This window comes from Aquarana catesbeiana, linkage group LG01 (assembly GCF_042186555.1).
Source record: "Aquarana catesbeiana isolate 2022-GZ linkage group LG01, ASM4218655v1, whole genome shotgun sequence".
Lineage (NCBI taxonomy): Eukaryota > Metazoa > Chordata > Amphibia > Anura > Ranidae > Aquarana > Aquarana catesbeiana.
Window position 1 is genome coordinate 933,731,945 of NC_133324.1, and position 105,519 is coordinate 933,837,463.

Below are 105,519 nucleotides of genomic sequence, written 5' to 3' on the forward strand. Positions count from 1 at the left end.
CCTTATGCCCCGTACACACGGTCAGATTTTCCGACGGAAAATGTGTGATAGGACCTTGTTGTCGGAAATTCCGACCGTGTGTAGGCTCCACCACACATTTTCCATCGGATTTTCCGACACACAAAGTTTGAGAGCAGGCTATAAAATTTGCCGACAACAAAATCCGTTGTCGGAATTTCCGATCGTGTGTACACAAATCCGACGCACAAAGTGCCACGCATGCTCAGAATAAATTAAGAGATGAAAGCTATTGGCTACTGCCCCGTTTATAGTCCTGACGTACGTGTTTTACGTCACCGCGTTCAGAATGATCGAATTTTCCGACAACTTTGTGTGACCGTGTGTATGCAAGACAAGTTTGAGCCAACATCCGTCGGAAAAAATCCTAGGATTTTGTTGTCGGAATGTCCGAACAAAGTCCGACCGTGTGTACGGGGCATTAGTCTGTAGGGTTCAATATTGAGTTGGCCCACCCTTTGTAGCTATAACAGCTTCAACTCTTCTGGGAAGACTGTCTACAAGGTTTAGGAGTGTGTCTATGGGAATGTTTGACCATTCTTCCAGAAGCGCATTTGTGAGGTCAGGCACTGATGTTGGACAAGAAGGCCTGGCTCGCAGTCTCTGCTCTAATTCATCCCAAATGTGTTCTATCGGGTTGAGGTCAGGACTCTATGCAGGCCAGTCAAGGGGGGATTATGGTGGGGGTTTGGGCTTGGCTCCTTAGTTCTAGTGAAGGGAACTCTTAAGGCGTCAGCATACAAAGACATTTTGGACAATTTCATGCTCCCAACATTGTGGGAACAGTTTGGGGATGGCCCCTTCCTGTTCCAACATAACTGCACACCAGTACACAAAGCAAGGTCCATAAAGACATGGATGAGCAAGTGTGGGGTGGAGGAACTTGACTGGCCTGCACAGAGTCCTGACCTCAACCCGATAGAGTACCTTTGGGATGAATTAGAGCGGAGACTGTGAGCCAGACCTTCTCGTCCCACATCAGTGCCTGACCTCACAAATGCTCTTCTGGAAGAATGGTCAAACATTCCCATAGACACACTCCTAAACCTTGTGGACAGCCTTCCCAGAAGAGATGAAGCTGTTATAGCTGCAAAGAGTGGGCCAACTCAATATTGAATGCTACGGACTAAGACCGGGATGCCAAATATGTAAAAAATGTATAAAAAATATTGTAAAGAATGATAATAAAAAAAAAAAAAACTACTGACACCGTCCATTGCTCTGCTGATATACACACGTGTGTCTGTGCTCTGGGGTGCACACCCTAATGCAATAGGCCGCGCATACCAATGATCATGAAGAGGGGAATGACATGAGGAAGAGAAAAATATAATAAGATCATGAAGACGAGGAAGATATAATAAGGTGATGAAGAGTAGCAAAATATTACAAAATAATAAAAAATAGTGAAATATAATAAGCTCATGAAAATGGGTAAGATATAATAAGATAATAAAGAATAGTAAAATATAAGTAGCTCATTAAGAAGGATAAGATATAATAAGATAATGAAGAATAATAAAATATAATACGATCACGGAGAAGAGTAAGATATAAACTCATGAAGAAGAGTAGAATATAATATGATCCTGAAGAAGAGTAAAATGTGATAAGGACATGAAGAATAATAAAATATAATAAGATAATAATGAAATAATACAAAGAATAATAAAAGATAAGGCAAATAACTAAATATAGTTTTATACATTAAATAACAGTTGATAAAACATAGAGATAAAAATAATTATTTGCATAACGCCATAGTTCAGGAATAAATGTTTATTCATGTATTCAGATAATACAAGTTAATAGAAAAAAGTGTGACCGGATGCACAAGTTAATAGAATAAGTTAATTGCTTTTAGATAACTTTAATTCATTAATTTGTGTTCACCTCTTTTTTTATATTTGTTTTACTCTTTGGACGCTTTAGGGTAAATCCATCAGGAGAAGTGGAGAAGGACGGAGTGCAAGGGCACTTGTGAGAGGAGTCACGTGGCTCTCTGCAGCTCTGGTAATTCAGCTCCTGTCCCCTTTGGAGATAATGACTGGTGGGCTGCACAAGGGGAGCTCTGCAAAGTCAATCAAGTCAATAAAGAGCCACCTCTGTCTGTGCATCATCTGTGCCATAAGGGGAGGAGCCATACGATGGCGCACACTGCCAATACCAATGGGGTCAGTTATTATACTATTGGGGTAAATATAGAATTATGAGCCATGGCACAGAAGGGGAAGCTGGGCACTTTTATTATCACCTAATGCATATGGATTTTGCGCCAAGTCCTGATGGACATAAAGACCTGAGAAAAATACGTTTTGTTTTTGGGAAGTCATCAGCCAATCCGCACATCATATATTAATAGAGAACAACATGCATCTATTTTACTAACAACGCAGTGGAAAGCCTATTAGGAGAACAATGTCTGTGTGCCTGCCATGTATGGGTGTAAGTGCATGTGTGTGCGCACGTACAGTATCTCACAAAAGTGAGTACACCCCTCACATTTTTGTAAATATTTTATTCTATCTTTACATGTGACAACACTGAAGAAATGACACTTTGCTACAATGTAAAGTAGAGAGTGTACAGCTTGTATAACAGTGTCAATTTGTTGTCCCCTCAAAATATCTCAACACACAGCCATAAATGTCTAAACCGCTGGCAACAAAAGTGAGTACACCCCTAAGTGGAAATGTCCAAATTGGGCCCAATTAGCCATTTCCCCCCCCCCGGTGTCATGTGACTCGTTAGTGATACAAGGTCTCAGGTGTGAATGGGGAGCAGGTGTGTTAAATTTGGTGTTATCGCTCTCACTCTCTCATACTCGTCACTGGAAGTTCAACATGGCATCTCATGGCAAAGATCTCTCTGAGGATCTGAAAAAAAAAAATTGTTGCTCTACATAAAGATGGCCTAGGCTATAAGAAGATTGCCAAGACCCTGAAACTGAGCTGCAGTACGGTGGCCAAGACCATACAGCGGTATAACAGGACAGGTTCCACTCAGAACAGGTCCCGCCATGGTCGACCAAAGAAGCTGAGTGCACGTGCTCAGCGTCATATCCAGAGGTTGTCTTTGGGAAATAGACGTATGAGTGCTGCCAGCATTGCTGCAGAGGTTGAAGGGGTGGGGGGTCAGCCTGTCAGTGCTCAGACCATACGCCGCACACTGCATCAAATTGGTCTGCATGGCTGTCATCCCAGAAGGAAGCCTCTTCTAAAGATGATGCACAAGAAAGCCTGCAAACAGTTTGCTGAAGACAAGCAGACTAAGGACATGGATTACTGGAACCATGTCCTGTGGTCTGATGAGACCAAGATAAACTTATTTGGTTCAGATGGTGTCAAGTGTGTGTGGCGGCAGTGGCGTCTCCAGCTTTCATATTTAGGGGGGGCACATGGGGGGGTCAGCCTGTCAGTGCTCAGACCATACGCCACACACTGCATCGAATTGCTGCATGGCTGTCATCCTAGAAGGAAGCCTCTTCTATAGATGATGCACAAGAAAGCCCGCAAACAGTTTGCTGAAGACAAGCAGACTAAGGACATGGATTACTGGAACCATGTCCTGTGGTCTGATGAGACCAAGATAAACTTATTTGGTTCAGAATGTGTAAAGCGTGTGTGGCGGCAACCAGGTGAGGAGTACAAAGACAAGTGTGTCTTGCCTACAGTCAAGCATGGTGGTGGGAGTGTCATGGTCTGGAGCTGCATGAGTGCTGCCAGCACTGGGGAGCTACAGCTCATTGAGGGAATCATGCATGCCAACACGTACTGTGACATACTGAAGCCAACTATGATCCCCTTCCCTCAGAGACTGGGCCGCAGGGCAGTATTCCAACATAATGACCCCAAACACACCTCCAAGACGACCACTGCCTTGCTAAAGAAGTTGAGGGCAAAGGTGATGGACTGGCCAAGCATGTCTCCAGACCTCAAACGGAAGGTGGAGGAGCGCAAGGTCTCTAACATCCACCAGCTCTGTGATGTCATCATGGAGGAGTGGAAGAGGACTCCAGTGGCAACCTGTGAAGCTCTGGTGAACTCCATGCCCAAGAGGGTTAAGGCAGTGCTGGAAAATAATGGTGGTCACACAAAATATTAACACTTTGGGGCCCAATTTGGACATTTTCACTTAGGGGTGTACTCACTTTTGTTGCTAGCGGTTTAGACATTAATGGCTGTGTTTTGAGTTATTTTGAGGGGACAGCAAATTTACACTGTTATACAAGCTGTACACTCACTACTTTACATTGTAGCAAAGTGTCATTTCTTCTGTGTTTTCACATGAAAAGATATAATAAAGCATTTACAAAAATGTGAGGGGTGTACTCACTTTTGTGAGATACTGTAAAAGCACAAGTCTTGATACCAGTGGGCCCCGCCTCCTTTTGACCCAAACTCCACATTTTAATTCCAAGGGCAAGACACTGATCCTGACCAGCAAGACTTGATGCAGCCCTGCAAGGAATGGCCGGTGTCACCAAGTGTGTTGTCTTTGGCACCAAGAACGCCAAATTACTGGTGTGCAGAAAACCGAAAAAAACACAAGTGTTCTCCCCCACGGCATGACCCGTAACCTTAACCTAGGGCTTGGTCTGACCATACACTATACAGTCTGATTGCACAATCCCATTTAGATCTTCCTTCAACTATGTAGTGCAAGAACCTAATGGGATGGATTGTTTAGGTGTATCCTCATATTACATGGTTTTGGCAATTCTACAGGATATTGTACAAAGATTGTATAGTATATATGACCAGCTTTAGACTAACTCTAATGCTTAACCTGCACCAATCGAATCTGTAAGCTCTACCCAACCCATAAAATCAACCCTTAACACTTCATCTGAAACCTAAAATGAACCTAGCATTTAACCCTCCTTTCAACCATTGACCCTGATATTAACCCTAACCTAGGGTAGAACCCATTACTTAACCTGACCTGAGCCCTTACCTTAACCATTGACCCTAACACTAAATCTAAAATAAACTGTAACCTAAAACCTATGCCTACCTAAATCCTTATCCTTGGCCCCAACAATAACCCTGACCTCAAAGAGGACCTAATTGTTAAACCCACCTAAATCCTTACCCTAACCCCTAACGCCAACCCTAAACGAAAATATAACTCAACACTTAACCCCACCATAACACTTACTCTAATCCTATACAGTATCGTTAACCTATTTACTAACCAAACACTTACACCCCACCTTAAACCTTTCCCTAACCCTTGATACTAGCTAATCCTTGACACTAACCCTAACCTAAAATATAATCCAACACTTGAACCCCACCTTAAACCTTACCCTAACCCTTGATACTAGCCCTAACTTAAAATTTAACCCAACACTTAACACCACTTAAAATCTTGGCCTAACCCTTTACACCAACCCTAACCTAAAATATAACCCAATGCTTAACCCAACATAAACCTTTAATGTAACCCTTGACACTAACCCTAACCTAAAATATAATTCATCAGTTAATACCATCTAAACCTTTACTATAACCATTAATACTAACCCTAACCTAAGCCCAACAGTTATGCCACCCTACACTAACCCTAAACTTAAATATAGGCCAACAGTTAACACAACCTAAATCCTTACCCTAACCCTTTACACTAACCTCAACCTAAAATATAACCCAACACCTAACCCCACCTAAACCCTTATTCTGACCGTTGACACTAACCATAACCTAAAATATAACCCAACACTTAATCCCAGTTAAACCCTTACCCTAACCCTGGACATTATCTTTAACCTAATCTATAACCCAACACTTACACCCACCTAAAGCCTTACTCTAATCCTTGACACTAACCCTAACCTAAAATATAACCCAACAACACCTAATCCCATTTAAACCTTTACCCTAACCATTGACACTAGCCCTAACCTAAAACATAACCCAACACCTTAACCCCACTTAAAATCTTACCCTAACCCTTTACACTAACCCTAACCTGAAATATAACCCCATGCTTAACCCAACATAAACCTTTACTCTAACCCTTGACACTAACCTTAACCTAAAATATAATCCATCAGTTAATCCTATCTAAACCTTTACTTTAACCTTTGACACTATCCCCAACCTAAAATAAAACCCAACAGTTAACCCCACCCTAACCCTTAACACTAACCCTAATCTTAAATATAAGCCAAAACCCTTACCCTAGCTCATGATACTAACCTCAACCTAAAATATAACCCAACACCTAAACCTACCTAAACCCTTATTCTAACCCTTGACAATAATCTTAACCTAAAATATAACCCAATACTTAACCCCACCCTGGTCTTAGCACTAACCCTAACTTAAAATATAAGCTAAGGGTTAACCCCATCTAAACCCTTTCCCTAACCCTTCACACTAACCTCAACCTAAAATATAAGCCAACACCTAATCCCACCTAAACCATTACTCTAACCCTTGACACTAACCATAAACTAAAATATAACCCAACACAAATCCCATCTAAACCCTAAACCTAACCCTTGACACGAACCTAAAATATAACCCAACACCTAACTCCACCTAAACCCTTACTCTAACCCTTGAAATTAACCCTAACTAAAAACCTAACCTTGCATTTAACCGCAAATAAATCTTAAACCTTTAGCTCAAATTTTTCATTTTGGATAGACCAGGGGGGCTGGGTTATAGACTCTGTCAGATTTTTTCTGTGTCTCGTTTCCAAAACAGGAAGTGAGAGGAAATCCCTGCAAATTAATTGAATCCCTTGGGGACCCCCAGGTCACCAGAACTAGTGTCCCCATTGGAAGATTTCCCCTCTATTACTTTTCTGGGGACAACCCAGTTCACTTGCCTTCATTTTCAAAGATAATGGTAAACAGGACAAATGGAGAGGGTGAATCTCCGGGGGCACAGACAGCAAAAAAAAACTGACAGGGGGTTCTAATCCCTCTCCACTCTATCCAAAACGGAAAAAAAAAAAGTTTTGCCTTTAGTTATACTTTAACCCTAACCTAAACCTCGGCTCAACTTCTAGAACCCTCTGAAAAAAACACACTTAAGCCTCGTACACACGATCGGATTTTCCTCAGACAAAACCTCAGACTTTTGTCCGAAGGGCGTTGGCCAGGAACTTGACTTGCATATAAATGGCAATGAATTGTCGGCCAACAAACATGAACGTGGTGACGTACTACGTGTTTTTTCAGCTCTTTAGCGCCACCCTTTGGGCTCCTTCTGCTAATTTTGTGTTAGTAGAAGTTTGGTGAGTGTTGATTCGCGCTTTTCATTTTGCACTTTTCATTTTGCGCTTTTCAGTTTGTTTCTGAACGGCCGTTTGTCAACCAGGCATGTTGTGGAATCAGAGGCGATAACGTGTTATTTGTTATTGGCCTTGGAGTTATTGCTTTGACCCAAGTCCAGTCCAGGAACAGGAGGAGGAGGATTTCTTGGACCAAAAATTGGTTGCTTTATTAATGGTGACCAATTATGTCATATGCCTTTGCTGCGGGAGCTCCAGGAGAATAATCCGGATGATTTTCGGAATTATCTCCGGATGACGGACCCCTGCTTTCACCACCTCTTGGCATTGTTGACCCCCTATATTAAGATGCAGGACACATGCATGAGGCTTTTATTTTATTTTATTTTATTTTTTGGTTGAATAATGATTTGATTTGGTAACTTTTCTATATTTTTGGATGCATAGAATGCACTTTTTGGTTAAGTTCTATTGACAGATATCATGTCTAATTTTAATTGTTTTCTTTTTTTATTGCACAATAAAAAAAATTGTGGAGAATAATACTTGGCTATGTGTTTTACTTCAAATGACAGTTTGGGAGTAGGCAGTTACATTTAAAAAAATACAATGTAAAATTAACAAGGGACACCAACATAGTTGTATCTTTGATATTAAAAACTACAGGATAATGGTGTTGTGGTAACTTGCACAAATAAAAAAAAAAAAAAAACATAATAATATTATTCTTGCTATCACTAGAAAAAAAAAAGCCTTTGAAAATTAGTTTGCAATAACTCCATCAGTATCACCAGCAAAGCAGCTTCATTATTATCCCATTAAAGAAGAAGAGAATTGTGCGCTGCATTTTGAGATTTCGAAATTTGCCACGTCACGAATGTTAATTCTCCATTACGAACGCTAGTTTACAAGACCGACCGCTTCTGGCTCGTCCTTGCTTCCGAGCATGCATGTTTGTACTTTGGACTTTTGTCCGACTGACTTTTGTACACACGATCGGAAAATCTGACAACACACATTTGTCCCCGGAAAATTTAAAGCCTGCCATCCAACATTTGTCTGCGAAAAATCCGACCATTGTCCAATAAAGTGTACAAACGGTCGGATTTACCGCCAACAGCATGCCGTCGGAAAATCCGATCATGTGTACGCGGCTTTCGATTTATTGTGCACTGGATTATAGGTGCCTGTCATATCCTCTGCTACACCAAATTTTACCAGCACCAGGGTGCCAAGAATTGGTGATTTGGGGATTTGGAGCCCAATACAAAAGAATATTAGAAAACGAAGAGGACTGAGAAAGAGAGAGAGAGGAAGATGGAGACAGAGAGAAAGAGGAGAAGAGAGATAGAAAGAGGCAAAAGAGAAAGAAGATCCCCCCCACAGCAATCGATGGTTCGTCCTTTCTTAATGGAAAACATCCAAAACATTGTTATTAGCATTAGTAGAATTATTATTATTATTACTATACAGCAGCCAGGAAGGGGTAATTGAATAATCACCGGTGGTGTTTGCAGAAGGTGACGGCTGCAGTAAAAGTCTAATTACAGGGAAATGAGACGGAGAAGAGATGTATCATTAGGGTAATAAGCCTTCCATCCGTCAGACACAATACTGTCCTGTGATGTGCGGAGATTCCTATCAGTGCTGCCAGTGATGGATTTATGGCAGGGAGAGGAGGCTGAGCAGGTATTTATTCCACTCACTGTCCTGGCAAGTTACATCCTGCTAATCCTGAATGTCCAGAGAGTACTACACCTCCCCATACGCATATACACTATATTACCAAAAGTATTGGGACGCCTGCCTTTACACTCACATGAACTCTAATGGCATCCCAGTCTTAGTCCGTAGGGTTCAATATTGAGTTGGCCCACCCTTTGCAGCTATAACAGCTTCAACTCTTCTGGGAAGGTTGTCCACAAGGTTTAGGAGTGTGTCTATGGGAATGTTTGACCATTCTTCCAGTAGCGCATTTGTGAGGTCAGGTACTGATGTTGTCTCCGCTCTAATTCATCCCAAAGGTGTTCTATCGGGTTGAGGTCAGGACTCTGTGCAGGCCAGTCAAGTTCCTCCACCCCAAACTCGCTCATCCATGTCTTTTTGGACCTTGCTTTGTGCAGTTTGTGGACCTTGTCAAGTGTTGGGCTATTTTTTAGGTTATTGGCAATGGCTATGGTAAGGGTTTAGGTGGGATTAAGTGTTGGGTTATATTTTAGGTTATGGTTAGTGTCAATGGTTAGGGTAAGGGTTTAGGTGGAGTTAGGTGTTGGGTTATATTTTAGGTTGAGGTTAGTGTAAAGGGTTAGAGTAAGGATTTAGGTAGTGTTAACTGTTGGCTTATATTTAAGTTTAGGGTTAGTGTAGGGTGGCATAACTGTTGGGCTTTATTTTAGGTTAGGGTTAGTATTAATGGTTATAGTAAAGGTTTAGATTATGGTGTGTGGTTGTTTGTCAGGGGTTGCGCTTGGCCCCTTAGTTCCAGTGAAGGGAACTCTTAAACATTCTTTTTTTTAAAAACAAAACAAAAAACAAACATGTCATTCTTACCTCTTTGAGTGGCCCTGATCCTCCTCTTCTGGGGTTCCTCAGCGGTGCTCCTGGCTCCTCCTCTTCTCGAGTGCCCTGTCGGAGAAGCGCCCTCCCTGGGGGCACCCGTGTGGGTGCTCTCCCGTGTCCTGCTGCTGCGTTCATTGACACAGACAGCAGGACTCGGCTCCGCCCCCCCGGATCCCACGTCATTGGGTTTGATTAACAGCAGCGGGAGCCAATGGCTGCGCTGCTATCAATCTATCCAATCAGGACCCAAGACACCGGCTGGAGCAGGTGTGCTTGTCCCTGGCGCAAGAACAGTCGGGCTCAGGTAAGTAAAAGGGGGGCTCTGGGGGGCTGGTGCACTACAAGAGGTTTTTCATCTCAATGCATTGAGGTGGAAAACCATGAGGGTTTACAACCCCTTTAAGTCATCAACATACCAAGACATTTTGGACAATTCCATGCTCCCCTGGGAGCAGTTCGGTGATGACCCCTTCCTGTTCCAACATGACTGCACACCAGTGTACAAAGCAAGGTCCATAAAGACCCCAAACACACCTCCAAGACGACCACTGCCTTACTAAAGAATCTGAGGGTAAAGGTGATGGACTGGCCAAGCATGTCTCCAGACCTAAACCCTATTGAGCATCTGTGGGGCATCCTCAAACGGAAGGTGGAGGAGCGCAAGGTCTCTAACATCCACCAGCTCCGTGATGTGGTCATGGAGGAGGGGAAGAGGACTCCAGTGGCAAACTGTGAAGCTCTGGTGAACTGGTACTACTACTACTAGTACCACCACTGCTATTCTAATATTACTACTATGACAACTACTAATACTATTACTAATTCGAGTACTATTAAAACGAACAGTAGTACTGTTAACATTATGACTACTACTGCTGCTAATTCTACCATACTACTACTATAACCACGATTTATGTTCCTGCTACTACTGCTAATAATGTTACTATTACAGCAAAAACTAATACTAGTTCTGCTATTATATCTTCTACCACCATTACTATGCCAACTAGTACTATTGCTACTAATATTGTGGTGGTGATTAAAAAATATTGTGCTGAGACAATTATGTAGCCTCATTGTTGAGGGAGTTTTTGAAAATGCTAGTGGCCTGGCTCTTATGCTGATCCTTTTAGCTCTGACAGTTACAAATAAGGGTACTAATATAACTACAACCACTACTACTAATATAATATCTACTGTTACTACTAATTGTCTATGAGTGCAACCAATACTATTTCTATTACTACCACTACATCCAATACTTCTACTATCTTCTATGACTTCAACTACTTATATTCCTGTTACTACTACTAGTAATATTACTTCTATGGTAACTAATACTAGTGATGCTATACATCTACTATGCTATGTTGACTAAAACTAAAACTATTATTAAACGTTGTTTTTTTTGTTTTTTTTTCTGTACTGAGATAATTATGCAGCCTCTTGTTGAGGTCTTATACTTCTTTTAAATGCAAGTGGTCTGGCTGTCCTTCGGATCTTTTACTTCCTATACTTTTCGCTGTTTGATCAAAAACAATAGAGCAGATCAGGAGTTCTGACAGCAAACACGACATGATTGTACTAGGTCAGTGACTCAGCATGGCAGCCAGGAAAGTGGCATTTTCAGAATAAGCGGTTGGCGACGCCAGCCTTGTGTCAGCTCCTCCAGGAGAAGACCTCAGAATGTGAGCCGGCCATTCCCTGCTGACATTGTCAGCTCCAGATTAAGGAGATGATAAGCAAGGGGCCAAGTGTGAGTTTCCACCATTGGCCTGAAATGATAAAATCCCTATAAACTTTAATCTATGGTAGAGACTGATGTGAGTGGTTCAGTCCTTTCTGCCAGAGCTATATATATATATATATATATATATATATATATATATATATATATATATATATATATATATATATATATATATATACTCTACATAGGTATAATAAGACCAATAATAATAATAGTAAATATCACACACACACACATGCCTGGCTGAGGGAAGGGAGTTGGAGAGATAAGTGACACATTATTGCCTCCTCCTCCTCCCACATTACTTGATCCCCCCTCTCAGTTCCTGACACAAAGCTGCCTGGGACATCACAGTCACTGGGGCATTGCGGCTCACTAGAGTGGAAAATAGACTCTTTGTAGAGGAGGTGAGAGAACTGCCCCCTCCACAGGGGTTACATCAACTCTGCTAATTACTGGACACTAACCCCTGCCAAGCAGCCAGCCAGCCTGACAATGGATGCCACTGCAACAGAAGACTGTACCCCTACCTACTCTGACTGAGCCCCACTCTACACTGAGCAGTCTGCACCCCGCTCTACAGGAACTTAACCCCACTCTATACTCACTGCACCCCCCACTACACTGAGCTTTGCACCTCACTGTACAATGACTGCACCCAACTGTACACTGACTTCACTCCGCTATACACTGACTGCACTCCACTGTACACTGCACCCCACTTTACACTGGCTGCACCCCACATTACACTGAGCTTTGCACCCTACTGTACACTGACTTTACTCCACTATATACTGACTTCACTCCACTGTACACTGACTGCACTCCACTGTACACTGCACCCCACTTTACACTGGCTGCACCCCACATTACACTAAGCCTTGCACCCTACTGTACACTGACTTCGCTCCGCTATACACTGACTTCACTCCACTGTACACTGACTTTACTCCACTGTACACTGCACCCCACTTTACACTGACTGCACCCCACATTACACTGAGCAATGTGTACAGTGCACCCCAATGTACACTGATTTCACTCCTCTATACCATGACTTTACTCCACTGTACACTGACTGCACTCCACTGTACACTGCACCCCACTTTACACTGGCTGCACCCCACATTAAACTGAGCTTTGCACCCTACTGTACACTGACTTTACTCCACTATATACTGACTTCACTCCACTATACACTGACTTAACTCCACTATATACTGACTTCACTTCACTGTACACTGAATGCACTTCACTGTACACTGACTGCACTCTACTGTACACCGCACCCCACTTTACACTGGCTGCACCCCACATTACACTGAGCAATGTGTACAGTGCACCCCACTGTACACTGACTTCACTCCGCTATACACTGACTTCACCCCACTGTACACTGAATGCACTTCACTATACACTGACTGTACTCCACTGTACACTGACTGCACTTCACTGTACACCGCACCCCACTTTACACTGGCTGCACCCCACATTACACTGAGCAATGTGTACAGTGCACCCCACTGTACACTGACTTCACTCCGCTATACACTGACTTCACCCCACTGTACACTGAATGCACTTCACTATACACTGACTGTACTCCACTGTACACTGACTGCACTTCACTGTACACTGCACCCCACTTTACACGGGCTGCACCCCACATTACACTGAGCAATGTGTACAGTGCACCCCATTGTACACTGACTGCACTCCACTGTATGCTGACTGCACTTCATTGTGCACTGCACCCCACTTTACACTGACTGCACCCAACTTTACACTGAGCAATGTGTACAGTGCACCCTACTGTACACTGACTAAAACCCACTCTACACTCACTGCACCTCACTCTACACTGAGCATTGCACCCCGCTGTACACTGACTACACCCTACGGTATACTGGGCAGTGCACCCCACTCTACAATAACTGCACCCCACTTTACACTGACTGCACCCCACTCTACACTGACTGCATATCACTGTACACTGAGCACTGTGCCCCACTCTACACTGAACACTGACTGCACCCCACTTCACCCTGACTTCACCCCGATGTACACTGACTTCACTCCACTGTACACTGACTGCACTTCCATTTACACTGCACCCCACGCTACACTGAGTTTTGCACCCCACTGTACACTGAATTCACTACACTGTATGCTGACTGCACTACACTGTGCACTGCACCCCACTTTACACTGACTGCACCCCACAGTACACTGAGCAATGTGCACAGTACACCCTACTGTACACTAACTGAACCCCATTCTACACTCATTGCACCCCACTCTACACTGAGCATTGCACCCCACTCTACACTGAGCATTGCACCCCACTCTACACTGAGAATTGCACCCCACTCTACACTGACTACTCCCCAACCTACACTCACTACACCCTACCGTATACTGAGCAGTGCACCCCAATCTACAAAGACTGCACCCCACTTTACACTGACTGCACCCCACAGTACTCTGAGCAATGTGCACAGTACACCCTACTGTACATTGACTGAACCCCATTCTACACTCATTGCACCTCACTCTACACTGAGCATTCCACCCCAATCTACACTGAGCATTGCACCCCACTGTACACTGACTACTCCCCAACCTACACTCACTACACCCTACCGTATACTAAGCAGTGCACCCCAATCTACCATGACTGCACCCCACTTTACACTGACTGAACCCCACCTACACTGACTGCACCCCACAGTACACTGAACACTGCACCTCACTCTACACCGACTGCATATCACTGTACACTGAGCACTACGCCCCACTCTACACTGAACACTGACTGCACCCACTTCACCCTGACTGCACCCCACTGTACATTGAATACTGACTGCACCCCATTCCACCCTGACTGCACCCCACTCTACACTGAACACTGACTGCACCCCACACTACACTGAACACTGACTGCACCCCACACTACACTGACTGCACCCCACTCTACACTGAACACTGACTGCACCCCACACTACACTGAACACTGACTGCACCCCACACTACACTGAACACTGACTGCACCCCACTCTACACTGAACACTGACTGCACCCCACTCTACACTGAACACTGACTGCACCCCACTCTACACTGAACACTGACTGCACCCCACTCTACACTGAACACTGACTGCACCCCACAATACACCGCACACTGACTGCACCCCACTCTACACCGAACACTGACTGCACCCCACACTACACCGAACACTGACTGCACCCCACTCTACACCGAACACTGACTGCACCCCACTCTACACTGAACACTGACTGCACCCCACTCTACACTGAACACTGACTGCACCTCACTCTACACTGAACACTGACTGCACCCCACACTACACTGAACACTGACTGCACCCCACACTACACTGAACACTGACTGCACCCCACTCTACACTGAACACTGACTGCACCCCACGCTACACTGACTGAACCCCACTGTACACTGACTGCACCCCACTCCACGCTGACCGCACCCCATTGTACAGTGACTGCATGCCACTTTACCCTGAGTACTCGCTGCACCCCATCCTACACTAATCACTTAATGCACCCCACTATACACTGACCTCTGCCTGCACCCCACTATACACTGACCTCTGTCTGCACCCCACTATACACTGACCTCTGCCTGCACCCCACTATACACTGACCTCTGTCTGCACCCCACTATACACTGACCTCTGCCTGCACCCCACTATACACTGATCACAGCACTAGACTGTACAATGAGCACTGCCTGCACCCCACTGTACACAGCTGGGACCCGGTCGATCTTATTGTCGGCCCCCCTCCTATCACATTGCATTGTACAGAATTCCATCTATGATTCTCAGTGAAGACCACAGCGGAAACTTCAAGAGCCTGGACACCCCCACCTCTCAGTCAGCTCAGCTCCTTCCATCCTTACATCTTCCCTTATAAATATCACAGACAAGTAGAATGACCCCCCAGCACCCCCCTGGGTACACTGAGGTGGGGGTGGTAATTACAGATCATCAGCAGGCTGGGGGGGTCAGATCACGTGACTGGATGGTCCCCTCTTGCAGCACATGATAAGAGCACCGCATCCATCCTGCAAAGGGTTAATAGAGAGGGAGGCTGGGCCCCCAGGTCATGCATAATTCATGAAGTGGGCGGGGCAGCAGTCACCCAGACGCCTTGCAGCCCTCCTCTGCCTCTCAGATCAGTTGGTAGTGTTCAGGTAAGGGGCAGCCAGAGAGCAGGCGAGGATCTGGTGACTCCCCCCTCCCTTCCCATCCAGGAGGATCCCCAGGTGCATGGAGCAGGGAGCCAGAGCTGAGCCTTAGCCCTTGTGCCAGGGGGGCAGAGGAAAGGAGAAGAAGGCCAGTGTGCCCAACAGCACCATGTTCCAGCCAGCAGGCAAGCGCTGCTTCACCATTGAATCCTTAGTGGCCAAGGACACCCAGCAACACCTGAGCCCAGAAGAGCCCCTCCGACCTACCGCCCTGCCCTACCCCACCTCCACCACTGAAGCCTTTGTCACTGGCTTCCCCAACCCAGCCGGCAGATCCCTCTACCCCAACCCTGAACTGGTCTTCCCAGAGGCTGTCAGCCACCCTTCCCTGACTATGCACCCCCACCAGCATTTACAGCACCCCCACTCCTTCTTCGGAGCCCAGCACAGGGACCCCCTCAACTTCTACCCCTGGGTGCTGAGGAACAGGTTCTTCGGCCACAGGTTCCAAGGTAAGCCCAACTGGCATTGTGCGTGGATGGTCTGCAACTGGCATTGTGCATGGATGGTCTGCAACTGGCATTTATTGTGCATGGATGGTCTGCAACTGGCATTGTGCATGGATGGTCTGCAACTGGCATTGTGCATGGATGGTCTGCAACTGGCATTGTGCATGGATGGTCTGCAGCTGGTACTGGCTAAGTTGTGAGTGTAGACGACTTTCACCCCGACTCTCAACCTACTGACACTCTGCCTGTACTAGGGTGTTCACATTTCTCCTGTACAGCCTATACTGACACTTAAACTTTATTATATACTGCTGGAATTACCAGAACCTACCTCAGACAGCTTAGAGAGCTACCCACAGACTACCTACTGTCTACACATTATATATTCTGATACTTCTATTAAAGCGGCCGATTTTATGTAGATGGTTATATTTTTTCCTATACAACGTATAGTGACCCAAAAACTCCATACCAGTCCTTCTCAGCCAGGGTTCCTCCAGAGGTTCCTTGAAAAGAGAACCATGGTAGATAGATCTCCTGCCTACTGACCACCAATGTAAAGGGGGGCCGTTTTCACCGTTTCTTTTCTGAGCATTGTTACTCATTTAATTTTATTAATAAGATTATAAGGAAAGACCATTTTCATTCTTCCTATTTAAAACTCTGAAAAACCTTCTGTACTATGAGATGATGGTCTGATAGTTATGGGGTTCCCTGAGACCTGGGGTATACTCTTACTATAATTACCATAACTTTCTACGTGTAGGTACATATGTCATGCTGTATAGGTTAGAGTAGGGTTTCTCAGCCAGGGTTCCTCCAGAGGTTGCTATAGGGGTTCCATGAGCAATGAGCAGTTTTTGCCTCTCAGATAAGTTCCCACTGACACCAATGATCTTTTTGGCTATCTACAAGGAGGTAATTCTTCCCAATGACCATAGTTATAAGGAGCATTCTTCCCTATGACCATCACACTAATGTATCATGAGTTGTAGATAAAGTAATTTTTAGCAGGGGTTCCCCGAGGCCAGAAAGTAATTTCAAGGGTTCCTCTGTGTTGAAAAGGTTGAGAAAGGCTGCGTTAGAGTGACACTAAAGTATGCCAGCCTTCCTCAACCACCAGAGGTTTCTAGGGGTTCCTTGAGAGGAGAACATTGGCAAATTGATCCACTGTCTACCGACCACCAATGTAGGGGACACTACAGTTTGTCACTGTTTCTTTTCTGGACATTATTATGTTTCATTTTATAAGTATATAGGAAACAAACTCTTCATCCTTTTTATTTAAAACTCTCTACAACCTACCGATTGGCAGATTGATCCCCTGCCCACCGACCATCAACGTAGGGGAACACCAGTTTTCACTCTTTCTTTTGTGGACATTATTATTTGTTTCATTTTGTGATTATTTAAGAAACTCATTCTTTGTTGTCTTTATTTAAAACTTTCCACAACCCACTGATCACACTGATTTACCAGGAGCAGTAGTGGGATCATGTGGGTTTCCTGAGACCTAAAAAATATTTCCTCCATGGCAAAAATAAATAAATAAATACATGTTGAGAAAGGCTATTAATATATACTGCTATTAATTACCAGAACCTGTCACATTTTTAGTTATATTTCCTCTTGTACAACTCACAGTGACCCACAAACTCCAGCATATACCAGCTTTTCCCAACCAGGGTTCCTTCCTAGATTTCCAGGGGATCCTTTAGATGAAGACATTGGTAGATCGATCTCCTGCCTAATGACCACTTATGTAAAGGGGACACTACAATTGCCACTCTTTCTTTTTCTGGTCTTTATTATCCATTTTATGATAAAAATGACCCCCATTCTTTTATCTACAACTCTGAACAACCTACTGATCAAACATGATCACTAGATCTGATAATTTTAATGGGGATCCCTGAGACCATGAAAACTATTAAGGTTCCTCTATGAGAGAGAGAGACTGATATATATATACTGCTTTAATTCCTAGAACCTGTCACATTTATGCAGATATAGTTATACTTACTTCTGTACAGCTTAGAGAGACCCACAGAACTATTGTCTAAAATTTTTTCTGATACTTCAAAGCTGCCACAGAGTTATTATACTTTACATATAGTGACCCACATACTCTATCATATATATTGTTATATCTACTAGAAGCTGCCACATTTATGTAGCTCTAGCTCTAGTGATATTTCTACTTATAGTGATCCACAAACTCAATTACTCAATTATATATTGTTATATCTAGTAGAAGCTGCCACATTTATGTGGCCCTAGCTGTAGTGACATTTCTACTTTATAGCTTATAGTGACCCACAAATTCAATTACTCAATTATATATTGTTATAGCTACTAGAAGCTGTCAAAATTATGTAGTTATATTTCCTCCTGAGAGAGAACCACAAACTATCTACTGTCTAAGATTAAGTACTGATATCAAAGCTGCTAGATTTATGTACATAGGTTTATGTTTTCTCCTATGCAAAATAAAAAAAGTCTCATAATAATCACATGTCTATATTATAGGAGAATCTGCCAAAATGTACGTAGTTATTTGCTTTCATTGACAGCTTATGGTAACCCACAAACCACTCTGCCTTCATTATATACTGATATTTACTATAAGCTGCCAGATTTATGTAGATAGGTTTTTGTTTTCTCCTATATGGTTTATAGTCTTATATGAAATATGTATATAATATACACTATTATATATAATGTAAACTGCCAAACTGTAGTTATTTCTTTTTTTATCATATTCAGCTTATGGTGACCTACAAACTACCCTGCCTTCACGATATACTAATATTTACCTAAGCAGCGAGAATTGTATATATATATCTATATCTATAGATATATATATCTATAGATATAGATATATATATCTATATCTATATCTATATATAGATATAGATCTATATAGATCTATATATCTATAAATATATATATATATATATATATATATATATATATATATATATATATATATATATATATATATATATATATATATATATATATATATAGAGCATATGCATATAGCATATATCTATATTATACATAGAGCATATATATATATATATATATATATATATATATATATATATATATATATATATATATATATATATATATATATTATATAAGTTTTGACGTATATATAAGTTTTGACATTTTGCTAGCTATCACAAAATATAACTACTAAACATCGTGCAGCTACTATTATCATAAAAAAACTATATATAGATATATATATCTATAGATAGATAGATATCTATCTATAGATATATAGATCTATCTATCTATAGATAGATAGATCTATATATCTATAGATCTATCTATCTATCTATATATATATATATATATATATATATAGATAGATAGATATCTATCTATATATCTATCTATATATATATATATATATATATATATATATATATATATATATATATATATATATATATATATATATATGTATATATATATATATATATATATATTTATTTTTATATATATTAAGTGCTCTGCAACTTCGACCGACCTACAAACTACTACATCTGATGATCTTACTGCAAAAAGTCAACTTCATTTAAACACATATATATAATTTCTCCAGTACAGTTTATAAGCAGTTTAAGAAGCTTCTAGATTTACGATTTCTGCTATACAACTAATTATAGAGCCCCACAAACTGCTCACTTCCTACATTATATACTAAAAACATAAATTACTAAAAACAGATAAATGTGTTTACAGAAAGGTTTTTATTTATTCATCTACACCTTATACACTTCTTTATAATAATGAACGCCGAAACAAATATGTATAGATATGTTTTCTCATTTATAGCTTATAGTGAATATTTATTATGCATTCTATTTATAACATTATGCATTATATATATATATATATATATATATATATATATATATATATATATATATATATATATATATATATATAATGGAAGCTGGCACATATGTGGATGTATTTCTTTTTTTTCTATATATAGCTCCATCCATATATATATATATATATATATATATATATATATATATATATATATATATATAGCAATCACGTCTATGATTTGCTACCCTGATATCTTCCTATATCTACCAGAACATATACTTTTTATACCCTCTATAGAAATATATACAGAAATATATACAGCTGTATTCCCTTATATCTGCTGCATTGTTAAACTTCGGTGCTCAGTAGAGTAGGAGAACTGATACATCAATTAATCTGATATATAGATATAGATATATATAGAAAAAAAGTATCAGAAAAAAATTTACACAATAGTTCTGTGGGTCTTTCTAGATATAGATAGATAGATAGATAGATAGATAGATAGATAGATAGATAGATAGATAGATAGATAGATAGATAGATCTCTCTCTCTATATATATATATCAGATTAATTGATGTATCAGTATCAGTTCAGTTCTAATTAATAAATTACGTTTTCTAAAAGACCTATGTCAACAAACTTCTATGTATTGTTTATCTGAAAATTTTATCTACTAGAATACATTATATAATTTCATTGACACACACTGCTCAATCCTATATGTCTATGGGGGGGGGGGGGGGGGGGGGGGTGGTATTTATAAAGCAGCCAATCTGGCATTCAGCAAACATTCAATGCAGGGGAATCCTTCTGGCCCATGTGTTTTAAATGACAATGATTCAATACCAGCAAATGCTTGGTATATTTTTCTGTGACATGCAGAGATTCACTGTGCCCTGTTTATATATATATATATATATATCTCACCAGGGTTCAGTCTGTGTGCCTGTGCCCCATATCCCCATACAGTATCTCCTGTTACATAGAAGGACATCCACAGTCTGATAACCATTTTCTAGCGATATACAGTATAAGCAGTCACTCTTTATTATTATAATGCTCCTATATATGTTTATATCCACTAATTATTATATACTTCTCTGTCTCCCAGAAACGTTACAGAACTCTTTATATATACTATGCATACTCTTGCTTTGGTGTTCCATATGTTGCAACAAAATAATCTCTGTGTTCACATATTGCTGTATGTACATGATGAATAGATATTGTATGGGGAGACACTGATGGGAGCCCTAAGGACCCCCCTCTTCTCTTCTGTTAAGGGAAGTGGATGTTCCCTGAGAACGGTTCTCCTTTTCCCAGTGACTGCTCACCAGTTCCTCCATACTGGATATGGCTCAGATCCCTCTGCCCTCCCTACCCGTACCCCCCATGGACTTTCCCAGGGAGCCATAGCGAGGAATTCCTAATGATTGATATAAGTGTTCTCCTGTACATGTACAGCTATATACTACAGACACTATTTCTGTACACTGCATGTAATCATTACACATTGTCATATAGTGGAACAGGATAGACAGGTCTGCTTACATATCCTCCTGTACTTATATATTACCCTATCCATTGTATCCACTTTCCTACTCCCTACTACACTACTACTACTATATACTGTACACTTACCACTACATACAGTATGTTATACACTAACCATTACTTTACTTTACATTACTATCATACTGTAAGCTCACCATTACCTGCTGTATAATACACTCACATTTATATATTGTATCATGTAAACTACCCATTATATATTGTATACTATAACTTTTACTGTATACTGTACACTCACCATTATATACCATTTACCGTGCACTTACCATTATATACCATATACTGTACACTCACTTTAACCTACTATATACTGCTCACTCATCATTATATATTGTAAATTGTGCACTCGCCATTGTTTAATGTATACTGCATACAATCACCAATACATACTATATACTGTATACTCACCATTATATATTGTATGCACACATTATTACATATTATACACTTACCATTATATATTATATATTGTACAATCATCATTATAGATTGTATGCTGCAAACTCAGCATTATATACTGTATACTATACACTCATTATTACTTACTGTTTATTGTTCACTCACCATTATATGCTATATATTGTACACTCACGATGACATATATACTGTACACTCACTATTGCATTCTATATATTGTACACTCACCGTTACATACTTTATACTGTACACTCACTATTACATACTATATACTGTGTACACTCACTATTACATGCTATATATTGTACACTCACCATTACATACTGTATGCTCACTATTACATACTATATACTATACACTCACGATTACATACTGTACACCATGACATAATTTATATTGTACACTCATCAATACATGCTATATACTGTACACTCACTGTTATATACAGTACTTTGTATACTCACTATTACATGCTATATACCGTACATGTACCATTATATATTGTATGTTGTGCACTCACCAGTACATACTGTATATTCTACAATATTCGCCATTACATGCTGCTATACCTCTGTATCTACAGGCGATGTATAATCAAATAGAGCCACAGACCATAATGCAAAGACACTCAAAAGCAAATCAAAAGATAAATGCTAGAAATGCTATGCTATATACTATACGAATCTATACTATACTGTAGCAAACTATAATATACTAAATCTACTATAAAATGTTATATGCTAGAAGTAAGGGAGAGAGTGAGAAAGAGAGAGAGATGAAAGGAGAGAGAGATAGAGATTTGTATTATACATATCTGTATAATAGCAGCATATACTTATACTGCTGTTTGTTGGGATGTCTGTGTAGTCTTTGACATAACTATACATATACATCCTCTGTTTGTATCCTCTATGTTTCATGTATACATGAATATTCTAATATACTCAGACACTCTTCTGCATGAACTATCATCAGTACACCGCAGATAGACACATCCACCTATCTATCACCAGTACACACACACTGCTGGATGAACAACACAGATCACTGCAACCTACATATGTATTTTCCATATACTTACTATACAGGTGGATGTTATCTGTCATGTGTATTTCCAGGGACATCTTACTGACCTGTGTATATGTCTGTATGTCTGACACCATGCCTTCCCTCTGAGGTCCAGTCATGTCTGCCAGGACAATCATCCCTTGTTTGATACACAGGAAATAAAAATGAGAAATGCTGATCTGCCAGCCATAGAAGTGTTTAGATTGTTTCAGAAGGATGTCAGGAGTTAAGAGTTTTCCAGAACTACAACTCCTGACATGGCTCCCGGAGACCCGCTAAGCTCTCCAGTTCTTTCTGTTATCAAATATATTAAACACAGAGGTGACTTCTTTAGTACTGTTCAGGTAAAAAAAATAAAAATAAATAAAAAACACCCAAAAACAACAAACAGTCAGACGGGAAAACAAAAAACAATCAAAAGAAACCCCAGACACGTTTTATCTTAAATATATATATATATAAAATGTTATTTATTTATTTATTTATGTGTGTGTGTATAAACATACAATAGATTGCAACACAAACAAAAGGAGAAAAACAATACAAATATGCAACACAGTTAGATCATTGGTTATAACTACCTGCTGAAAGGAAAGGAAGAGATAAAGGAAGGAGGGAAGGAAAGAAGAAAGGAAAGGAAGGAAGGAAGGAAGGAAGGAAAGGAAGAGATAAAGGAAGGAAGGAAGGAAAGAAGAAAGGAAAGGAAGAGAGAAAGAGAGAAAGGAAGGAAGGAAGGAGGGAAGGAAGGAAGGAAGGAAGGAAGGAAGGGAACGGAAGAAAGAGAGAAAGGAAGGAAGGATGGAAGGAAAGAGATAAAGGAAGGAAGGGAAAGAAAGAGAGAAAGGAAGGAAGGAAGAAAGGAAGGAAGGAAGGAAGGAAGGAAGGAAGGAAGGAAGAAAGGAAGGAAGGAAGGAAGGAAGGGAAAGGAAAGGAAGGAAAGAAAGGAAGAGAGAAAGGGAGGAAGGAAGGAAGAGAGAGAGTGAGAGAGAATAAGGAAGGAAGGAAGGAAGGAAGGAAGGAAGGAAGGAAGGAAGGAAGGAAGGAAGGAAGGAAGGAAAAAAGAAAGAGAGAGAGAGAAAGAGAAAGGAAGGAAGGAGGGAAGGAAGGAAAAAAAGAAAGTGAGAGAAATAAAGAGGGAAAGAAAGAAAGAAAGAAAGAAATGAGGGAAGGAAGGAAGAAAAAAGAGAGCGAGGAAGGAAGGAAGGACTGAAGGAAGAAAGAGTGAGAGAAAGAAACAGAGAAAGAGGAAGGAAGGAAGGAAGAAAGTGAGATAGAGAAAGAAAGAAAGAACTCAGTGACCCCAGTGAGGTCCAGGGTCACAGCCCACGGCTCTGTTGGGCTGTACTCTCCTCTTGTATTGATAGATTATTGCGCTTTGTATACTCTCCTCTCTAGTGAAAAATCGGTGCGATTTGTTTGCGACAGAAATTAGTCTGCCTTGAAACGTTTCGCTGAGAACTAACGTGCCCTGTGCTTTCTCGTGGTTTTCAGAAAAAATGTATCGACGTCTATTCATTTCATCAAAATGGCAAACAAACGTGATTGGTGTAAGATTATTTTATTTATTTCACTTCGCATGATAAATGACATGATAAAAAAAAAATCTGAATGAGAGTCAGTTAAAGGGACCGGCTCCAGACTATAGAAAGGGAAGCAGTGGGAGGATGGAAGGAGGATTACTGAAGGGGAGAATCGTTCTTCTGGGTTTTATGAATGTTACATACATATGAATACATATATATATATATATATATATATATATATATATATAGTATACAGTGTATCTCAATGTCTCTAAATACCATTCAGAATAAAAACATAGCTTTAGTTCAGTTTTCTTTTCTAAAATGATAATTTAACTAGAAAAGATCTCATTTATTTCATGTGATAGAATGAGTTGTAAATTAGGAAGGGTTCATAAATGAAGTCACAAGGTAACTAGAACAAGTGCTACAATTGTATAATAATATTATTGTTTTTATTACTATAAGTATGTTTTTCTTTTTGTGAAACATTTGTATACATTTTGGGCAATGGGCGTAGAAACCTGGAGCTGGCCCTGGAATTACTGTTGTTAAACCCAAAAGCTTATCAGGTGATCAGACCAGTTAGTCTATTGTTTTTCAACAGACCAAGCTCCCCTGAAGATGTAGCAGTTAGATGGTTGAGACAAACCATTTATCACTGACTTGCGATGACCAGCTTTTATTTATTTATGTAAAACCTTTATCCCAAAAAGGGGGAAAAAAAAACTGTTGCTGTAACTGCTTATAAAGTGTGAGCTGGAATTCGACTTTACCCCCCCCCCTTTTCATCCAGAGTGGGGGGCTCTAATACAGAAGACGTGTTACTGGCCAGATCAGCAGGTGAAAACAGAGGGAAAAAAAAAAAACAAATGCAGCCACCAGATCTAATGATTTGTAAGCTGCAATATATTACATTTTTTAAAGTTTTGGGTTTAATAACACCTGAAATAAAACTGAATTCACATTTAGAAAACAAACTGTGGGCAGTTGGGTTTGAAATAAGACTGAAGCTAGGTGTACAGTTAGGTGCGGAATAATAAGGATAGAGGGGGGGTCTGAAGGCAGGTGTGGAATAGAAATGGGGATGGATCTGGATAAGGTGTGAAGTCAGGTTTGGGGGGGGGGGGGAGCAAACATTTATGGGGGCAGTTGGTGACAGTACAATCGTTCCTCCGCACTGTAATGTAAAGGGGCACTGTGATATAAAGGAGACTGCACTGTAAAGGGGCACTGTGATATAAAGGGGACTGCACTGTAAAGGGGCACTGTGATATAAAGGAGACTGCACTGTAAAGGGGCACTGTGATATAAAGGCGACTGCACTGTAAAGGGGCACTGTGATATAAAGGCGACTGCACTGTAAAGGGGCACTGTGATATAAAGGAGACTGCACTGTAAAGGGGCACTGTGATATAAAGGAGACTGCACTGTAAAGGGGCACTGTGATATAAAGGCGACTGCACTGTAAAGGGGCACTGTGATATAAAGGAGACTGCACTGTAAAGGGGCACTGTGATATAAAGGCGACTGCACTGTAAAGGGGCACTGTGATATAAAGGAGACTGCACTGTAAAGGGGCACTGTGATATAAAGGAGACTGCACTGTAAAGGGGCACTGTGATATAAAGGCGACTGCACTGTAAAGGGGCACTGTGATATAAAGGAGACTGCACTGTAAAGGGGCACTGTGATATAAAGGTGACTGCACTGTAAAGGGGCACTGTGATATAAAGGGGACTGAACTGTAAAGGGGCACTGTGATATAAAGGGGACTGAACTGTAAAGGGGCACTGTGATATAAAGGGGACTGAACTGTAAAGGGGCACTGTGATATAAAGGGGACTGAACTGTAAAGGGGCACTGTGATATAAAGGGGACTGAACTGTAAAGGGGCACTGTGATATAAAGGGGACTGAACTGTAAAGGCGCACTGTGATATAAAGGGGACTGAACTGTAAAGGGGCACTGTGATATAAAGGGGACTGAACTGTAAAGGGGCACTGTGATATAAAGGGGACTGAACTGTAAAGGGGCACTGTGATATAAAGGGGACTGAACTGTAAAGGGGCACTGTGATATAAAGGGGACTGCACTGTAAAGGCGCACTGTGATATAAAGGGGACTGTACTGTAAAGGGGCAGTCCCCTTTATATCAGAGTGCCCCTTTACATTACAGTGCCCCTAGAAATCACAGCCCCCATCACAGTGCCCCTTGCAGTCTTGCCTGCCCCCTTTTCTCTCCAATCACAGTGCCCCTTTTATTCTCTGCCTTCCCTGCACCTTTGGCAGGGCAGAGGCAGGATTCAGTCTGTGTGTCTTCTCCAGGGTCTTCCGCCCCACCAACAATGTCATCCTATCAGCAGGGCAGGGGGTGGGAGAAGCTGCAGATCTGGATCGTATTAACAAAGTGGGTGATTACACGCTTGTTAATATGAAAAGCTTTCTGCTCTCTGTGGAGATCTCCAATTCCTCCCACCTTAACATCCTTGGTGGGTGGGAGAGCCGAGAGAGGAGACGCATAACGGAAGGTGACTGGTGACCACAGTCTGTGTTAGCTCTGTCTGGACCGAGGTCGCTGCTTTCCTTCCGCTGTGCAGCCTGGTCATCAGCAGCCCCCTCTTGTTAAGACATGTGGTCTGCCCCGCCGGGCGAATGCCCGGTGTGCCTTTTGGCCAGTCCAGGCCTGCGAGAGATGGTCGGAGACATTGGATATAACACAAGAGATGGTCAGAGACTGCAGACGTGATACAGGAGAAGGCCGGAGATTGCCGACACGGTGCAGGAGATGGTCAGAGCTTGTAAATGTGCTATAGGAGTTGTTGGAGACTGAGGACAGGCTTCAGCAGGCAGTCCTAGAATGGAGAAATATTACATGAGAATGCTATAACAGGGCAATAGGGAAACACAGATTGGTGCCTACACGGGCCCCAAGGGCTGCACAAAAAGTGCCAATTGGCTGCAGGTTGGGCACCAGGACTCTAGAGGTAAGGTCTGGAATAAGGCTGGTGTAAGGTCTGGAGTCAGGTCTAGGACAGGGATAAGGATGGGTAAGGAAAAGGGCTGAAGACAGGTCTTAAGTCAGGTCTGGAATAGTGATAAGGTTGGGTCTGGCGTAAGGCTGGTGTGAGGTCTTGAGTCAGGTCAGTGTAGGGATAATGTTGGGTCTGGAATAAGGCTGATGTCAGATCTGTAATAGGGATGAGGTCAGATTTTGGCTTCTATATGAGGTAAGGCTGGAGTCACATCCGGAGTTAAGGTCTGGAGTTGTGTTTGAATTAAGACTAGAGAGAAAGTTTGAATTTAGGTCTGGAATAAGGTTGCGGGCAGGTCAGACGTTAGGTATGAAACAGAGATAAGGTCAGTTCTGGAGTTATGAATGGAGGAATACTAATATCATCCCTGGAGTTAGGTCTAGAAAAAAAAAAGCTGAGGTGAGAACTAAAGTTAGGTCTGGAACAAAGTGAGGGTTAGGTCTGGAATAGGGATAAGGTGAGGTCTTTAGTTAGATTTGGAATAGGGCTGTGTCAGGTGTGGAAGTAGGTCTGGAAAGTTGGGGTAAGTTCTGGAGTTAGATCAAAAAATAGGGATATGGCTGGGTCTGGAATTAGGTTTGGATTAGGAATGAGGTCAGAGTAAAGCTGAGGTCAAGTGTGGAGGTTAATCTGGAGTAAGAAATTAAGTCAAGTCAGGAATTAGGTTTGGAACAGGGCTGAGTCAAGTCTTGCATAAGGCTGGGATCGGGTATGGAATAAGAATGAGGTCAAGTATGGAATAGCACCAGGGTCAGGTCTGGAATAGCACCAGGGTCATGTCTGGAAAAAGACAGACGTCAGATCTGGAATAAGACCAGAGTCAGGCCTAAAATAAGGCTAGACTCAGGTCTTTAAAAGGATCAAGGTCAGTTCTAGAATAAGACCAAAGTTATAACCCTCTCTTACACTATCCAAAATTAAAAAAAGTTATGCTTTCAATTCTACGGAAAAGGACCAGGGTCAAGTCTGTAACAAGGTGGAGGGTTACATCTGAAATAGGACCAGGATCAAGCCAGGATCCTATTTCAGACATGTCTGGAATATGATCCAGGCCAGGTCTGGAATAGAGCCCAGGCCAGGTCTGGAATAGAACCAGGAACAGGTCTAGAATAGGACCTTGACTGGTCTGGAATTGAACCAGGGACAGTTTTGGAACAGGACCCAGGGCAGGTCTAAAATAGGACCAGGGGCAGGTCTAGGGATAATACCAGGGACAGGCCTGGGATAGGACCAGGGGCAGATCTAGAATAGGACCCCAGGCAGGTCTGGGATAGAACCAGGGATAGGTCTGGGATAGGACAAGGCACAGATCTGAGATAGGACCAGGGGCAGGTCTGGGAAAGGACTGGGGACAGTCCTTTTAGTTTTGGAACAGGACCCAGGGCAGGTCTAAAATAGGACCAGGGACAGGTTTAGGGATAATACTAGGGACAGGTCTGGGATAGGACCAGGGACAGGTTTAGAATAGGACCAGGTATAGGTCTGGGATAGGAGCAGGGACAGATACAGGATAGGACCCCAGACAGGTCTGGGATAGAACCAGGTACAGGTCTGGGATAGGACAAGGCACAGATCTGAGATAGGACCAGGGGCAGGTCTGGGAAAGGACTGGGGACAGGTCTGGGATAGGACCAGGGACAGGTTTGGGATAGGACCAGTGACAGGTCTAAAAGAGGACTAGGGACAGGTCTAGAATAGGACCAGGGATAGGTCTGGGATAGGACCAGGGATAGGTCTGGGATAGGACCAGGGACAGGTTTGAGATAGGACCAGGGACAGGTCTAGAATAGGACCAGGGAGAGGTCTGCGATAGGACCAGGAACAGATCTAAAATAGGACCCCAGACAGGTCTGGGATAGGACCAGGGACAGGTCTGGCATAGGACAACGGGCAGATCTAGAATAGGACCCCGGACAGGTCTGGGATAGGACCAGGGACAGGTCTGGGGTAGGACCAAGGGCAGATCTAGAATAGGACCCCAGACAGGTCTAAAATAGGACCAGGGACAGGTCTGGGATAGGACCAGGGACAGCTTTAAGGTAAAGCTGAGTTAAAATGTGGAATTAGATTAAGAACATGCTGACAGAAGTTAGTAACAGACCAGAGCTGGGACCAGTAGAGGTGAGTTGTATTGGGAGTAAGGTTCAGGCCTGGTATGGAATCAGGCTGAGAGGAGGGCTGAGGTCAGGCTTGGAATGGTGGGAGGAATTTGGCTCAGGGGGTCAGGTACATGATTTGTACATCATGGTGACAATATTAGTGCTGCCTCCTCACCTTCCCCCTCCTCATTATCGGCCTAGAAATGCAAATCCCCTGGCTGATTTCTGTGTGCACTATAGAGCAGCCATCATCAAAGAGCAGCATTGTTCAGAGGGAGGGGGGGGGACCCCCAACCCTTATCTCCCTCCCCACCATGCCTCCTGCATCACTCTGCGCCAATGCCACTCCAAGCGCTAAATGTGACCCCCCAACAACCCCCCCCCCAGCGCCAGGCACAGCGCTAATTTCAGCTAATAACACTGCTGTGCCCAGGATGTCTGCATGACCACCATTACTATCATCATTATTAGGAACATGGTGCGACTTATTAACATTATAATACTACTGACCACAGTACACAGAATGGGAGCACAGCCATAAGACTTATTATTATTATTTAATATAATTATCATTAATTATTATATTACTTATTATTATTATTATTATTATTATTATTATTATTATTATTATTACATCACATTAAAATAATGACATTGAATTATTTGAATTATTTCCTTTTGATTTCAATTTATACATTTCTTTATGTGAAGTGGAGAACTGCCTATTGTTCATTTACAGACTTAATTTTATATATATATATATACAAATTAATAACTTATTATCATTATAAATAATGATAAATATAATCATGATACATTATATAGTAGGGGAAGTTCTGCAGCTGAATGTCAGTAAATAAGGTGAAGCTGTTATCAATTTAAACAACCAATCATGTGCAAGGAATTTGAAAAAAAAAAAAAAAAAAAAAAGGGAAAAAAAAACAGGATTTGTGCTATGGTCAGGGATTCAAAGGAAACACAGCTTCACCGTATTCACCAACATTTACTTTGCAACAACCCCTGCTGTTTTAATAAATTATCATCAGAGAATGTAAAGTGGTGGACTGCAGACTTGAAGTTGCACACATTGCAGAGTTATCTTAGACAATCCTAAAAATTTTGCCTTGAATTGTATTGTAACTGTTCTGTCTCCCCTTGTTGTTTGCATTTATTAAAGCACTGTACAAACTGTTGGCACTATTCTGCCTTATAATAAGTAATCAAAAAGAATAAAATATTATATATACAGTATATGTGTGTGTGTGTGTATATACATATACACTATATTACCAAAAGTATTGGGATGCCTGCCTTTTCACGCACATGAACTTTAATGGCATCCCAGTCTTAGTCCGTAGGGTTCAATATTGAGTTGGCCCTCCCTTTGCAGCTATAACAGCTTCAACTCTTCTGGGAAGGCTGTCCACAAGGTTTAGGAGTGTGTCTATGGGAATGTTTGACCATTCTTCCAGAAGCGCATTTGTGAGGTCAGGCACTGATGTTGGACGAGAAGGCCTGGATCGCAGTCTCTGTTCTAATTCATCCTAAAGGTGTTCTATCCAGTTAAGGTCAGCACTCTGTGCAGGCCAGTCAAATTCCTCCACCCCAAACTCGCTCATCCATGTCTTTATGGACCTTGCTTTGTGCACTGGTCCTAATCATTTGGTGGAGGGGGGATTATGGTGTGGGGTTGTTTTTCAGGGGTTGGGCTTGGCCCCTTAGTTCCAGTGAAGGGAACTCTTAAGGCGTCAGCATACAAAGACATTTTGGTCAATTTCATGCTCCCAACTTCGTGGGAACAGTTTGGGGATGGCCCCTTCCCGTTCCAACATGACTGAGCACCAGTGCACAAAGAAAGGTCCATAAAGACATGGATGAGCGAGTTTGGGGTGGAGGAACTTGACTGGCCTGCACAGAGTCCTGACCTCAACCCAATAGAACACCCTTGGGATGAATTAGAACGGAGACTGCGAGCCAGGAAAATTAAAAAAAAAAAAAAAGTTCTTACCTATGGCAGCTCTTAATGCTCAAGTCCCAGCATAGATTGCCTTGAAGGTTTGGGAGCCATTGACATCCATTAGCCATGGAGCTGCCCAGCCAGCAAACAGACCCTACATGGGGGATTCTCTGATCCAGCACCTTAGTTGTGTGCTGGGATTTGTAGTTCTCCCAGGTCACTGACCAGTCATCTGTTGCAGAGTTGCAAAAGACATGGGCTGGTAGAGATTAGAGTGTAGCCTGCAGCTGCAGTAATTATATATATATATATATATGTAGATTGTAAGCTCTAACAAGCAGGGATCTCTGATTCCTCTTGTACCAAATTGTAATGTAACTGTAATGTCTGTCCTCGTGTTGTAAAGCGCTGCACAAACTGTTGGTGCTATATAAAACCTGTATAATAATAATAATGATTATATATATATATCTATATATATTGTATATATACAGCGGGTAAAATAAGTATTGAACACGTCACCATTTTTCTAGATAAATATACTTCTAAAGATGCCATAAAGTTTGACATTAAATGTTCACCATATCTTGTCTAGTGCTGGCAGTGGCCTGTACCTGTGTAGGGCTATATGGATGTATAGGAGATTGATGGTCAGCACCACGTGAGTCTATCCTGAGTATCACCATAACCATGAACTATGAGGACATACTCACACTTGAAGCACACATGTTTAAGGCACAATATGGAATGCATTAGCATGCATTGTGTTAATGAAGCCCAGTCGTTATTCATGGGCTGCCAATGCACCAAATTGGATGAAATGACATGGAATGGATCGGACCCTATTGTACTGTTAAAGTAGAATGGATCACTTTAAATTTGGAGGGGAGAATTGAATAGCCAGTAGAGAGTATTGCTTAATAATGGCAGGAATTATTGCAGTTTTGGAAAAGCACAGATATATGTGTATTTTTGGGAGCTTTTGTGATTCTTTGGAGGGTACAGCTCACCCTGTTATGATTTTCATCGACCACAAGACGGGCTTAGACTGAAGTCATAGTCCAGTTTATTTTATATGGCCTATTTATGATGTATACCCACAGTAATTAAACAGGGAAGATGATGCTCTCTCAGAACTGGACTTCACAGTTATATAAATAATGTACAATACTGACCAACTACTGGCGTGCAGCAGTGAGACAAGTCCAGCAATTCTGGTTTGGGATGTCATCTCTCTAAGTTGGTCAAAATATTTAGATCTGACCTCCAGCCTTCTCATCAGCCAGGCACAGTTCTACCGGCTCCTCTCCTGGACTGAAATTGCTTACTCTGATTTCACTGCACCTCTGTATTCTAAACTACTGGATTACACTGCGCCTCTATATTCTATCCTATAGAACAGGGGCCTCAAACTGGCGGCCCTCCAGCTGTTGAGAAACTACAAGTCCCACAAGGCATTGCAAGGCTGACAGTTACAAGCATGATGGGACTTGTAGTTTTGCAACAGCTGGAGGGCTGCCAGTTTGAGACCCCTGCTATAGAATTATACTGCACCTCTGGATTCTATCCTACAGGATTACACTGCACCTCTGTATTGTATGCTATAGAATTATACTTCATCTCTGTATTCTATCATACAGGATTACACTGCATCTCTATATTCTATCCTATAGAATTATACTGCACCTCTGTATAGAATTACTCTGCACCTCTGTATTCTATCCTATAGAATTACACAGCACCTCTATATTATATCCTATAGAATTACACTGCACCTCTGTGTTCTATCCTATAGAATTACACAGCACCTCTATATTATATCCTATAGAATTACACTGCACCTCTATATTATATCCTATAGAATTACACTGCACCTCTGTGTTCTATCCTATAGAATTACACAGCACCTCTATATTATATCCTATAGAATTACACTGCACCTCTGTATTCTATCCTATAGAATTACACTGCACCTCTATATTCTATCCTATAGAATTACACTGCACCTCTATATTATATCCTATAGAATTACTCTGCACCTCTGTATTCTATCCTATAGAATTACTCTGCACCTCTGTATTCTATCCTATAGAATTACTCTGCACCTCTGTATTCTGTTATAATGGATTACTCAACATTGTATCACATTGAGGTTGTTGATGCAAGCAGTGGGCCGGCTGTGGAAATATATCGCAGGAGGTATGCAAATATCACAAATGGCATGATGTGGGGGATATGAGGCGCACATACGGAAGGAGAACAAGACCAAAAGATAAGAGTCCAACCAAATTCATTTATTGATATTGTGTTAAAAAACAGCCAATGCATTTTGGGGGGTGAAGGAACCCCCCCCCCCCTTTCATCAGGACTTCCTTTAAAATTTGAGAACCTTGAATGTACTCAAAGTAAGGCTTTCCTGCTTTAATCCTTGTGAAATACACATTAAAATTACTTTATATTGACCGCTATTGCCAATAATGCTGGTCAGGAATCCTAATCCAGCAATCAGCTCCCTTGCACAGATGCAATCAGGAAAGCCTTACTTTGAGTCCACTCAAGGTTCTCATATTTAATTGAAGCCCTGATGAAGGGGGAATTCCTTTGACCCCCAAAATGCGTTGGATATCTTTTAACACAATATCAATAAATGAATATGGATGTTTTGTTTTTTTTTTTTTGTTTTTTTTTTTTAGTCTGGCATTCCACGGGAATTCCCATGACTAAACTCTGAGGGGCGGAGTGAAACGTGTTGGGGGGGGGGGGGGGGGGGGTGTGGCTGAGGTTGCCATTCTTACATCGATCCCAGGGATTACAGGGATGTGCGGCTAAAGGGATCCGTTCCTTTTGTACAAACATACTGGAGTACCCCTAGTAGGGTAGCCTTGACTGGTTGTGAGCACCCTAATGTGAGCCAGTGGGCTCTTCAAAGGTTTTTGCCCCCTCACTACCTTGTTTAAACTCATATTAAAGTCCCAACGCCTCTTGGTTGCCCATTTAATGTGATTTGATGTAGGGATCTCAGTATAGAGGAGTGGTAGGAATTGATTTGCATGCAGGTCAATGAAAGGGGTGGGGCAGAGACAGTCAGACTGGGAGGAGAAGGGCGTCCTCCAACCAGGAAATGGGGCGGGGCTCTACCTGACTTGCTGTAGCTTCTAACGCACATTGTGAGAAGCTCACAGTGTTCAGGGAAGTCAAAGTAAGCCATTTCAGTCCAGGAGAGGAGTCGGTACAACCAATGCCAGGACAAGGTCATCCAGCACCCAGGGCAAAGAGGCCAAACTCCGCCCCCCCACCCTCCTTTCCAGTGATGTCATTGCCACTCCCCCTGCCAGCCTTGTAACAGAAGCATCTGGCGCAGGGCACCCCCATCCCTGCAATAAACCATTGCGCCCAGGGCAGCTGCTCCTCCTGCCCACCCCTTGTCCCGGCCTTGGGTATAACTGTACAAGACTGAAGGGAAGGCTAGAGGTCAGATTTATTATTATGTATGATTTTACCTTTACCCTTTGTCTCCGTAAAAATAATCATTAGGACTGATAGAGGGGGAATCTTTCCAGCAGGGATTCGGAGAGCATAATGTTTTTTGTTTTTTTTTTTGCAGAATTCAACCTAAGAATGCCTCTGATATGGATGTGTAGGCCAAAGCAAGACACAATGGAGGGGGATTTACTAAAACTGGAGCATGCAGAATCTGGTGCAGATGTGCATAGTAACCAATCAGCTTCCAGGTTTTATTCCCAAAGCTTAATTGAACAAACTGAAGATAGAAGCTGATTGGTTGATTGGCACAGCTGCACCAGGCTTTGTCCGCTCCAGTTTTAGTAAATAACTCTGAATGGGTTTTTATTTACTCATAGAGTAGAGCAGGGGTCTCAAACTGGCCGCCCTCCAGCTGTTGCAAAACTACAAGTCCCATGAGGCACTGCAAGGCTGACAGTTACAAGCATGACTCCCACAGGCAGAGGCATGATGGGACTTGTAGTTTCGCAACAGCTGGAGGGCCACCAATTTGAGACCCCTGGAGTAGAGCATGTTCACTTGACAAAGTGAATTATAAAAACAAATGAGATGAAGGAAATTAAAAACTGTGCAAAGAAGACCCAATCACGTGCAAGGAAAATTAAAAAAAAAAAACAGGATATTTTTCTTGCACATGATTGGATGATTGAAATCAGTACAACTTCACCCCATTCACTAAGCTAAGTGCACATCCTATAGTAAATCTACCCTAAATAGGTTGATCCACTAAGGAAGTAGAGATTGGTTTCTTTGCAGAGTAAAGCCTCGTACACACGATCGGATTTTCTGCAGGCAAAACCTCAGACTTTTGTCCGAAGGCGTGTGCCTGGATTTTGTCTTGCATACAAACGGCAAGGAATTGTCGGCCAACAAACACGAACGTAGTGACGTACTACGTGGCTTTTCAGCTCTTTAGCGCCACCCTTCGGGCTCCTTCTGCTAATTTTGTGTTAGTAGAAGTTTGGTGAGTGTTGATTTGCGCTTTTCATTTCGCGCTTTTCATTTCACGCTTTTCATTTCACGCTTTTCATTTAGCGCTTTTCAGTTTGTTTCTGAACAGCCTTTCGTCAACCAGACATGTTGCAGAATCGGAGGGGATAACGTGTTATTTATTATTGGCCTTGGAGTTATTGCTTTGACCCAAGTCCAGTCCAGGAACAGGAGGAGGAGGATTTCTTGGACCAAAAATTGGTTGCTTTATTAATGGTGACCAATTCTGTCATATGCCTTTGCTGCAGGAGCTCCAGGAGAATAATCCAGATGATTTTCGGAATTATCTCCGGATGACAGACCCCTGCTTTCACCAACTCTTGGCATTGTTGACCCCCCTATATTAAGAAGCAGGACACATGCATGAGACTTTTATTTTATTTTTTGGTTGAATAATAATGATTTGATTTGGTATATTTTCTATATTTTTGGATGCATAGAATGCACTTTTTGGTTAAGTTCTATTGGCAGATAGCATGTCTAATTTTATTTGTTTTCTTTTTTTAATGCACAATAAAATAATTGTGGAGAATAATACTTTAATACTTGGCTATGTGTTTTACTTCAAATGACAGTTTGGGAGTAGGCAGTTACATTAAAAAAAATACAATGTAAAATTGACAAGGGACACCAACATAGTTGTATCTTTGATCTTAAAAACTGCGGGATAATGGTGTTGTGGTAACTTGCTGAAAAAAAAAAAAAAAAACATAATAATATTATTCTTGATATCACTAGAAAATAAAAGCCTTTGAAAATTAGTTTGCAATAACTCCATCAGTATCACCAGCAAAGCAGCTTCATTATTATCCCATTAAAGAAGAAGAGAATTGTGCGCTGCATTTTGAGATTTCATAATTTGCCGCGTCACGAATGTTAATTCTCCATTACGAACGCTAGTTTACAAGACCGACCGCTTCTGGCTCGTCCTTGCTTCCGAGCATGCGTGTTTGTACTTTGGACTTTTGTCCGACGGACTTATGTACACACGCTCGGAAAATCCGACAACAGACATTTGTCCGCGGAAAATGTTAAAAACAATTGTCCGATGGAGCATACAAACAGTCGGATTTTCCGCCAACAGCCTGTCATCACACAATTCCTGTCAGAAAATCTGATCGTGTGTACGAGGCTTAAGGGTCCATTTTCACCAATCACATGCGTTACTACTATGTGCCGTGATGTACGTTATGTGCGTTGGTGTTCTGTGATGCCGTGCATTGTGAATGACCCAAGAAGCACCTCAATGTAGCACAGCCCATGGTGCCCAGAGTTTTGTGTTGCACTGCCTTGCAATAAAAGCACCTTTCTTTTTATGCTTTGATTTCTGGTTGAACCCTAATGGATTGTCCTGCAACACGTGTAGAAATTCCTGGGCTTCAGCTCACTCTTTTGATGCGTGAATGAGCCCTAAACTTCAAAAATCCAATCATGTGCCAGAATTTTTTTTTTTTGTAATTTCCTGTACACGTGATTGGTTATTCAAAGTGAATGCAGCTTCACCTTATTTACTAAGTTCAGTGAAGACTCAGAGTCTTTTACTCCTTTTCTACATCAACCCCAAAGACCAGGAGCTGTTACAGGTCATTTAGTAGTGGGATTTATGAAGTTGCCCACATTTTGACTGCACATGACTGTAAATTTGGGGCCAGAGTGCAAACTATTGGTTTATAATGTGGGAAGCAATGTGTGGCATGTGGTAATCACCTGAAGGGCTGCTGTTAGAAATCACGGGGGCCCCGTACAGCCTCTCTGAGAGCCCCCTGTGTGCCCCCAGCAGCTGCAGGCAGGAGAAAAGGGAAGCCGCCAGCAATGCGGGGGAAAGGGGCACACAGGGGGGCCCGGACAACAGATGGAAGGGACGCATGTGCTACAACCAGTCCCCTTGCAGTTCAGCCAGAGTGAGGGAGAGGAGAAGCTGGCAACACTGCAATGGGAGACAGAAGAGGATTGGTGTCCGCAATAAGACAGTACAGCCGGCCCTCCTGCTCAGCATGTGCATGGGACCCCCTTTTGAACTGATGGGGCCCGGGCCCAGTACAGGAAGTAGCGATAACCGCTCTCCCCACTCACAACTTCAGGTGCAGGCTCTGCAATGGTGTTGAAAATTCAAGAAAATAGCTGAACGGCCACACTCCAAATAACACCTTTTATTCCTGGCAAGAAGTGTAGGGGATCCAAAATCTCTTACATCATAGTGATGAAAGGTACAGACAGGCTAACGCGTTTCACATCAATATAGATGCTTAATCATGACTCTGATTAAGCATCCATATTGATGTGAAACGCGTTAGCCTGTCTGTACCTTTCATCACCATGATGCAAGAGATTTTGGATCTTCTACACTGTTTTGCCACGAACAAAAACTGTTATTCGGAGTGCCGCCATTCAGCTGTTATCTTCAATTTTCTACCCAGTACAGGAGGGCTGGCTGTACTGCCTTATCAGTGGTCCCGATCACCTGCATGGTTTTTGATGCATCTGATTGTGTTATAAAGTGTCACACAAATGGTTGAGTTGCTTAGCATAGTGGCCTAGTGGTTAGCACTCCTGCCTTGCAGCACTGGGGTTCTCTGTTCAAATCCCATCCCATCCAGGACACCACCTGCATGGGGTTTGCATATTCTCCCTGTGCTTAAGTGGGTTTCCCCCTACGCTCCAAAGACATGCTGGTAGATTGGCCCTAGTATACTGTATGCATGCACGCCCCTGACGACATTCCTCGTTGGACGAAATGCGTAGGGTGGAGCCTGGGATCTGGTGTCACATCGCTACAGGCGCAGGCCGCGGCCATCTTGTGGGTTGGAAACATCCGTCCATTTTACCTTAGGACACGCTTGTTTTACACGTTTTAAATGTGAGTATTCTGATTTATCTGTATACTTTTTTTACTGGTTTGACATACTGCACCATGAGGAGTTGTTTGCTCTTATTTTGATACATGAGATCTGTAGATTTACCATCCTTGAGGGATATACAGGATCCATTGGCATGTCGCCTTAGAGGAGAGGAGACCTGTCTGTGGATTCACATTGTGCTTGCTTGACCAACCTATAACTTAGTGGTCCATACTTTGTGGTAAGAGGCCTGGTGTGTTGGTGTTCGGTGGAGGATACTATACTATTCACCTTAGTCTGTTGGATCGTACACCTCGGGTGACTCCTAAGGATATAAGGACTCATTCGTGCTGTTTACTTATTAGTGTCCAAGGGCACTTATGAGCTTTCATTTTTTGAGCCTAAGCGCAGTGAATACTCCCTTATTCTATACTGTATGCATGAAAGCTAGGGACCTTAGATTGCAAGCTCCTTGGGACTATAGGTGTGCACAGCCTATTGCATTAGGCTGTACACCTTAAAGCTCAACACACTATACTGATGGTGTCAGTAGGGCAGAGATTGGTGTCAGTCGGGCAATGGATGGTATCAGCAGTTTTTATTATTTTATTTTACATTACTTTTCTATTTTACCGTTTTATTTTATGACCCCCGAGGCTTTTCTGAAATGTCAGGGGTTTAAACAGGGAGAATCTGCACCACACAGGGTGATTAGGGTGTGCCCAGGCACACCTGGCTCACCCTGTGTGCACGCCTATGCTTGGGACTGATACGAATGTACAATGTACAATGTATTATATATTATATATTTATTATACATATAAATAATAATAATAATAATTTTGTGTGTGTGTATATATATATATATATATATATATATATATATATCAATCATTTTTTATTATAGGTATCCATATAGCACCAACAATGTATGTAGCACTTTACATATATTGTACATTTACATCAGCCCCTGCTCTGCTTGCAATCTAAGGTCCCCTACCTCTCATATATACACATACTAGGGCCAATTAGACAGGTGCCAATTAACCTACCAACATACAGTAGATAGCATATTGCAATATAAACAAACCAAGAATCTCTGTGTTTATGCAAAAGTTTGCTAAAGATAAAATATATATATATATATATATATAAAAGGTTGTAGGGGGGGTCTATTTCGGAATTTTGAGTCATAACTGTAGTAGATCTATTTAGAGGGCTTATATAGATGGATGTAGACATGCATTGGAAGAACACATCAATTGCACTCCTGCAGATTGCATAGTAGAGAGAGAGGGGTAGAATGAAAACAGAAGCTGTTCACTTTGCAATGTGCTTGCTAGTAAATAAAGTAAACACGTTCAATGGAGGATTTTGTTGTTTCTATAGTACATGGGTATTCAAATTGAACACAAGTTCACCTTATTTACTAACATTACTTTGCTGAGTGAACAGCTTCTACTCCTAACCCCCTTTGAATTTTGTGGAGGAGGTTTATGCTCCATTCATATGATTACAGCAGAGCTTTATTTTCAGCAATATATATATATATATATATATATATATACAAAGCTGCCCAGTGGAGTCCATAAACAATCCATAAACCCACAGGAGAGACAGCCCACAGCAGAACCTGTCCTGCCTGATAGAAAAATAATAATAATAATAATAAATAAATAAATATATATATATATATATATATATATATATATATATATATATATATATATATATATATATATATATATATATATATATATATATATATATATAAATAAATATATATATATATATATATATATATTTATTTATTTATTTATTTATATATATATTTTTTTATTTTTTATTTTATTTTTTTCTATCAGGCAGGACAGGTTCTGCTGTGGGCTGTCTCTCCTGTTTATGGACTCCACTGAGCAGCTTTGTGTCCTCTCCCAGGACAACACAAAGGAGCACCTCTGCTGGAGGATCAAAGGCTAAAAAACAGAAGAACGACAGCAAAAACAAATACTTCATCTAACTGTGCTGGAAAGGCACGGGGAAAAACACACACACAAAAAAAACACACAAAACAAAACACACAAAAAAAAACAAAAAACAAAACGAAACGATAATACTTGTATATGGCAGTATCAAATTTGCAGAAGTGTACAGATTTGTGAAAGGTGGAGAAAGGCTTCTCTAAAAAAATCTTCCGATGTGATCTGCCCATGACTGCAGAGTTTCATAATTAATTAACAATAAGATGTTTATAAGATACTAATATTTACAACAACAACATTTATTGCTTTTTTTATTATTAGTTCTTTTTTCTCTTTTTATTCCATTATCACACGTGGTAACATATTCTAATATATATATATATATATATATATATATATATATATATATATATATATATATATTTTTTTTTTTTTTTTTTTTTTAATTAAAAAAAATATTGAAAGACTGAAAACATTTTGTAGCTCCTGATATGCGAATTATTTTTTATTACTACTTAAGTATTATTGTGTTGCTTTTATTTTGCCCTAAGATTCATTTATTTTTCTTGTCAAAAGAAGTTTATTGAGTATACAATGTTATAAAGATACATAAAGTAAGTTTACAAGGATCTATAAAGTAAGCTCATTGTTTTACAGTAGGGTTTATATAGGTAAATATGAAATTTCAAATATTAAACATTGGGTTTACGTAAACCTAAATTAAAGATATATATCATTTCCTTAGTTACTTTTGTAGGTATTTAAATGATTTATACCTACTATACATATTGAAGATTCATTTATTTTTCAATGTGTCTGGCAGATCACAGTCGGGCTAAACTGCCGAGTGTAATAAATCGATCCCGTGTCGGCTTAAAATCAGATCATATGCTCATGTCTATTTTTCTATTTTAATTTAAACCCCAAGAATTAAAAAAAAATAGCATGACCCGACTTTACATCCAGAGCTGACAGGAGGAGAAAATATCTCACCGACCTTCCCAATGCAGTTCTTACTTCTTTTGCTTGCAGGGTCCCGATGTGCACCGATCTACTACTGAACCAATCTATTGTAAAGCATAATAATAATAAATATAATGATGATGATAACAATAATAATAATAATAATAATACAATATAATGATGCCACTACTACTACTAAAATAAAATAATAATAAAATACAATATAATGTTACTTCTACTACTACTAATAAAATACAATATAATGTTACTTCTACTACTACTAATAAATTAATAATAATAAAATACAATATAATGTTACTTCTACTACTACTAATAAAATACAATATAATGTTACTTCTACTACTACTAATAAATTAATAATAATAAAATACAATATAATGTTACTTCTACTACTACTACTAATAAAATAATAATAATAAATTACAATATAATGTTACTTCTACTACTACTAATAATAATAAAATAATAATAATAAAATACAATATAATGTTACTTCTACTAATAAAATAATAACAATAAAATACAATATAATGTTACTTATACTACTACTGATAATAAAATATAATAACAACAATAATATAAACAGATAATATGAACAGATCATTTCAGTAGTAATAGTTCCCCAGTTACATATAACGTCTGCTGGCGATGTGCAGTATAATATCTCCCATGTAATATATAAAATAGTTTGTATTTGATTATTAACTAATATAATCGCTGAATATAACCCGGATCAGCTTTTTTTAGTTGCTGTGAAAACAGATCCAATTTCTGCTTCGGGATATTTTTGATCGTAGCAACACAATACAACTTTAGCACTGTATATATACACACATCAATGTCAAATCGTAATTTCCATGATGTTCCTACTACATACAAGTACAGTTAAATCACAATTGACCAAAAAGATTGCTGCTTTAAAAAATGTGTGTGTGCGATCTGTATCGGCCAGGCCCGATGTGAATTGGAATGTATTGTGACAATCACCAATTCCCTGATCACTGAGGAGAAGCAGCTAAAGGTTGGACTTTAATTCTCCTTGATTTTTACTTACATATTTTATACTTTTCGTCTAAACAGTTGTACTGTATGTTGTTCGTTTGCAAACTTATCATGATGATGATTATTATTGTTGTCCTTAATATGATGTTTTATTATTACTATTATCATCATTTTCATCATAATCATTATAATTAACAATAGTATTATTATGAACTAAATATATTTACCGTTTATAAATAAACATGATGTATATTAAAGTTAAGAATATTAATTAATATTATGGCTGGTAATACGCTGTCATATGATCTCACTCCAGAGACAGTATTCCCAGCAGTCTTGCTTATTAAACTGGAGTAAAAATATTTATTTTGATTTTTCATTTTGAGTGATTATATGAAACATATTAAAAAAAAAAGTATTAAAAAAAGAAACTACACATTTATTTATTTATTTGTTTAAAAAAAATACTGCAAAACTTAAACAAACAAACAAATAAATAAATATATATGTATTTTCTTTTTTTTTTTTTTAAATACAATTTTTTCTAATATGTTTCATATAATCAATCACAATCAAAAAATTAAAATAAATAATTTTTAGTCCAGTTTAATAAGGAAAACTGCCGGCAATACTGTCTCAGGAACAATATCTCATGACAACGTATTATCAGCCATAATATTAATTATAATTTATAACTTTAATATACATCATGTTTTTTATCATACAAGGCATACATGATTTATATAGCACCAACAAAGTTTGCAGGTTCTTTTTAAACAAATATATATATATATATATATATATATATATATATATATATATATATATATATAAAATATCTATCTAACTATCTATCTATCTATCTATCTATCTATCTATCTATCTATCTATCTATCTATCTATCTATCTATCTATCTATCTATCTATCTATCTATCTATCTATATCTATATATATAGTTATAGATATATCTAAATAGATATATATATATCTAGATATATATATATATCTAGATATATATATAATTATTACATTAGGGAGAGCAGTAAATCACTGTGCAAACTGTTGGGTTAATTATAATAATAATAGTAATAATAATAATTATATATACTGTATATGTTTATTTATTATTATTATTATTATTATTATTATTATTAACCCAACAGTTCGCACAGTGCTTTACTGCTCTCTCTCTCTCTCTCTCTCTCTCTCTCTCTCTCTCTCGTAAACATCAGTTTAATTAAAAATAATAGCAACAACAGAAAAAACAATATCAGTCAAGACAAATCAAAAAGTATAATGTTGTAGCAATAAAATGAATACAATCTTTCATTTTGTTTATATTATTATATCTAATCTGCTAGGCTCTCCAATTGTAGATTAGCATTCCTTTATTCATTAGCAGTGTATGTCACTGTTGTACATTTTTTTTACATCTTTTTTCTATAAAAGACTGTATAAGCAGCAAATGCAATAACAGTTATAATATATAAAAGTTATGTAATATAATAGTTGTAAAAGCTTTGTCATAATATAATAATACAGCTGTAAAGGTTACATAATAATATAATAAAATAGTAGCAGAAATCGTGTCATAGTATAATATAAAAGTAATAGATGTTATATAATTATATAGTAGTAGTAATTTTAGTAGCAATAATAAATATTAGTAATTAGTAGTGGTAGCAGCAGAAGTAGTAAAACAATAATAATGACAATAATAGCAATATTAATAATAAAAATTAATATAAATGTAATCACATAGAATACAATGTGTCAACATAAATATAATAATAATAATAATAATGAAATGATAACATTAATTATCATCATCATATTGGTAGAAATACTTGTAATAATGTTTCTAATCTTGTGTTTTTTGTTTTTAATGAAATCACCATCTTTCAACACTGTACATTTTTTCTGGTTTCCTCCTCAGCCTGTGATTGGCTAGTGTGAGCCCTCATGTGGGTGACACATTGCTGTGTATAGGGGACATTAGGGCTGATTTAGTAGGGAACATGTTCTCTTCACCCAGCGCCCTCTCTGAGCAGCCAATGAAAGGGACATGAATTTGCTCTCACATGATTGGATGATTGAAGTGAATGCATGTGACAGATCTGGTGAGGAATGTTCTGTATGAATGGGCCCCTGAATAGAGCACAATGGCCCCTCTATGGCTGGGTGGTGTATGTTGTGATCGGTGTGTCTCCGTAGACAGGCGGTGATAATGGCGCCCCCCGGTGTGCCCCCCACTTCCGGTCAGTGAGCTGAGCTGTGATCAGTGTTTGGCCATCAGGCAGAGCAGATAATGAGGGAACAGATTTCTGTGGGCTCCACACAGGAGGAGGGGGAGGGGGGACTCATTCTTACCCAGCAAATGTTTATTTGTGTCTTACATCCCCCCCCCCCCCATATGTGCTAATTGTTAACCTGCACATATGTGTTCACATCTCTCTGCTGCAATAAACACTTCACTGGCTGCACCGCCCAACTGCAACCAATCACAGAGAGGCACATGGAACCAGGCACAAAGAATCACAACCCTGCATCACCATTATAGAACCAATCACAGCCCTGCATGACCATAGTAGAGCCAATCACAGCCCTGCTCAGCCCAATATTGACCACTATAGAACTAATCACAGCCCTGCATGACCATCATAGAACCAATAGCAGATCTGCACTGCCTACTATAGAACCAATTACAGCCCTGAGCTGCCCACTATAGAGCCAATCACAGCCCTGCACTGCCCACCATAGAGCCAATCACAGCCCTGCACTACTTACTATAAAACCAATCACGGCTCTGCACTGTCCATTATAGAATCATTCACAGCCCTGTACTCCCCATTACAGAACCAATCACAGCCCTGTACTCCCCACTACAGAACCATTTACAGGCCTGTACTCCCCACTACAGAACCAATCACAGGCCTGTACTCCCCACTGCAGAACCAATCACAGTCCTATACTCCCCAACACAGAACCAATCACAGCCCTATACTCCCCAACACAGAACCAATCACAGCTCTATACTCCCCAACACAGAACCAATCACAGTCCTATACTCCCCAACACAGAACCAATCACAGTCCTATACTCCCCAACACGGAACCAATCACAGCCCTATACTCCCCACTACAGAACCAATCACAGCCCTATACTCCCCACTACAGAACCAATCACAGCACTATATTCCCCACTACAGAACCAATCGCAGCCCTATACTCCCAACACAGAACCAATCACAGTCCTATACTCCCCACTACAGAACCAATCACAGCCCTATACTCCCAACACAGAACCAATCACAGGCCTGTACTCCCCACTACAGAACCAATCACAGCCCTATACTCCCCACTACAGAACCAATCACAGCCCTATACTCCCAACACAGAACCAATCACAGGCCTGTACTCCCCACTACAGAACCAATCACAGCCCTATACTCCCCAACACAGAACCAATCACAGGCCTGTACTCCCCAACACAGAACCAATTACAGCCCCATATTCCCCAATACAGAACCAATCGCAGCCCAGTTCTACACACTTCAGAACCAATCACAGTCCTATACTCCCCACTATAGAACCAATCACAGTCCTGTAGTCCACACTTCAGACAGAAAGGGAATTTTAATTGGGTGAATGAAGTGAAGCTAATACAAATTAACTTTTCAAACATTACCCAATAATGTGCCAGGAAAAAGGAAAAAAATCACAATCGGGGATCACGATAATGATAATTATTTTCCATCACATTACTGGTTGACCAGAAGGAAGTATTTACACTATCTGCCTATAGATGTACATATTGGGGTTGATTTACTAAAACTGGAGAGTGCAAAATCTGGTGCAACTCTGCATGGTAGCCAATCAGCTTCCAGGATTTTTTTTTTTTGTCAAAGCTTAATTGAAGAAGCTGAAGTTAGAAGCTGATTGGCTACCATGCACAGCTGCACCAGATTTTGCACTCTCCAGTTTCTATTTATTATTAAATTCAGGTTGAGTGATCATTTTAGAGTGTTTTTCCTTTAGCCAGATATATCAGACATATTGTAATTTTTTTTAGGTCCAGATCATAGTATTTCATATATTATTATATATATTAGTGCCTTAGGGTGCCCAAAAGAAAGGTCAGTGCAGTTTTGGCTACGCTAGGATGCCTTGGCAGTCCACCGAAAAAGAATGGGCTTCCAAAACACAATGCACGCTAACGCATGACATAACACGTGTTATCATATGTTAGCGAACATGTGCCAAAAGTGTGAACACGGTGTTAATATGTTGTATAAAAATAACTGACACACCAGGATAAGGATCCCTATTTTTAAATGGCAGTTTTTTCAGCTGTATGAAATAGATTTCTATTACAGTCACCTGGTTGAAAAAAAAAACTCCTTATAAGTAATGAGCTCTGTTTGGATCTGAACTCGAATCGAACCCATCGGGAAGCTGTCACATGATTGTATCCTTGCTGACATCGCTGCTCTCTCTCCTCTCACTGGCTCCGGATACATGGGCAAATGGAGCATGGGGGCGGGGGGGGGGGGGGGCACTGTGCTTTAACATGTCCGATCTCCACTCCCTTGCCCCAGTCAAGGCGAAAACAATGGTTGCTAGAAAGCAAAAGAATGGATACACATGTATAGTGCACCCTCAATGGCAATTATGGGCAAGTGGAGCATGGGGGACAGGGTGGGACACTGTGCTCTAACATGGCCACTCTCCACCCCCCTTGCCCCAGCCGAGGCAAAAAACATGGTTGCTAGAAAGCAAAAGAATGGCTACACATGCATAGCACACCCTCCATGCCAAAAAAAAAAAAAATGGATACACATGAATAGTGCACCCTCCATGCCAACTATGGGCAACTGGAGCATGGGGGGGGGGGACCCTGTGCTCTAGCACATTCACTCTCCACCCCCCTTGCTCCAGCCAAGGCAAAAAAACATGGTTGCTAGAAAGCAAAAGAATGAATACACATACATGGTGCACCCTCCATGCCAACTATGGGCAACTGGAGAATGGGAGGGGTTCTTAATGTAGGGCATTACCATGTCAAAATAAAAGAACCGATCTCCACATCTAAGGACTGGTAATAATACATTTTTTTCTTTACTAAAAGTGGTGCCCACAGAATCTGGTACAGATGGTGCATGGTAATCAATCAGCTTCTAACTTCAGCTTGTTCAATAAATCTTTGATAATAAAACCTGGAAGCTGGTTTGGTTTCTATGCAGAGCTGCACCTGATTTTGCACTCTCCAGTTAGGTTAGTAAACCAACTCCATAGTGTAATCAATGGGCACTTTAATTATTGTCGTACAGAAGCTAGTCGTATTTTAAGATACCATTCATAACTCTTAACTCTCAACCCAATCATAACCCTAAATCTCAACCTATGTTATAACCCCCCAACATATCCCCAAACCCAAGCCCAACCCCGTTCTTCAACCTACCTCCTGACCCTCATCCCAACCCCTAGCCATTAATTGATATCCTATCCCTAAGCCCAACACCCAACCCCAAGCTTACTGTAGATGCTGGGAAGGCCAACAACTGTCACTAACCTATGACAAACTGAATGGGTTCAACCTACTTCCTGACCCTCAGCCCAACCCCTAGCCATTAATCGATATCCTATCCCTAAGCCCAACACCCAACCCCAAGCTTACTGTAGATGCTGGGAAGGCCAACAACTGTCACTAACCTATGACAAACTAAATAGGTTCAACCTACTTCCTGACCCTCAGCCCAACCCTTAGCCATTAATCGATACCCTATCCCTAAGCCCAATACCCAACCCCATATTTACCGTAGGTGCTGGGAAGGCCAACAACTGTCACTAACATATGACAAACTGAATTGTAGAGATAAATATGGAGCAAATATACCTCTTCCATTATTAAGCCTGCACACATATCATAATTAAAGGTTTATTGTCAGAATATTGGCTAGTTAATGACTGTTTTTTCTTTAAAAGCAACTATATTGACTATGTAATTATACCATTCACTTGGTATGTGAGTAACTTTGTTTTTTGCCATTTTCTAATTGTGCATAGTTTAGCTGTAATTGAATAGTACCAGCATTATAGGGATAGTGATGATTGGAATAGTTGTCCTCTGAGTAATGCGGCTAAAAGACGAGACAGTTTTATGACAAATGACTCATCCTATGCCCCAACCACCAGTAAATCCAAAGTTGTAAAAGCTTAGTGGCGCTCCATTCAATTTCAACGCAGGTGTAACCTCCTTGTTCTGGACAAGCAGACACAAAGACCTCGCCTGAGAACTTTGTATCTGCTTGTCCGGAACACTAAAGTTACACCTAGAATTGAAGTTTAACACGATAGGTTGGTATGCTGGCGTTTTCTCCTTTGGATTTACACATGCAACAATGTCGGTTAAAGAGGAATCTTCATCTAAAATAGATATTATAGTGTATCTACACATCAGTGCACTCACAGTGGTGGTTTTAACCATGCCTGGACAGGGTGCCCCCATATGGTCCGGTTCCTTTGTGTAGTGTGAGTGCTTCAGAGCATGCCTTGGGATGGAACAGTTAAGCATGCTGTGAGGTAGTCCAAGGCACAGTTCACGCGTGGTCCGGTTCAGTTTGCTTCAGTGTGAGCGCAAACCATGCTAGAACTCTATATAGATCATTAATCAGATCACCTGAACCTCCTCTTCTGGGGTCCCCCGGTGGCTCTTGTGGCTAGTCCCCACATCAGATAACCCCCTAGGAGAAGCGCTCTCCCAAGGGGGTTACCTTGCGGGTGCGCTCACGAGTTCAGCATTTGTGTCCACAGACACAAATGCTGTACTTGGCCCCCCCCCCAGTGCCCACGTCATTGGATTTGATTGACAGCAGCGAGAGCCAATGGCTGCGCTGCTATCAATCTATCCAATCAAGAGCTGGGACCCCTTGGAGAGAGGGACGGCGCGTCCCCGCCGAAGAGATGAAGGGGCTCAGGTAAGTAAAACGGGGGGCTGGGCGGTCCGTGACTGCCAGGTGTTTTTTCACCTTAATGCATACGATGCATTAAGTTGAAAAAACACAAGGGTTTACAACCCCTTTAAGCACAGAAACAGGGAATCACTGTGGTCTGGTTGGCAGGAGTGATAATGTAAGGGAGATCCCCCTGAGGAAGTCACGTGACCCAGTGACGAAACACTTGGGGCAGGGCTGGATGACGTCACGACACAGAGCAGCCGTAACTGTATATTGAGAGCAGATCTACAGAGAGACTTTGCACTGTTGTAATTTTGAGAATTTATGTGCATTACTTCATGCGGCGGAGCACCTGTACAATGTGAGTGTGGTTTTTAAAAGCTGGAGAAAGGAATAAAGTATTTTTTAATTATAAAGCACCATACCGCTTTTTCTTTGACATGCTTATTGTGGAGTGGAAGGTGGAGATTGGAGAGTGAATACTTGACATCAAGGGTGCTTAAGAGCTGAAGAAAGGTGATCTGAGGAGGAGAGATTTAAAGGAGAAGATGATATGGCGGAGATGATCACAAGTGGTGACATCTAATACCTCAAACTGAGGGATGAAACGCATATTGACCAAGCATTAATTTGTAAGGTCATTGCAACTGGGTGAGAGCACAACTGGTGGAGGGCACTTGTCACGGATTGCATAATTGGTGGAGCATATTGAAGAACACAAAAGAGTCTTTTGATTAGTGGAACATTTGTATTTTATTTTGAACATAAATGATGCTGGTATAGTTGTTTTTTGAGGTGTTATATCAATCAGAGTCACATAGATGGAGATGTGAATTAGAGAACACACAAAATACGTTTGCATTGGTTAACAATTGTATCGGTTGAATATTTGTGTTTTATTTTGGATATAAGTAATGGTAAAAGGATTGATGATTGGAGTGTAGCAGCGCGGTACCAGAGTTAATTATACACTCACCAGCCACTTTATTATGTACACCTTGCTAGTTCCGGGTTGGACCCCCCTTTGTCTTCAGAACTGCCTTCATTCTTCGTGGCATAGATTTAAGAAGGTGTTGGAAACATTCCTCAGAAATTTTGGTCCATAGTGACATGACAGCATCGCACAGTTGCAGACTTGTCGGCTGCACATCCATGATGCCAATCTCCTATTCCACCATATCCCAAAGGTGCTCTATTGTATTGAGATCTGGTGAGTGTGGAGGCCATTGGAGTACAGGGACCTCATTGTCCAGTGGTGAGATGATTGGAGCTTTGTGACATGGTGCATTATCCTGCTGGAAGGAGCCATCAGAAGATGGGGACACTGTAGTCATAAAGGGATGGACATGGTCAGCAACAATACTCAGGTAGGCCGTGGTGTTTAAACGATGCTCAATTGGTACTGAGGGGCCCAAAGTGTGCCAAGAAAATATCCCCCCCACCATTACACCACCACCAACAATTGGATTGTCTGTGAAGGTTTATTTAGGTCATGGTATCAGTGTCGGGACAAGGTTATCTAGAGCCCAGGGTTAACATGCCAAACTGCCCCCCCCCCCCCCCACAAGATGTATGAGCAGAGCACTATGTGTCAGCAAAAATCCCCCTTCTCACCATAAAAATTGAGCACTAATCTGCAAACTTATTTCCTAAGGATAAATCCCCCCTTCGCCAAGTACAAATCTGCCCCCTGCTGAAATCCCACCTCCAAGCACAAATCTTTGTCCCCCCCAGCCCCCAAATCCCCCCCCCAAAAAAAATCACCCCTTATCTTTCACCTTCGAGAACACATTTCTCCCCCCACTCCAAATCCCTTCCTCCTAGCACAAGTCCTCCCCCCCCAATCCTCCTACCTAGCACATATACCGCCCAATCATCCCTAGCAATATTTAAAAAAAAATGAATAAAAAATTTCCCTTCCCAGTGCAATGCCCCTCCCCCTAACACAAATCCTCTTCCCCCATCCCCTCCCCCCAACACAAATCCTCCTAAATCGCCAATCCTAGTACACCCCCCCCCAAATTTCCCCTCCTAGAATAATTCTTACCTCTTGCTGCCCCCCCAATGACCCCTCCCAAGACAGATTCCCTCCCCCTAATTTCCTTAGCCGCCCCCTCCTGCCCACCCCTTGTCCCGACTCTGCAAGGTATAAATAGTAGTAGTCACATCCAGTTAGATTTGTTCTGGACATTCCTTAGCTTATCCAAGCCCCTTCCTCAGTTCCTTGCACTCATTAGAACGGAAGAAATGTTTTGGATAAGCTAAGAAATGTCTTCAAGATTACGGAACAAGTCCAGTTGACAGTGACCAAGTACTACCAGCTTTACCAATCAGATTTAAAAAAAAATTGCCTTGCCAAGTGCGTTCACTAGTTCAAGCACTGCCATCCTGGTAGGTTTTCGTACATGTATCTTACTCCAGTTGCGGTGAAAGGGCATATTTGTGGATCCAGCACTCCAGTATGCGGGAACTTATGGGACCAGGAGGTGGTAAGCCATCGACGGACCTAGACTCTGTAGAGTAGGACAATTGTGAAAATGCAGTTCTCTCACCTGGTAGTTGTAGGTTTTCATTGAGTAGTTTAGGTGTCACTAAGGCCTCATATTATAACACACGGCAAGTCTATATTCAAATACTAATCCCTACTTCAGGGTAATTTTTGCTGAAGAAGCTGGGAAACCACCAGATAATGTACTCTTCCCCATAAACCACTGAAACAGCATTCCCGCATTTCTGGTGTAAGGCTTGGGCTTGATCATCATGATCAAGTGCATTGCCAGTTTCAGACTACACATCCCATGGTACGGTGTGCTGGCCGGTGCTCTGTGATGTGCATGCGTTCATTGTTCTCAGCTATGATGGTATCTCCTACAGGTGACAGCAGCAGAGGACCAGTATAAACAGAACATCTATAGCAGAGACAAGGCCAGCAACCAATGGATTTGCACTGTACTCGTGCCTCTGCCAGCCAGCTAAGCTATAGACTTTGCTTTATGGGCTGTCAGAGAAGCAGATTGATGATGTACCTTTAGGAGGTTTTATGTGCTTGTTTTCGATGTGTCAGCAGTGTTATGTAAATGTATCAGCTAAATGACCTAACTTGCAAATTGGTGTTTACTGAATGAATGCAGGGTAAATTGACAGTGTAGATAGAATGGTAAGTAGAGTATGCACTCAGGGTTAAACAGAGAATAACAGTCAACAAAACTATTACAGCAAGTGGAATGCTAGAAGTAAGTTTCCACACTTGGCCACTAGGTGACAGTACAGTTTAACAGATTTCTAAAGAACAGGGCATAAGGAAGGTTTACTTGCAAAATAAATGGTGCAAAACATGTAGCAACCTCTAGAGAGCTACTAGTGTCATTGTAGGCAAATCTATGTTTTGAATCATGGTTAACTTGTGAGTCTTAATTGGGTCAAGGGTTTGCTGCAGGTCAGACTGGATGTCTCATATAGAAGTTTAGAGAAATTTCTAGAAGTTAGTGGGCTGGAGCCAGGAGGGTTGATCCGCATACTTAAGAGAACTTGGCCAATCCCCATGCAGTGGGCCTGTCAGGGTGGCTGAGACAGCCCTTAAATAAGGATGAGTCAAGCCAGCAGGGGAGTCAGGTGGAAGAGGGAGTGCTGAGGAGACTGATGGTGGTCTTGGAGGGAAACCCCTGGTCTGGGGAGGGCTCTGCCTTAGGCTGGAGCTTGGGCTGGCTTGCGAGGATCCTGACAGCAGTGCGGTTTGAAAGGAGTCTTGCCTAAGAAGCAGCGGGAGCAAAGAGGGCAGTGTGAGTACATCAGCACACCCAGGGATTCGCAAGGGGACTGCCATATGTAGCAAACCTTTCTGGAAGACAGCTCTGTGCTTAATTTTTCCTTACCCTTGCCCTAGGAGATCTTCAAAGCAGCTGGGTGGGCTGGTTAAGAAGCAGCCAGGTGGACTGGTAGTTTCTGCAGGCAGTAGAGCTGAGATCAGTGTCTACAGCGGGGTTGGAGATACTCTGGAATGCAGCCTACAACACTTTGGGCTACTTTCTAACGGACTGAGAGTTGCTAGTCCTTAAGGGGCTTTTTCATCTTTTATTATCAGAGACTGTCAGTGTCCAGGAAGGAGGACAGTTCTGGAACATGTACATAGGGAGGAAGTTGTCCCTGGTTTTTGTTGCAGTCAAGCTGGGCATTCCATAATTTATATTCCCCATCCAAGTTATTACCCCTAATATACAAGTGGGGAAACCAGTCATCTGCGGCCCCTATGGGGGTAGTGCTACATACAGTCATGTAGAAATGCAGCTATTTGTGGTGAGTTAAGTGTAAGCCTCCAGCTCAGGGCATAGGCTGCTGCCTTTCTGATCATGATAGTTAAATCACCTAATAGATGAACAATTTGTGGGTGTGTGGTAAAGAGTACCCAGTTCAAAATCTCATTTTGCTTGAAATTCATGTAAAACATTTTTTTTGTTAAGACTATCAGATACAGCCAATGTGTTTCAAGGGATAGGAAGGCCTCCTTCTTCAGGGCTTAAACAATTAATTTTGATACAATAAGGATGAATTTATATTGAAAGCCTTAAAGTGTATTTAAAGGGCAAAACTTTAATTCTAGTTTTGCCTATTGTGGGGGTAGTTAGAACCTTGCTGGGTCTTTATTGTTGTCTGGTTCCCTGTTAGGGAGATGCACTCTCTTGATTTGTTCTTTTAGCCATTGTCACTGAAAATGTAAACATTTTGAGTATCCACCAGAACAGAAATAGATGGGAAGTCTTCCAATTGGGACATTTGTTCTTGTGACATCTGTCTAAAGTTGGCCATATACTGATCAAAATTTGGCTGGTTCAGCAGGGCCCAGCCTAATTTCAATCAGTGTGTGGGCTCCCGCACTCAGCGGAAATCAATTTTTTAATTGACTTCTGTCAAAGGGACATGTTCAAAACTTTTTTGGCTGATGAACGGCTGCAACCAATCTATGCAGTCAATGTAAGCCAAAGTCTCAGCAGGAAGGTGGGGGATTGGTCTTCTATCCACTCTGTTTGTGTGGAGGGAGAAACCTGTGGCCAGAAGGAACACTAACCATGTATGGCCAGGAGGAACACTAACCTTATATGGCCAGGAGGAACACTAACCTTGTATGGCCAGTAGTAACACTAACCGTGTATGACCAGGGGAAACACTAACTGCATATGGCCAGAAGGAACACTAACCATGTATGGCCAGGAGGAACACTAACTATGTATGGCCAGAAGGAACACTAACGTTGTATGGCCAGAAGGAACACTAACCTAGTATGTCCAGGAGGAACACTAACCATGTATAGCCAGATGGAACACTAAACTTATATGGCCAGAAGGAACACTAACCTTGTATGGCTAGAAGGAACACTAACTGTGTACGGCCAGGAGGAACACTAGCTGTGTATGGCCAGAAGGAACACTAACCTTGTAAGCCAGGAGGAACACTAACCATGTATTGCCAGGAGGAACACTAACCGTGCATGGCCAGGAGGAACAATAACCGTGCATGACCAGGAGGAACACTAACCTTGTATGGCCAGGAGGAACACTAACTTTGTATAACCAGGAGGAACACTAACCTTGTATGGCCAGAAGGAACACTAGCCTTGTATGGCCAGGAGGAACACTAACCATGCATTGCCAGGAAGAACACTTGCCGTGCATGGCCAGGTGGAACACTAACCTTGCATGGCCAGGAGGAACACTAACTGTGTATGGCCAGGGGGAACACTAACCGTGTATGACCAGGAGGAACACTAACCTTGTATGACCGGAAGGAACACTAAACTTGTATGGCCAGAAGGAACACTATCTTTGTATGGCCAGGAGGAACACTAACATATATGGCCAGGAGGAACACTAATCTTGTAAAGTCAGGAAGAACACTAACCTTGTATGGCCAGAAGGAACACTAATCTTGTAAAGTCAGGAGGAACACTAACCTTGTATGGCCAGAAGGAACATTATCTTTGTATGGTCAGGAGGAACACTAATTTTGTATGGCCAGGAGGAACATTACCCTTGTATGGCCAGAAGGAACACTAACATGTATGGCCAGAAAGAACAGTCAGCTAAAAAATAATTTTTTAAAAAAGATTTCCTCTTACTTTTTATTGTGCCTTTATTTTAGGAAGTGAAGAGAAATCTCCCCAAATGGGACACCATACAGGGGGTTTCACCATTTCCTGTTCCATCCAAAGCGAATTGGAACATTTTGGCTTTAGTTATACTTAAAATTGAAGCTGGATTCACTAGAGGTGCTTAAAATACCCAGCTGAATAGAGGAAGACTCTTGGGGAAACTTGCTTATATATCTGTGGAAAGGTAATGCAGATTATATTGATTTTTCTAATTTAGGTTTAGTTATTTTTTAACCCACACGTTGTTTCTGGGAGAAGCAGAAGGTACTGAGGTCATTACAGCACCAACACTTAAAACACTGTTAATTTACTCTTAGTATTATATTACATACAAATTTCTATTCAATTATCGGCCTATGTGAGCTATGGAGCCAGCTCATTTTCAATTTACAGCCAGCCCTAATAACTGCTAATTATTACATATTATATTTTAATAACCATACTGTCTAATTATGGCTTGTTACTGGCGTGTAATTAAACATCTGTGTTTTGTTCAGAAGATTTTCCTCGATACAAGGCAGCCAGTCCCACGCTTGTTATGGGAAAGTGTTTCTGTAGCACGAGAGGAGGCTGCGCTCCAGCCCTTATTAGCACACTGAGTTATTACACCGCAACAGGGAATTTCAGAGACATGAAAATCCTAAAGAAGATTTTATTTCCTAAAGCACTGAAAATAAGAAACAATTGCCTTTTTTTATTTTTTAATCAAATATTTTATTTAGTTTTTTTTATCCTTTGTTGCATCTCAGTGCTGCTGCCCCCTGCAGCCTCTTTACCGCCATTTCCTGTCTACATGCATGCCAGAGAGGGCTGCAATGAAAAAAATTTTTGTAGGGGTTGGTTTCCTGTTGCTGACAACAGAGGATGATGCCTGCATGAAAAACATATTTATGGTTTTATGAGATTTTAGTGATTGGGTTTTACATCTGCTATAAAAGTATTTTAAAAAACAATGTTAAACAGTGTTTCCATCTGTGCTGACAGTTCATTCCACATTTCAGAAAATTAAATTCCCCCATCATTTACTATTCTTTGGGGTTCCCTTTCGATTGCAGAGAGACAGTCTGAAAGTAAACATCTTCTGATATGCCCACTTTATGTGACAAAATGTTATAAACTCAAGAGAAATGAACCGAAACTGACACAAAATAATGTGCTTTGGTCACATTTGGTCTCACATTTGAGCACTCTTCTAATTTTCAATTAAAAAGGAACTTCTATATTTTTTTTTTATCTAAATAGAATCATTGTAAAGCTAAAAGGTGGAGAACAAGGGCTTAGTGGTTAACACTTATGCCTTTCAGCAGTGGGGTCCTTAGCTCCAATCCCCAGCCAGGGCACTCTATGTATGGAGTTTGCATTGCTTGTTTGCATTTCCTCCCACACTCCAAAGACATGCTAATAGGTTAATTGGCTATTGTCTTAATTGGCCCTGGTATTTTTTTACGGGTCTAAAAATGTTAACGGCAGACCCAGGTAACACTCTGTTTTGTGGCAAATGCACCACCGATATGCAGTTTAGGCATGAGGCCAGAGAAAAGTAAGGTTCCAAGGCTAGAAGTGTGACAAAGATAACAACACAGCCATGGTAGATGGGTTGGGTAAAGCTCAACTTAAGCAAGGAACTAGATTGAAATAAAAAAAATGTGACCCACCTTACCTGATAAAGGAATTGTATTACTATTTAGCAGGAACCCCTGCCAGACAACAAAGCTGTGTTGGTGAGCAGAGCGTGTTATTTCTTCTGTAGTTATGGTACAGTTGGGTCACCATTCTGGTCAAAGCCTGCTGATGATTAGACAGTAAAGGAGCAGCAGTATAGTGATCGGGTCATTTATTTATTTATTTCAGGTACTTATATAGCGCCGTCAATTTACGCAGCGCTTTACATATACATTGTACATTCACATCAGTCCCTACCCTCAAGGAGCTTACAATCTAAGGTCCCTAACTCACATTCATACATACTAGGGACAATTTTAGACAGGATCTAATTAACCTACCAGCATGTCTTTGGAGTGTGGGAGGAAACCGGAGTACCCGGAGGAAACCCACGCAGGCACAGGGAGAACATGCAAACTCCAAGCAGGTAGTGTCGTGGTTGGGATTCGAACCAGTGACCCTTCTTACTGCTAGGCGAGAGTGCTAACCACTACACCACTGTGCCGCCCACATTACTCAGCTCTCTGCTTCTTATTGACTTCAATACTTCCTCAGAAATTGAAGGGTCAGAGTGAAACCACCAAGCTCCTCATTCACTCCCTCATTATCTCTCGCCTTGACTATTGTAACTCTCTTCTCATTGGCCCGCCTCTCCATAGGCTCCTCCCTTCTTCAGTCTATCATGAATGCTGCTGCCAGACTTATCCACCTTACCAACCGCTCAGTGTCTGCCAACCCTCTCCTCCAATCCCTACACTGGATCCCAATCACCCAGCGAATTAAATTCAAAATACCACAGCATACAAAGCCATTCACAACTCTGCCCCGAGCTACATCACTAATCTTGTCTCCAAATATCACCCAAATCGTCCTCTCAGCTCTTCTCAAGACCTCCTACTCTCAAGCTCTCTTGTCTCCTCCTCCCATGCTCGTCTCCAGGATTTCTCCAGAGCCTCTCCCATCCTCTGGAACTCGCTACCTCAACCTGTCCGGCTATCCCCTACTCTTGCTATCTTCAGGCGATCCCTGAAAACTCATCTCCTCAGGGAAGCTTATCATGTCTCCAACTAATCGTCTACCACTTCCATCAGCTCATTCCCCACAACTACAAACTTTTGTACCACCTGCCCCACCCTATTAGATTGTAAGCTTTTCTAAGAAGGGCCCTCTTAATCCTCTTGTATTTTATTGTCTCTCTTTTATATTATAAAGCACTGCGTAAACTTTTGGAGCTATATAAATCCTGTATAATAATAAATAATAATAATTATAATAATAATTTAGAACTCCACCATCTGTCTCAGTGATTCTTAAAGTACGAGTACCAGCAACATGCAATGTGTATTTTGTTTTCCATAGTTTTACTCATCATGTCAGCTTTCAATACTGATTTACTACAGGAGACCATTAGTGTCAGAAAGCAAAAAACATTATCCAATTTAGTCTTAAAAGCAGCTCCAGGCAAAGTAAGAACTACTTTTTTCTTCCAGGAAATATTTGCAGCTGGACAGAAGTCAGACAGTCTTTTCAATATTCTACCACTGGAATTTTACATGATATGTTGCAGTCAGATTCAGCAGGCTTGTCATGGTTCTTCTGAAAAGAAACACAGTGTATTGTCCTATCACGCTATGCTGTGGAACTTCTCTTTCTGAAAACTACAAGGGGTGGGTATCAAAATCAGCAAACCCCTGATTCTGTAAATTAAGAAGACAAGGATATCAGCAATGCATTTAGCAAGCAGGGCAGCAATCTGTACAAAATCCAGGATGGAAGTGAGTTATATTGCTTCTATGTCGTTTTAGATGTAATATGACCTCAAGACACTTTAACTACTGTCATTCAGAAGCTAGTGGTATTTTGAGATACCATAACCCTACCTCTCCACCCAACCGCAAACCCTAAATCCCAACCTATCATTTTACTCCCAACATATCTTTAAACCTCAGCCCAACCCTCTTCTTCGACCTATCTCCGAACCCTCACCACAATCCCTAGCCATCAATCAATACCCTATCCCTAAGCCCAACACCCAACCCTTGAACCTATTCACTAACCCTCAATCTAATACCTAAACCTCAATCCACCCCCTAACCCACAAACTAGCTCCTAACCCTCAGCACAACCCCTAACCATCAATCAATGCCCCATTCCTAAGACCAATACCCAACCCTTAAATGCATTCGCTAATCCTCAGTCTAATACCTAAACCTCAACCAATCCCCCAACCCTCAAACTATCTCCTAACCCTCAGTTAAATACCTAAACCTCAACCAATCCCCCAACCCTCAAACTATCTTCTAACCCTCAGAACAACCCTCACTCCTTTACCCAGCCTTTCTCAAACTTTTTACTCCGGTTTCCTCCCACACTCCAAAGACATGCTGGTAGGTTAATTGGCTCCTGTCTAAATTGGTCCTAGTATGTGTATGATGTGACTTAGGGACTTTAGATGGTAAGCTCCTTGAGGGCAGGGACTGATGTGAATGTATAAATATGAATAGCGTGCTGTGTTAATTGATGGCCCTATATAAGTACCTGTAATAAATAACCCCCTAGCAACCTCTGGAGGAACCCGCCTTAACCCTTACCCCATCTACTATCTTCCAATCTAATCTTAAGCTATATATTAACTCCCATCCTATCCTTTATCCCTCAGATCAGCCAATAACCCTCAACCTAACACCCTACCATTAATAATTACCCCAACCTGCCCCCTACCCCTCAGACCACCATCTAAATCTCAACCAACCCCCCACATTTAACCTTAAATCTTATTCTCATTCCCAAATCACTCAACAGTCAATCCAAACTGTTACCCTAACCTTATTCCTTTACAATTTTACCCTAAACTTAATCTTAACCCAACCCTGTTAATCTGTAAGCACAAAAACAGCCATACTCATAATGGTGATAATGTCTTGGCACCAAGCATCATGCCATAATAGATGATTAGTCCCGAAATCTTTTGAAGCTATTTAATTCATCAAGAGCCTGGAGATGGAACAGCTGTGGCAGGAAGTCTGCAGCAAGTGATCTATTTAAATTCTTCCAGCTCCGATTGGTTATGTGAACATAAATTAGGAAGAAAATTCCAGGCTGCCATTGGCTCCCGCTGCTGTCAATCACAACCAGTGAGCCAATGAACAGAAAGAGGAGGCGGGGCAGATCCGTGGCTCTGTGTGTGTGAATGGACACGCAGAGCTGTGGCTCATGAACAAGCCTGCTTGGGTGCCCCCATTGCAAGCTGCTTGCTCTGGGGGCACTTGGCAGAAGGAAGGGACTAAGAGCGCCAGCGAGGGATCTGAGAAGAGGAGGTTTGGGGCTGCTCTGCACATGTTTCTTTTAAAGCCTTTTATATCACTTGAAAGGAAATCTCCCCAATGGGACACAGATGGAAAAAAACAAAAACAGACAGGGGTCATAACCCTCCCTCAGTGCTGCAGTTAGGAATTACGGGCCCTATACAGCTTACCTGACAGGGCCCTCTTCCCCTGTCCGAAAGTGACCGAGGACGTAGATTTATCAGTCCCTTTCTCTGTAGCCTCAGCTGCACAAATGAGTTAATAGGAAGTGCTCCGTGGCTTCCTGCTCATTTAGAAATGGAAGCATAATAAACACAGTTTATTATGCTTCAGTGATGAATGGACACAAGAGTGACTGGTACCAATCATTCAGGAAAATAAGTGGCCAGTAAATTAATGGGCCCTTTCCCCACTCTCCATCTTAAAACATTCCCCTGTGTGCCCGCAACAGCAGCCAGCGGGAGAAGAGGGGAGCGCTGCGGGGGGAAAGGGGCACACATGGGGGCCCGGACAGCAGATGGAAGAGGTGCATGTGCTGGAACCAATCCGCCTGCAGTGCAGCCAAAGGGGCAAAGAAGAGGAGAAGCGGGCAGGGAACAGGGGGAGGCAAAAGAGGATCAATGTCTGCAATAAGATGGACCTCCTGCTCAACAGATGCCTGGACCCCTCTGTTGAACTGATGGGGCCCGGGTCCCAGTACAGAAGGCCTGGCTGTACTTCCTTATCAGGGGCCCTGCCCTCCCCTACTCTATTCAAACCTGAAACAAAAAAGTGTTGCCTTTAGTTCTACTTTAATTGTATTTCCAGAGTGAAAGACAAGAGTAGGCTGTCACCATTTTACAGGAAATTAATAGATAGATTTAATATTGCACAGCATCCTGACCATCTCACCATTTTTATATGGTAAAACAGGACCGCAAAACTGGAATTGTAAAACCGAATCACATGGTAGAAAACAAAGCCTTTCTTTCAGGCAAACTTCACCTTAGCAGTTCATATTGCAAAGCTTGATGCTAATTTTTTACAAAATTTATTTGAAGGTAGTCACTGCAAAATCAGTGTTAACGTAATCCCTACCTATACCTAAGAATCTGTACAAAAGCAATGAAAGAAGATAGTTGGAGTATTGCTTTAGTAGTAGATAAAAAGTATCTTGTTACTTTTTAATGAATGGAGTTCCAATTTTAGAGGTGCTAGGGACAGTACGTTCAACGTACAACGTTCGAACCAGGAAGGGACCGTAAATTGCATCAAGGACTAGTTATATATTTCCATGGATGTGATGGAACATCTCCCCGCATTAACACAACATCCTCTTATATGAGGGAAGGAGTCCAGGTGTTTGCAGTGAAGTGTGTTCAGTTTTCTCACAATTTCAGGTAAAACACATCTGATAGAGCCTGAAAATGCCATAACGAAATGACAACCTGTTAATTAGTGAGGAATGGAAATGACACGTTCCCTGCAATCTGTGGTGACCATGATGTCACATTTGTTCCCTGCTACAACAGTGACATCATTTATGATTTTGGTGTGAAATGGTGTGTTTTTCAGGATATTATAAGCACATTTCTGTCTGTAACCCCTGATAATCAAATTACTCTGCATTTTGATCAAGAGTGCAAGAAAACACCAAAATATTACCATCTTCATCTTGTGTGAGGACAAAAATAATACTGTTTGCATAATGTGTGAGGGCAACAAGAGTATCTCCAACTTCTCTGAGATTAAGAACTAGAAAATCTCCATTTTGTTTGAGGTCAACACTATAATGCCCATTTAGTGTGAGGGCACCATCTCCATATAGTGCGCTCACATCAATACTATTGTATAATGAGAGGGTACTTAAACCATTTCCTCAAGTGTGAGTGTGCCAATATCATGCCCATATAGTGTGAGGACCACAATACCATCTCCATATAGTGTGAGGGCACCAATACTATTTTCGTATAATGAGAGGGTACTAAAACCCTCTCCTCAAGTGTAAGTGTTCCAATATCATGCCTATATAGTTTGAGAACCCCAATACCATCTCCATATAGTGTGAGGGCACCAATCCTATTGTTGAATAATAATGAGAGGGTCCTAAAACCATCTCCTCAAGTGTAATGCCGTGTACACACGACCGGACTTTTCGACCGGACTGGTCCGACGGAACAAATCCGTCGGACAATCCAACCGTGTGTGGGCTTCATGGGACCTTCAGCGGACATTTTCTGTCAAAAATCAGACAGACTTTAGATTTAGAACATGTTTCAAATCTTTCCGACGGACTCGAGTCCGGTCAAAAAAATGCGTTCGGCTGTATACTAGTCTGACGGACAAAAAACAACGCAAGGGCAGCTATTGCCTACTGGCTATGACCTTCCTTATTCTAGTCCCTTCGTACGTCATCACGTTCAAACCAACGGACTTTCGAACTGACTTTAGTCCGTTCGTGTGTGGCCAAGTCCGGTCGTTCGAAAGTCTGTAGTAACTCAGTCGAAAGTCCGTCGGAAAGACCTTTGATGCTGAAAAGTCCGCTCGTGTGTACACGGCATAAGTGTTCCAATATCATGCCCATATAGTGTGAGGACCCCAATACCATTAACATATAGTGTGAGGGCACCAATACCATTGTCGAATAATAATGAGAGGGTCCTAAAACCATCTCCTCAAGTGTAAGTGTTCCAATATCATGCGCATATAGTGTGAGTATCCCAATACCATCTCCATATATTTTGAGGGCACCCATACTATTGTTGAATAATAATAAAAGGGTCCTAAAACCACCTCCTCAAGTGTGAGTGTGCCAATATCATGCCCATATAGTGTGAGGAGCCCAATACCATCTCCATATAGTGTGAGCACACCAATGCTATTGTCGTATAATTAGAGGGAACTAAAACCATCTCCAGGCAGTGTGAGCGCACCAATATCATGTACATATAAGGCTTGATTTACTAAAGGCAAATAGACAGTGCAGTTGTACTCTGCAAGTGCAGTTGCCCTAGAGCTTAAATAAGGTAAAGCTTCACTTTACAAAGAATACCCAATCACATGCAAGGAAAATAAAAATAAAACTGCATTTTTACTTGCACATGATTGGCTGATGGAAATCAGCAGAGCTTCCTCTCATTTACTAAGCACTGGAGCAACTGCACTTGCACAGTCTTTTTGCCTTTAGTAAACCAACCCCATAGTGTGAGGGCACTAATACCATATCCATCTTTTGTGATTTTACCAGTAACATCTCCATCTAATGTGAGGGTAATAATAACACCTCCATATAGTGTGAGGGCATCAATACTATCGCCATACAGTGAGAGAGCATCAATACCATCTCCATAAAGTGTGATACCGTTTCCGTCTTTTGCGAGGGCATCGGTATTGTTTCTATTTTATGGAAAGGCACCAAACCCATTCAAGTTAGTGTAAGGATACCAATACAATCTTCATACAGTGTGAAGGAACCAACACTATCTCCATTTTTTGAATGTCATACCATCAGCATTGAGTGTGAAGGCACCAACCTCATCTCCATTAGTGTGGGGGGCACCAATTCCATTTCCATTAGTATCAGGGCACCAAAGACATATCCATATAAGGTAAGAACATCAACACCTTCTGTAAGGAAACCAACATCGTCCCCATATAATGTGAGGGCACCATCCTCATGCCCATAGATTGTGCAGACACAGATACCATTACAGGCACAGACACCAACTCCATCAAACTCTATTAGTGTTAGGGAACCATCACCATCTCCATAGATTGTGGGGGCACCCATAATATATCCATATAGGGTGAGGACACCACACATCTGCTTAATGTCTAAGGGCACCAACACCATTTCCAAGTAATGTAAGGGCGCTGACACTATCTCTATTAAGTGTGAGGGCACTAACACCATCTCCAACTGGCATTATGCCTACAGTGCAGCATATTGGCTAAGTAGTTAGCTCTCTTCATCAGATAGTTCAGTTCCCACCAAGTTTCGATCTGCATGGAGTTTGTGAGTTTGCCTATTCTGTCATGTTATTGTGTCTTGTTCAGTCTCAAAAACATTCTCATAACTTAACTGGCTTTTTTCAAACTACCTGCTGTGTGAGTTATCAGTTTGTGGCAGGAATATCAGGCTGTAGGTTCCTGGTGTGAATGAGGGCCCTATGTGGACAGTGATCTAATGTATGAAGGCAATATTGTTATTTCCATATTGCGTGATGGTGTCTGACCTCTGCTCCATAGCATTTGAGGTATTTGAAATAGACAAGTGACCTAATCTCTATATTGTAATATACAATGGCAGTACATTTCTATTCGTAAGGGTAGGGATGTTTTCTGCATGTTGCCTGAGAACAGGGACATCATGTCTGTGTTACATGATGACAGTCACATTCATGTTATCCAAGGACATAGGCATGATGTCCATGTTGTGTGAAGACAAAGCATGCATGTTGTATGAGAGTGGTGACAGATCTACTAAAACTGGAGAGTGCAAAACCTGCTACAGCTGTGCACGGTAGCCAATCAGCTTCTAACTTCGGCTTGTTCAGTTAAGCTTTGGCAATAAAACCTGAAAGCTGATTGGTTTCTATGGAGAGCTGCACCAGACTTTGCACGCTCCAGTTTTAGTAAATCTCCCCCATGGTGTCAATGACAATTTGATTGACAGTAGTACCATGATTTAATGTTAAGTCCCTGTCATGAGGTTCATGTCATGTCAGTGATACGATGGCCATGTCATGTGAGAGCACTGTCATGACATCCATACTTGACGGCAGTGACATCACATCCATGTAATGAGACGGTAGTGACAACTTTTTACCCATATATGACATTGGACTTTCACTATACAATTTCTGGACTTATATGTTTGAATTCAGGGCGTTTCAAACCTGTAAGCACCTACACTTTTTATGATTTATGCTGGAACAAAAAAAGGACCTTTCCCAAAATCATTGCCACAAGGTGGGAAAGTGCATAATTGTCTAAAATGTCTTTGTACACTATACCAATAATAATACACCTCAACTCAATTATTTGGAGGGGCTACCACATGCTTTTAGTTATTTAGGTAGGTGAGATGGTCAGGTGTCCACAAACTATATAGCCATATGTTGTGTCAATGTGTTCCTACTAAATACTTGATATAAGCCTACTAATTGGTTATTATGGGGGGATGCCTCCAGATCTTAGTAAGAAGACCTTACATACAAAAGGCCAGTCTTTGTGTTCATGCGTGCACATGAGGGTGACTCCTGCATTCATCTGTTCCAGGCAGCGACGTGTCTCAGGAGAGCCTTCTTCTACATGGACCCTTCGCCAGGAAGCCTAAGAGAATCAGAACAGCCTTTTCTCCCTCACAGCTGCTGCGGCTTGAGAGGGCCTTCGAGAAGAACCATTATGTGGTGGGGGCAGAGAGGAAACAGCTGGCCAGTAGCCTCAGCTTGTCAGAAACACAGGTAATTACAGTCATCTGTGTATACCCCTACTGTCTGTGTACTGCACAGTACATCGGTATTCTTATCCCCATATCTTAAAAAGTCAGCGTATTCAGTAGTATCAACAGTCTACGGAGTAATAACAGTGTATGAGGTTAGAGGAGACAACTCTTGTCCCATGGCACCAACAATAGATATAGATTTAGTACCCTTCCAATTTTTAATTAAATTAAATGCTTAGGGACTTTATTTTGAAAGGTGATTAGGGGTCTATGTAACAACTCTTAAATGCTTCTCTCCTGATGCTACTGTGGATTGCACTCAGCATGGATAACTGTTGCAACCATTTTCCTGTCCCTATAGTAGGGCTGCCAACTTTTCTTCAAGCCAAACCAAAACACTTTAGCAGCGCATGGCAAATTCTTTTTTGTAGCATTCACTAGAAGACTGTAAAAGACCTGGGACACTTTTGGGTGCACCAAGGAGAGTAATAATGTGGCACGCTTAGTGCGCCATGGCGCACAGTGGGTTTGGCCAAATTGCGTTAACAGGTGGGCAACAGATTTGTGTGTGACTATCTCGGTTAATTGGGGAGCCACAGTCTGGTCTGAATAATGTGTCTGGGTTTTAGGCAGACTGAACCCCGGACACATGACTCAAAACTCAGACTGTCCAGGTGAATCCCAGACAGGTGGCAACCCTACCCTATAGCGGCTCTATGCATGTATAGATAACTCATGTCAATCAGAAAAATAGGCCAGGACATAGCAAATCATTAACAAGGCAAAGTGAAATAATGAAACATAATTGCAGTGAGAAATTGCCAGCGCATGTTAGCAAGAAAATGGTCAACATGCATAATAAGATGAAATAATCAAGTTGTATTTGCTCCAAACCCACCTCGGCCCCCTGACGTCATCCATCTCAGAGCTTAGTCAGGTCTTAAAGCAGTTTTTATTTTTCAGTATATTAATTCACCTTCGAACTGTCTCAGATCTTCACACAGCTCTACATATGCCAACCAATCCATCTTAGAGCTGGCTTAGATCTTCACTCAGCTCTCCATATACCAACCAATCCCTCTCAGGGCTTAGTCAGGTCTTTCCGAAGTTCTCATTTTCAGTATATTAACCAATGCACCTTAAAGCTATCTAAGGTCTTCACACAGCTCCCCATATACCAACCAATCCATCATAGAGCTGGCTTAGATCTCCACACAGCTCCATATACCAACCAATTGATCATAGAGCTGTCTTGGATCTCCACACAGCTCTCAATATATCAACCAATTCATCTCAGGGGTTAGACAGGTCTCTTTTTCAGTGTATTAAACAATGCACCCTAAAACTGTATCAGGTCTTCACACAGCCCCCTTGTTACCAGCCAATTCATCTCAGAGGTGGGTCAGTTTCTCACATAGCTCTCCATATATTGACCAGTCCATCTCAGAACTTTGTAAGGTTCTTACACAACCCTCATTTCTCTGTATGCCAGCCAATCCATCTCAGAGCATGTTCAAATTCTCATACAGCCCTCAGTTCTCTATATACCAACCAATATATCTCAGAGATGGTTCTGATCTTCACGCAGCCCCAAGTTCTTCATGTGTCAAATAAACTACTGGATCAAGTCCTCATACAGTCCAGTGTTGTCTGTCAGCCAGTCCTTCCTGGGGTTGAATTAAGACCTTGTACAGTCCTCAATTCTCCATGTGGCAAACCACTGGGTCAGGGCCTCAAAAAGCTCCCACTTCTTGTCCCACTGCTTGTCAAACCAACAGCTGAAAATCACAGAGTGGCCATTTAGTGAGAGTTTTGACTATTTACTTTCGAAAAAAACAATTGCCCAATTGTGCTGCATTAGATGCTCAGAGTCAACCACATCCATATCCCAATGGGTACAATGTAAACTTAGTGGTTCATATGCATAGTATGCAAGCACACATTTAAGGGCTTCATGTTAAAAGCATCAAGAAGGACCAACAAATTCTACAGAAGAAGAGCCATAGTTTTATTCACTTTCGAAAACAAATTACTCCATACCTAAAATGTTAAATAATGTATATGTCAGCTGTTGATATATCTTTGTTTAAACACAAAAAATTGGTTTGTGAAAGAGGATTATGGAAGTCTTAAATTAGAACTATAGGCAAAACTTTATTTTTTATTTTTGATAGATTAAAGGATGGTTATAACTCCTGTAAGGTTTATTTTTGTCATCTGTGTTCCATTGGGGATATTTACCTTCACTTACTGTCCCATAGCCAAAACAGGAAGTGAGAGAAAATCCCTGCAAATTAAGGAAATATCTTGGGGTCCTCCAGGTCACCAGAACTAGTGTCCCCATTGGAAGATTTCCCTTTTATTACTTTTCTGGAGATAACACCACAAATTTTGGAATATTATTTTATGTTCACTTTCAATGATAATGGTAAACAGGACAAATCGAGAGGGCGAATCTCACTAATTGGGGCTTGAATAGCAATAAAAACTGACAAAAAAACAAAAATACATTTAAATCCCAATTCAAAAATATCTGGCATACCTTCTTGATAAATATGATGGCCCAAAATTACAAATGATGTTGTTAAATGTATTGTATAGTAATACCCACAAGAGGAACAAATTAAGCAGACGTTATTTGTACTCTAACTGGCTCTCCACCACTGTGTTAGCTACTTACAATCAGCCATCTTCATTCACTTTTTATTCCAAGTACATTGAGCAAATCAATTCACGAAATCCAGCAAATTTGAAGAACGTTACCTTTTTCATCCCATTGCACATTTCTGTTTTTTTTTAACAAAATTAGCCCTGGGAATAATTGGTCTGACTTAGGCTCAAGGTCAGATCCATTTTTATTGGCTTGGTCATTTCCTTTCTGCCCGGTGAAAGTACGGTAATGAATATGTCCCCCTCCATGTCTGCAGCAAGCTTGCCGCATCCACACATGAGCAGCGATGGAAATCGGATACGCCGGGGTATTTGTGTACAGACTGAGACACATTTTCTAGAAACCATCTGTGAGATTCCTCAGCTTTGTATGCTAATATTTCCATTTATAATCGCATATTTCGACACCCGCACATGTTCCTGTTGCACATGCGGCTCTGCTCTCGGCTGCTTGCTGAACGCCACACACATCCATTAGAATATTGGCTTCCAAATATTTAACACAGTGACCTTTTTCTCTGTGAAAACTGAAGAACACGCATTAGACAGAATTGTAGTACAGAGGAAATAAAGCATGTAGAACACATATTGTACAAAGATGGCAGAATACTATTAAGCAATAAAACAGCCAGTGTTCACCAGCTTTATTTTGGTCAGAACTGCTTCTCCCTCTATAACAGTTAATGGGAACACAAAAACAGCTTGAGGCAGGCTGATACAGCTTACAAGGAGGTCACATGCATTTCAAATGCTCCTGTCCATCAACTGTGAATGCTCTCAGAAGCAACTGGTAGAATGTATTTGAAGACAAGCTGCAGGTGTCCATGGACTCGAGTATCTATCTACAGTGCAAGTCTGAGGTCTTTATACCCCAGTGTGACCCATCAGTTCTCCGATTCTAGCAAGTCATTCTCCACTTTTTTGACTTGCATCTCTGAATTTTACAGAACAAGCATTGCAAAACCACAAAAAAATTGTTATTATAGAAAAGCAATTACTACTACAGTAGGCTGAAATTATGACTTCATAGCGCAGTAAGAATATAGAATAGCCTTATACAGTATATATGTCAAAGATATAACTTGTGTTCACTATGATGAGATGAGCTTGGGTTTGCCTTGGGTTTGGTCCAAACCACCAAGATGGAAGCTGTCACTGCCATGCCATTCAGCTGTGTGTGGGGGATTCCCTGACCACAGATACATGTCACAAAGGGGCAGGGATGCTCATGACATTGTTGACCTGTAATGCCACATGGTATGGCACTGTCTTTGACCTAATATGGCCTTGTGGCTATATTAGGCCAATGAGGTCACAAGCAATCCTGCCCCTTTGTGTACATAAAGCTGCAAGGTGGGTAATCCCCACTCGAAGCTGATTGAGCTCATCCCTTCGTATTGCAGTTTTATAATGACTACATTTTGTGGTTTTGCAATGCCCATTTCTTGGTGGGCTTTTGTAAAACTCACACATTGGTGGCACTGACAGCTTCCTTCTGGATTCCAAGCCAAACCCAAGCCAAACCCAAGCTCCTCCCTTCACAATGAACAAGTCATAACTTTAGTTTCGTTGTTGCAGCTCTATATTAACTACATTTTGTGGTAATGCGATGCCCATTTCTTGGTGGGCTTTTGTAAAACTCAAAGACACAAGTCAAAAAAGTAGAGAGTGATTAATTGTTAAATGGTTCACCAGAATTGGGAACCTGATGGGCCATATTGTTGGCACTGGCAGCTTGCTTCTGGGTTCGGACCAAACCCAAGCTTATCCCTTCCTATTGCAGTTTTATAATGACTACATTTTGTGGTTTTGCAATCCCCATTTCTGTTGGGCTGCTGTAAAACTCAAAGTAAAAAAAATGGAGAATGACTATTTGTTCAGTTCAATAGCCAGAATTGGTGAACTGGTGAGCCGCATTGGTGGCACTGACAGCTTCCTTCTGGTTTCCAAGCCAAACCCAAGCCAAACCCAAGCTCCCCCCTTCATAATGAACAAGTCATAACTTTAGTTTTGTTATTGCAGTTCTATAATAACTACATTTTGTGGTTTTGCAATGCTCATTTCTTGTTGGGCTTTTGTAAAACTCAAAGACACAAGTCAAAAAAGTGGGGAGTGATTAATTGTTAAATGGTTCACCAGAATTGGGAACCTGATGGGCCATATTGTTGGCACTGGCAGCTTGCTTCTGGGTTCTGACCAAACCCAAGCTCATCCCTTCATATTGCAGTTTTATAATGACTACATTTTGTGGTTTTGCAATCCCCATTTCTGTTGGGCTGTTGTAAAACTCAAAGTAAAAAAAAGTGGAGAATGACTATTTGTTCAGTTTAATAGCCAGAATTGGTGAACTGATGAGCTGCATTGGTGGCACTGACAGCTTCCTTTTGGGTTCCAAGCCAAACCTAAGCTTCATCCTTCATAATGAACAAGTCATAACTTTAGTTTTGTTATTGCAGTTCTATAATAACTACATGTTGTGGTTTTGCAATGCCCATTTCTTGTTGAGCTTTTGTAAAACTCAAAGGCACAAGTCAAAAAAGTGGAGAGTGATTGGTTCGCCAGAATTGGGAACCTGATGGGCCATATTGGTGGCACTGGCAGCTTGCTTCTGGGTTCAAGCCAAACCCAAGCTCATCCCTTCATATTGCAGTTTTATGACTACATTTTGTGGTTTTGCAATCCCCATTTCTGTTGGGCTGCTGTAAAACTCAAAGTTAAAAAAAAGTGGAGAATGACTATTTGTTCAGTTCAATAGCCAGAATTGGTGAACTGATGAGCCACATTGGTGGCGCTGACAGCTTCCTTCTGGGTTCTAAGCCAAACCCAAGCTCCTCCCTTCATAATGAACAAATCATAACTTTAGTTTTGTTATTGCAGTTTTATAATGGCTACATTTTGTGGTTTTGCAACGCCCATTTCTGTTGGGCTGCTGTAAAACTCAAAGTGGAGAATGATTATTCATTCAATATCCAGAATGGTGAACTGATGGGCCACACAGCTGTTCTGGTGGCACTGACAGCTTCCTTCTGGGTTCGAACCAAACCCAAGCTCATCCCTTCATAGTGAACAGTTGTTTTGCCCAGCACTAACAGCTTTCTTCCCGGTTGGGACCAAACCCAAGCTCATTAATGATAATAGGCTACCAGGAAGTATCAGCTAAGTGTATGTAAACCCTAACAATAAACCTTTTGGTCTATTAAATATTCTTTTGAAAACATTTTGTTATATCAGTACAAAAAAACGACCAGAAATCTGGTGCTGTCCTGTGCACTCTGCATTCGTATATCAAACAATGTTCTCAGGAAGTGTGTTAGGACTAACGGAAGATGTGGATAAGGATAGGTGTTCTGTAGTCCCAATCCACTACCTGTTCTGGGGTGACAATACTGCTCCTCCATACAATTAAATACATTAAAAAATTTTATTGAGGCCACCGATTGGAACGTAAAAGTAATTTTGAAGAAAATTAAAATTTGAAATAATTTACAAAACGGCTTTGTGCAGCTGTTCTATATATACATTGCCTCAAATGTTTAGCGAAGGTGGAGTTTTCTTTTAAAGTAGTAAAACTTATCCGACAACTCCGAAAAAAAAGCGAAATATATTCAGCGCCAACAGACAGCGCATGCTGGCAGGCACCACGTGGCACAAACATTTAACATTTCTAATATATTACTGGAGTCCCACTGAGCGCTCCATATTAAGTCACAGCGCACGGCAATGAAAAAGCAATTAATAGGGATCGCCACCTACGAGTAATGTATTTGTCGATAATTCCACCATATGTTGTGATACACCTATAAACGTTTCTCTCTCTCTATCACCTCCCAGAGCTCCCTGCGCCGACTCCTCCGCTGCCAGGAATATAAAAACCTTGCTTTGTCCGCCAGTTTGAGCGCAAAATAAAAAAAAAAGCATTTGCATGCGGCTGGGAGGGGTGAGAACGCTGGTGGTAGGTGAAGGCTCGCCATTGGTGGAGGCACTAATGGATATGTAAATGAGCCAGCAGTTCGAGATTGCGGGAATTTTGCCTTGCAGGGATGACGTCTGTATAAATTAGAATTTTTGACAGAGATGAGAAGGCCCAGGGTAGGAGAGGCGGATAAAGTAATTTGGAATTACTGTCAGCTAGAGTTACCCCGGCCCGACTTAAATAAGCCGCAATGAGATATCCAGGAATTCTATTAATATTCACGGGTTCATCTTGTATTTTACGCTGAAATGCTGCAACAGCGGCCATATTGGTTTACAGGTTATACCTGCGCCATGAAAGGGTTAGATCTTTCATCAATATTGGCGAAAGACATGAAAATAGCCTTTTTTTCCAAAATAATTATTCGCTTCCGCAGTAAACATTCTTCTTCTTTTTTTTTGCTGTAGAAGATAGAGAGATAGATAATAATAATAATAATAACAACAATAATAATATTAATAAAAGACAGATAGAGATAGATAGATAGATAGATAGATAGATAGATAGATAGATAGATAGATAGATAGATAGATAGATAGATAGATAGATAGATAGATAGATAGATAGATAGATAGATAGATAGAATAATTAATAGATAAAAGTAATAAATATAAAGACGATAGATAAATAGATAAATAACATTATTATAAATAAATGAATAGATAAAAGTAATAATATAAATAAGACAGATAAGACAGATAGATAGGCAGATAGGTAGATAGATAGATAGATAGATAGATAGATAGATAGATAGATAGATAGATAGATAGATAGATAGATAGATAGATAGATATAATAATAATAATAATAATAATAATAATAATAATAATAATAATAAAAATATAAATATATATATAATATAATAATAATAACAGTAATAATATTAATGAAAGATAGAAAATAGGTAGATAATAATAAAAGTAATAATAATAATATTAATGATAGATAGATAGATAGATAGATAGATAGATAGATAGATAGATAGATATAATAATAATAATAATAATAATAATAATAAAAATATAAATATATATATAATATAATAATAATAACAGTAATAATATTAATGAAAGATAGAAAATAGGTAGATAATAATAAAAGTAATAATAATAATATTAATGATAGATAGATAGATAGATAGATAGATAGATAGATAGATAGATAGATAGATAGATAGAATAATTAATAGATAAAAGTAATAAATATAAAGACGATAGATAAATAGATAAATAACATTATTATAAATAAATGAATAGATAAAAGTAATAATATAAATAAGACAGATAAGACAGATAGGTAGATAGATAGATAGATAGATAGATAGATAGATAGATAGATAGATAGATAGATAGATAGATATAATAATAATAATAATAATAATAATAAAAATATAAATATATATATAATATAATAATAATAACAGTAATAATATTAATGAAAGATAGAAAATAGGTAGATAATAATAAAAGTAATAATAATATTAATGATAGATAGATAGATAGATAGATAGATAGATAGATAGATAGATAGATAGATAGATAGATAGATTGATATAATAATAATAATAATAATAATAATAATAAAAATATAAATATATAGACAGATACAAGTAATAATAATGATAATAAAAGATGGGAAGATAGATAGACAATTAAAGTAATATAAAATAGATACATAATAATAAAAGTAATAATAATAATATTAATAACAATAATAATAGTAATAAAAGATCGATAGATTATGAAGTTACAACACAAAAATATATCAAAAACATATACAGTATACACCATTACCTAAAAAATACACCCATGCATCTGCCAAACTCACAACCCCTTTAGTATTAATAATGAACCTATTAATATTCCACAAAAGCATACTAAAATGTAATATATATATATATATATGCACATATAGTTAGTAAAATTCCCCAATATGTCATTCTTAAAAAATCTGCACATGGTGAATTGATAGACAGCACAGCCCTGGGGGGGAGGAAATTGTCTGCAGTTTTTTAATTTAAACCTTCTTGATGACCCATTCCATGAGAACATTGTTTGACATTACAGTAGAAAACTAGGAATGTACACCTGTGCATGTTCCTAGCTTCCATACGATTCTGTCAGACTATGTCAAGTTCACTGACGATGTTACATTTGGTCTGGGCATCTAAACTTCTATCACTACCGGCATCAAAAGAGATAAAAACCATGAGCAACGTGTTCCCTTCTCTTTACCTTTGCTGAGACCAAACACAATTCTCCACCAGCCGATGTTAAATCCTCCACAGATATTGTTACACGTTTCTGCTCTGCAAATACAGTAAAACCTTGGATTATGAACATAATTCGTTCCGGAAACATGATTGTAATCCAAAGCGAATTTCCCCATAAGAAATAATGGAAACTCTAATGATTCGTTCCACAACCATTTATTCATAATATAATCCATATAAAAAGATTATAGCAATGTGTTGTGTAACCATAAAATGTCCATCCACAAATGGTCGCCTCCACAAGGGGATTAAGAAGCAAATTCCAGCAGGAGCTACAGAGTAGACATATGCGATTAGTTTCGTACGAATTTCTGAAAATTTGTACATTCGTAAGGATCCCAAATACAAATTTTTATGCATACGAATTTTGTACCAAATACGAAACTTCGTTTACGAACTTAGGATTAATTTATCATAATGAACTTTCGTTATTGTTACGAAAAGTTAACAAAACTAAAAGTTAAAAACCCAGGAAGTCAACACAGCACAGGGATGGTGGGAGCCCCTCATAATGATAAATTCATCATAATGAACTTTCGTTATTGTTATGAAAAGTTTAAGAACCTAACGAAAATTCGTATTTCGTACAAATCCGAATTGAATTTTGGACAAGAATTACAAAATAATTTTAATACAAAATGGAACGAAACGAAACTAAACAAATTTATTGACGGCGCACATGTCTACTACAGAGTATAAAAGAGAAGAGAGGCGCCTCTAAGTGTAGCAATATGGTTACATTTAATGAAGGTACAACATTTACCAACTCACACGGTTGATGATTATCACAGGCACATCTAAGTATGCAGGCATTTGGGGTAAAGCTGTCCGCATAGACCGTCCTCTGCACCGCCGGCTCTCACCGCTGTCAGTCTGCAATCGTGATCGGGAAGACTACCCTGCAGTAGAGCGATCTGAAAGCAAGGCTTGAATCTCTCGTGGAGCGCATCCTGGAAGGGATGACGTCAATGGCAGTGCGGAGGACGGTCTATGTGGACAGCTTTAGAGGCGCCTCTCTTCTCTTTTATACTCAGTTGTGACATGACGCTACTTGTATAACAAGACATCGCTTGTATACCAAGTCAAAATTGAATAAAACATTTTACTTGTCTTGCAAAACGCTCTCAAACCAAGTTACTCTCAATCCAAGGTTTTACTGTACCTAGAAAGACCCCTGCACACTTGTGTACAGTAAAGGGAAGGAGAATACGGGAAGGTGGAGGAGGTCTGCCTGCTAGAGTCACAAGATCACCCCAGTGTTGTAATAAGAGGACACAGAAAGCCAATCACAGGATTAGGGAATTATATGATCTTAATGAAAACACTGGATGCCCCAGGGTCACCATGGTTGGAGAGGGTCACCATGATTGGAGAGGGTCACTATGATTGGAGAGGGTCACCATGGTTGGAGAGGGTCACCATGGTTGGAGAGGGTCACCATGATTGGAGCGGGTCCCCATGGTTGGAGAGGGTCACCATGATTGGAGAGGGTCACCAAGGTTGGAGAGGGTCACCATGGTTGGAGAGGGTCACCATGATTGGAGAGGGTCCCCATGGTTGCAGAGGGTCACCATGATTGGAGAGGGTCACCATGGTTGGAGAGGGTCACCATGATTGGAGAGGGTCACCATAGTTGGAGAGGGTCACCATGGTTGGAGAGATGTGACATTTTCATTTTTAGCTGGGTTTTTGAAAATTATGGATTGCCGAAGGTTTTTTTAAATAGCATAATAAAAATAATAATAAAATAATCATAATAATAATAATAATATAAAACAACTTTAACCAAAAATGTTTTGTGTTAGTTTTGGACAGAGTGGGGAAGTGGGGTTCTGTTTTAGGAAAAGAATGTTCAGGGAAATGGCAAATTCTACTCCTTGCCAAATATTATTTCTGAGCTGCGGAAATGAATTTATATTGAAAATGATTTTACAGTCATAGTGATATTAACCAATTTCTTTCAGGCACCGTTCACATCTAGGCGTTTTTGGGCGATTTTCTGCTCTTAAAGGCTGCTATCACCCTACAGCGTTTTGCCGCGAAATCTGCCCACGATTTGTCAGCGCCAAGGTGTGAATGACAAAACACGGGACTCGCGTTCGAGATGCCATTCATTTGAATGACACCTCAAATCGCATCGCGGGACGCACGTCGCCCAGAAAATTGTTCAAGAGCCATTTTTGGGCGACATGCGTCTCATGATTCGGGTTGCCACGATTGCAGCATGATTTATCGCGCGAAAGTCGCGGCAGACCCGCACTGCGATTTTAGGTGTCATTCAAAAGTAATGGCATCTTGAATGCGAGTCCCGCGTTTTGTCATTCACACCTCTGTGCTGTCAAATCGTGGGCAGATTCGCTGCAAATCTGCCGACGATTCAAAAGGAGGTAGTGTGAATGCAGCCTTAGCCTCAGCTCTAAAAACGCCCAACAAGACAAATCCCATTCATTTCAATGGCCCCCTGTTCACATCTGAGCCTTCTGACGCTGAAGCAAAACACCTGTCGCTCAAAAAACTACATGAGTTTCTTTTTTTGGCAGATTACAGGCATTTTACTGCTTTTACACTGGTGACTTGTCAACTTCAAAACGCCTGTAGAAAAACACTGCAAAAACGCCAGAAAAATGCCTGTAAAATAGCAACGCCTATATGTGAACGGAACCTAAAGCTTTTTGGCGCATTTGTATTCCCATAGAAATGAACGGAAACGTGCCATTCGCGCATTTCTGCACGATTTTTTGCTCAAACAGAAAAAAAGTTAAAAACAAAATAGTAATAATAATATATAAACAAATAATTGTAAAACAAATACACAAATAACTAAAAATTATCATAAATAAGTAAAATAAATGAATAATATGTAATAATACATTAATAAATAATAATTAACCTTTAACCTTAAAAAATATTAAATACATTATTATTATTATTATTATTAATAATAATAATAATAATAATAATAATAATAATATAACAACACCCAAACTCTAACAAAAAAAAACATTATTATTATTATTATTATTATTATTATTAATAATAATAATAATAATAATAATAATAATAATAATATTTTTTTTTGTTAGGGTTAGGGTGTTTAGTTATTTTATTATTATTATTTTTTTTAAGGAGGAAAGGTTAAAGTTAAGGGTTAATTATTTATTTATTGTTACTTAGTAATAATTTATTGAATGTACTTATTTTTTATTTAGGATTTGTATTTATTTGTGTATTTATTTTACATGTATTTATTCATTTATTAGTATTCTTATAATAATAAATAAAATCAAATAAATAATGTACATAGGAAACCCTGCTTCTTCTCTTTCTCTCTATGTTGATGTTAATTATGACTTCCTTTTTATGCCTGTATTCAATTGTCCTAGCCCATGTTGGGCGTTAAGAAAAAAAAAATAGAGAATAAAAAAGAATAAAGAATAAAAAATAAAGAATAAAAAAAAAAAAATAATAATAAATAACCCCAACTCCTAATCCTAACCCTAACCTAAACTGAACTCGAACCCTTTACCCTAACGAAAAAACATTATAATAAATGAATAATAATAAAAGAAGAAATAAAAGCTAATGGAAAAGCTAAAAAAAAAGCTGAAATACCCAGCAACAAATCATGCAACAGATAATAGTTTTCTCTATTGGCTAATTATAAAAAACGCCAAAAAGCCCAAAAACGCTGCATACAAACGTGAAAAAACGATGGAAAAGCGCTCTAAGATGCTATGCTCAGGTGTGAATGGAGCTTTATACACACGATCCGAAAATCGGACGAGAAATACCGCTTTTGACGCGATCGTGCGATAATCGGATCGTTAGTACAGAGCTTTCGAGAGTCGATCACGACAATTCATCTGATATTATTCGATCGGACAAGCACGAAAATTTTCCATGTACGATACATGACCGTACGATTTTCGTTTAGTCAGTACAGTTGTCGTCCGAAAATAAATTACAAAATATGACATCACTTTCACCGATTTTTTTTTTTCTGTTATACGAGAATTTTTGCGACTTTATCTACCTATTCAATTTCTACTTGCGACTATTAGGCGAAAAAAGTCGTACGATCTGTCGTAAGATATTCGGATCGTGTGTACGGGCCATTAGGCTCCATTCACACCTGAGCGTATCGATTTATTGGAGTTTTTTGGGCATTTTTCAAGTGTTTTTTAAACTTTTTTTTCTTGCAGCTTTTTACAAGCCTTTTTCAGCTTCAGGCATTTTTGTTTAGCCAATAGAAAGCACTAGGGGGAGGAGAGGGAGAGGAAATTAGGGGTAGAAAGCTGCTATTTGAGCGTTTTACAAGCATTTTTTTGCTCAAGTCAGGCATTTCCATTGAAGTCTATGGGGCCAAAAATGTCTGTAATCTGCCAAAAAAGAAGCTCATGTACATTTTTGAGCTTCAGGTGTTTTGCTTCAGGCGACAGAACGCTCAGATGTGAACAGGGGCCATTGGGCGAGTTTTATGCTCTAAAGCCTCATACACACGATCGGATTTTCTGCAGACAAAACCTCTGACTTTTGTCCGAAGACGTGTGCCTGGATTTTTGTCTTGCATATAGACGGCAAGGAATTGTCAGCCAACAAACATGAACGTAGTGACGTACTACATGGTTTTTCAGCTCTTTAGCACCACCCTTTGGGCTTATTCTGCTAATTTCGTGTTAGTATTATTATTATACAGGATTTATATAGCTCCAACAGTTTACGCAGCGCTTTACAACATTAGGGAGGACAGCACAAGTACAATACAATTCAATACAGGAGGAATCAGAGGGCCCTGCTCGTTAGAGCTTACAATCCAGTAGAAGTTTGGTGAGTGTTGATTCGCGCTTTTCATTTTGTGCTTTTCAGTTCTTTTCTGAACGGCAGTTCGTCAACCAGCCAATCGGAGGAAATAACATGTTATTTATTGTTGGCCTTGGAGTTATTGCTTTGACCCAAGTCCAGTCCAGGAACAGGAGGAGGAGGATTTCTTGGACCAAAAATTGGTTGCTTTATTAATGGTGACCAATTATGTGATATGCCTTTGCTGCGGGAGCTCCAGGAGAATAATCCAGATGATTTTCGGAACTATTACCGGATGACGGACCCCTGCTTTCACCAACTCTTGGCATTGGTGACCCCCCTATATTAAGAAGCAGGACACATGCATGAGGCTTTTATTTTATTTTTTGGTTGAATAATGATTGGATTTGGTATATTGTCTATATTTTTGGATGCATAGAATGTACTTTTTGGTTAAGTTCTATTGGCAGATAGCATGTCTAATTTTATTTGTTTTCTTTTTTTAATGCACAATAAAAAAATTGTGGAGAATAATACTTGGCTATGTGTTTTACTTCAAATGACAGTTTGGGAGTAGGCAGTTATATTTAAAAAAATACAATGTAAAATTGACAAGGGACACCAACATAGTTGTATCTTTGATCTTAACCACTTCAATACCCGCCCATAGTAATATGACACCCACAGATGGGATCCCCAATCCTGGGTGGGCGTCATATGACGTCCTGGGCTTCCCGGCCGTCTAGGGGATTGCTCGGTAACCGAGCAGGACCGTGGATCTGTGTGTGTCCTGTCAGGTGAGAGGAGACCGATGGTGTGTTCCCAGTACAGAGGAACACCGATCAGTCAACCCCCCTTGTGAGTCCCCTCCCCCTACAGTTAGAAACACTCCCTAGCAAACACAGTTAACTCGATCACCACCTAGTGTTAACCCCTTCCCTGCCAGTCACATTTACACAGTAATCAGTGCAATTTTATAGCACTGATCGCTGTATAAATGTGAAAGGTCCCAAAATAGTGTCAAAAGTGTCCGATGTGTCCGCCATAATGTCGCAGTCATGAAAAAAAATCGCAGATCGCCGCCATTACTAGTAAAAAAAAAAAATGCCATAAATCTATCCCTTATTTTGTAGACGCTATAACTTTTACGCAAACCAATCAATATACGCTTATTGCGATTTTTTTTTACCAAAAATATGTAGAAGAATACATTTCGGCCTAAACTGAGGAAAAAATTTGTTTTTTTTTTTAAATCGGGAAATTTATTATAGCATAGTTTTTTTCAAAATTGTCGTTCTTCTTTTGTTTATAGCGCAAAAAATAAAAACCGCAGAGGTGATCAAATACCACCAAAAGAAAGCTCTACTTGTGGGGAAAAAAGGACGTCAATTTTGTTTGGGTGCAACGTCGCACGACCGCGCAATTGTCATTGAAAGTGCGACAGCGCTGAAAACTAAAAATTGGTCTGGGTAGGAAGGGGGTGAAAATGACCTGTATTGAAGTGGTTAAAAACAACGGTAACGGTAACGGTGTTGTGGTAACTTGACCAAATTAAAAAAAAAAAAAAAAAAAGCATAATAATATTATTCTTGATATCACTAGAAAAAAAAAGCTTTTGAAAATGTGTTTGCAATAACTCCATCAGTATCACCAGCAAAGCAGCTTCATTATTATCCCATTATAGAAGAAGAGAATTGTGCGCTGCATTTCCAGATTTCATAATTTGCTGCGTCACGAATGTTAATTCTCCATTATGAACGCTAGTTTACAAGACCGACCGCTTCTGGCTCGTCCTTGCTTCCGAGCATGTGTGTTTGTACTCTTGTCCGACGGACTTGTGCACACACGCTCGGAAAATCCGACAACAGACATTTGTCCGCGGAAAAATTTAAAGCCTGCCATCCAACATTTGTCTGTGGAAAATCCAACAACAATTGTCCGATGGAGCGTACAAACAGTCGGATTTTCCGCCAACAGCCTGTCATCACACAATTCCCGTCGGAAAATCCGATCGTGTGTACGCGGCTTAAGCCTCAGCTCTAAAAACATCCAACAAGACAAATCCCATTCATTTCAATGGCCCCTGTTCACATTTGAGCGTTCTGTCGCCTAAAGCAAAATGCCCGTCGCTCAAATAAGTACATGAGATTCAAATTCAAAAAACACTGCAAAAAATGCTTTAAAAACTCCTGAAAATCGCCTGTAAAATAGCAACGCCTAGATGTGAGCGGAGCCAAAAAACACCTGAAAAACTCCAGTAAATCGATCGCTCAGGTGTGAATGGAGCCTAAAGTTATGGAAGTCTTGTGTAGAAACAACCGCTGAGAAGGTAACCAACCAGGGCTTTTTTTCAGCAGGAACTAGGGGGAAACTCAGTTCCACCACCTCTGGCTCAGGTCTTCTGCTCCCTGCTCACCACTATCACTTGGTAACACTGAGGTCCAGCTTCTGGGTTTACAAGTGATAGCTTATCTCCCAGTAGCTCCCACAGGTCAGATCTCCTGCACAGATCCCACTGAGTGCCTGATAGGGACAAGGGAGATACAGAACAGGTGTCCAGGGTTCAGTGCAGTCATGGGCAGGAGAGGGTGCGTGGTAGGCTGCACCCTCTGTGGTCTCCATTTTTTCCCTGGCGACCTTTTGTTGATGCTCCTTCTGAATGATCTCCCTTGCATGTGACTGTAGTATAGTATAGTATGCTGGGAGGTACTACAGCCGGATAGGTGTTTCAGCTTAATATTGTAACAAAGTTAAGACATATGACAGATGATGGAGCTTTTAAGGAGGGGGGAGAAAATGAGGGCAGTGGAGGGAGGGGGTTGTATGTAGAGAGAAGAGCTACTGTTTGATGCCATTTGGCGGGTATGTGAGTGTGACGGGCATGGTTGAGTTCCTGCACCTATTCTCTGAGAAAAAAAGCCCTGTAAACAACAAATAACAATGTCAGGCCTCATGTACACAGGATGGTTTTTTTCCTCCCATGGATACCTTTTCTCCAGGAGAGGTAAACACAGAGTAAAAAACAACACACCCAAGGCCGGGGTCCCACTGTCTTCACAAGAGTCTGACAGCAGGGGGTCCGGTGTGTCCCCATTCTCTACTTCAGGGATGAATCAGACTCGAATTTTTGCCTGAATTCAGACCTAAAACAGACCAGAAGACACACAGGACGCCTGTGCTTCACGGCCGCCCCGGAGATGTGTCAACCGACTCCATTGAGAAGCAGTCACAGTCTCCTGACATGTGAATTGGATGTGGGGAAACCCGCCTCCAGTTCGCACTGGTGTGAACCCGGCCTAAGTGTTTGAGCATTCATTCATTCCATAGGTCAGAATATTCATTTATTGTGGCACTTAAAATAAATACTTCAGCGCTAAATATGTCAGCATTTAGGTACATTTAGGTGAGTCTAGCATTTTTTTCCACCAAAACGCTTCTCTCCTGAATGCGCAAGTAATTTTTTTTCATAATTTCTTTAATAAACATAAATAGATTAAAGTAATATTAATAATAATATATAGATAGACAGATATGCAGATAATAATAATAAGATATAGATAAATAGATATGCAGATAATAATAATAAGATATAGATAAATAGATATGCAGATAATAATTATAATAATAATAATAAAATATAGATAATAATAATAATAAGAATAATAATAATAATGAAATATAAATAGGTAGATAATAATAACAACAACAGTGATAATAGTAATAAAAGATAGATAGATAGATTAGATAGATAGATAATGAAAATAATAAATAGATGAAAGTAATAATAATAATAATGACAATAATTATAAAATATAGCTAAATAGGTAGATGATATTATTATTAACAACAACAGTGATAATAGTAATAAAAGATAGATAGATAGATAGATAGATAGATAGATAGATAGATAGATAGATAGATAGATAGATTATGAAAATAATAAATAGATGAAAGTAATAATAATAATAATGACAATAATAATACAATATAGATAAATAGGTAGATAATAATAATAATGATAACAACAACAGCGAGAATAATAATATAGATAGATAGATAGATAGATAGATAGATAGATAGATAGATAGATAGATAGATAGATAGATAGATAGATAGATAATGAAAATAATAATAATACAATGGATTAGAGTAGTAATAATGACAATAATAATAAAAAATAGATAGATAGGTAGATAATAATAATAGTAATAAAACATAGATAGGCAGTTAATAATAATAACTAACAATAACCTGATAATAATAAATAGATTATAGTAATAATGATAATAATAATAAAATTCAAATAAATAGGTAATAATAATAATAATAATAATAAAATATAAATAGACAGTCAGATATTATTAATAATAATAATAATAATAATAATGAATTATAGATAGGTCGATAATAATTAGAATAACAAAAACGATAATAACAAAAGATAGATAGATATGTAGTGGTAGCACTCTCGCCTAGCAGTAAGAAGGGTCGCTGGTTCGAATCCCAACCACGACACTACCTGCCTGGAGTTTGCATGTTCTCCCTGTGCCTGCGTGGGTTTCCTCCGGGTACTCCGGTTTCCTCCCACACTCCAAAGACATGCTGGTAGGTTAATTGGATCCTGTCTAAATTGTCCCTAGTATGTATGAATGTGAGTTAGGGACCTTAGATTGTAAGCTCCTTGAGGGTAGGGACTGATGTGAATGTATAATGTATATGTAAAGCGCTGCGTAAATTGACGGCGCTATATAAGTACCTGAAATAAATAAAATAAAAATAAAAATATATAGATAATAAAAGAGAGTGAAGGCTAAACAGATAAATCTGAGAGACAGGCAGACAATTTTACTGACACTCTTATTCCACAAATGTATTTTCATAGAGTGAACAAATCTGTTGATTTGAATTTTTGTCTGTGAATTTTTATCACAGTGTTGAAGTAACAGAAGCATACAGGACCCACAGATTTGGAGGGGGGGGGGGCTTTAAAAAAAAAAAAAAAAGTTGTTATAAATATTAACATAGTAGCAGTTTTACTTCCTTCATATCACATTAAAACATGCTAATGTGATCCTTCATCTCAATCCTCACTGTACCATGGAAATATCCATATGTAGCATGGAGCGAGACATCTACTCATAAAGGACTAGTCTAGGTGTGTGTGAAAGTCTTCAGTAACATTGATGGATAATAATGGAAAGTGTCAGGCTAGGCTAACGATCTGCGAACATAAGCTGACATTTTATTATTTATTTTAAAAAAGTTGAGTCAAAAATCAGTTACTACCAATGTGACTCAAGTTTTAGAAACAACGGACAAATCTGAAAATCCTACCCCCTTTGATTGTGGTGATAAGACCAGTGCCTTGGCATTGGTCACATGGTCTCTGGTAAAGTGGAAGAACGGTGCTTCAGTAGATCCACTGAATAGAAGGCTAAACATTATAGTAAATGCATTGTTTTCACAATACTGCTCTGTGCTTTTACCTAAGCAGGAAATTGGCAGATGATTTACACAACATGTGAGTAACCAGGATGCCAAGCTCTGTCAATCTATCTGGGTCCTAGGGGTGCAAACACCACTTGGATATTACAAACCAGCAAAATGGCTGAGGGCATCATTAAGAATGCTTACAACATCCCATCTGTCCAGGTCAAAGTGATAGCAGGAAGGGGCCATAGTATCTGCCTTATGGTAAATTCCAGAGCGCCCTTGTGCAGCTGCATAGTCTGCATAGATGGTGCATCTGCCCTTGGACCCAAGCCCAAGGCAATGGGAGTCTACATTAAGGGGATTGTCAAGTTCCGAGCAATGGACTGCTTCACATTGGCCACAAACCCCTATATCGGTTCCTTGTGAGTGCATTGTACATTGTTTTTTTTTTTTTTTAGATATAAATGCTAGGGCACTAAGTTGGTGCCCTTACTTTTCTTTCAATCATACTTACAATATTTTAAAGTAAAAAAAATCAGTATGCTTCAATCTTAGTGGGAAACCCCACAAAGGGACCCTCAAACACTATGCATAAACACTAGTATACACCTGGAACTTGAGAGCAGGACTGTAAGACAGAGGCAAGCAGAAAATATCCCTTCATTCTGACCTCCCCTACCATTAAAGTGTTTCTAAAGCCAAAATATGTTTTCAGATTCTATTGCTTTCTCTGTCCCCTTTGGGAAGATTAGAGTTTGGCCTATTTGGCCTGCTGGCCATTGTCACCTGGACTAAAAGGGAAGGGAAATCCAATGTTCTAAATTCTGTATTGATTCTGTATCAGAAAAATCTATCTCTTCTGTTCATGATTTTCGGGTAACTACACTGCATTGCAGGGTTCTGTGGAGCCCCACCGTAGCCAGCCATAAGCAGAAATGCTGTGTTTCTGTTGGCCACGCACCCGGGGCCAGGCAAGAAAGGTGAAGGTGCGGGATGGGTTATGTTATATTTAACTATAGCCAGAACTCCCAACTCTGCATACACTAAAACACACTGACTCGCCCGATGCTCATGACATCGAGCCACTCCACGCACCTCCTCCAAGTCAGTTGATTGACAGTGGCTCCCAAGACTCTATAAACTTTTATAAGGACAAGGTGTGCATGTGCTTTGTTTAGATGGCCCTTGGGAGGATGGGACATGTAGACCCAGCAAAGACAGTTATGGGACCTGATGGTCATTTGACCTGCCAACAAAGATGGTCATTTGAATACAGACAAGCCTAATGCCCATGACATCAAGCCACTCCTTGTCACTCCTCCAAGTCAGTTGTTGGACAGCGGCTCCCAAGACTCTTTGAACCTCTATAGGAACGAGGCATACATGTGCTTTGATTAGATGGCCCTATGTGGGATCGGACGTGTAGACTCAACAAAGACAGTTATGGGACCTAACAGTCATTTGACCTGACATGTAGACCCAACGAAGATGGTCATTTGAATACAGACAAGCCTGATGCCCATGACATCAAGCCACTCCTTGCCACTCCTCCAAGTCAGTTGTTGGACAGTGGCTTCCTAGACTCTTTAAACCTCTATAGGAACGAGACATGCATGTGCTTTGTTTAGATGGCCCTAGGGAGGATCAGACATGTAGACTCAATGAAGACGGTTATGGGACCTAACGGTCATTTGACCTGACATGTAGACCCAACGAAGATGGTCATTTGAATACAGACAAGCCTGATGCCCATGATATCAAGCCACTCCTTGTAACTGCCTGCCCCCGCCCCCTCCAAGTCAGTTGATTGATAGCAGCTCCTAAGACTCTTTGTAAGGATAAGGCATGCATGTGCTTTGTTTAGATGGCCCTTGGGAGGATGGGACATGTAGACTTAACGAAAACAGTTATGGGACCTAACGGTCATTTGACCTGACATGTAGACCCAACAAAGATGGTCATTTGAATACAGACAAACCTGATGCCCATGATATCAAGCCACTCCTTGCCACTCCTCCAAGTCAGTTGTTGGACAGCGGCTCTCAAGACTCTTTGAACCTCTATAGGGATGAGGCATGCATGCGCTTTGTTTGGATGGCCCTAGGGAGGATGGGATATGTAGACCCAATAAAGACCATCATGTGACCTTTCTGTGAGTTGCTTTAAGTGCTTGACCCCCAGCCAGAAATTCAGGGAAGTAGCGCTAAGCTGCTTACAGCAGTACAAAATGTAAATGCTTGACCAATTATTAAGAAAAAATACCGGGGAATGTTTTTTTGGTGAATTTAAATATAGTAGATCAAAAAGGGGGAGTTGCATTTTTGCATTTCAAACCAATTGCAACTTGTGAGCAGATGTGATTTTTAGAAGCATAAACCACAGCATAACATATGAGGTCTAAACTTGGCTTTCATGTAAAATATTTTTCATGTAAACAACACAAATCTTTATGCCTATTTGTATGCAAAAAAAAAAACATTTTAGATCTAAAAATGTTTTTTTTTTTTTTTTTTTTTTTTTTTTATGCTAGCAAGCTGGAGATTTGTTGTAAAATCGAATAAGTTGCCATGTACACCATTAGCTTGATTTGCTCAATGTTTGGTTGTTTTTAATTTAATATGGACATGGTTTGCAGCAAAGTTTTTGCTACATCTGAAAACCGTTTAAATATATTTACAAAATATCTGGATGTGATGCCCCTTTTTCTTGTATGCCCTTAGCTAACTATGGGATGATTGCACTAAACCATAAATCATGCAGGCATTTAAACACATTAATCTTCATAAGAAAATTAAACATGAACATTTTCATAAATTATATTTTCAGCTCAAGAAAGATTTTTTTTTTTTTTTTTTTTAAGAGCAGATGAATTGAATGTTTAAAAAAATATCATTTGATAAAATAAAATACCTAATAAAATAAGATACATAAATACATACATAAATAAGATACATGGTTAAATTAACAACTACATTTAAAAAAACGTAACAATTTAATAACATGAGTCTATTCAGGAGGCTTTTCAGGACATTCATAGAGAGTATATACTTATTTTCCAAATTAAAACATTTAGACCAAAAGTATATTTTAATCTTTTAATTATAAAAAAATCAGATATTTAAAAAAAGATTAAAAAAATGGGACACAGCCATTATTCTTCTTTGTTTCTATGAAAGAAAAAGAAAGAAAGAGAAAAAAGTAGATAGATAAAAAAAAAAAAGGAGAGAGAAGGCTAAACAGAGAAATATGAGACAGACAATTTCAGTTTCAATTCCATCCAACAAATATATTTCTATGGAGCAGATAGAATCAGTTCATTTTTTTTAAAAATGTCTTATGGATTGTATATCGAGGTTGTAAAAAAGGACTATAAATCATAAGCATTCACTCAACTTGTTAAATTTGAATTGTCAATTTTTATACGTTTTTTTAATTTCATAGTAAAAAAGATTGAAAATGAATGTTTGGTTTGGAAATTGAAATTTGAAAAAATTAAATGTAAGTGGATATGTATGTGGAGTTGTGGATGTCCTGATAAGCCTCAGGAAAGAATTTTGTGGTGTTTAAATTGGTTCCAAATCAATGAATTCTTCAATTACCCATTTATTACTGATAAGATAATAATACATTGCTTTCCTGTGTTGTGACCCCTAGCTTTGCCCTAGCTGACCCTAACACTACTGTGTTAAAGTGCACCTTTCTTGCAAATATACTTACATCAGAGCATCTCCAACCCCCAATCCTCTACTCATATGTCCCTGATTCACTGAGATCATCCAGCCGCTTGTCAAAAATGATCCCAGCTGCTCTGCAATTCCATTCATTCCTATAGACCTCAGAGTATAAGCAGCCACCCAAATTACTATCCATGTTGTACTCATCGCTTACCTAACATACACTATATTACCAATAGTAGGGTTCAGTATTGAGTTGGTCCACCCTTTGCAGCTATAACAGCTTCAACTCTTCTGGGAAGACCGTCCACAAGGTTTAGGAGTGTGTCTATAGGATAGTTTGACCATTCTTCTAGAGGTCTTGTGAGGTCAGGCACTGATGTAGGATGAGAACGCCTGGCTCGCAGTCTCTGCTCTAATTCATCCCAAAGGTGTTCTACCGGATTGAGGTCAGGACTCTGTGCAGGCCAGTCAAGTTCCTCCACCCCAAACTCGCTCATCCATGTTTTTACAGACCTTGCTTTGTGCACTGGTGCGCAGTCATGTTGGTTCAAGAAGGGGGCCATCCCCAAACTGCTCCCACAAAGTTAGCCCACAAAGCCCAACCCCTGACAAACAACCCCACACCATAACCCCCTCTCCACCAAAAGATTTGGACCAGTGCACAAAGCAAGGTCCCTAAAGACATGGATGAGCGAGTTTGGGGTGGAGGAACTTGACTGGCCTGACCTCAACCCGATAGAACACCTTTGGGTTGAATTAGAGTGGAGACTGCAAGCCAGGTCTTCTTATCCAACATCAGTGCCTGACCTCACAAATGTGCTTCTGGAAGAATGGTCAAACATTCCCATAAACACACTCCTAAACCTTGTGGACAGTCTTCCCAGAAGAGTTGAAGCTGCTATAGCTGAAAGGGGTGGGCCAACTCAATATTGAACCCTACGGACTAGGACTGGGAAGCCATTAAAGTTCATGTGTGTGTGTAAAGGCAGGCGCCCCAATACTTTTGGTAATATAGTGTATGTTCCAGAAACCACACACATGCATTAAAGAAAAAAAAATAAATGTATGCAGCGCTATTAACATAACATTAAAAGTAAAAGTCCATAGTGTTTAGAATAAAGTCCTTGTTCAGGGAAAAACTGGAACCACCCATGGTGTAGACAGAGACACAATTAGGTGAGCATGAACTTATCCTCCACCGAACATCAACACACCGGGCCTCTTACCAAAGAAAATGGACCACTGAATTACAGGTGGTCAAACAAGCATGATATATCCACAGTGCCACAAAACCACTTCACTTGGATCATAGATGACTGGGTCTTGTAGTCTCACCAGATGAAAATTCAAAGGTGCATGCATAGAATACAAGAAAACAACTCCTCATGGTGTAGTATATTAAAACCAGGATCACATTTATTTAAACAGCCAGGGTACTCACATTTTAGCAAATAAAAACAGGCATGTCAGAAGCAGCAGTCTGTTATGCATAACACTCATTTCCAACCACAAAGATGGCCGCGGTCGATATACGTTACAGTGTTGTGACATCATAGCTCCACCCTACGCGGCGTTTCGTCCAATAGAACGTCATCAGGGGTCTGTTGGACGAAACGCCTATTTTTACTTGAAATCTCTTGGCTCTTGGCTATGCTACTCCTAACTCTCTTTAACCCACAACCTAAAGCTTCCTATATGATGGACCACCTTCAACAGACCCCCAACCACCCTGCCTAATCACACTCACCCAGTCTCTCTTATCCCTCCTCCGAAACCAAATTCTCTCCATCCTATTACAATGCATATTTATACTCCATTTCTATTTTTTTTCCTAATCTGGCTCCTATTCACACAGTAGAGAACCCATTCCCAAGGATACACAGTGGAAATGGAATAGGCCATATTTTGGTTCTTGATTTTTACCCCATTAAAATTGTATTCTTATGATAATTGTGACGCTCATCCCGTGTATGGGTAGTCATTCAAATTGGTGCTTTTTCAAAGCAAAATAAAATTAGAATATTAAATACTAAATAGCAATAGAATGTATATTTAAAGGCATAGCCCACGTTTTACACCGCGTTTCATCTTCCACCTATACTAAACACTGCACAAACTGTTGGCGCTATATAAAGCCTGTATAGTAATAATAATAATATTTAGGGTGTAACATAAAACATGGTATAAATACACTAACCCTAAAACCCAAACTGCCCCCTTTCCAGAATTTGTAAAGTGGGGAAGAGCTAGTGAACCACTGAAAAAACCCCAATACACCTGCCAACACCCCAATATGCAACTAGAAAGGAAATTGCCCCAACGTGGACTTCATAAGCAGGTTAGGGGAGTGTGAAAGAGTATTACAAAAGGCATAAAATATAACAAAGTTTATTTGTCGCATAAAGTAAAAACAATTCCCAAAGGAGGGACAGTAAAATACATAGAAGCATAGCATGATGGTATAAATAAATACAAAAATACAAAACAAGCACCCAATTTGTGAGGTAGGCTGTAGCACCAAGCCAGGCCAAGATGGAGTAATAGCCCAACAGGCTTTAAGGTGTTCCCAACTGAACCCAAAACCCTTTCCAGAATTTGCGGCGCATCTATTAGAAGATTCCTACTTTTTAAAATTTTGTTTAGCAAGGTTGTGCAAAGCTCCTCCCACACAGCTGCGTTATCTAAGCTGGGGAATGTTTCCTAGCAAAGACTACATCTGCCACTATGGGATGGACTAGTAGAGAGCTTGCTGGAGATCCCCCCTCCCTCTGCACTTGGTAGTTTGTTCATACCTCTGTATTATCTCCGTAGTATCTCTTATCTTTCATCCCATTGTATTAGATTACAATATTTGGAGGTGTTAATTGAGTCCTTGGGGTCATATATATTTTATGTCATCATCAGTATGATGTGTGTTTTTTTTATGTTTTGTATATTACCTTTTTAACTTTATTCAATTAAAACCTTTTACCCAATGTGTGCGCCTATAAAGTCCATCTTTGCAATTTCTTATTTTTTTCCAATACCTCCGTATTAACCCGAGACATTGATAGAGCCTGTGTGTTGCGCCAATTTCAGCTGCTCCGCATGGTACAATGCAAAAACTTAGCAATTGTACATTTTTATTATATCAATGTTGGTGCATTTTGATACATATACCCTGTTTCCCCGAAAATAAGACCTAGCATGATTGTCGGTGATGGCTGCAATATACGCCCTACCCCCCAAATAAGCCCTAGTTAAAGTCTTTGTAGGTCTTATTTTCAGGGTAGGGTTTATTTTCGGGGAAACAGGGTAGGGCTTTTTTGGGGGGTAGGGCTTATATTGCAGCCATCACCGACAAACACGCTAGGTCTTATTTTCGGGGAAACAGGGTAGATAGATAGATAGATAGATAGATAGATAGATAGATAGATAGATAGATAGATAGACAGACAGACAGACAGACAGACAGACAGACAGACAGACAGATAGATAGATAGATAGATAGATAGATAGATAGATAGATAGATAGATAGATAGATAGATAGATAGATCTATATCTATATATATATATATATATATAGATAGATAGATATATATATATCTCTCTCTCTCTCTCTCTATATATATATATATATCTCTATATATATATAGAGATATATATATCTCTATATATATATAGAGATATATATATCTATAAATATATAGATATATATATCTATATATAAATATATAGATATATATTTATATATCTATAATTTTTTTTTATTTATTTTTTGTGCAAAGCTGGACTATAGGGTTAATATACTAAAACTGGAGAGTGCAAAATCTGGTGCAGCTCTGCATAGAAGCCAATCGGCTTTCAGGGGTTTTTTTGTTAAAGCTTTATTGAACAAGCTGAAGTTAGAAGCTGGATTGGCTACCATGCAAAACTGCACCAGATGTTGCAGTCTCCAGCTTTAGTAAATCAGCTGGTGCATGTACTTGAGTCTGTCCTGATACCATACTCTGCTCAGCAGCATTCAACCTATGGAAGGGAAGAACAAACCCAAAAGGCCCAACCAGATATTTAGCATGATCGGAATCATTCTGACAGGAGGAGAGAGTGGCGGGGTGAACTGCTGCTCTTTTACTGTCCAATCACAGGATTGGGGCAGGGAGGTGACTAGGCTACATTGCTGGATTGCAGTACAAAAAAATATTAGGTCACCAGAATGAAGGTGTGGGGAAGGCCAGAGGAACAAAAATACAAATGCTTGTGTATTCAGCTGTTTGGCTGGTGGTCAGTTTTAGGACCATGATAAATCCTTCTCAGCAGATTTTGAGCTTGAAAAGGCCAAAAACTTTTGAAGGCATGGGATTTGACCCAAGACCATTCCTTTGTGAAAGTAGATGTTGCATTTCCTTATAGAAATCAGGTCAATTGTCACAACATACAGGCTTGTCAATCACTCAAGGAGGACACCTTTGAACATGGAGAAACACAAGTGACGAAGGTGACAATTTGAGGCTGAGACTTCTTTTGTTCTTTTGTTCCTCTGTACAGGTTTGCTAAAGGTCTGTCACCTTCTCTTTGTTTAGACAGGGAAGACCAATGCAAACTGTCCAACATGAGTTAATTTGTTGAATGGTTGAGCCACAGTCTTTTGTAATAACACATCAACAAAGAGAATAATTTTAGGGTTAGTCCACCCAAAATGAACATTTCTGTGTTTGGAAGATGTTAGACCATTAAAGTGTATCAAACCCCAAGAACAAAGATGCCATGTATTACAGCTTGGCAGTTCATAGATGGGGTGGCTACTTTAGTTTTCTCTTTTTTAGGCTTTTTTTTTTTTTTACTTAATTTCCACATTTACCTTACTGTATTGGTTAAATCTCTGCAAACAGGTCTGCACACTGGTTGTGGCCATTAACCTCTTCCCGACCATGTAATGCATATATACTGTTGCAGAAAAAGTTGTCCATAATACCTGGCCACTGCACCATGATCTGAGGCTGTGTGTAGAGAGAGGTTTCCGGACCCCATGTGTGTAGGGCGGAAGTGATGTCAGCTTGGGGGCAGACCGCCTCTACATCTCCTCTAAACTGCCTACTAGGCGCTTTTCGCTTTTCTATACACACACACAGGATCGGTGGGGGAAATCTCATGTGATTCGGACAGGAATCGCACTGCATTCCTGTTCAAGCTGCATGCGGTTCTTTGCAGTGCGATTTGCACCCATTCATTTTGTTTTGACGCAAATTACACCTCAAAGTATCGATTTCGGTATCAAGCGAGTACCGATACTCGTGCAAATGCTTGGTATTGGCACCGATATCTGTATTGGTGCATACCTACATTTTACAATAAATCTATTTGGTAGACCCAGTTCAATCATGAGTCAGATGACTTATTGAAAACTGCCAATCAAAGATTTTAATTGGTTGTAAGAAACAGTCGAACCTTTCAAAAACCCTTCAGGAAAACATACACACACACCAAGTCAGAAACTAATCAGGAATAGTTGTATCTCCATTTACGTCTAATTGGACATCAACTTATAACACTATGTATAGGTCATGTCTCTTCAACTTTTCCCAGATAGGAAACTTCATAACATCACTTAAAGAAATATTCCATAGTGAGCTATAGAAAAGTCTATCTTTACAGATAAAGAAATTTTATCATCCAAGTGGACTTCAATGATGTCTGTAAACTGTGCTCACTGTTCAATACAGTTTAAGCGGATGCTGAAGTACACTATATGGCAAAAAAGTGGTGAAAACCTACCCTTAACACCTATATGGACAGCATATGTGGAAACCCCTTTAAAGATTTTGTTCAGGTGTTTCCAGCCAAAGGTACCTGTGTCAACAGTAGGTACTACAGTTGGGTTCACTGCTACCGTAGGTTTGGTATGTTCAAGGATCACTGTCCTGGCAAATTCATGAGGGAATTCGCCAAACAAAATTATTTGGTGACCACGACACAATGGCCTTAACACTGAGGTCAACTGGATTAGCGTAGCTAAAAAAAGGGGCCTTTTGGATTAAAGGTTGAGGACATAGCAGCCATATTAACAATGTACAGGCACTTGTAGGCACTGGCCGGTCTGTCACAGTAGATGTAGACAATTTACTAAACGTCATGAGGGTAGCCAAATGCCGTTTATCTTACAGAATTATTGGGTGAGGAGAGCCTTTACCTTTTTCATAATGCTGCCGATGTCCTGCAGCCTTTTGCAGCCTGTTGACGTGCTCTACATCTATAACGGGGTTTTTCACAGGGCTTATTTTTGTGTTGCTGGTTGTAATTTTTATTCATAGGCCTTTTTTTTTTCTTTTTTTCAAGTGGTGACAACTGGAATATGTGTAGGCAGTGTGTATTGGCACAGTAACTTGTAGTTTGCTTTGGCAGGGCATATGGCAGGGTGATATCTGTACACGCAAAAAATCCTTTTAAAGGACCAATATTTGTCCACAACAACTGACTGATAGCTAGCTCTTCAATTGTCAACATCTTGAATAACTTTTTCAATCAATGGTGATCGTTTTCTTTTTTTTTTTTTATTATAACTTTTATTTTGGGGTCATTAGAGGTCATGGGGCAGCTGTTCCTGACAGTCCATTCTGCAGCAAAGTCCATCACCCCTTGGGAAGTGTGCTGGTGAATACCAAGGGGCTCCTTAAATTTTGCACAGAACAGTGAGAACAAGGCCTAATGTTGAGACAGAAGGTACTCTTTCAGAAAAAAAATGAGAGCTTCAGCTCATTTTGGATTTGAGGGGGTCAGTTATTTTTTTTTGCACAGTGAAGGGAAAGAAGAAGAAGGAAACGTGTCGGGAGGTGAAAATGTTGGTTGGTAGCAGCAGGAGCAACAGCAAAATTTACATGAAAAGCGTTTGGTTAAGCATATATAAAATAAATGTGTTGATTTTATCAGCAATATATGCAGTTGGCGTTCGGTGGACCTCTGTGATCTAAGTCTGATCCATTTTATATAAAGTCAGCTTCTCAGGCACAAATCTCCCCCAAATGGTGGCCCACAATGACATGAAACCTGCAGCAGGAAAGGCAAGTACATTCAATGCATATTGGGCATCCTCTAGCCAGTGATACATCCTCAACACCTAGTAGTCCATTTTTTTAATTTACATTTTTGCTGTACCTACCTGTGTTTGATCAATAAGGGAAGGCATGGCCTTACGATCTTAAAAATGTTTAAAAATCTAAAAATGAATAAAAGGTAAAAAATAAATCTGTAAATAGGTTTAACCAAAAAGAAAAAAAAAATGATGGGGGGTATGAAAAGGATGCAATGATCAGGTCATAGAGGAAGGAGAATGTTTTCACCAGTTGTTATTGAAGCAGTTCAAGCGTCAAGCTGGCATACAGGTGCTGGGAGTGTGGGGGATTTGGGAACTTTTTTCTTCCGCTCCAGCAAAAAGCTGACATGGGGAGGTTGCTACATGAAACGGTGGGATGGACATTGGCAAGTGCTACTTTGTGTTTGAAGACTTCACTTTGGGGCCTATGGTCATGGGATTATAAGCTTATTTTCTTCTGTTGTCTTCCCTTTCCCTTTTGTCCTTGGACAAAGGTCAACTAAGACTGAAGAAGGATTGAAATTAGTCTCCCACTAAATGTGGCACCCCCCCCCCCCAACTGCCAATATTGTTACCCAGTTTGCATTGCCATCCCTGCCTGTGTTTGCTTGGAAGGGATGACCTTTACAAGGACAAAAGAAATAAAATATTAACAATAAAAACAGGAAATCTTTAAATAATTAAAAAAAATTCTGATGGCAGGTAGAAATTTGTTAATATGGGACTGCCCAGGTCATGGACTGGAGGCTGTTTTCACCAGTTATACAGAAGAAAATTATGAAGAAAAAATAATAGAAGTAAAAACAAATTATGGCTGGGAATTTGCCACTCTGGGGCAACCCAGGCCAGAAAACTTCTAGTAGGTTGTATAGGAAAGGTTGAACTTGGATACAGTGGAGCCAATACCTCTAGACTTGGAGGTGGTTATACTGTAGCTTTTTTTTTGCAGCTCCAGATGACAGCTGATGCCCACTGCTGGAAGTGCACTGTCCAGCCACTGTACACAATTTTTGGCTATTGTCTCCAAAAACGCACACTTTAATTTCTATTTCAAAATAAAGCCTATCTTGTCTCTCCATCTTATTTTGCGGCCTAACAAGCCGCTTACTTCCTTTCCAGCTACTGAACAATATTGGTGGCTATTATCTTGGAAAAAAGACACTTTTGTTTTTATTCAAAGATAAAACCTGCCCAATCTCTCCCTGTTATATTGTGGCCTAACCAAAGCGTTGGCATAATGTCTAACCACTGTACAATATTTGTGGGCAGTTGTCGTTCAGATAAAACATTGTTTTCTGTTTCAGCACTACCTTGCACCTGCACAAAAAGCCAGCTCCATAAATACATGGATTGTTAAGTCTGGTGTTAACCTCCCTGGCGGTATGATTCTTTCGGATTTTAGGTGCTGAAAGCGGTACAATTATTTTGCATGGAAATTTGGCGTTTTATATTGTAGGTCTGTAAATCTTAACAATAACACACTTAAATCTGTCCAAACCAGAGTCTAGTAGATATCCCGGGTATGATAAAGTTTGAAACACAAAAACATAAATTATAATATAATAAATAAAAATAAATAATTAAAAAAAATTAAAAAAAATAGTAATAAAATAAATTTCCCCACAATTCACTATCGCTCAATTCTGCAAGTGTTCTAATTTACTATCGCTGTTTTCTAGCTGGTCTAAAGCCACTTTTGACGTAAAGGGACACTTTTTGGTTGCTATGGACAATCTCCAGTTTCCAGGCAGAAAGAACAGTGTATATCATGTAAAACTGCATGCAGGGCATGGGCCAGAGCACTGGGGACAAAAGGGATGTGAAATCATTTCATACAGTACTGTAATCTGTAAGATTACAGTACTGTATGTGTTATGATTTTGACATTTTTTTTAATTTGCCGCCAGGCTCCGCCCCCATGCGTCGCGCCGCTCGCAGGGAACGGAGCCTGGCACGGAGAGGCTTCGGAGGAGGACGGAGCCCTCGGACACTGCGGGGGACATCGCAGGATCCCGGGGACAAGGTAAGTAAAGCCGCCCCAGGATCCTGCAATGCGATCCCGAGTGTGGCTCGGGGTTACCGCTAATGGTACTGAATTTTAACCCCGAGCCACACTCGGGAATACCGCCAGGGAGGTTAAGGAACTTGAGTAGCCTGCACAGGTCCCTGACCTCAATCCTACTGAACACCTTTGGGTTAAACTGGTACGCTAATTGCGAGCCAGATCTTCACAACTAATATCAGTACCTGACCTCACAAAAACTCTTTTGGCTCAATGGGCATAAATGCTCACAGGCATACTCCAAAATATCGTGGAAAGCTTTCCCAGAAAAGTAGAAGCAGTTATAACCACAAAGGGAAGAGAGGAGGTTAATGGATGGGCAAATCCATATTAATGCCCATGGTTTGGAATGGGATGTCCAGCATGCTTTTGATGGTTAGCTGTTCAGAAACTTTTAGCCATATAATGTATCATGTCCTTTATTGTACCGGACATACAATGTGCCACATACAATGTGCCCTACCATGGCCAGGATTGTGCACATAATCACAAAGAAAACTACAAGAAAGCAAAAAGAGGGTATGCGTGTACAATTAGAAAATAACATCCCAACATGCTGTAGTCAATGGATAAGGAGAGTAAGGTAATACTAATGCTGATAGGAGTTTAGAGACTCTTTAAGATGTTGGTTACTGATGATGTGCAACGAAAAGAATACAGCCGGTGTATCAAAAAATTCTGGTCACTATTTGATGTAACAGAGCTCCTCTTTAGTGTCCTTTTACCCTGAATCTGTGTGCCACGTATCAGATGTCTACTTGTCATCGGGTGCTTGACTGCCTCCTTTCTGAGAGATGATCATGTACTTGCATTTTAAAATTGGAGTATTAAATATGCAGTTTGCATTTTCACATTCTCGTGGATTGTGGCCAACTGAGAGTTTGCGGCTCACGCTGAATATCTTGGAATTAGTCAATGTGTATAATTGCCATCACGCTGAGTTCTCACCCAGTAGATTCTGTTTGAAATATATGTTATTTTTTTTTCCTGTTCACGCATGCGATAATTTCCTCCCCCCTCCCCCTCTCCGCAGACCATTCAATGTTATTAGCGCCGCTAGACGACATATTAAACCATCATCTTTGCCCAGATAAACTCGAGCCAATACAATGAGTAAATGACTTGACTTATAATACAGTTGTTTTTTAACACAACGCATGTAGGGTTGACACGTCAAACTGCTCAAAGACTCCGGAAATACAGGGTAGGATTTACTAAAATATGCAAGTTTTACGCCAATTTCCCAATCCTGTGCTTGCTTCACTGACAAAAATGCAGAGTTAAATGATACCTCTTATTGGACTGGAGCAAATCGTAGCTGCAATATTTGAGATGGCTCAAACCTCTTCTTCAGTAAGGGTGTGAGACGGCCTGGGCTGTCTCAAAAGCTTGGAATATTAATTTACTCGGTGAGACCCATACAATTCTCTGATACTTTGCTTGAAAGTCTTGATCCAGGCAGAACAAGAACATTCACCATTGTTTTATTATTGTTAAATTATTTGGGTTTTTGAGTGAAAAATGTTGTAAGTGGACATACAATAAAAGGTAGATAGATGCCACCCACACATACATCTGATAACTTTGGTCTTGACAATAATGGGCAAGGGAGGACTAGGAACCTTAGACTTTGAAGGCAAACACAACCAAGTGGCTGCTTCGTGGTAGTGTGAAAAAAAAAGAAATTGGACCACGCAACCTGTGCCATGGTGCTGCAGTTATTGGCACAGTGAAAAGCAAACGTTCCTAAAGGACATGGTTTATAGTGACATACATTCTCATATCTCTAGGCATCTAGTCCCATGATATCTCAGAGCCACAAAGGAAGATGGTGCTGGAAAACTTTCGTCTACTAGACAATGTAGTAGCAGGTCTGAACAAGGAGCACATAGCTGTTTAATTGTGGTTCCGCTCCGATTATTGTCTGAATGGTGAAGTTTCTCCACTTGGGGCTCAATGTACATTATTAATACTAGCCAAATGTGGCAAATTTTCTCTTGTCCCTCAGGCCATTCTGCCCCCCCCCCCCCAATTATGAGGCATGGTATTGTGTAAAAAGCACTGCAATGGATCACTGAAGGAAAAGTCCACCTGCTGAGTTGAACATTTTGACTGATCTCCATTCTTTTACATAGTTGGCACTATCAGCAGTATGGTTCTTGACCTCGTACATGTGGAACTGCAATGGATAACCTTGGAGTTCTGGAGGAAAAGTTCACCTGCTGAGTTGAACATTTTTGACAGATCTCCACTCTTTTCCATTATACCATTATACCACTATCAGCATTGTGGTTTTTGACCTCATACATGTAGACCTGCGACGGATAACCTTGGGGTATTGGAGGAAAGTCCACTTGCTGAATTAAAATTTTTTAACTGATCTCTGCTCTTTTCCATTGTAGTGCTACTGGCAGCAGCTAGCATTATGGTTCATGACCTCCTACATGTAGAACACAACCCTAATAGGGACAGAATCAGGTTTTATAGATATGAAAACTTGACAGATTCTCTACACCCTTCTCTGCCGTTTCCAAAACAAAATAAATAAAGGTTTCGCTAACATTGGGTTTACAGTGTGCATCAAAGGCCTTTACCTAATGCATTATCTGCAGTTTATGTGTTCTCCCTGGCTTTGTGTGTGTTTCTCCGGGTACTCTGGTTTCCTCCCATAGTCCAAAGATATGTTGGTAGGTTAATTGGATCCTGTCTGAATTGGCCCTAGTATGTGCTTGAGGGCATGGACTTGAAGAGTATGTAAAGTGTTGCATAAATTGAGAGCGCTATATAAATACATGTATTAAATAATAGGACCCTAATAAGAGTCTTAAGCCAGCCATACATTTTACAACTTTCTTATTCAATTATCTTTACATTTTCCTTCAACCATGTAGTACAAGGGCCTGCCTGATTGCATACAAATTGATAGTGTTTAGGATTAACCTCATATTATATTAAACTTGTGTATGGTCGGCCTTACAGTCAATTTTTGGTACTGGTAAATTACTCCTCCAGTCGGAGCTCCTTTGAGAACAAAAAGTTTTGAAGGTTTTTTTTTCAGAATAGCAAATTTTGTAAATGGATTAATCGAATTTTGTACACAACTTTTAGCTTTCCAAAGATAAAAAGTTTGACAGTCTTTGTTCTGGGAACATGCTAAATCTAATGTCATTTATTGTTATATAATAATGTATCTATGACTTGAAAGTTTAAAATGTTAAAAGCTATCATCCAATTATGTGCTTTAAACAAAATGTTCTCCCATATTATAGCACAAAGCAATGGTTCATCCCTGCAGCTGGCTTATACACACGGATAGGTAGAATCCTTCTCTAAAAATATCAAAACAATGTTTGAACCTGGCTTTTTGTAGTCTTTTCTGGAAAATAAATATTTAATCTTGAGTGAGTCATATAATCTGGAATAAGATGAAAGAACTCATCACTTGTCAATATGTTGTTCTTTTATTAATCATATTTTAGGCTTTTAATCAGTTTACGTTCAATAATTATAAATTACCCAAGACATCAAAATGCAGGAAGAACATAGAAAGAATTATTTTATGGCTATGATCAGATATCAAAATAAAATTAAATATTCCATTTACTTTGATAAGAGCTGCAGAAACTGTGTTATATCTAGTAAATCCTGTATGATACAATAATAATGATAACAATAATATTAAAAAAATAACAATTTGTTACTGGTATAGATAGTTGCAATGGATGAAACAGAGAAAATAAATATACTGTATATAAAAAAGTAAACAACATAAACAAAAGAAACATTTTTTTCTTTTTCATGTGTATCTAAAGTAATTTTGTTTTTAGCACTAAAGAATATAAAAATATTTAATATTTCTAAAGCTTATCTAAAATCAAAACTTTTTTTTTTTTTTTTTTTTAGTTTTGGATAGAATGTGGATTGGTTAAATGTTTTTATTGCTGTCTGTGTGCCCACTAGGAAGATTAAACCTTTCTTTTTGTCCTTTGTGAACGTTGTTGCCAAGACTGAAAGTAATGCCGCGTACACACGGTCGGACTTTTCGTCTACAAAAGTCCAACGGACGCTGACGGACTAAAGCTGGCTGGTAATCCGATCGTGTGTGGGCTTCTCCGGACTTTCAACGTACTTTTTTAGCCTCAAATCTGACGTACTTTAGATTTGAAACATGCTTCAAATCTTTACGTCGTAACTACGTCGGACCCCGAAGTCCGCTCGTCTGTATGCTAGTCCTACGGACAAAAACCCACGCTAGGGCAGCTATTGGCTACTGGCTATGAACTTCCTTATTTTAGTCTGGTGTACGTCATCACGTACGAATCCGTCGGACTTTTGTGTGGTCGTGTGTAGGCAAGTCCGTTCGTTAGAAAGTCTGCCACAAGTCCGCCGCAAGTCTGCCGAAAGTCCGCCGGAAGTCTGTCGGACAGGCTGTCGGACTTTTGTAGACGAAAAGTCCGACCGTGTGTATGCCCCATAAGAGAAAATTTAAAAATTTTCAGTTGCCTCTAGAATAGAAACAAAAGCTGAAATTTCCAATAGGGAACCTTGTTTCAGTGAAAATTGCCTGCGATTTCCTTTCACTTCCTGTTGCTTCTATAAAAGGGGAAGTAAAAAATGTTTTTTTCTTTATTTGTTTTTAATACGAGCAAAAAAAAAAAAAAAAAAAAAGAAAAGTGAAAAAAATTACCCTTAAAAAACCCTACTGTGACTAAGGCTTCATGTACATGGGACATTTTTATAACCTCTCCTGAACGATTTAACTTGACAGATAGTAACTCACGTCTAAAACGTCCATTATGCGGTGTTTGCATTTAGAAGCATTTAAAATATATATATATATATATATATATATATATATATAACGAAACGCAGCTAAATGCGAGTTACCACATTTAGCCGCGTTTAGAAGCGTTTGCTGCTTGAAATGCCTGTAAACTCAGCTTCTGAACGCATTTTTTTGCATTCCAAAAAATGCCTCTAAACTCAACTGCCTAGAAACAACTGTAAACGACTCTGTATACTTGGACAGATAAGATAACATAGAGGAGAGTTCAGGGGCAGCTGAAGAAAATTCCCAACTGCTCCTAAACTTCCGTTTACCAGCAGCAGTGTACATGAGGCTTAAAAAGAAAAAATACTGTAAATATACTTAAAAAAAAAATAAAGTATTATTATTATTCTTCAAAATTTTATAAACCAGTTTCCATAGAATTCAGGTTGCAGGTTCCATACCATTTAAGCCAAGATGGTTAGGAGGGCCATGCTCATGAGGAGCTTACAATCTAAAGGGAGTTGTTCGACAAAGTAACTTTCCGGACTTAGGTGAGGGCTGGATAGGGCTTCCCTGAAGAGATGAGTTTTCAGGGATCACCTAAAGGTAGACAGAGTAAAAGACATCAAGACAGATTGGGGGTAGAGAGAGGTTCTGGGAAAGTCCTAGATGCTAGCATGTAAGGTGATGAGGTCTTCAAAGGTCTTGGAAGGTTGAGGTCGAGGGAGATAGGTCTTGGAAGGTTGAGGTCCAGGGAGCTAGATCTTGGAAGGCTGAGGTCTTGGAAGGTGTGAAGAATACAGCTTGGGTGATATTTTGTGACAAGGTTGGTGATGCAGCTGGGTGCACAGTTGTGGATGGCTTTGTAGGTTGTTGTTAATAAATTACTCAAAAGTAACTGACACTAAATAAAATTACACAAGGTAAATTCTTTAATTTATTTTGATAGGTGAAGGTCTGGTTTCAGAACAGAAGAACCAAGTACAAGAGACAGAAGTTGGAGGAAGAAGGACCAGACTCCGACCAGAAGAAAAAAGGCTCCCACCACATTAACAGATGGAGAATGGCCACCAAGCAACCCAATGGGGAAGACATTGATGTCACATCCAATGACTAAGTGGGTGGATTCTTAGTGCCCCAAACTGATCACAGACTTTCACAGCTGGAAGAAAACATTAAAAAAATGACTGAACGGGAATGACCCAGAACAAATAATATGGAATCTCCCCACAAAGCTGTTGAGTCCCGGGTAGACCAGTGTTATGGAGGAAGTCATACACTTGTCACACCACATGGAGACGTGGGCCAGGCCAAGCTGATATCACTATGGACTTTTATCAGCTGTAAAAACGACCGTTGACTATATGGTTGTGAAACAAGAAGAAAAAAAAATCTCTTTTTTTGGCCTTCCTTATTTCTTTTCTTAATTTTTTTTTATTTATTTTCTTTATCTGATAAAAAAGTAGTTATTACCAACTTAGTGTGTAAATGTGTGTTAATAAAAAATAATATTGAAACAGAGTGGGCATTCCTGTAGTGATATGAAGGGGAAAAAATTGAAAATTGAAACCACCGCACCATGGTAGACAGGTTTGGTCAAACATTAACCACAATTCAGTACTGAGGCCAAAAATTATGCACAACAAAGGTCATACATGTAGAGATGACATATATATGATACATATAGAGAAATACGAGAGACTTAAGCTGACCCCTAGTGGATACAATAGTATAGAGGTATTGAATTAAAATTCTTGGAGGTCCGATCAGAAAATAATTCTTCCAGCAGAGGTCTGAATCACATGTTTGTGAGATGACTCAGGTCCTTTACATCACAGCCCCCCTTCTTACATCAGTGTCCTCAGTCCCCCCATATATCATTATTCTCTGCCCCCTTCACATCACTCCCCACAGCGGTGTCTTCTGCCCTCCTTAACCTCACCCCCACTGTAGTGTCCTCTGCCCCCCTTTACAGCATCCCCTTCCCACACCAGTGTCCTCTGTCCCCCCTTCCCACCACAGCCCCTGCAGCTATGCCCCCCCCATTCGCATTGCAGCCCCTGAATGTCTGCCTCCCACATAGCTCTATTCCCTCAATATACATTGCAGCCCCTGCAGCTCTGCCCCCCCATTCACATTAC

At 40.2% G+C, this 105,519-nt stretch overlaps 1 protein-coding gene across 1 annotated transcript; it reads left to right on the forward strand.

Moving 5' to 3' along the window:
• Positions 1 to 15,928: 15,928 nt before the first annotated feature.
• EMX1 (empty spiracles homeobox 1) lies at positions 15,929 to 104,868 on the forward strand. Its single transcript, XM_073612318.1, has 3 exons — positions 15,929 to 16,315; positions 66,485 to 66,669; positions 104,328 to 104,868. Exons 1-3 carry the CDS (start codon positions 15,973 to 15,975, stop codon positions 104,493 to 104,495), a joined length of 696 nt encoding a protein of 231 aa, XP_073468419.1. The 5' UTR covers positions 15,929 to 15,972; the 3' UTR covers positions 104,496 to 104,868.
• Positions 104,869 to 105,519: the final 651 nt, after the last annotated feature.

Coding starts and splice junctions, on each gene's coding strand:
- EMX1 (XM_073612318.1), top strand. CDS start 15,973: ATGTTCCAGCCAGCAGGCAAGCGCTGCTTCACCATTGAATCCTTAGTG. Junction 16,316..66,484: donor CTTCGGCCACAGGTTCCAAG/GTAAGCCCAACT, acceptor CATCTGTTCCAG/GCAGCGACGTGTCTCAGGAG. Junction 66,670..104,327: donor TCAGCTTGTCAGAAACACAG/GTAATTACAGTC, acceptor TTATTTTGATAG/GTGAAGGTCTGGTTTCAGAA.